Consider the following 144,179-nt stretch of genomic DNA (forward strand, 5'->3'; position numbering starts at 1 on the left):
TTTTGCTGTTGTCAGGGGCAGCGGATCGTGATTTTCTTCTGGTACAACAAAGAACAAAACACCAAGGCTGACTATGCGGGGAAGTCATCTCCTCTGTGCTATATGTTTAACCCACCTGCCCTCTCATCCTCTTTTACCCACCTCCCTGATCCATATAAACAAGCTGGTGGCATTTTACCACTGGTAATTTGTGGGGGAAGAGCTTTTCTCCTGCGATGCAGGAACGTTGAAGAGCGAGCCAACAGCCTGGCCTGATGCCTGTCCTCACCCACGCCCACCACCTACGGCTCGTCTTCCTCGTACAAAAGTCTGAACAAGGACATGCCTGAATGCAGTGTTTAATGACAGGGATACAAAATGAATCCCAGCTATCCTACCACAATTGCGAATGACTCATTAACTCCGTCGTCACCAAAGCCCGTTAATGCTAAGCTAAAATTAGGATATCTCACAGTATGGAGGTGCAGCAAGGGGACTATAAAACAGCTTTTTCTTCTCCTTCCTTAACCTGCAAGTGGTTCTGTCATAATTGTGAATGTGACATCAACACAGTGAGCCCCAAAACCAATTATACCAAGCTAGGAAAGCTAAATTCCCTTTCCAAACAGCTCTCCGTCACACTCAGGAGAACTTGCACAAGACCTGTTCTCTGCCTGGTGGGCTGTGCAAACCATACATGTTGCAGGCAAAATGGACTTTGGCAACTGCACTGCTGAAGGAGCCTCTGAGAACCATCAGAAGACAGAGGCTGGAGGGAACAGATGGATTTGTGTTCCAAGGGATGATCCATCCTCTCCACCCAGCCCCATGCCACCCACCACCCACGCAAATGTGACACCAGAGGTCTCCTTCCAGACAAAGCAGAACCACACTTGTCCTCCTGCCAGAAGCTACCGATAGCTGTGGGAGCAGTGGCCAGATAAGCCTTTTCAACAAAGAAATCGACAATATTGGCCAGTAATGCATGAACAAGAACATGCTTTGTCTTTTGACTTCAGATCCACGAGGAACAAACAAATGCAGTGTCTCACCCAGACCAAAAGCAGGTTTAAAGTGGAAATTTCCCATTTAGAAATGTGATGGAGTTTGCCTTCCAGTTCTAAACTCTCAGCTTTCCCCCTGCAGAAGTCAACAGCAAGCTTACCTAGCAATGACGTACAAGCTTTGCCTGCTCATAAGCCACCCGAACGCAGCCCTTCTGGAGCAAACAATTATAGCCTTTTGATTACTGCAATGTGTCACAATCGCTCAGCATTGAGTGCCCTACAGAGAAGAGCCTAAATACTTGCCCGCATCCGCCTGACTACACAAGGTGTGCACGCAGAATTTGCTCTTTCATTTCAGCTGGAAAGGTGGTTTCATAACGTTATTCATCAGCTCCTGAAGATTTCCAATTCCTTTGCTGTCAAGATTGAGCACATTGTTCCTCCATTTAAGAGGCATATGTTAGTATCACAACTGCGCCAGCATTGCAGTATTACCAGATCCTGTGAAATAAGCTTAAAAAAGAAAAAAAAAAAAATAAAGAAAACTGGAAAATGTAGGAAAAAAAATATATGTAAAGACACACAGTGCAGCTCTCCTGTGGTGAGTTTATTAAGTTTTTCAAAAGCAATAGAAGATACTGGATAATAGATGGCCCAACAGTCACTATAAAGCAATAATCTATGTGAGGGGCTCTGCTCATGTCATGAGCAGTGAAAGCACAGCTCTAAAGGTTTAAACTGAGAATGAATTCAGCCGCATGGGTCAAATTCAAGAATTACGTTCCCATTCGAATTATACCCAGTGATGTTTCCCCCCACCAATCCCACCTCAGGAAAAAATAAATGAGAAAAAATGAATATAACATCACAACATAAAAAAACCTCCACAAGTAGGAAAGAGGCTGTTCTGCCATCTTTCTAGTTTTATTATTTGCAAATCTTAGCTCTGGATCACTTCTCAGTTGCTGTAGGTAAAAGAAAACCTCTTCAGGACATGCTGGAGCAAGAGAGAAAGCCTGAGTCACTTGACTGACCTCATGGTGCTCCTCAGCTTCAGGGTTGGCTCTGTAGTAGGTATAGCACTTAGCATATAGTAACGGTAGTGGTCAGAGGGGCTCCAGATGGGCTGAAGAAAGGGGGAGAGCCACAGGATAGTTTTTGTAGAGAGGAAATATTGAAAATTCAGACCAGAAGGTAAAAAAGAAGTAGTCAGGAAAGAAGGAAGAATCTGGGGTGTTGAGACTAAGCAGTGGGGTCAAGGATGATGGAAACAAAACAAGGGAACCTGAACCAGAGAAGACTTCAGAAATCACAAAGTACAGCAGGAGCTGAAATCAGAAAGAGAAAGGGCAGCAAAATAAATAGAGGGAAATGAGGGGCAAGGGCTCCTTTCAGATGGTGCCAAGACTCTTTGCAGGGAGTCAATAAAACCCTAATCAAAATAAGAGAGACACGGGGGTAGAGAAGAAGGAAAAAGAGAGGAAAGATGCGATTTTAAGCAAAAAGTCAGGGGTGGCAAAGAGCTTTTCCAGATTAGAAATCTCTGAGCAGATAAGAGAGGAGAACTAGAGGGGCCTGGCCAGGGAGAAGACAGGGCTGGAGGGAGAAAAGGTCAGCTTCACTGCAGAGAGAGAGCCATGTCAGAAGGGAGGACATCTCCCTGACGTCCTTCACACAGGAAGAACAAGGGCCAGGAATACTCAAAGCTGAGAAAAAAAATCACAGTTGTTGACACTATAGTGGCACCGGTCCCTGCTCTTCTTCCCCACCACTTTGATATTCCGCAGGGCCTCATGAGGGCTCGTCTTAATCCATTTTTCTTTCCATCCATAATCCCTTCTCCTCTCAATCTGGCCGTGGCAGCAGTGACAAAGACATATTGAGTATTGTCCCCTGCCAGCTGTGCAGCGGGTGGCTGAGAAGGAGAAAGAGCTGATGGAGCTCACACAGGGAGGAGGGGGGCAAAAGATTTTTGTCTGTGGGGATATATCTCTCTGCCTCTTCCGAGCCACCTAGGGACAGAAAATATCACTGCCCACTAATCCAAAGCAACTGGAATCATCCCCACTGCAGGGGCATGGATCTTGGCAGCTTCCATCACGGGAGAGAGCACAGAAAGGAGAAGAAAGTGGAAAATAATGGGAGAATGGAGCCAGGGCTGCTGCGGGAGAGAGGGATTTTCAGAATGGCTCCTGTTGAGGCGAGGCATGAGGTTGTGCTTCTGAAGGTGGGAATGGGAAGCAAACCTCAGCCATTCCGTAGGCACTCACTTCAATCACAGCAGAATAAAGACAACTGCAGAAAGTAGCCACACACACGCAAAAAGTCCTCTGTGAATCTCACTGCTGTTTGTTCTGTAGCTGGAGAAATACTCGATTTTGTTATCAGAACCAGAAGATCCTGCAGAATAACAGAATATCACTTCCACATTTACCCTGCTGGGTCGGGGTGCAACAAAGAGGCTGCACATTTAGAAGACAACATAAAGTGACGTATTTTTAATAACTGCTGAAATTGTTTTAATGCTGGAAGGGTGAAACCGTAGGCATGGATATGCACATTTTTGGGTTGATATTAAACAGAGAAATTTCATTGTTTTCAAATGTTATTCACTTGGGATGCCTGTTCACATTTTACCAGACAAACCAGAGATGTGCTTAAACAGATGAGTAAAACATTAAAGTTAAAAAAAAAAAAAAAAAAAAAAAGGAGTACTTCTTCCACAACTACCTTTACAGATGGCACAGAGAGCTTTACATGAGCTAAAGGAGCCTCTACGCTTGTTTCCTGAAGGCAGTGATATTTCCTCAGCTCATCATCCAGCAGTCAGGTCAGGTACTGCTGAGTCAACCCAGCCCTGGGACTTTCCTTGCTTGTTAAGGCTGCGCACGGGCCTTGAGATGTCATTATTTCTCTGCAGTGGCTTTGCGAAAAAAATTGTCTTGCTGGTTTACTGCAGCTCAGAAGAAAAGGCTTAAAATCCCTTAGCATCGTGTTTACTGTCTTTAAATCCCAACCCGAAATGCCAATTCCCTTGCAGAAGTGGCTTCTCTTCCATGCTGTGATATTGTTTCTCTCTGGTTCAGGTACCCTTACAGTTGTCTGAGGACTCTAAGGCACCGGATTTCATAAAACGTTGAAGTCTAATTCTATTTTCTGCAGACCTATAGTGGAGTGTCAAGCCACCACAGAATTTAAAAACTGCCGCTTCCAGAAGATCTGCTGTGCATGTATTGCACAGAAATGCTTTCGGTGCTTTCACCGTTTATGCTGGTTCCTCTCCCATACCTCGCATTCTGCTTTCAGGCCAGATGAGTGTATTGAAGGCCCAAAAGGATGTCTCCAAAAGGGCATTTTGGCCAACTAAAACCGTAGGAGAATATGATTACCCTCTGTAAATATATTGGCAAGGTGCGGAAGAAAGAGTCAAGAAAGCCAGATGAGCAAAAGGAAATGTTTTGCCCAGAAGATAGTGGATACAAACCAACCATGGATAAACTTAGACCAGAAATGTGAAGATAATCACAGAAATCATCTTCTGGATGGGCTATCTTATAGGAGTTGTGGAGGAAACAACAAAAAAAAAAGCCCAATTCACCCGAGGCCTGATAGAGGTTTTCATCGTACTGCATCAACTTAAATGTGTTTCAGTATCAGGGCGATGGCCTTAATAATCCTCTTCTCATAAAAGGATCGCTCCCATTCTTTTATGTTTCCCTGAGGATAGCTGTGCACTGCTGAAAACATGAAAAAATAATGCCTACTGTCAAATATTGCCTAATACCTGTCAAAAGACTGCCCAAATCACTGGGATTATTGTGATGAACATATACCAAAAATATGTTCCCATCAACCCAAGGAAGCGTCTTCACTGATGCAATGACTTCCATGTGAGACAACAGCAGTGTATCATCCTGAACATCCTCCATGTCATAAAAATTACATTGGGAAGGGGTACTTTGAGACATCTAATCCACCTCAGTGCTTTCTTGTACAGCCAAGTCCTGATAGGTGTTGATCTCTTTTTGTTTTAAAAAAAAAGCCAATAACAGCAAGTCCACAACACACAGAATCACAGAATCTTCTTGGTTGGAAGGGACCTTTGAGATCATTGAGTCCAACCAACACACAAAAAAAAAACCAACCAAAAAAAACCAAAAACAAAACAAAAACCACACAAAACAAACACCCACAACCACACCCCACCCCACCCACAAACAGACACAAACCAACAATCTCGGGCACTAGAGCATGCCCTGAAGTGCCATGTCTACACGTTTCTTAAATACCTCCAGGGATGGAGACTCCACCACCTCCCTGGGCAGGCTGTTCCAGTGCCTGACCACTCTCTCAGTAAAGTAATTCTTCCTAATATCCAATCTAAACCTCCCCTGCCCCAACTTCAGGCCATTTCCTCTGGTCCTGTCCTTATTCCCTTGGGAGAAGAGGCCAACACCCACCTCTCTACACCCTCCTTTCAGGTAGTTGTAGAGGGCAATGAGGTCTCCCCTCAGCCTCCTCTTCTCCAAACTAAACATGCCCAGTTCCCTCAGCCTCTCCTCATATGACTTGTTCTCTAGACTCCTCACCAGCTTGGTGGCTCTCCTCTAGACACAGCTCCAACTCAAAGAGTAACTATGCATTATGTCAATACTATATTATAGTTCAAAAACCCTACTATCCCTCCTAACCCATAGCATGGCCACTAGTAATTCGTCATGGTGATGGAAGATAGTTTCTTTCCTCGTTCAGAATTTTTTTTCTCTTGATTTCTCCTAATTTTGCAACTGCCCTTGAGTAAAAGTTTATGGCTCTCTGAGGAACGTGCTGGAAAAGTCTCAGAATAAACATGCTCCTCAAAAGTACTAAAAGCTAGTGTAAACCTTACTTCCTCCTTCCAGGGGCTCAAGACAATTTTTCAAACAAAGGTCAGTAAAATTTCACTAAGATATGGGCATCTCTGTACACTCATGTGCACCCTGAAAATGGGTCCTAAGTCAAACAGGCGTTTTTAAACCATTTGCTTTACTGCTCTAAAGTTAGCTTAAGTTTCCTAACTTCTAAAATCATCTTCATAAAGACAAGCGACAGTGAAATTTGATGAAACCATGGCAGAGAAACCCTGTCATTGTTCTCTGCACACTTAGGAACAAAACTCACCAATTTAAGACAATCACACAAAGCAAATCCTTGTTCAACTCCAGTGAGAGAAAGCAGAAACAGATGTTGCAGGTGTAAGCCCCTACACCACTGAAAGTTGTGCTCATTTCTTCAAGCGTTTCAGGAGCCTGGGGTAAATTCTGGCGAAGAAAACCTTTCTGCTGTTCCCTTTTGATAGTAAGACCTGGGTCATGTACACTTTAGTGCATGAAACATACTGCTGATGGGGACATGCGGCTCCCACAGTGTGATCATACCTCACCAAACCTGACACTTCTTAGGTACGGACATAAATTCAGCCAGGCACCACCAGAGATGGGACACTTGGTCTGAAGGACCATCCACCTGATGCAGTGCAGCATCCCAACTCTGCTTCCCTCCCAGGAGGAGGGTTAAGCAGGAAGAACGGAGAACACACAAATCTGTGCATCTGTCTGTGGCCACCCGTTGAGGCTTTTTTTGCTAATACTGGGTAAGAAAAGGTTGGCTGTCCCCGGGAAGATTCACAAAGTGAGTGGGTGAATGGAAAGCCAGGAGGAGGGACACCAAACTGGAGGAGGAAAAGATGAAAATAGGAGAAGTTATCATCAGATGCATTTAGGAATTTAGTCCAAGTTCATCAACTGGTCCTGGAGCCCTCTACCCTGCACTGCAGCACTGGGGACCCCAGGGATCACCAACACAGCTGGTGGTGAGGACACGTGTGTGAGACCTTGTCTGGGCCATATTGCAAAAAAAGAGTAATTAAATGCACCACATTTTTATGGCCTTCCTGCATCTTTATCGTTCTGCTCGAATATTTGAACCTTGACATCACCAAACATATTTGAGGATGAAGGGATGGGGAGCAGAGCCTGAGGGTTTTGTGGAGCAGGTGGAGAGAAAGTTACCTGTTCTTTCTTCTCTTAAGAAAGATTTTGTTTCATTTGCCACAGTTAATGTAAAATATCATTAGTATTTATTATCGCTATGACTAGATCTCACAACCATATGGAGGAAAATCTTTTAAAGTCGGTTTTATACTTACCACTGAAAAAAAAAAAAATCCACCTCCCAGGAGACATCAAAATAATGAAATCTCCCTTCTCTCTTTTTTTTTTTTTTTTGAACACTCATTATTCACACTTTGTATTAAACTCATTTTCTTCCATTATTTCATCAGCTATGTCTGTAGATGAAATTTAGAGTAGTAGTAAAACATTAGTTGCACTTGCCATTAGAAGATGTTAATATAAGTATTATTTAATTACAAAAATAACCTAGCATAGAAATGAATACTTTTATTGAAGAGACCATTTTGAATAATTTTTATTCAAAAAAAGGCTGCACATTGTATTGCACGTGTGTTGGAGTGCAAAGTGCTTTTACAGCCCAACATAAAATGCATTTTATAGGAAAACATTTGTAATGTAGAAGAATTATTCTCAGGCTCTAGTCATTATTAGAAAAAAAACCAAGTAAGCAATTGTCAAGATGATGCGTGAAAAACCCAGGTGATGACAAACAACTTCGAAAGTAATTATTGCCAGATTGGTCCTTCCACACTGCCCAGGGGAAAAGTGCAAAATACACCCAACTTGTGCCACTCAAAGGGCAAAAAACAGGGGGTTTTGTTTAAACCCTTCCTTTGAGCTAATCCTGCGATCCCGTCCCTTGCTCCGCTCCCAAGAAGGATCCACACGCCCACCCAAAAAAAAAGAAAACTTCAGAGGCTGTTTACGTCCAGGACCTTCCTTGTCCTTCCTCCGCAGGACACCGGGAAATCTCCTTTCCTCTCCTCACCCCGGACCCTTTTGATGTGCGAGGGGGTCCCCGGGCGCCCACCACCCCCGCCCCACTTATTTCTCCCTCCGGGGAAAGGCAAAGGAGAGCATTTGCCAGCTCCTAGGATGGTCAGCCTAGAAACACCCTTCCTTCCCTTTTTTTCCCCGTTTCTTTTCCTTTTTTTTTTTTTTTTTTTTTTTTTTTTTTTAACGCTGCAAAGTGATGAGAACTACGCGTCCGCGCATTGAAGCCCCTGCGCGCAACTTGAGCGACGCGAGGGGTTGGAGGGAGAGAGCAGGCACAGCCTTTCCACACTACCACCACCCCCGAGCTCTCCGCTGGTCCCCAAAACTCAGGGAAGGGCCCAAAAATTCTGCAGACGGCGGGGGGAGACGTTTGGGATACCCTTGGGAGGGGAGCGTCTCCCCGCCGCGGCGGCAGATCGCGGGGCGCTCCGTCGGGGATCTGGCGCCGAGGGTTGGCTTTCAAAATAAAATAAAAATTAAAAAATATACTCCCCCCCCCAAAAAAAAAAAAAGAGAGAAAAAACCCAACCAAAACCTGAAAGAAACAAAAAAAAAAAGACGAAACAATCGAAATAAACAAACAAAAAACCCTAAACAAACAAACAAAAAAAGCCAAACAAATAAACAAAAAAAAAAAAAGAAAAAAAGGAAAAAATAACCAAAAACCGGAAGAAACGGCTATATATGTATATATGTATATATATATATAAACACCTTAAAAAAAAAAAAACGAGGGAAAAGAGGGAGGAGAGGAGGAGAGCGGAGGAGGGAAGATGCCGACTCCTTTTCCTACAGCATCCCGAAGGTCCAGAAGCACCTTTCCCCGCCGGGACGGACGGGGCGGGGGGAGGACCGGGAGGGCTGTGTCGGTATCGACCTGGCAGTGAACACACAGAAATCTTATTTTTATTTATTTTAAAGCCAATGCTGTCCTCACTTCGCTTCAATTCACTTCAAGTTAAAGGATATGCAAACGAAAGTTATTTTAATGTGAGCTATCATGTTAATGGTTGTAAATATGACAAGGATTGTTTCAGTTCTGCTCTACAGAAGGTTTTTTTACACAAGAGGATTAAAATAGTTTGGAGTACAAAAAGCCACACCATACTGCCTGAATAATTTAATAGTAATAGGTAAGATCCCCACCCAGCACAGAGTTCTGCCTTGTTGCATGTATTTGCATATCCACTAAATCACATTTGAGTTACTTTTTTCATAATTATTTCTGTTAAGTAGTCCAGGATGGATTATAAGTCACAATTATTCCAGTATTTGTTTTGTTGTTGTTAAAAAGGGGACTTGCTACTAAACGGATGCTTTATAAAAATGTTATTCAATGAGAAAAATCGTGACATAAACCTCTGGTTTTTTCTCCCACAACTGTGGATCCTGTATTAAATTCAATATGAAATACAGATGTAAAAGACACTTTACTTTTTTCTTTTATTTTTTTTTTTCCTAAAGAATAAGCTCTCACATAAACTGACTTGCTCCTTTCTTTCCATAACCCCTTCAGTTATGGGAGATGACTATAATTAAATCATAATTTTTACAGATTTTCCTAATTTGCTCTCACTGCAAATCAAATTACAACATCTTAGAGTATTTTGAAACTGAAGGCTCTAAAGCTCTTTTGCAAAGATGCCAAGAAGATGTTTAACTTTTTTAAACACAAAATAAACACTTTTTTTTTTCTTTTTTGGCACTATATATTGTGTTAGTATAAAAAAAATACAGTTACCTGTATGCTTAGATTCAAAGCAGAACTGCAGATTTTTTAAATCAATCTCATAATAAACGGCACAGACTGTAGGATTACAAAGGTATCTGCAAACACTAGAATGCTGCTTAAATAAATATCACCAGTGTTGTTGGTTTAGTCACAAAGCACAAACAACCTCACTACAGTTTTCAGAAAACTACCAGTATGAATACTGATAAAATTAATAAGAGGGGTGGGGTGTTCACAGCTTTTTCTTTTTGTTTTGGGGTTTTTTTTTTGTCCACAAGAGGTGTATTTGTAAAATAACCCAGAGTCATGGGTTAGTGGATTTTATGGAAGTTTTAATTGTTAATCCAAAATACACTGAATTTAAAATAATGTATTTATGTGGGGATTTTTCAACTTGTTGCTTTATTCCTGTGCATCAACCCAAATCAGCCCTCCTCTGCTGCTGTATCTGTCAAGACAGATACAGCAAACTTGCCTGGGAAAAAAACAAAACAAAACAAAACAAAAACCCAAACCCTGGGCTTTTTGCAGGTAGAGCATTTCCTTTCCAGAGAGAGGGGACAGTTTACAGAGCACCGAGCGCTGTGTGAACCGAAAGGAGCTGTGCTGGCATCTCCAGGCCATTGCAGACTTTATGTTTTTTGTTTGGGTAAAAGCGCAGCTTGGGGAAGTTCATGGGAAAGGTCTGTCGTGTCAGAGTCGCCCGCTCCTGGCAATGGCTTGAAAGTATTCAGCGGGGCGATAGGTGGCTGCTGGAGTCGAGTGCATTAACACATTTCATTATTTTGCAGTTCTCTCTTGAGAATGAAGGCTTCGTTTCATCAATTAGGCAATCAAGGGCTGTGTGAGATGTGTCCTTGTGGGTGTCAGCAACCTGCGCAACTGCTAGAAACTTTCCTTCCTTCAGTTGGAAAAATACTTTTAGGAAACAATTGTTTAAAAAAAAAAAAAAAAGTTTCACTCCAGCCTGATTGTGCTAAAATACACAATAATTTATGTTATTTGCCGTAACTGTAATCCTTTAAGGTTCGAGAGGAAAAGTTTGCCGCAAGAACACATTTCCCCCCCCCAACAAAAAAAAAAAAAAAAAAAAAACAAAACAAAAATTAAATAAAGCCAGACAAGATTTTAACCTTTCTTCAATTCTGAACAAATTCTTACAAAGTGTGGGTTCACAACATTTTAAATAAAAACAACAACAACAACAACAACAAAAACCCCACCAAACCCAAGAATACTAACACAAAGGAGGACTCCTTCAGCAATATTGTGAAAGTCTGTCATGGATCGGTAGGATAGTTTTTAACCTAAAATAGCATGGGCAGCCAGGGTAGCTGTCACACAGATGAAACAACAAAATGATTGCTGAGACTCCTACAGCAATTTTGTATGATTTCAGGAAAACTCTCCAGCAGGAGCAAGCTACTTCAACCTATGTCCTTCCTCTCACACCAGCCACTGCATCCTGGGGTACCACGGCCCTCATGATGTCCTTGGCAGCCCTTGGGGTGGATCCACTTCAGCAACAGAAGTGGAGATCCCTCTCTTCCTCTCACAAAATAATTTGCTAAGAAATTGATTCTTTTCAGACAAAAAGCTTCACAGAATTGTTGAAGATCAGACTCTCTTTATTTTCTTTTCAGATGCTTTGCCCTCCTTATAAATGACACAACAGCTGGAAAACTTACCTGCAGAATTTTTTCTAAGTTGGGAAAAATCTCTGGTGTGGTGAAAATCTCTGGTGTGGTGATGGTCCAGAAAGGCTGCTGTGGATGTTCCCTCTGCGTCCCCTTCCTCCAGCAATAAAACAGCTTCACATCCACCCCTGAGAAATAGGAACATGGTCTGAGAACCAATATGAGTAAAGCCTGGCAGGGTCTGGGTTGAGGGTCTTTGGCACAGAGCTGAGCACAAAAATCCTGCCTTCTCAGAACTCTTCTCACGTTTTCCTTACAATGTTATTCCCCGTGAAGGGCAGCAGCAGGCAGCACCCCACCATCCTGCATGGGCTGGAGAGGAGGTGGGGTGTCAGGGCAGGAGATCCCAATAGAGGTCACCCAGGCTTGCCCTGCAGCCCAGGGTTTCCCACACTCCTAAATCACCCCCACACCCTCTCCAGCAAGTGACAAAAGGACTCCAAAAGAGGTCTTTTACATCTGGGGTAATTGCTGACGCTTTACCTCCACCCCACTTGGACTGGAATACTTTGTAGGTGCACAGAAGGCTGTGGGAACATTTCTAGCAAGTGCATATGAGCTGCTGTTATTATTATCATCAACTATAACAACAAGGAAAACAAACCTTCATGTTTCTCAAATCCACACCTTCCTAAAAATCTAGTATATCTTGCCCTCTCACAGGCCAAATAGGACAAAAAAGGAAATTTTGTAGGAATCCCTTGTTAAAATACTGAGTCTTTGTTATTAACTTTTTTTTCCAAAGGCCCCTTATTATTATGCACGACCATTTATTAAAGGTAAGCGGTAAGCTGACAAATGAACAAAAAAATTATCTTTTTACTTTTTTTAAGTTAAAATCCATTCCCAGGAAAGGCACAGGACTGACAACGAGGACCACTGAAATCCTTTATACGCAGACCAGAGGCTCTGCAAGCTCCCGGCCACATCTGAGTGCCCACAGCATAAAAGCAGCATCCCCAAAAGATGGGAAGTAATCACAGTCCCTGCCAGTGAGTGCCAGCAGTCCCATCATCTGCAGCGGCTTCAAGTCCCACAAACACCCAGGTCCTCACCCCCAGTGCCTGGTTTATGTCTGCCCACCACCTCCATGCATGGTGCTTACTAAGCTGAAGGTACCTCTCTGGTAGAAAACAGACTGTGAGGATAAGGCCAACATATTTCACAGCAATGGCTGAATTTGCACCTTCAAGCCCAAGCTGGCATGAACGCTGTGCTTTAAACTGTTTTCTCTGCCTACTGTGTCCAGTTTTGGGCCCCTTGCTACGAGAAAGACGTTGAGGGGCTGGAGCGGGGCCAGAGAAGGGCAATGGAGCTGGTGAGGAGTCTGGAGAACAAGTCTTGTAAGGAGCGGCTGAGGGAGCTGAGGGTTGTTCAACCTGGAGAAAAGGAGGCTGAGAGGAGACCTTTGCGCTCTCTACAACTCCCTGAAAGGAGGGTGTAGCCAGGGGGGTCAGTTTCTTCACCAAGTCACAGGTGATGGGACAAGAGGAAATGGCCTCAAGTTGCGCCAGGGGAGGTTCAGATTGGATATTAGGAAAAATTTTTACACTGAAAGGGTTATTAAACATTAGAATGGGCTGCCCAGGGAAATGGTGGAATCATCAACTCTGGAGGTATTTAAAAGACAGGTAGACATGGTGCTGAGGGACGTGGTTTAGTGATGGTTTTTGTCAGTTAGGTTGATGGTTGGCTCGATGATCTGAAAGGTCCCTTCCAACCGAGGCAATTCTATTCTATGATTCTATTCTAAGCTTTTTAGAGACACTGATACAAGAGTGTCTCTACAAGAGTCCAAGCCAAAAAGAGGAAGGACTAGAGGAACCCTCCATGTCTCTGTGTCAATGGCTGCAGCTCCCTGGGATGTCCCATGATCATGACAGTCCAAAAAAAGAACCAAAGACACTTATTTACTGATAATGTCAAACACTCAAGTCACCTAAGAAATACTACAACCTGTTGCTCCGCTTAGCACTGCCATCAGCAGCAAAATACACCTACAGTCGCAGGAAAAAAAAAAAAGGGTCCTCCTCTTTTTTTTTTTTTTTTAATCTATTTTCTAACAGTTTTTAATTATTTCACTCCTTGCAGAGCTCAGAGTCTACAGGAATTGTTTCCTAAATAATAAATAAACCTATAAGTGCACAACATACTGAAATTATGCAATTCAAAATATCAAAAAAACCTCTTTGCTTTGATAAGTCAGACTTTGTTTGAAATTATTTGGTTAAATAGCTGATTAAAGGTGCAGAAATATAAGGTTCTTAATTATTTGGTTCTCCCAAAAAACCCTTTGATTAGTCTGATGCAAAGGCTTTTCAGTTTATTAATTAAACACACAATTTCAGTTTATTAAACATAATTAATTATGATTAATTAAATGTATGTCAATTAAGAATACTTAATTATGCTTGACATAAAACATATGACTAATCTTGTTGCCTTCGTCAGCGCAGATATTTAAGTCACTTGCAGAGAAGACTGGAGATGTTGCCATTGCGTTTCCCAGCCCATTCCAAGAGAAACTGGCAGCAAAATGAATGGCCTTCAGCTGTAGGACTCTCAGTAGGTGCTTACATCCCACCGCCAAAGTCCCTATTTACCTCAAAATAAAAACTTGTTGAACACGGAACAGTTGGTAGTGTAAAGCATACATAACGTAGTGGCTAAATAAGATCTCAGCAACTTTAACTAGCTGAGGTTTTGATTGCAGGCACTGGTTGCTTCTTGGGGTGACATAGCAATAATTAAAAAAATAAAAATAAAAATAAAAACAAAAAAACCACCCAAACACAAAATAAAACCCCCAAATCCCACCAAATTGTTCAGAGTCAGCCAACTGTTCCACATTTTGGTGTTCAGAAGCAGCCCCCTGCTTTGGACCACATAAGTTGGCCACGTAGGTCTGCTCTGTGACCCAGAGATCTCATGGTCAATTCACACATCATTGTGCAATAGTCTTTAAAATCAGAGGTTATTCCTGCTTACGCCTCTGAGACTTTGTCCTAAAGAAGATGTCGTTTACGTTTAAAGTGTGTTATCCAAGTCTTTCCCTGAGCAGTACATCCCCAAAGCCACCCACAAGAAGCTGGCTGTTAAAAATCGTTTCAATTTTTATGTTCTAGGTGTAGCACAAGGTTTCCAGAGGACTTTCCTGTTGGCGCTGATGCTTTGCAACAAATACCCCAAAGCCGCACTTCCCACCTTATTTCCCTCTTACCTGTACTTGTATTTTTTCATTCTTTGTCAGCAGAACAACTTAGAGCCCCGTGGCAGTGGAACCAAGCTGGACCTCAAGCTGCAAAGACTGGACCTAAAATAAGGAGCAAGGTAGTCATCTGCTACATCCACATCTCCAGCTGAGTGTTCGGGATCTCTTAAAACCAGGTGGAGGGAGTTAAATTGTCTCATCTCAGAAGCTGATGGCTTGATCCTCATGCAGGCAGACACATACACATCATCTGGGCACCACCACCAAGCACGTAGGCATGGCTGAATAACTCAGTGGGGGAAAAAAACACCCATCCATCAAACCCTGCTGCTGAGGCCACAGCTCAGCAACTTCCAGCAGAGATTTCTTTTGGGGAGAGGAATCTGGCAATGAATTCACTTGGGCAAAGTTGCAGGGAGATATATGATGTGGCAGCAGGTCCCTGCCTTCAGAAGGGAGGAGAAGGCTGGTGGTAGGATGGGAAGAGAGAGCACTACATCAGGAGGTGAGTCATCTTTCTGACTGTACTCTCCTCCCCTACAATTCTTTCTTATTTATATATACAACCCTACACATACATATATAGAGAGGAGTCCATATGATCCAGGAACAGCTGCAATAATAAGGGACAACCCATGGAGGGGTGACTTGCTGTAGCACCCGTAGATGCCAGTGACTGCAGCAACGGGCAGAAGGAGGTTTGATGGAAACATCACTGGAGCAGGCAGATGTTTCCCAAATGATAACGATGCTGCTGATTTGCTGAAAATAGAGCGTACGATGAAGAGTTACAGCTGTGAAAGGGTAAGGGACACCCCCTTGTGATGTGGAACGACCCAGACAACCTAGAGAAGACAAATGGTGGAAAACAATTTTGATGGAAAAGAAGTGATGGAAGAAGATTGTAATACGTACAACCTGTAAAACGGTGTTGTTGGAGGCTCCAAAGTGGCTCTAAAGAACAGGAATTGCTCTGACTTGTTGGATGAAGAACAAAGCTCTGAGGCAGAGCCTGACACAGCCAGAGCACGACTTCACAATACCTCTGCCCACCATTCTCTGCAGAGAGATGGCACAGATTTGGGGGGAAAGAATAACTGCAACACATCTGATACTGTAGTATTTCACTCTGCCACCATGTCAATGCAGCCCTATTTCTTTGTCCTTCTTGCCGCATCGCTTGAATTCTCACCCGGCCTCAAATCTCTTTCTTTTTTCACCAGGACTTGCACCCCCATTACGTTGTGTCCCACTTCATTGGTGGGAATGTAAATTCCCAGCTCTAAGGGTGCAGCCACAGTGCAGAGTGGACACCTGTCAACTGAACACCTGGGATACTTTGCAGACCAAAATAAAGGAACAGAAGTCCTTTGCTCCCTTCCAGCTGCCAAATCTCTCACCCCTTCACAGAGGGGTCTGAGTTTTGATTGGGGCTTTTAGCAGGTGCTCACCAGGGGCTCAGCTCCATTTCCACCAAGCTGCTCGTTAACCAGCTGCAATGTCTCAAACCTCTTGGGATTTGCAACTTCATGACTGAGGGTTTTTTTCTTTTTTTTCTTTTTTTTTTTTTTTGCATAAGACTGAGCATAACTGTGTTTGGTTTACTGCCACTGTTGACTTTGAGCACTGCTCTCCCAGTTACCCCTGAAAAAGGTCAGGTGTCTCAGAGGCTATGAATAAAAAACAGACTGTCGGTGCCTTACTCCCAGCATTTCATGTACAGAGCATGGCATACCTGTAATCATATGTTAATTCATGATAGTGTTCTTAATACAAGTGCTCCAAAGAGGAAAGTCTTTAGGCTCATTATTATGGGCAGAGCTGGGTGAGTACCCATACAAATTTTATAAAAATACTGGTGTTTTGGGTTTTGGTGGTTTGTTTTTTTCCGCTTTGGGTAAAAGTTCCCATCAACTTTGAGGGAAGCAAATTGCTGATGTTTGCTTCCAGCCAATCCCCAAGGAAACAAGTCCCCAACCAGACAAACATAAATGTTGTTCACCATGAGGATTCGGACCAGGAGGTTTATGATCTTGGGTTTATACCCGTTCAGAAGACAACATGCAATTTGTATCACAGCTAAGATGATGTTGGATTTCTTAAGTCAACCTGTGAAATGGAAGACACAGGTCTTTCCAAATGTGTAATACTGAAAATAAATCTGTTAGGAAATTTGTTAGGAAATTTTACTTTGTGTAACATTGGGTCAGAAATGGACTGTTGATAGGATATGTGAATGTTCCTGGTTATTTCAAAAGCAGAACATTTGTATTATAAATCCACAACTTTCAGGCATTCCTGCCTGAGTAGGATGGGCAATTGAGATCACTAAGCAAACTGAACTATTCTCATGCCGCTTTGCAAAGTGATGAGAAAAATCAAGGGAAAGCATGCACAAAAGCTGTGATTTACACCCAAAATAACCAAGTAATGTCACCACATACAGAGAGAGTTTCTCTACAATATCTAAGACCACTTTGAATAAGAAAGTAATTCCACGGCCATAAGAGTTAGTGAGAAAGTGACAGCTTAGTACTCTTTTTTTTTTTTTTTTCTCTGTGCTAGGACTATTTTTTTTAAAATAGCAATCCTTTTCTGATCTCAGTTTTGCAAACTGTTTAGTCTTCAAGCACATGAGAGTGAAATGCATCCTCTTTTTCCACAGCAAGAGGCCTATACCCCTGTAACGTGACTAATGTCCCCAACAGCACCAGGATATTTTTATTATGGTGGCATTGCAGTGATTTTCCCTGCTTTCCACCTGGGCCAGGCAGAAGCTGAGCACAGGATGCTGCTGCTGAACAGAAATTTTGATATTAGCAGAGGGAGCCTGAGAAGCAACAGCATCAACACATGGAGAGGGGGGAAAAAAAAGAAAAAAAGATAGGGAAGATTACAAGAGCATTTATAGATTGTGCATACAACCATACTAAAAAGCCCTTTTGTTTTGAGTCACTAACAAATTGAAGCACTTCACAGAATTTGTAGCTCTTCAATAATTTTGAATCACTCTAAAATGCTCGTGCTCCAAACCCTGAAGTCTCTCTTAACCACTGCAGGCATATAAAAGGCACATCACCAGAAATGACAGTAATCAACTCCTTCAATCTCAGGTGTGAAATTGTTCTGTATTTTTCCCTTGTCATTTTTGTTATTCACCAAGTGAAGAAAAAAAAAAAAAAAGTGGTCATAAGGACGCAAGAAAGAAAAAAAAAAAATCATTTTCCTGGATTCCTATGTAATCAAATTCAAAAAACTTTGTGGATAAAAAAAAAAATAAATCACAGTTATCTCATGCAACATTGGCTAAGCTATCATAAACTTTTTTTTTTTAATACCACCCCATGAACAAAAAGAAACCCAAATGTAGGGATTGAACAATCTCCAGAGATATTTCCTGCAGTAAAGAAAGTATTTTATGGTAGGGAGAAGATGTACACTTGAAGCACGTTGTGCTGGCTACTAAAAATATGTTAACAAATACGTTAAGCTTAGCATGTTTTTCCTATAACTCACACCACACAGCAGAGAGCAGTATTGAATTGTCCAGGTCAGACTTTCATAACTAGGAAGTTGTGTGAATAGTGGATGCCTCAGTTTAGCCACTAAACCAAAAGAATATCAGTGTGCGGGAGGAGAAATTTCAGAATAACTCAGAAGAACATGAAAAATATATTCAACTTCAATCAAAAAAAAAAATCAATTACAAAAATCAAAAACTCAAAGAAGGATGGGAACAGGATAGCTGAATTTCTGCTGTAAAAAATAATAAGAAAACATGAGTTTTGCTGCAGTTGTTCATTTAACTCAAGTATTTTAGTTGCTTGAACAGAATGGTCTTTTGGCTTTTGTTTTTTATTAAAATACTGCTTCCTCTCATGCTGCTCACTGCTGAAGTATAAACCTATGCAGAAATGCGTGAGCTTGGCAACATACGCTGTTGGTGCAAGAACCCTCCTGTCCCTAAGAACATCCTGTTGAAGCTGATTATAAGCAGCAACAGAGTGGTGTGTAAGCCATCTCATGCTAAAGAGATGTGAGACAACAGGGATGGCTGCATGGGGAAAAAAAAAAAAAAAAAAAAAAACCCAACAAAAAAAAAGAGCTTCACCAGAACTGGAAGCAGCAACTTTTTTTTTTTTTACCTTTTTTTTTTTTTTACTTTTTTTTTTTTTTTAATTCCTCTCTGCTATGGCCAATGAAAGTAATCAGATAAACTAAGTCAGCACAAACAAACAAGGTGAGCCAGCTGCAAACTAAATGGGCAACACAGCAGTGACTGAGGTAGCTGGGAGGGCACATGCACCAGAGTTCAAATCTCTGGAGAACAGCTAAAAATTCAAATGAATTTTTAAATGTTCTTACTCTCAGTTTTTACAAGTGATTTAAAAACCAGTATTTCACGCTAATTTTTTAAGTATATTTTGCATCAAACACCACAATAAACTAGTCACTAAGTTGCAAAAACTTCAGTTAAAGTCTCTTCCCTTTTTCAAAATAATCGAAATCTATCCCTTTTGATTCAGCAGAAACTAAGTAAGCATCAGATTCCCTTGCAAACCTTCCACATACCTAGTGTGTAAAACGTATATATACATTTATCAGTGAAATATTGGTTAAAAGGAAATTGCTGTCAGAACATGCTACCTCAAAGTACAAGAAAAAGCATGGGATGAAGCAGTACCAGAAAGGGAATCCTGCAGAAAATTGTGTAAAAAAAAAAAAAAATTCAGGCAAAACCAAGCAAACAACATTCCTCAGGTACCTCAAAAGTTTAAAACCAGCCCTGTGAAAGGGATCCACACGTGCTGCAGGAATGTGGAGAACTGAAATGACTCTCACATGAGTGTGGTGGGTCTCATCCTATGACCCCATCTCTGCCCAGGACTTCAGAGGGGAACCTGCTGCCTCCTGGATTGCTCCCCATCCTCTGGGCAACATCCAGCCCTCGATTAAGGGGTGACTTTTCATGGGCAAAAATAAAGGAGAACTCAATTATAAGTTACATTGGGTCCCAACACTGCTACATCTAAACCCGGTAGCAATTTGCTTCTGCTTAGCCGGTGAAATATACGCCCAAGTTTACCAGAGCCTCCGTACGGATTTAAGAGCTCACCTTGAGGCAGATGGGCTTCAACACTTTGTCCTGTAAAACTCCCCCCTCCACATTTCTAACCCCACAGTGGTCTAGTATTTACCCGCTAAACAACCTGTTTACATTGCTAATTCAGATTCATTGCAATTTTTTTTGTTCAGCAGCGGAAACTTAATTTTAAAACTCTTTTAATTGAATGACCTGCTAGGAGTATATTAAAGTGATTTCATTATTTTAAGATTTCCTAAAGGAAAGGTCATTTGCATAGTGATCATTTTTCACATGCTCCAGCAGTAGCTATTTTTCTGCATTCAGCTCCTGCCCCTCCCTTCCTCCCTTGCATTTAATTTTATGCTAGGTAGCAGACGGGCTAAAGAGGCACTGCAACCATGAAATCTAGTCAAGTAATTTTAAAACAGAGTTTAAAACAGTTTAAAAGTCAAGACTAGATAATTTCACAGTTTTGCCTCATTTTTTCTTGCTTTCACTACATGAAACCACACAAGGTCCCCAAGAGCAAGTATGCCACGGAAAGGCAGGGAGAACTTTTGGGGAGAAAGTCTATGAAAAGCCTCATGGAGGACAGGGACTCAAGTCCCACGTGGATGGGAAGTATATTGGGCCAAGTCAAGTGCCTGGGAAAGATTTGCCCATGTCCCAAGGACTTTTCTCGTGCCAAAGTCTTTGCAGAAAAACCAGGACACTAAGGTTATGGGTGAGTTTAAGCCTACCTTCCTCATCCTCTTCATTTCACCAGTAACTTACCTTCCATATGCTTGTACTTTGTAGTCCCTGATCTTCTTATAACAGAAGATGTCTGATTTCTTATAAAATCCACTATTTTCACACTGATGCTGCCACCTGGCATTTTCATTTGAGTATGGAACGATGAAACCATCAGTAAATAAATATGTTGAGTCTCTACCAGTTGCACTTTCATCTACAGCAGAACATGCTTTGAAACATGCAAGCACCGGCAGACAAAATTTCTTTCAATGTTTTGACAATTTCATTTTTTATTAAGTATATGAAACATTTGTATGTGAAAGGCTCAGCGAAGTCATTTTCTCAGATATAATTCCCCTTTCCCAGCAAAGAGCTTGTGAAAAATAAACCCTTTACACTTTTATGCAGTTGAATCAAAAGAAACAGAAGATGGAAGTAAAAACAGGATTGTAGAGACTAAACAAAATTTGAAGATAAATATTTTACATAAGCAGCACACGTCCTGACCACTTCAAAACTTTTTTTTCCTCAGTATTTCAGAGTGATGTTAAAATAACCTAATTTGTTTGTTAAGAAACAGAAATACTACTAAATCCACTTAAGCAAATAAGCCAACTTTCAGGGCACTTCTTCCTGCCCTGCTGAAGAGCTGCTCTGTTTAACATAGGTCTGCATCAGAGACATCAACAGTTGACTTTGGGCATATTTATCTCTATTTAAGGCCTTCCATAGAAGGCTACTTCCTTCTTTGCTACAGCTCTGCAATGCAGAGAAAATGCCTATGAGTTTTTTGTGTTGGCTGGGAAGTTATGAGAGCACAGATGGAAAGCACCATATTAACAAAAAGTCTGGTAAAAATAAAGATCATCCCACTGAAAGTAACTATTAATTCTGTAATAAGAATCCTTTTTCCTGCGAGTTTAGAATAACTTTGTTTTGTACAGATGCAAACACCAGGAACTTGTGGAGTCGACAGAAATTGGTGGTTTTTACAAAAGGCAACAAAGCTGGATTTTCATGCTTTCCCAAAAGGATAAACTTACACTGTGGGGTGACTTAAGTATGTTTCAACTCTTGCAACAGCTCCCCCTCTAAAATGTATAAGAAAAGTGACTTCTCTACTGGGAGTAAAGAGAGATGATGTGTCACAGTACATGGGAGGAGAAAAGGAACCAGAGCAAACAGAAAGCTGGATTTCTTCTGGACCAGACTCAGAACAAAAACAGCTGAACAACAGCACACAAATACAAGGAATCATAAAAAAACCCCAAACCTACAACAGACAAGGACAAAACTAAGAAAGCTAAGAATATATAAGGGATAATAGAAATAAGGAAAATTAATAGCTGCCTATTAGTTAATAGGGAAATTAAACAAATATGCTGCTGGAATGTTCCATAACTTTTTTGTTTGCTTTTCACAATGGCAGGCCAGGATACAGAAAGAAAAGGCTATCGAATATGCACAAAAGTTAGATTTAATCAGGAGTTTTTAAGGAAGGTCACTGGAGTAATTACCACAATGGCCAAAAGCATCACCACACAACTACTGACCATCTCCAAAAAGCTCATGGAGGACAAGAAGCTTCTTGGGGCTGAAGACAGGGAAATACAAGATCTACCTTTAGAAAGCGTGGGGTAACTGGGTTATTAAACCACCCAACCCAGCTTCAATACCCAGACAAACACTCCAAGCAGATTCCTAATCAATTTGTAAACTCTGGGAAGGTGAAGCGATAACAAAAGCCAACACAGACCTGCCAAGGACAGATCATGTCAAACCAACCTAACTTCCTTCTTTCACACAACTGGCCTGGTGGGAAAAGGGAAAGCGAGAGATGCTATCTGTCTGCCTTGCCCTTATTAAGGTCTTTGAGGCAATCCAGCAAGAAATTTTCAGAAGCAGGCGAGAATATATGGATTAAGAGTATGAAGCACGTACATGCCACTCAGGACCCGACACAGAAGAACTACTGTGACCATTCTGCTGTTAGACAGGAGTGTTATTTATATATAAAAACATACACATGTGAATATATACATAATGCATGCGTGTGCACACTCCTCTGAGGACAATACACTTCACTGTTTCCCATAGCGTCTTGGGGGTTGGACTAGATGACTGCTAAAGGTCCCTTCCAACTCAAACTATTCTATGACTGTATGATCTTAGTATGTTTGTGTAGAAAACACTTATTAAATCTAATGGACCCAAGTTACAATTACTTTGAGTTTAAAGTAACTTCTATACATTGGAGAAATGGCCTAAATTTAGCATTTTTTTTTTTTTTTAAAGGAAACACGACAAAGTGCCAAGTACTTAATAAAATAGAAAAAAAGCATACATACAAAAATAGGAAACAATTGTCTTGCAACAGTACTGCATAAAAGATGAAAAACAGTATTACAAAGTTGTTGCAAAACAAGAGGCAGAGTTATTTGTGAGATACATTAATAGGGCTGGCTTCTTAACTTTAGGGAGGTGATCGTCTGGGAGGGTTGAAGGAACTGGGCTTGCAGTCGAGGGCGGGAGGAAAAAAGACCAGGAACACATTAGCAGTCTGGACAAATACACAGAGGGTGCGTAATAATTGGCTGTATCTGTAACTACCGATGTGTGGGACACAGCCAGCACCCACAGAGGCTGCTCCGCTGAGAACAACATCCCTTGGCTAAAAACTGTGCTCTAGAGAGCAGACCCCACAGTGCAAAATAAAGAAAAAAAAGAAAACAATATAAAAGACTAAAAATAAAATTCAACAGACTATAGATGCTACTAAGTGAGAAAGTATCAAACCCAGCTTATGGAGACTTTGCTAACAGATGAGGAACCTCTGAATTCCTACTGAAACACCCCAAACCAACCACGACAGCTTGCTTGAGCTACCATCATCAGCCAACTGTTTCCCCAGGAAGGTTCTGATGAAAAAAAAAAAAAAAGATGGAGTTGCAGGGGCAGGGGGAAGGATACATCTCCAAAGTAGAGTTTCTTGACAGTAGGCATGAAACTCAACAATACAGCCACCCAAAGGTTAATCATAAGGATAACAGAGGGAAAGAACAAGATGGTTCTTACCTCCAGGCATTTAAGAGAAGTGGAACCTTAAATCACCAGCTCAGACTTGAAGCCAGTGAGTGCAACAGCAAGTCTCCTCCCGCGGACGACTTCTGCTGCTTGGAAAGCCAAAACTTGAACTAACATCAAAGTGCCAGATCTTGATCTCTCACCCAGCCGCTCACCTAAGGAACTCATCTGCTCTATTTTTAGCTGAGAAGCAAGAATCGCAAAATTGTAGCGTCAGAACAAACAGTTCCAGTGCTGAAGACTTACACTTCTAACTTTGCAAGGATAATGTTCTGACTCCGCTCTTGATGTGGAATTAGATTCAGCATCTTTTAGAAAAAGGATTCCCAGAAAAAAATTCTTTTCTAAGGTATCGTTATGCTTCTAGAAAGACAGAATGTAACATTTTTATTTCCTTACTTTATAGTTATGTTCAAATTTACATTACTTTTTTTTCTAGATATCAGCAAAACTGTATTTTAAATTATTTCATAACTTATCACATTTCAAAGGCATTAAAACCTATGCAATATAAAAAAATGGCTATGCATAGTCCAGGTTTCAAATGTGTTAAAGAAACGTTAAGCTTGTGTGTCTCCTGCTAGTCATGTGGCAATCCAGCCACAGCAGTGCCAACCAAAAGTTCCAAAACCCCAATTTTTAGAGCAAACTTAAATTAAACATCGGTCTAGTTGTTTATCCCCTGGTTCCTTTCCTTTTTGTTGATTATCCTTGTATTGAGAGCAGTAAAACCTGCTCACCCACAGCAGCTTACGGAGAGGATGTCTGAAGGCAACCCAGTGGAAAATTCAGCACTTCAGGTTGTAATGCAATTAGTGACTCTCGCTGTTAAAACCACATTTTCTACTATTGTAATTTATCTACTGTCAGGTTCCAGTCTCTGGTTCCTGTTCTGTCTTCCTCTAATGTTAGAGTCCTCCTCTAAGCAGTTTTTATTCCACATTAAGGTACTTTAACCTCTGAATCTTCCCTTGATACTCGGCAGAGTTCTTACGTTTCTCGCTAAAAGTCATTTTCCCAGTCCTTAAATTCTTCACAGCTTTCCTAGGTTTTCACACGAAAAAACAACAATGCACAACATCTCACCCTGCAGTTCCATGGCATTGGTCCCACTTATCCTGTGCTACGCGATCTCTAACTCACCCCTTTTGGTTTTTTAACCCGAGTCACGTTCACCCCCCCACGCCTCCCAGATGGTTTTTTAGCAGCGTATATTGAACGGCCACATTTACCATGCTGTACTTCCCTGTGGCCAGCAAATCCCTGTCCAGATCAAATGCTTTCCATGTCTTTCGTTCTGTAAGTCGCAGCCCAAATTCCTTGACTGTGCTGTCCCCTTCCCCACTTCTGTGAGCTGGTGCTGCCTGGGAGATGACAGCAACAGCCCAATCCCACCCCATGAGCAAGAGGACAGGGGAACTGGCCATGTGGATGAGATACAGATGTTTGGGCTAGAGATTTTATATTTTACTCTTCTATTCTGGGCTGATGCTAAAAACAGAATAGGAGTGGAACAGCATGCACTCACGCAAGGAAGAAAAGTGGATTTTTAGAACCCAAACTCACAGGTATGTCCTATTCCCAATGTAACCCAAATGAATGGGACACAGCTGGACATCCGCAATCCTAATACAGGTCAGATACATCTAACTCCAACTAGCAGCCTGTGTTCTTTTAGTTTCTGACATACACACAACTGCTTCACGCTATACCCCATGCACCTGTAAAAAATGAGTATTTCAGAAATCGGGCAAGTTCTACACTCCTTGAAAAACTGCTTTGACAGGTGGGAAGAACCTGGGCATGGGCTGGTTATCCAGAATCACTGAAAGTAGCTTGTGAATCTCGTAACCCAGGGAGAAGGATGTTTTATTTTCCTTTCAGCTCTCAAGAGAGACAGGATTACGAAGTGGCTCCAACACTTCACAAACTGAGAAGATGCTTTTCCTCCAGACCCCACACACCTGGGAAAGGAAAATGCCAACCCTCAACAAACAGTGTTTCGGAGAGGTCTTCAAACACTCAGATACTATGGGAAGCAGGAAATACTGCAGGATTGACTCCAGAACGAGTACAACAAGTTACTTTCTATTTTTTAATGTAGATTTCAAGGGGAAATGAACATTTCTTCAAAAGAGTGACCTCCCAGTCTCTGCTGCATCCCCTTTGCAGCCCACCAGCTAACAGCCTGCCTATTAAGCAGGTAAGCAACAATAGTTGTGTCACATCTTCTTTGAAAATTCTTCATAAAATCCGAATAAAACCAGCAACATCTCCATTGCTTTCTCAGCCCTGTCCAGACCAGCTCCCACAGGACAGGTATCTCATGCTTGACTTCTTGGCTGGAGCACTCTTCTGTGCCTTACCCTACCACAGAACATACTCTGCTAAAATCAGCGTTTTTAAAAGTTGGATAGTCCCTCGGCTGTTCTACTGAATGGTGCGTGCTTGCACTGGGCAGCAGAGGTCAGCTTTGCTAGTTTTCCTCACCAAAGACCTTTTAAGTCAGTGGGGGTTCAGAACATGAACCTGGTGGGCCCAAAAGCAAGACTTTATATAATCCTCCAGGAGAACGCTCACTGCCAAGGCTTTCACAGCAGCTTCTGGCTCCCAAGCAGAATGTGAAAAGCTGGAAGAGCAGAGCACACACCCTCAAAGCAACCAAGGCTGTGGCTAGCAGAAGGATGGATGCTTTTTCCAGGCAACTGCTTGGACACTTCACAGGTAGAAAAGATGCTGTAAGAGTCAACAGCTCAAGTAACCTGACCGTTGAGTATGACACCAAAGCCCTTTTGCAGGTTAACCACAATGAACTTTGTAGGGCACGGGAACCTAGCCTAGAATAAATCTTGAGAAGAACCTACACTGTGTTGGCACCCACTGATCAACTTGAAGTAGCAAAGTAGCATCAAGACATCTCCCAGAGTAGAACAGAAGACTATAAAAACTGCAGAGAAGTCCATTCTACCACAAAGTCTTGGGGACTGTAGAGTCTCAAGGCAGTCTCAAGCTCCAGGTTGCATTGAGAAAGCAGGTGGCCAAAGGTGGCCAAGATAACACAAACTAGCGTCCCACCATAGCTACTACCTTCCTCCTAACCATGGTTTTAAGCTCACCCCACTATCTGAGATAGGTTGGTCACTTTCAAGAGGGGGTCCCATAGCTCAAACATCTTGAAAACTTTCAAATCCCCACCCCAAAAATCAAGACTGGATCTTCCTATGGACTGCTGGGGCATTTTCCCTCTCTGCAACAGGACTGTCCTTTATAATTGAAGGGGTCTTTGGTACCAACTCAGCTTTAGGTTAAAGGAGGCTGCTTCTCAAGGTTTTTTTTACCTTCTGAGCGGTCCTGGCATCATTCATTGGTATGTGCTGCACACATGGAAAGAAAATCCATGCATAACCAAATCTGATATTAAAAAAATCAAATTAAAAAACCCCCAACAGTTACAAGACGTTATTACTTTAAGTACATTCCTTTCTTAGTGATGTTAAGATGAAATAAATAGAAGAGACCATGTAATATGTTTTTTTTTTTTTTAAAAAAATACATTCCTTTTTTTAAGACAGCAAATACAACCCATTTTTAAATGCTTTCCTATCATAGAATCATGGAATTGTCTAGGTTGGAAGGGACCTTTAAGATTATCTAGTCCAACCATCAACCTAACTGATAAAAACTATCACTAAACCATGTCACTAAGCACTATGTCAACCCATCTTTTAAATATCTCCAGGGATGGTGCCTCAACCACCTCCCCGGGCAGCCCGTTCCAATGTTCAGGAATAGTGACAGTCAAGAAGAGAGGTAACAAATCCCACGAGTGCACTGGGAAAACTCCAAATTTCCTCCACTCACCATGGTATACAGACAATCTTTTTCCCAGGCAGTTAAATGGTTCCCAAATTTTAATTCCGAAGCAGTCAGAAATGAAAGCACTTATGTAAAATCTGTAAGTTGTTCTTTGAGGGTAAAATACTATTCATGTGAATAAGGCATTATCTGCATTTATACTCAAAAATTGTTTATTCTGCTGCACTTCCAAACAAGGAGGGGATAAATGGTCTACTCTATTTCTGAAAAAAAGACACACCATTTAGGCCAGCACAGAAACTAAGAAAAAGTCTTGTTACCACACGTTCTTTGGCAAACCTGGAGATTTTGCACAAGGTGTTAACAAGCGGGACGTGTAATACAAAATAGGAAAAAAAAAAATAAAATCACACTGATAGACAATAAACATTTATTGATCTTTGGCTTTAGAAATTTTCCTATTTTGGATATGGGAAATACTATATAAAATAATGGAAGCTTGTATTTTTTTTTTTAAACCTACAGTAAGTTCTGCAAAACAGTCTATCCTTTCACAGTGCACAAACGCGAGGCATGCAGAGTACATGTAGGGACACTAAATTACCGTTAAGAGCATCGCTGCAGTAGACATTAAATGTCTAACACGGATCCAGGCTTTACAAAGGCAAGCGAGATGACGGGGCAGTTGATGTACACAGCAGATATCACAGTTTCTCTTAGATTTGCCGTGGTACTACCATTAGCAGCTAACAGATGCAAATTTAATTTTAATAATGGGTGCATTATAAAAACAAAGTTAAATTATAACATTTCAACAGAACAAATGGGGAGTAAGAAAGTATAATCTTGCTTCGCTTTACAAAATTTGCCGACGTTAAAGGAATTCAGGTGCTGAGATGACAAACCCATCCTTACTATTATCACATTAATAAAAAGCTGTCTGATACATGGTGACATTAAGCAAGAAAAAAACAGCTTCTTAAATGCTCTGCAATAACAAAAAAATCCCAATGAATTTCTTACACATAGCGTAAGGAAACGTTTAGTAAGCTTACTGGAGCAAGGTTTCCCAAACGGTGTACTACATACAGTACGGATTGCTACAGCCACTTTTTAAGAGCTAAAAAGCTCAAAATACTTTTTATAAGCCTTCCTTGGAGGAAGGCTTCCTTTGGTAGACTTGAATCAGCCACACCATCTCAACTTACAAGCACTTCACATTTAGAACATGTAATTAACTCCAGAGGAGGCACCTGCTGCCTCCTTATTTACTTTTTTTTTTTTAAATTCCCTGCTGAACCAGACCAGGAAGGTTTCACCTTCAGCTCCCACCATGCTTGGAGGCAGGGAAACAGTTTAAAGGTGAGGGTAATGAATGGTGAAACCACCCCTTAACAGCATCCTACAAAGCTGCTACAAGGTGTAACCTGCGCCTTTTCTTTTGGAGCCGCACTGCCGGATGCCAGCCAGCCACCTACCTTACAATCCAGCTCTTTTGTACTCTTTCTGCCCCCAAAAAAATCTACATGGATGTGGCGAACTTGAGAGCAGCCTTTTCTGAGCTCGCGCAGAAGGACTTACCTGGCTGGAGTCACCCGTTTCCCCGTGCAACTCAGGCATGAAGTGACACCCAGCGTGTCACTACAGAACTTTCTTAAAGTCAAGCCTTTAGGAATTGTTTAAGTCCTTTCCCTAAAAAAAGAAGACTGAATGCACAGCTGGCAGGGGGTGTTACATTACCAGTCTAGTGGGAAAAGCTCTCAGATTATCATTAAATTAACAGGGATGGAAAAGTTTTCTTCAAAATCTTACTTGCCTCCATTGTGTAATAACCCATAAACACACACGGACATTCTGTAGGACCAAAACTGTAAGGAAACACTGATTTTATAGCAAACCCCATTTTAAGGGTTTATTTCCAAAAGTCAACCTTCTATTACGCAGCAAAATAACTACAAAGGTACACACAATAAATTCAAAGCATGTCTTCTGGAGACCACCCACATTTAGGCACTTTAGTCTATGGGATACAAAAAGAATGCGACATTACTGTAGGTTGTTTATTATTTGTAGTAATTGTACCTAAGCATCATCCACACCAACTTTAAAAAAAAAAAAAAAAATAACAACAATAAAATCAACCACCAAATGGATGCCCACAAACCCCCAGCCCAAAACAGAGCAAATCCCCAGCTTTTTCTGACATGTGCTGTGCTCTCCTGTTCACAGACCCCGATGAACCTCTACAAGTACAAAGCGAAGGCGACAAATGTGTTTCGGAACAGCAGGTACCGCACCACCAGTCGGGACAGGTCAATACAACGCAACCACCACTTGACACCATCTCCACCGTGAAGCACAACAGTCTCAATACTTGTAAAGCTGTAGCTATAAAAATCGCGTTTTAACAGCAATTGAGCAGTAAGAGGAAGCTAGAATTTACATAAATTACATCAGAGTCTTTCCCATTTGGCAAATATTGAAATGAAGGGAGTTTTTTTGTTCTTAGGTTTGTTCTAGAGTAGGAAGCATTATGTGCTTTTCACTTAAAAAGAGGGAAAAAAAAAAAAGACTATTAACAGAAAACCAACACTGAATTTATGTGTGTTCCCAACAAAGAGACATATTTAAAGTAAAATATTTACAACTTGGAGCATGTTCCCTGTGCAATTTGTAACAAGTCTACCTTACGAGAAGTTTTAGGCTTAAATTATTTAATAGCATCTTTACATTAAGATTTGCTCACATAAACGGGAAGACTGAAACATTAGCCAAAGTTTCCTGTGATTGCTATTACAGAGTATTTCCCCATATGTATTCTTCCTAGAAAACCTCACATACCAAAAACGCGCAAGATTGTTTTAACAATGCGACAAAGGAAGGACCGAAGACAGGAAAAATAAAAGCTGTTCGTTGGCACGTCGTGACGTGGGTATGAACTGTACTTACGAGATAAAACTTTTTGGTGCATTTTTCTTTGCCCTAGTTTTTTTTATCAAAAATACTAGAAATGCGCATTCTTGAAGCTCAGAACGTAAATGAGAAGCAGAGTTACAGCGAACAGAGGAAAAGAGAGCAAGGTTGACTTTAAGCACAAGGTACCTTAAGCCATGTTTCAAAAAACACTTAGCAGCATCATAAAATAAATAGAAATGGCCTACTACTGAGGAGTTCCTAAAAAGTTACTCTTAACTCTACTGAGGTGTCCCATTTATAAATAGAAGAGTCATACAGATAGCATGCTGTTGAGAGAAATGCTGCAAATCCAAATAAGGATTCCTGACTGATGTGTGATCACTTTGGGAAAGAGTTTGGTATTTACAAATGGATTTCATGCTTTAATATAAAACTGCATACTTGTTAATACTTCAGTCTGGACATCAAGTTTTAAAAAAAAATTTAGTGCAGAAGTATTTGACTTCTAGTTGCAGGCACTGATATTAATTAAAAAAAAAAAAAAAGAAAATATGATCCATGGTATCAGGATTAAAAATAATTCCTGTTAAAAATGCTATTGAAATCAAAGTTATAAAAATACATATACACTGGCATGCAAAACAATGTCCAGTGCAGCATTACTCTCCTGGCAGTCCACAGTGAGAGACTTGAACGGGTTAAATGCAGCATATACAGATCACAGATGTGTCAGTAAAAGCAGCCTTGAAATAACACCTTGGCCTCTCTCTCCCACAGAGGAGGAAGACCTTCCAGCCCAGGAGCAGGAGCGGAGATTAGACGTGCCATCCCTTTCGGTGCATGCACTGCCACAGCCACAAAGCAGGGCAGACCTTCCTAAAGAACAAGTTGCACAAAAAAAAGTCACTCCGAAGCACAGACTGACTACTCTGCATCAGCTTGCTTAACTAGATCAGACATTCGACTTCAGCACTCGCTGCCTAGATGCTCTTTAGGGTAAATATCAGTGAGGTCAAAATATTGCTCTTAATTTACCTTTTGGGATTTAGGACTTAGGCTGCAGATGCTGAAAATAACAGTCTTATTTACTCGCAATGGTAAACATTCACATTTAATATTTGATTTAGGATACGAGTGACCTGCTGTTGCCTCCCTTTATTAAGATTTTGCTCAGACACAATAGAAAGATTTCTCCAAGAGAAGACACAATTTTGTTTTGCCTGATGTTCATTCAACATTTCCATTTTCACCATGCACTTAATCCTTTGGTCTTAACCAAAACACTGTAGTAACTTCATAGTGGCAAAATGAACTCCGGGGTTAAGTGGCTAACAAATGCACAAATCGTGTCATACAGCAAAGCATGAAGCTTTCAAAAACTGTTCAAAACCTTCTCTGGAGAAATAAGCTCTGTTCAAAAGGAAAACAGAGGTCTTTGAGAATAAAGAAGCACAAGGCCTTTTGCCTTGTAGAGCCTTCCAACAGCTTTAAGATTAGATACTTTAAATTTTCTGTGCAGTAAATCCAAGACCTCCACTACCATTTAGCTGTAGTTACTGTGAAAAGTTACTACAGAACTTTTAAGTGTTCCTTTGAGGCTAGCTGGAGTTTCCATACTCACCGTCTTATACACTGAGGTTATGCTACCTAATTGTTGTGTTATGTATCTTGGTGGCATTTTTGCCCGTAGGAGAGTTTGACTTTACAACCCAGGTAAGTGAGGCACGCATCTCCATTCACGAAACTTCTAGTACCTGTGACTCAAAGACAGTGAAGAACAACTGCCACAGAAGTTAATTTTCTAAAGCATGTCCTCTCAGTACAAGGATGTTCTCTTGTACTGATGCCACCTGGTTTTCCCCTGTTTCTTCACATGTTGATTCTTATGCAAGAGAAGGCTGGAAGAAGAAAAACTGTTCAGCTAAAAATACCTCAAAACCTGGCAAAGCCTACAGCTTGAGAAGAGGACAAGTGCTGCCTGAGAACATCGCCTGTAAAGTGGAAGAACAAGCTTGTTATAATCCATTCTCCTTTTCCTATTCAACTTCTCTAAGCTCAGAAATAACTCAAGTGTTATGTTTAGACTTCCCTGAAGTTGCTGGAAGACTTGGATTTATCACTATCTCAATATTCTGTTCTAAAGGGACTTCCACAATAAAAGTGCAGCGTTTAAAGAATCACTAAGAAGTTTGTTTATATTCCAGCTATAATTCAAAGTTATTTAAACTCTTTATAGGAAGTAATCCTTCAAAAATAGATTAATTTAAACCAAAACAACAAAAATCAAAATATAATCCTGAACTAATTTAGCCCAGTCAGTTCTGTGTAAGAATGTAGGGGGAAAAAAGCTATGGACAGGAAAAAAGTCAAGCTGACAAGTCACATTACTGGAGTGAGAGAGAGAGAGATGTGCATCGAGGAAGGAAGAAAGTAAGAAAAGCTGATTATTTTTTTTTTGTCAAAGGCACCTTTCCTTCTAAAGTCTCTCATAAATTAAGTAGGTAGTGGGCAAAAAGCAAGACAAAATGCTTAAGAATCCTGAATTAAAACTAATAATCTCTCAGTCAGTTGTACCTGCTTTTCCATTTCTGCAAGATGCTTCCCCCCGACCCCCAGGTGCTGAGAAAGGTCTCCATGAAAAAAAAGAAAAAAGCAAAAGCAGTTGCCAGCTGCTATTTTAAAGTAACTTATTAAAGAAGTGAGCAGGTACTCCTTTGAGGCTTATGTAACTTATATGGAAATCAAGACTATCAGAGTTGCTATTTTGCTTTGAAAGTCACTTTTGAGCAGTAGGAAGCACTACTCACAACCACAGCAACACACTCCCTCTAGTTTCACTGTCACCTCACATTTCAAAGGCATTTATTGCTATATTTTAGTTTTTAATAAGCCTCCTAGACTCACGTAAGGATTAAATGGCTCCAAAGAAAAACCATCTCCCACTCAGATCAGACCACTGACCAGAAGGTCAACCATTCAGTTCCGCCAAACAATGAAACAGCAATGGCCAGAAGCGTTGATCTTTACATTAGCAACATCCAGAGGTGCCTATTTTTCACTGTGACCAGTGTGACGTCTGAAGAATATGACAGCGTGAACTCTTACCAAAAGCGCTGCGAAGCTCAGCTACACACACAATTACCTCTGCTGAATGCAATATTGTATAACTGCAGTTCGCTTTTACTTACGAGCTTTCAAGAATAAATACCTATGGCAACAGAAACTGTTACTTAACATTACTTTGCAGTCTTCTCCAGTATCCAAAGTTCATTCCTTTTCTTCAGGTTGCAACAACAGGTTACATCTCCTCTACAGTCAGCTGCTTCAGCCAAGTCCACCCTCAGAATCAACCTGGACTACACTGTTTTATTTTCCTGAAGGAAATACATTGGATACATAACTATAACTTAAAAGCTGGCCCTATTAATTCTATTACTGATGATACATCTCGAACTAACAGAAAGTGGGTCCAGTACTGCTGGACCTGTCTCTATTAATCCAAAAGACATTTACTAGGAATGTGTCAAGATCTGAATCCATGAAGTCAAATATTTTTCTTTAGGCAAATTCACACAGTTAAGCCTTTGTCCCCGTTAGTTATGAAAAGGTGGCGTGAAAAAAAAAACAAACCACAAAGCTTGGAGCACCAGTAGCACTGAAATACTACACTGCAATGAAACCGGCAGAATCATGCAAGGAGTTCTCAGACATCCCAAATGCATGCAGTAGGTACTGGCTGGTGCGCACAAATATCTCCCTAGCATCAGTAAATGCAATTTAATAAACTAATAAATAACTTACAAGGCATTCAACACAGTAAGACAGTTTATCCCCAGCTTAAATTCTTGGTTTTCTGCATTCATTGATAGTTTGTTTTCCCATATGGTAGGTTTGCTACATATTAAATATTTAGTTAAGCTTTTCCATTTATAAATGCTTATTATACGCCAAAGCTGTACACAAATTCAAGAGAAAAAGAACATTAACATAAAATCAGCTAGTATTAGTTAAAAAACCCACTGACCTCTGCAAAGTGTAGTATTAACTTTTTTAAAAAAGCTACTGCATATAAATCCCCATTCCTGTTTTGCAATTACACAAAACATCTGAAAAATTGTCATTCTCTTTGTTTTGCAATGGTTTTCTATGTGGAATCTATCCCTCCAGTTAAGGAAAATTTGTAAAGTCCATGCTTTGCTCCTCCTTACTGTAGCTGTTTTATCATACAGAAAATCTGTTTCTGAAGCCAAGAGATATTAGTTGTTACTATATGGCCAAGTTAACACAGATTAGAGTGGCAAAGACCATCATCTGACAGAGCAGACATTTCAAGGTTACCAATTTAAGTAGATCTTTTCTTCCAAAAGAGCGTAAGCTCTTTAGTATAGCTAAGTACCTTTGGAGAGGCACCAGAAACAAATAGCCCTTTCAACTGAACTTTCAGAAAAGATTTAATTTTCATTTCAAATGGGATCTTGAAATTACTAGATACACATACATCCCTCTCCCACTGCCCTGTAAGATACATTCAGTAATTTAAAATAAAGATTCCATATTCTATAACTTCATATATATTATATATTTAATATATAATATATATTTATATGTACATTACACAGATACATACACTCTCAGTCAGCAGGATTAAACTGTTTTGTTTTGAAATGTTTGATTGGTGTCACTAATCATCTCCTATTGTTTTGTTAATTCAATGGAATTTATCTATTACCTGAAAAGAAGAAATTTAAAAGATCCAAATGGAACCTGTGGATCAGTATTAGCACCAATACAGATGGCCATTACTAATGACTGCAGGGACTGAAATAATATATTTTTTTATAACCCTCCTCTTACTGCACAAGCATTCCTGCAAAATATCTAGGCAGCAATACCTGTCAGGTCATACATCTATTCCTGTTAAATTTAAATTTTATACAACTTTCCTTACTGTAATATACAGTATCTCTTTTGTCCTGTTGGATTATTTCATTTTTCCTGCAGAAAAGTGATCGATAGCTATCCAACAGAATTATTTAATTTTTTTTTAAATCCCCTCTCTCCTTTCATTGTATGGCTCAGTTTCAAGATTTAATCGATAGGCAGCCACCATCACTATAACCAGTACCCTTCCAACACAGTTCAGTCACTGACTGTTGATTCTTAAAACACAAAGTTTTGAGGTTGGCTTGCTGTTTATGGAAACCAAGATACTCAGAGGCCGTATCTTTTCAGCATGCTCACTACCACCTGCCACACAATAACATCAGTCACGATACTATAATTCAATTAGTTACCTACCATTTGGGTAACAAAAATAACAAACCCAGTTGTGATTTTAAACATTGTAAGAATATTCACCCTGAGAACACAGAGGAAGTGTTTAAAAAAAATTCTGATATGTTTTCTCTTCATATATAGTTTTCTTCTTTTCTCTTCATCTCCTCCTGGGTACCTGGGTTTGTATCTAGTATTTGACCTCACACTCGCTTTGTCAGTTGACCTGTTCATGCCACAGTCAGGTACTGGTGATAGAAAAGCCCAAAAAGGCTTGTAGAAAAGAGGCAAGCAGCAATCCACCAGGTGAGGAAAGACAGGAGTCCCCGGAACAGGAGTGGAGTGAAAATATTCTTTAAGCTTCCCAAAGCCATTGTTATTTGTACCACAGTTACTTTCATCTTTCCATCAGCAGGTGGAGACTCAGAATAAACTGAACTGGGAAGCAGGCTGTTTTCTACTGGAGTGTCAGAATTCAGTTCCGGGTAGATGCCCCAAGAATAATTACCTGTTAAAAAGAAACGAGTAACAGATTTTTGTAAAATCAAGTTCAAGTTCTGTTTTTTCTATCAGTCTATAGATCATCTTGGATATATTTTTCACTCACACACAGGAAAACAATATTAAAGTTCTTCTAATTTAGTAAATACTAACTGTATTCATCTGCATGTCTTCCTGATCATATTAGTAAGCTATTATGGTAGGATTCATCTTACCTTTTGACATCCTACCATCTACATCTGATATAGTTGCCTTGGGACCCCTGACAGTGCTGGGTATGATTCACCTCACCAGTAATTGTCTACTCCAGAATAGGATAAATCACAGCCCAATAAAACCTATCTCCATTGACATTTTGCAAAAAGAATGCCACGACTGCACGGCAGGCTGCAAGACACATCCCTCACAATAAAAAAAAAAATAAATCCCAGAGTGACATCAGATCTGCCAATAATGAAATGAACTCTGTATCTCACAATTTCTGTTCAAAAAGCCCACTTAAGCTTGAAAAGCTAAAAAAAAAAATAAAATCATTTAACAGATACTCATAGGTTATGTATTAAGTACTTGTGCATTGAATCAATAATTCTTTATGCAACTCACTTTTAAAAAGACATATTTCAACAGAAGTAAACAGCTTAATTTTTCGTATTGCACAACTTCTCTGAAATAAACCAAACAAATTAGCATATAACTGAAAGATGTCAAAAGAAGCAACAGAAGAGCACAGCTTAAAAGCCACACATCACTACGTTTTAAATAGCAAGAAACTACAATGCATTTCTGTATTACAAGTACTTCCACACTCTAATTCTCTTTAGTAAGCTGAAAATATAAAAGCCCTGTGTAGAACAGGACACGTTTTTGTTGATCCAATTTTGCTTACCTAGTGTTTTCAAGAGCAGAGTTGTGTGAAGGAGCATTACCAATGGTGCAACATACTGCAGTGCAATTACACAAAGATAATAGAATACTCGAGCCACCTGGGAAAACAGAAGAGTAATTTGTAAGTTCTGGATTATCAAAGTAAACCTTTATGAACATATCTAGGAAAAACAATTTACTAAAAAAAAAAACAAAACAACCCAGTACTTATGCATTTAAGCTGTTTTAGAAGTTTTCTAGCACATCTTGGCATGTAACATTTTCTTCAAAAGACCTAATGAAGAAACCCTATAACAAACTCTAGTTGCAGGACATTTACAAATCTAAGAGGAAGTGCTGAAAGGAAATAATTAAAAGCATCAGTTCTGTTAAAACAAACAGAAACAATTTTGCTTCTGCAAACTGCATGTCATCATACAAAGATTCCTGTTTCAATACACCAGATTCAAAGCTAAGTGCATGTTTAATTTTTAAAGTCCCCAGTGATTCCAAACTAAATCCCGTTTAAAAAAATGAAGCAGTAGTCACAGTCCAAAGCCTCAAAAAAAGTAAATTAAAGTTTGGTTAATATTGCAGTCCCTTTTCCAAAGCGAGATATTTTTAAGACGCTCAACTGTGAAACACCAATATTTTAAAAACAATGACAAGATGACTTTTCATTAATTGTTGATCAGTAACAGCATTTAAATGGTTTTTATTTCACGGATACATTATGGTTCACTTAAATCCACTCAGATTTAACCCTCCCCCTGCTGCCAACCTGTTCCATCTTTCTCAAGATTGTTACATTACATATTAAATAAAATATAAAATATTATATAAAAGCTACTGACCTAAAAGACTGGACCAAATAAAGAAGGAAAAAAAAAGTCATTAAATCAATAGCAAGCAAGCAATGAAATAAAGCTAACTGGATTTTAGAAAAGAGCAGAATACAGGGTGACAAAAAAGACAAAGGCAGACACGACATTTTTGGAAATACCTCAGAGGGCTTCGTGATGAGCAAGCATCAAAAAACTAACGTGAGAAGAAAAATTAGTAAGACACTGCCAGAAGAAAATGCATGAGACAAAAAGTATTGTAAGATAATTGATGGAATATGATAAAAAATAAATAAAAAAGTAATGATCACTGTAGGATGACAGATAGGAAAGACTTTACTGGCAAAAGTTCCAGAAGAAGATTAAAGCAGACATGGCTAATAAAACAAGATGGGACTTCATTTAGGGGCAATGGCATTTTCAAAGAGAAGATACAGAGACATTGGATAAACAGATTAAGGAAACATCACATAGAGAAGACATTATTGTTTTACAGATAGGATGAAACCCCCCAGAACTAAAATTATGCAAGAACAGCAATTAGCACAGTTCTGTCCTAACCAATTGCTGCTACCTGCATTTCCTAACCTTTTTTTCTGAAGCAAAATGCTACCCCTTTGTTTGTAAATAACTACTGCGTGGTCCACTTACGACCATCAGGTAGTCAGTGAAGCCAAGGACAAGATTATCAGTAACAGTGGCAATCTTCAGAGAGGAATCTTTGTTTTATGACATGCTTCAATATCCCTCCTGCAACACACCCCAACTCAGGAGGATCACCAGACAGCATTACAACGCAACACTACAAATGTTAAGTTTATTTTGCAGGCAACGTGCAACACCATTCTACAACAATCTTATGAATTTCTACCTCCTCACTTGGTTGATGGTATGTTTGACTACTTTTCTTTAAAAAATAAAAAAAAAAAAAAAAAAAAATCAAGAAAGTTTTCCTTAGCCACAGTGGGCAGACGGTTTTGTAATTAGGCTAGTGAACTTGAGAGTGGTCTGAGAGAATTAAACATGTCTCAATTTATCCTAGAACAGAACCACCTCATCTTAAATTTTGCCTCAATTTAAAAATCAGAGTTGGGATTAGGTAACAATATTTTACCCTTCTATCTAAATTCAACTATTTTTTTTCCCCCCCATGGTGTAGCTACAGATCATCCTCAGCCCTGTGCACTCCCCCAGATCTATTCATGCTGAACAGAAACACATCATATTTGTACGGAACAATTAGGGATCTTTTACAACAATGTCCAATTAACTTAAGACAAGCCATCTGCACAATATGTATGATACACCTCTGCATGTTTTGGTTTGCAGAATTTCTCTGTAATGTTGCTATTTTTACAGGAGATTTAGTTCAGGAAGCTTCATTCAGATTTCAGCTCCAGTGCCAAAGACGACATAAGAAACTTGGAAAAAAAAAAAAAGCGTTTGTACAGATAGAACACTCCAAATATGTAACCTCAGCCACCACCATACTTACCATTTTCTGTAAATCAACCATACTTATTCTGCCAGCTTCCTTTTTCATCTGATCCACGCTTTTCTGGGCTAAATTCAGATAGGCCTGTAAATGATGACGCATCATAGCCAACCGTAAAGCACACAATAGGATTATAATCCACAACCTCACAGTGTCAAATGTATCTTCTGACATTCTGTGGATAAAAAGGAAAAAAACAAAGGTAATACTGTTTTCCAAAAGTCACCTACTGCTATGGAGTTATTTGCTTGTATCATATGTAAAGAAATCTTGAAGCATCTTGTCAAAAATGCTTAACACACCATCTACAGTTATGAAATTCACATGGAAGTAATATTCACTTTTGTTCTCCACTTCTGTCTCTACTGCTACTTCTCAGTAGCCTGGTTACAGCAACAGATCCAAATTAGTACCCATTTGTAAACAAGAACAGCTCTTAAATGCTTAAATTCTGAGTAATGACGACACGACACTAAAAAACAAGCTCGCTCAGATAATTACATGTTTTGAGACACACAGACTAGATAGCAAATGTGTGCTTCAGTGGCCTTAGATGCCTCGTTATAACACAGCCCTCGTTGTGAGATAAACTGAGGAACAAAATATGTGTATTTGCAATGTTTTATGTAATAGTTCAGTGGTCACAGAATCACCTTAAGAAGCCTATCTTAGACCTAGAAAGCAATAAAAGCATCAACCAATCATATCTGTCAAAAGCCTATTTGAAAACTACTGTTTTGAATTGTCCAGACTAATAGCGACAATGACAATCACCTATGCCACCTATACAATATTTATTTCAGCCATCACTCTTCCTGAAAATTCTTTCCATTTTTACTTTTTGAATATTTTAACTACCAATTCCATATGCTCTTCATCTACACATAGATCTTAAGACAAATCACATAGGTCAGTTCTCATGCCAATGTACCCCGACTGTCTTCAGTGAAACCACTCCTCTCCTACACCAATATTTAAGATATAAGGTTCTAGAATGTGGCAGTGAGGTGGTATTCCACCCCTAGGAAGACAAACCCATCACTGCCAAGGAGATGCCAGAAGATAGCGGCTTTTTGGAAACCACCACCTTAACATTCAACACTCTGTGACTCATTCTCATTTTTCCCAAGTAACAGAACCTCTTTAGAGCTCAGCTGCAACTTCTACAATACCTTTGAAATCAGATGTAATTAAATTTAAAGTCTTTCACATTTCTATGATTTTCACAGGGCACTAAGACTTATGGTTTTGTTCTCAATACCCCAGAAAGAATTTTTAAAGGGAATCTTACAAAGGGACACTCTCTTTGCCCAAAGGTGGGTTCATAATGTAGTCTTTAGCGATTGGTTTTACCCATAGCAGAACCATAAATAAAGGTGCCAAGAAGTTTATATGTAGCAATGTTCTGAAAGAAGAAAGAAAAAAAGGAGAAGTTATTAAATACAAACAATTACCATCCTGTTGAAACTGGGGATACAGATTCAAAAGGAGAAATTCAAATTTTAAAATAGTTGGGAGAAAGGTAAATATGAAAATTACTTCCCTAATTTATAGGTATGACTTATGTTTCAACAAAATAGTAATAATACATACTGTGAAATCACACTTTAGAATATCTGAAAACTTGATTTATTCCAAACAATCTAACCAAGGAGCTACCTGCGTTATTCTATGCTATACTAAAAGACAGTTGTTGAAAATCTCCTTATGGTGACATAACACCAAACTGGACTAGCTGTTACAGTTTTAATCTAGAGAGTCACTCTCAGATGGATAATTAATGTGAAATATGCTGCTATATTACTATTTTTTTTTTGCTTCAGTAAAAATGTACTCAGATTCATTTAGACTATCTATACAGACTAGAGGAAGAAGTTCTCAGAGGTCAGAGTTCCTAGTTTAATCTAGACTTTTGCTTAGGAACCTTAACTAAAGGAAACTTGGTACTTACATTCAATTAAAGATATACAGACAAACAAAAAAAAAAAGCCAGCACAGCTATTCCATTTTAAGAGCATCGTACGAAACTGCACGGTTAATGTAAAAGTAGTCTTCTTTTCTAATCTTTGAGTACAAAACAAACAGCAGAATTAAAGAGGAGGGGATAGTTTTCTCTGAAAAAATTCTAGTATTTCCTGAAATTAATATCCTTCTTCATTTCTGAACCCCACTATCCAAATCTTTTTTCATTACTAAAATGAAACAAAAACAGTTGAAGACTTCAGTGCTGTAGTTCTGGTGGTTTTGCTAGGGCAATGCTTCCTCACTACCAGAATCAATGTGTCTATACTTCCATCTGCCACCAGAGTGCTTCTACACCATAGAAAAACTGAGGTAATCAAAAGTTATTCTAAAGAACACAAGACCTTACTGATTTCAAACTATCAAGCTTTCCAAAACCATTAAAATATTGGCATGTTTCAGAAGATATCATCACACACATATTTAAATCATTGGTTTCAGACAAAGGAATAAGCACTGCTAGTTATTCAGTGTTGCTAAGGAACAAGAAGGCATCAAACAACAGTCCAAAGCATTTCACTAACTCATGAAAGCATTTTACCTGAGCTTCTAGTTAAATAAGTAACTCCTACTGAGTTAATGGACTGGAGTGTGCCAAAGGGTGGCAAGAATCCCTTTCTGTTTATTTGAGTACAGGGAGAAAGGCTGAAAGACTCTTGAAGCAGGCTCTGGAAAATGAGGGAATGTGTACAAAAATGGTACAAATTGATTAGAAAGACTCCAAAATATATGCAGAGAAGGATACTGCGGCTAAAGGAAAAAAATCAAGCCAGATGTCAAAACCAAAAGGGACACCAGATTACTTTTATTCTGTTTACCCAAAACTCTTACTCCCTATACACAGAAAAGAACCACATTAATAATTTTTAACATGTTAGTGAAGTAGCAGTTCATCATTACCCTTTACTTCCTCCCCCCTTGCTTTTTTGGTCAGTCTTCCCTGTAAATTAAGTCTCCCATTCCGTAATAGAATGGGAAAGGGAGCTTGTCCCCTCTGTTTTTCTTCTCTTTTTAACTTTTTTTTTTTTTTTTTTCTGTTGGTGCTTGGGGGCTATTGAGTTTTTTGGGCAGATCTGGGGGTTTAGGTTTTTTGTGGGGTTTTGGTTTTTAGGGGTTTTTTTTGTCTTATTTTTGGTTTGGTTGGTTTTTTTTTCAAAAGTAGACAACATATTTGACTGCAGAGAGAGGCACTGTTTTCCTGTATCCAAATTAGAGGGCTTTGTATCAGTGACACATCATCCTCAGTTACTACTCGCCTTCAGTCACTGTCAAACAACTCCAGAGTCAATAATGATCTACTCATTGATAAAAACACACTAAGGGCAAGATCTCTTCAGGCCAGTTAGAGCCAATCACTTGACAATGATTACTTGTTTATATTTGCATTACCCAATTACTTTGGTATCTGGCAAAGTTTTAATCAATTTAACATAATTTTTTTATTGTTGCAGTTGAACAGCCAAAGTATTGGTAGGCTGTTGAAAATAATTTGCTTAGTATTGCACAAAGTTACCTTCAACAACAGGTTCCAATATCATCTAAACATTAAGTTGGAGGGTATTTACTTTTCATAACCCCATTCTAGTAGATGTTAATTACCCCTTTGGTTCATGATTAATGAACTTGTGTTTCAGAGATTTTATATTTCTGCCTAGGATCTCATGTCCACAGATCAAGGAGGATGTTCGAAAATTAGCAGATACTTACAGAAAAGGCACATGAAATCTTAAAATATTGAGAGCCATAAAAACGAAAAACTAAGCAGCCTATTTAGCTGAAAAGAACAGATTATGAAGTGACTCAGTCAAAGTCTACACATAGACAGAAACTTAAGAGCAGATACAACAAGCCAACAGCTTGCAGCTATACCTGGATGCATTCAACTACAAGAAGTGCAAAAGTAACACAGAGTGCTTGGTTATAAATTTACCAAGAGTGAAGGACCCACTTTAAACACACATTAATTTTCAGGCTGGGAATTTTTTAGAGGAAAATGAAAAAAAAAATGCAGTCTGAACATCAATAATTTTCGTAGCAGAAAACATAACAGTTCTCTTAGGAAAGTGACCACACTAAATGATCACAATGGACTATGTTGCAGAATCTGTCATTAACATGTATTAAACATCAAAGGTCAAGATTTATGACAGACATTTGGAGTTTCTCCCTCAACCAGAGAATACTGAATAGAAACAGTTAAATTAGATAAAACGTTTTACCACCAAACTCAAAGACAGTTGAAAATTAAAATATTCCTTTAAACTGGTATTAACATCTGATCCATATTAAATATTCTGGGTCATCTTTTCTCTGCATCTTATCCTACATATATTAAAGGCATGATGCCAATCTGGAGGTGATAGTGGAAAAAAAGAGTCTGTTGTTGTACCTCTGCTTCCTGAGAGTTATCTTAACTTCCAAAAAGATATGATGGGGGAAAGGAAGCAGTAAGCAGAAACATTCATGGTGGAGGAGGAAAGGAAAGCTCCTTTAATTGGGACTCTAATTATTAAAGGCAAAGAAGGTAACACACTGGCAGAGTAGAAAAAGGCAGGTGGCAAGTCTGCTCAAGATATGAAAAGCAGGCAGCAACAGAACTCTTAGTCACTACCTTCTTCCTGGAATAGTTTGCTTTGTTTATTTTCAGACATTAAAGACTTAAGACTGGAGTATCATATACCTATGTGCACATATTTTCTCTTACTGTGTTATTTTTTCTGTTGCTAAATTCAGAGCATCCAGATGCATTTGAGCCAGTCGCAAGCCAGGGAATGTCAAAAAAGCACCAATAAGTGAACACAGAACAGCCAGGAACAATTTGAAGGTTAGTTTAGACACAGGACCCCTAAAAGAAAAGAAAGGAAATAAGCATTTTCTTGGGGAGGAAGTTGGGGGGTGGGGTATCAGAGACTACTTTCAACTAAACAGTATCTAACATTTAATAAAAAAAGCAAACAGTATTCTACAGTTTTACTCTGGAATACCAGCGTTATTACAAACCAATCAGGAGTTAAAATTAAAAAAAAAAAAGTCACCTATTCATTTCCTACGAAAACAGAAAACCTAAGCTACTGTTAAAATTGTTAGTAGAGAAGAAAAAAAAATTTTATATTGTAATTAACAACAAAATATATAACAGAAATCAGTAGTAGAATGACTTTAACGATTGTGTTTAAGAGAGGAACAGATGCATCATTAAGTTTAACTGGTCCACGACAAAATGGATATTTAAGTTATACTACTTACGTTCTAACTTTAACCATTAAAAATCTTTATGAAATTGTTATACTGCAGTTTTTCACAGATTTATCTAAAACATACATGTGGCCAATTAATGTGTCTCTTCCAAGTGACTTATATAGTTCGTTTTAATGAACTACGGAGTACATAAACTACAGAAAAAATATCAAGGATCAACTGAATTACAGAATAAACAAACATTGGATTACACAAAAAAAAAAAGTGACACATAACTAACACAGATTAAAAAGTAACAAAACCAAATCTAGTGATCCACAAGAGTTTCAGATTCTTTCTTAATCTATGTCGTACCAACTACCAAGAGACACCATCATCACCTCAATTGCTGCTGTAAACAGCCAAAGCACTGCAAAAGTTCAAAAATAAACACTTAATAGGAAAATTAGCACAGAAGTTAGTAAACTTGCAATAGCTTAGGAAAAGCATAGTGAAGAAAAGCCAAGAAACACATAGGATTCCGTTACGGGTCTCCCATGAGTTTATTCATAAATGACAAACTAATCTAGTTTGAGGAAACTTCTGTTCCTCAAAAACGAAGAGGCTCCATAGCTTCTGCACAATACTTGAGAATTCCCAAGCAAGAAATTCAAAGCTGCACTGCCACAGTGATTACATACCCCATAAATGCATTTTAGAGCACATGTATAAGGAAAGAATTATAACAGAAATACATCTTACAATATACAAAGGCTGTCTATGACAGCGATTGTGTATTTACGTAACATCACAAGCTATGGCATATTCCTTTGGTACTCCACACAAAACTTGGATGTCCTGTAGCAAGCAAATGTTTTTGCATAGTAGGAAAATACTAATACAACCTGAAAACAGGACTGAAGGCCAAAATTTGCTCCTAACACCAAATGTATCAAAAGCTTTAACTGTTTATTTTGTACCCTCATCTTCTTGCATAGCAAAATAATATTTATCACCGGTTTTAAGCAACCCTTGTAAAGCCGAAAGGAATTACCATGAAAAAACATTCACAGTTTTGAAATGTATTTTATAAACTATGACCAAAGTGTAAGGGTAGAAACTATCTCCAAACTAAAAAGAGAAAACACCAATGCGATTACTTGTGAGTGCTGATTAATTATTTTCACTAACTCAGCTCTTCACATTACTATGGAGATTATAAGCATGTATAAAAGAAAAACATGCAGGACAAATGCTTGCAAAGAAAATCCAAGTGGTTCAGTTATAAATGCTCGCGTAAAACAGACAAATATATTTCCAGGAACTTACTGGGATTCCAAACCCTGCTTTTCAAGAAACTGCATAGCACTTTCTGAGAAATTCGAGAATCCTGCAGAGACACACATATTATATGTATTTTATGACAGTACAAATGCGGGATCCCTTTTTTGAAATAAAATGCCAGGTAACAGGTCATATTTTAAACAACTTTTCCTATGTCTAGCATAGCTCTTTTATGTGATAATTAGTATGCCATTAATTCAACAAAATTTGATTATTAATATCTCTGATACTAGTACACTTCAGGAACATGAAGAAAATTAGGATGTTTTTTACATGCATAAGTATTTCTTTTTTTGTTTTTGGTAAAGGAGCTTCACTTTACTATGAAAAGCAAAATAGATTAAACATAAAACTGGAAAGCAAATATAATTAACAGTCTAGGCAAAGATCACACTATTTAAAAGAAAGCAGGGAAAACATACAGGAATCAGAATACTTCAGAATCTGCATTCCAAAGCAAAATTTGTTAGAAGTGCATGACACAAAGAGTTCATTTTAACACAGATATTCTCAAAAACAACTAAAAGACTGGAAATAAAATTTTTCAGGTCATGCAATCACTACAGCTGTTGCAAACACTAAAGAAAGCAGTTACCTGATTCCAGTCCAAACTCTAGATAGTTTTCTGTCACAATGAGAATTGCCATTGCTTTCACGAAGAAGAAAAAACCAAAGGTGACACAGACCGATCTTTCACCTCCATCCTCTACTTTGAAATAATGGGTAGTCAACAAAAACAGTACCTTACTACACAAGAAGGTGGTCAAGGAAAATTAAGCTTGTAAAATAACTATATTTAAGAATTATAAAGCTGTATGTTGATCGTCTACACTAGGGCTGTTCTATGATGCACCTTTTTTTTTAAAAAAAGTAATACGTGTTCAGCCAATGTCAGGTTAAAATTACAGAATACTGGTAAAGCATAATAATCACATAATGGGTAGCCAGGAACACACTACTCTGGAGTACGGTTTTGATTTAGGCTTATAGTTAATTGCAGCAATATTCACTATCAATCTAGGAGAATTAAACCACAGTTTAAGTGTAAATGATTACATAACCATGTTTCATCAAACAAAAAAAAAGACAATCGTATCTCCAACGCAAAATATTGAGCTACATGAAAGATATTCCATCAAACTACATAACTCAAGATTTAATTAATTTCAAAATCCAAAATACTACTTTTCAACGCAAAAACCGCAATGACAGGGAAGTGAATAAACACATTTTTAACCACAGGGGAGCTATAGGTATTCTTACTGGATGCACAACCCTAAGGTATACAAACATACAAACAGCAAGAACAGGATGCTCCAACAAGCACTTTATCAGGAATGGGATAAAATTTCTCAACTGTGAGAATTTTCTCTCACAGGAAGCGTAGACCTGCCTTACAAGAAACTGTGACAAAGGGCATGAGATTCATGCTTAGATTATTATGTGACTGTTTACAAAACAGAAAAACATATGGAAAGATGAAACTTGAATTTCTCTACTTTCACATGCACATTTTTGAGATTTCTCAGCCATCAAAGATAGTAACATAACAGCATGTTAAGTACTATCTAGGACATAAAAATCCATCCCATGTTCATTTTGGAAAGAAAAAGCCCTGACCTTAAAAAACCCCTATATAGTCTGGCAGGATATATCAAGTCCTTTTATATCTAAGACATCACCTGCTCTGTTATCAAGCTGTTTATAAAATTGAGTATTCTCCTTTTTAATACATTTCTAAACATAATTAGCTCCAAAGTTAAACAGTAGATTAGAATAAATTTTTCATGATATATTCTCAACTCTTATTACCATGAACTGCAGTCCATTATAATTGATTTTTTCTTTTTTAAATGGCAGGCAATATCTAGTCCATATTTAAACAAGGTATTTAGAGATCACTCCAGATATTACCTGCTTTGAAACACCAAAGAGAAAAACGGAAAAGGAGATTTTAAGTGTAAACTGTACCCTTTTTTTCCCCCACAATTCAATAACTTATTCATATTCGCGCTTTTTTAATACTGGAAGTATTTCAAGATGTAGATCACATGAAAAAATGTTTTAGAGTGTCTATACAGTAAAACATTTGAACAGTCATCAGTTTATCTCTTGAGAAACTATATGATTGTGCAATATAGCACTTCATTAGGCAGCACATATTTAACATACACATTGCTGTATTTCCTATATATGCGGAGGTATTCATGCACACAATTAAGTTGCCTAAGCACAGCATCTAATAACCCAAAATTCAGAGTAATCAACTTAAAACTCTCTTCATACTTCGCAGAAAGAACTGACATACCTAAAGGAAGACTTACCTTATCCTAAAAAGAGATAAGTGTTCTGCAAAGCTCTGCTTCTCTAATAATACATTCTGAAAACGAGTGTCTTTTTACAGCTAGGGACATCAATCACAAATTGAAAACACATTAATTTCAAGTCTTGAAGCTATACAAAGGTCTATGTAACAGTTTGTGATCAATAGTCCCAACCTATAAATAGATTTATAACCCCCCTAGCTACCTCATGTTTTCAACTATGGATTGTGCCTAAAGGAAGTAGAAAATGTAACCGAGAAGGCGGCAGCATGCTGACAGTAAATTCAAATTATAGTGCAGATTCAGATGATTACACAAACTATGTGTGACTGAAACCCTTTGTTACTTGAATAATCACCACTGCTACCTCTTTTAGGATTGAAAAAAACAAATCAAAGCATTATGGCTCGCTTCATCACTTCCTTTCACTGCCTGACCTACGTTTCAGGACCTACTAAAGAAATAATTCTGGAGTATACAGTGCTAAGTTAATAGATTCCCTACCCCACCTTTTGTTTGGTCACAAAATGTGATACACCTATAGATTTTGATGTATACACTTTTACAAAAATAATTTTATCTTTTGAACTGCTACGATTATGGAATTCAATGATACAGTCCACCAGTATTTATGCATGTTTAAAGAGAAAAAGACCCACCTTCTGTTTCTATTAAAATACATTAAACTTTCAGATACACAAGTGAAAACCAAATAAACTCGTCAATATTATTTCTAATTTTATGTATGTAGAAAAATCTACAGTTTAAGGCTTGGAAGGTTTTTTGAAGGCCTTTGGTGACCGACTTTCCTAGATCAACCTTCCGTCAAGTAAAGACTGTCCCCTTCCTTAGCTATGCCATTGAAATATCTTCCAAAAGTAGCCTGTGAAATTTACTCATCTACCATCTCCCTCTTTCCACTGGACCACAGTATGAACAGCACCAACCTCACAGTTGACAGTGTGGATAAATAGTTCCAGGATAGGGAACTCTCTAGCAGAAGAGAAGAATAAATCTTTTAAATATCCAGATAGTTTCAGGAAGACTCAAATACGTTTACTGAAGGAAGCATTTAGAAGACATGCTGTTCCTCCTGCTTAGTGTTTAATATTTTTAAAAGGCTGCGGGATACTGTGTTGGTTGATCACTTTTTTCCTGATAGCCTGCACTCACTGAACAGTTTCCAGGACCTGAAGAAGAATCAAAAAAGATCTTGCAAAACAGAGACGTTGAATTTTTTTTTAAGACAGATTATTGGTCATGACCTGCCGATTGTGGTGAATTTTGACTTAAAAATGAGTTTTGCAATGTTTCTTGCAAAAATAGTGTAATGTTTGTGAAAACTCATTGTGGCGCAAGCCCTAGACTTCCAGTGGGTATGTTAAGCATGAGCTGCCACTTGAGCTTCTGGCAGGGGAACCTGGCATCTTTCATAGAGGTACCTGCCAATGCAGCCATACAAACATTTTAGCACATGAAACGTGTTTAAAGCCAGCTTAGCTGTGCTCGGCGCAACTACCATCAATGTAATGCCAACAGTGGAACTCAAATTCTAAATTTACGTACTGCTTCTTTTAGACTAAATTTCTGTTAAAACACAGATGTATAGACTAGACTAATTTCTGGAATTTTTCTGAATATCTACACCACGAACATTAAAAAATGCTAGTTGTGGGTTACTGCACTGAATTAAAATCACAACATCCACTTCCGGAAGACAGAGCTGAAAAAAATTCCAATCATCACTTCCAGCTTCTCTAACCTTTTTTTGAGTCATTCTGTCAGCCAAATCCCTAGTGCAATCTATCACCTCTTAACACACAGCCATGAAGTAGAAGAAACACCTGCCACCAAAACACAAATTTGTTCTAGAATTAATTCTTGACCTGTCACATTGACTGCTTTCAGTTGAAAATACAGAGGCAACCAAATTTTTTCAGCACTTAAATTATTATGAATCACTTCTGGTGTCAACATACTGATTTAGTAAATAGTTGTGCAAGTCTTAAAGTATTCTCAGCATCCCAGAGGCCTGATGTGACAACACAGGAATGAAACAGTTTTCTTCTGAAATCTCTTTTCACCTGCCAAGGTCCCAGCAATCACAAGGATTGTTATCAATACCTCTGTACATCTCTCTTTGCACCATATTCCTTCACCCAGAAAGCTGTAATGCCCAGAATAAGTTATGTTAGCATGTTTATGGAGATGTTAACTCTAATATACAGTTTAGACCATGCTTCCAGCTTTCTGCTTTGCTATTAACCCTCAGACTGCACAGGATCACACTACTTCATTCCATCAGTCCAGAAACTGTATGGATAATTAAGCAAAGCCCTATTCAATATTAGGAACCAGTGACTTCTCATGGACTTCTACAAATGCCTATTCTGCAGACAAGACTCCAATAAATACAAGGTCAATTTCATGCCACAAGAAAAAAACTAAATAGAAGTTGTACATAGTGGCAGAAAACTAGTTCTGACCAGTTGTTTCCTTTCTACAATTAATAAATGACTACTCAAGTACCTGGTACTGGATAAGTAATTATACTTTCTATTATATTATCTCTTTCAAACTACCCAAAAATGATACAATTGTTTTTGAAATGATTCACTTAAAAGCCTAAAATTTAGGCTCTGCAGTCTGATAACACATTCCAAAAAAAAAGAAAAAAGAAAAAAGGTTACACTGTACAGAGCTTTCTTATTTCCAGAATTTATTTATTACTGAAGGCTTGGTCCTACATTTCAGCCCATTCTTCTCTGGGCTGCCTTTTTTCAGAAGTGCCACATGAATTTTAAACTTTAACTTCTCTAACCTTTCTCTCACCCCAACAAACTGACAGAAGTCCTCAAGGATTTCCTCTCTAAAGCATACTGCCTATTACCAAAAACTCAAAACAAATTTGGTTCCGTGGCCAACACTTGCCTAGGTACAAAAATGCTAAAGCATGCCATTAACCATTCACAGACGGTTAAATAAAACTCATCTTTTGGCACATAATCTTTTGCTTTTAATTCTATTCTACCTGATCTCACTTCCCTTTCAGTCATGTAGGAAGTCTGGTGAGAAAATATAGCTAATGTGCAGGGAATACTAGATTTGTTTCAACTCTTCCAGGTCCAATTGGGCAATTAGATCTCAAGTGCTTCAGATGGATTAGGATAAAACTGGAAATGCTGGGTTAGACTCAATTCATATAAAAATAGGAGGCGAGGAAAGAAACAAATCGAAGACCCCAGTAACTACTTGCATGTTCACACTACTGAGACAGAAAGCATGCACTGCTAGGCAACTTAATCTTTTTTCATTTCTGCACTTGGTTTTGCCTTGAATTGGTGACCAAATGAAAGCAGTGATTACGATTTTATTCAAATACCACTGTAAGAAAGAATTACTGTAGAGGATTTTCCTACAATATATAATTCACAAATCTGTTTCACCTGGAGTTGCAATCACTGCAGTATTATTTAAGTTGGCTACACCCAAGATTTAAAAGATGAAGCAAATGGAGTGTTACCACCAATAAATTTAAAAGTCTGTTGTGGTTTTAGCATTTCAAGCTTGTTTTTCCATTAGCTCTATTAACCTCCCCCTCATCCTCAAAACAGGAGTCAAAGGTGTTGGCTTTCATTTCTGATTTCTTAAGCAGCAGCTGCCTCTCTCCTTCCCTCTGCCAAGATTAAACTAGAATTCCTGACTTCACCCAAACAAAGAAAACAAAGGCTGTGCAATAACTGCTATACATTAGTTATAATATAGCTACAGTTATATGATTCATGATAATAATCATGATATGATTATAAGGTGCACAAGAGCCAGACACCGCCTTTCCTGTCATTACCCAGTAGACTAGAAAAACCACCTTTTGGACTGTGGATCTGTCCACTGACACATCAAAGAAGAAACACCTGCTCTGGAAAGCAAGTTCTTACTCATTACAAGGAGAATTCTCAATATCATTTATACTTCAGGCTACCTAGAAAAAGAATTCTTATCCTTATCATAAAGGCAGCACAGATTTTAATAATCATCATGTACAGACAAGCATTAAGCATATCCAGAACTGTTGGCCAAATATAATGAAACGTTACAGTTCAAGGGTTTTACATAACACCACCAGCTACTGCTAACACCAAATAAAAAAACCAAACCCACACCACAGCAAGAATCTCTAATGAAGAACAGGCATTTATAGAGAGGAATCACTTTTGAATATTCAAGTGCTATACGGACCCTAACTTAGCACTTCATCTGGCTGTCAGCTACTGAGGAAGCAGAAGGGTTGCAGAAATTTATTTTCTAACTCACCTTTCCATAACCTGCACTCTTGCAGGCCCTTATTCAATTCCACTGGTTTATCACTTATCATGTCTTTAAAAGGCAACTTTCCTCCCTAAACTGTATGTCTGGAGTGGTATCGGGAAAGCAGCTAATTACCGTGCAAGCATCCATGTCTGACACTGCTTTCTCTGGCAAAAACAAACATAACAGCTGCCTCTTTTTATAAATTGATATTGCATGTTTCCTAAATACTCCACTTTTGTTTCCCTCAGTATCGGAGGGGAGCTCATCTTTTCACAGTGCTTTGAAAATGTACCAACTTAGCTCCTACAACTATCTACACATTTTATTTTCTGTAAACTTCAGAAGAGTGTCTTGAATGTATTTTTAGAATTATAAATTTGTGCATGTATCTGCAATAAATTAGTTCACACATTAGTGTACTACTTCATTCTGGAATTATCAGATTAAATATACTGAAAACAAAAAGTGTGCAGTAAACTGCACACTCCTCCAAAAGTTGTAAGTACTTTCTGTACAGAAATCTGTTTCCAACTGCCAAACTAGGCAAAACCAAATTAGTTTAGAATCACTAGATAATACAGATAAGCACTAACTGTATGTTCACATACATGTATATTTTTTTCCATAAATGGTTTTGGTGTTAACGTTAGCAAGCTATTGGTATTGGCATGTACGAAGAGCACATACAGCATATACATTACCCAACTGTGGGACTATCTTACACGATCCTTGTTCCAAATGCTAAATATTTGTGTATCCTGCCAATTAACAGAGCTTTACATGAACTGCAGAATGATGGAAATTATTTGGAACAGAGTGATTTAAGGAAACAGAAAAGGATACACTGCGAAAGCCAAGACAAGCAGACACCACACTACGCTGATATTCATTTCTTGTGAGGGCTTCACAATACTGTAATAGGCTTCCGTCACCACATACACAACTGTAGCTGCAACAGTGAAATCCACCAACCACTGATATTCTGGAAAATAATGCAGTGCTGAAAAATACAAGTTTGCATATGTTAAAGGTTTAATATTTTAAGGCAGCTACTGACACACATAGAATGGAGTGACAATTAAAAAAGTTTTCAATTAACTGAGGTCTAGGTAGACCCAAATCACCCAAGTAAAGAGCAACAATAGCAAAAAAGCCACATTTTTTTTGACTCAACAACCTGAACTTCACTCTTCACTTCTGTTATTCAATACTTGATAACTACTCAAATGTATAAGGCTACAAAATTTTACAATTTTATCATCTCAGCTTTTATCCTAAATTCAAAAAGCAGACTTAATTTACATCTCAACATCACAACAGAAAATGGTTCTCCAGTTGAGTCTAGTGGCAATTCCAGGTAAGAAGTTTTTTGACTCTCTGTTAAAGATTTAAAGCTCATTGGCAACCATTTAAAACACTACATATAACCACTTCCTCTTTTTCTTTAAAAAATAACCCCAACATCTAAGATACTGATGGTTAGTTAAAAAGTCACAAAACATTAGTGAGCATTTCTCTGTTGACTACTACCTAACATCAAACACATGAAATTGGCCAAACTCAGGTATTACCAAGTCCTATACTTACTTTGAGATTCCACAACACTTTGTATACACAACTTTAAGACAGTTAAACCCTACGCTGTATCAGTTTACATTTGTTTATGTGCCAGCTTCAAAAAACGCTGCATTTCTGCTAAAGGTATTTTCTACATTGTCGCTGGTAATTTAAGCTGAAAAATCTCCTGCATAGGACTATGCTTCCTTTCCTTCTGCATTTATGCACAGAACACATGCATACAAAAGCATATAGATATGTAGAAAATAAGTATCACACATATATACATAGCCATATATGGGTTTTCTGTAACAGAATGACTGGTTATGATTAAGGAATCAAAGATTATCATTTAAAAAAACCAGCAACCTCCAAAACACTTAATGCTGCTTATTTCTGTACTGTCACTTTCAGTTTCTTAAGCATTTTACCTCAATGTGTGGTTGAAAGGTCTAGGTTTCAACGCTACAGCACATTTCCTATTTTAGATGAGCAGAAAGTATATGTTTCGACATCTGCCAATTGTAATTTTCTTGTACAAAGCTATGATCTCTGTTTCAAATAGACTATGATGTGATCCTTTGGGTGTTGTCTTATATTGCTACGGATGCCTGATACAATAATAGATGTGCTTTATGCTGGATTTCACCTACTCATCCTTTTCTGTAACAGTGCTATTAAGATGTCAACCATGGAACAACAAAGGAGACTTAGCCCCAATTCTTGCCTTCTCATTTAACTTTATTGTTGTACTTCATTCATTGTCTATAAAAAAATATATTCCAGCATTCACTGTAAATAAACACTTGATAGAAAGAAACAGGACATACTTGAAATAATATATTATGGTCTGCATCCACTTATTCTTACCGATAGTGTCCCTTTCAGTCACTGATTTGGTTTCCAGATGAAGATCAATGTCTTTTGGAATGGTTAGGGGTTTGTTTTCAATATGACCATTATATTTTCTGTAAAAAATAAATAAATAGATAGATAATACACATACAGTTATGACAAAAACTTTTTCAAGACAAAGTCTCTCAACTGAAAGCAAGTAAAAGAGACAGACTTGGCAGTGTTAATTTATTGAATGTTCACTGGAAATAACAAGCAGTAATCTACCTCTGAAGATAGCTGATAAGAAAAAAAAAAATACAAAAACAAGTTTCCCAAAAAATCATTAGGCCTTTTTGTCACAACAGTGTGCTTAGCAAGTATATCGCATGAGCTGGACTAGCCTAGATCCTTGAAAGATCATCCTACTAGCCATCAAGCAAAGACAATTTTAAAATAATTTTCTAATCTAAAAGCATATGTGTAGAAACAATATAGACTTGTTTAAATTCATATCCTGCTTATGCAAACAAACAAAAAATACTTATTGCAGTATAACTAGCAATCCTAGAGATCCAGAACATCCTGAAAAGAAAAAAATCCATTGTGCTCTCTTTGGGGAGACAGACAGGGCTAAGTACATCGCAACAGAGCGCCAGGATTCAGAGCTGTGCTCCAGGTTTTAGCCATTGCTGCAGAGCGTGACAGTGACACACACGGGCTTCATAAAGGCTGACACATAGATTCATTTGCTCCTATTACACAGGTGGCTGCTTGCTTATACAAACCAAAGGAATAAAGCAAGCAAAGGCTGATCCTCACACTGCTAAACCCTTCTTGGCTTCCAGCATTAAGCAACTTGGGGATAACCTGAGGCAGGGATTGCATCTTTTGAAACCGCCATTTTTCAAAACTTACATGAATTTGCCTAATGCCTTTCTAAACCAGTCTGAAATTTGTTGAGTTGCACAGTGTCTTGTGGCACCAACCTCCACAATGTGCGTCCTAAACTGAGAAGTCCTTAAATCCACTCTACTAATGTCATTCCGTGGTTCCTTGTGCAATGTAGCAGTAAGTTTACTACTCCCTATCCACCCCAGGCACACTGGATACCTGCCTGTTGCAAAACTTTCCCTCTGCCAGTTCCCACGCTAGTAAACCTTACACCATTTCTTGTGTGGAAGCCCTTCTTCTAGCCACCATCAGCTCCCCTTTTCCAGTCCTAATGAATCTTTTTTGAAATATGTATAAACAAAAGTACGTCTTATATGTATAATGCGAAGTTAGACCATGTTTTCCTAGTTGTTGTTAGAATTAACACATCTTTAAGGAATCATTTTTCACAGCAGAGATACATGTAAAGACCATAAAAGATGATATATTTAGAGTAAAAGGAGCATTTTCATCCAGAACTCTGAAACTATACCAACATCATGGTCTTCACCTCCCTGAAAATATTAAACTGAAGAAAACAGGTTGTTCTTAAAAGAACCTGAACAAAGTCAATTTACAAGAAATTGGGCTGAGAGATTACAATTACTAGAGTAAAATTTACCTCATCACCATTTTAAAGAAATCATTCAAGCAGATCAGAAAATGTTTTGTTAAGTTAAAAAAAAAAAAAAATCAAATCCAAAACCTATAAGCCCTAAATGGCTAGAAGGAAACAGAAAGATCTGCCAGATTTTAGAATAACACCTCTCAAATTAGAAAAGGAGATATGGATTTTCCAAAGGAAAACAAGTTATTGGGACATAAGAATTAAAAAGAAATTCAATCAATCGTGAATTTATTTTTAAGGAATTATATCCTGTCAGCTAATGTGTGTGATGAGAATACAAGCAGAAAGTATTAATAACTTTTTTCAGGTGATATTAATTACTAGTATCCAAAGGACAAGAATTTTAATGGGCAAACTGAAAACTGTGGATTGGAATATAAAGCATTACTCAAAAAATTCAGGTGCTCAAGTCTAAACAAGAAGTCTCAAACACTACCTGACATCCACTGACTACCTGCAAGCTTCTGTGTCCTCCTCTGGTCCCAAACTATACTCTTGATGTTCTCTTGCACCCAGGAGTACCATCATCTTGACCAAGATGAGCGTTTTGATAACTAAAGCCATTTCAACTCAACAAAATTTGGTGTTCCTGCACTTTAATTATCCCAGGGGACCCATAATCCAAGAGACACAGTCAGAACATACCCAGGATCACTAACAGCTTTAATTCAAAGTAATTCATAGTAGCCATGGACCTTTTCATTAGCCTAACAATTTAATATAAGACAAATGATTCCAAGATAGAAAATCTGCCTAAAATTCATGTGCCATTATAACCTATAGCATAATATGCCGAAGTGTAGTATGTGCTGAATACATACTCACACTACTGCTGTTTCTAAGGCTCATTTTGAAGCAAGTTCCTTGGATCTCCTTTCGCCGTTTCTCTTTTAATTAGTTCAAATTGGAAAAGTATTTAAGTAAGGAGCAGGTACTACATTTTGCAAGATTATGATCTTGACACAGAAAATTCTTTATCTTGAAAAGACATGGCGGGAGAGCGGAGGAATCAAGTAAACATACCTTATTTCTCCTACAGCATCTATTTCATTTCTCCTCGACTCAAAGGAGCACTGCATTCCATTTTGTGCAAACTAAAACAGTATATCCAAACCAACTCGATATGAACAATTCCTACTCTAAACCACGTTTTTCCTCCAACAACAGCCATTTTTTTAGTGGACACATAATATAATTATTGACTAAAAAGTAAGCGTATTATTCATACTGTTTTTACAACAGCAAAGCAAAGAAAGCACCATTTAAGTCTCCACATTACCTTCCTGGTTTCTTTGAAGTTTCCTGTTCCCCTGTGATTAACAGTTACTCTAGTACAAACAACTACCTACAGCTACTACAATTGCATTCTCTTGGTTACATGTTAATATAGTAAGATAATTCTATCGATCTTATAACTAAATCACACCAACAAAATTTGACTGTGCAGACAAGAAAACATAGCATCGCAACTGAAACACTAAATGTAGAAGTTTACTAACTGAAAAAGGACTTAATGCATATACAGATGACTTATGATACAGGTTCCTACCAAATTTCTCAGTAAATTTTCCAAATATTACAAAATCTAAGCTTATATGTCATCACACACTATAACATGCCGTGCTTCCACGCAGCTAAGAGCATGTAATTGCTCTGGTGAAAGTGAGAACACACACATTTTGGACAGCAAGAAATTGGTAAGACTGAGGAAAGGCACTAACAGCAATGTACAATTATTATTTGGCAACCCGACTGTGTTTTTCTGTTTAAGGCTCCTATGCGTGGACTTGAAGTTATAGTTTGCATTTAAAGTTAAATTTATATATGAATAAATATTACTGGTTAAATGGACAGCTACGAATTGTAATGCTATTCATAATTATTTTTCCTCAATTTCTTACAGAAAACTGTTAGATAAAATGAGTTTCTAAATTTGAAAGAACATTGCAATAGACATGTAAAGTTAAAGTTATTTAATACTAAAGAAATAACTTAATTCTTTACCCCAAAGTGTGTCAAATAAGGTTGCTAACCACGTAGTTTAAGAAATAAGAAACAGAAAAAAATACATCGCATTACAATAAGCAGACTATATTGTGCACTTTGTGGATTATACAAGAGTTCATACTGAAATAAAAAAAAAAAAAGGACTAAAGGAAAGCCCCTATGTCACCAAAAAGAAAGCCAGAGCGGTTGGTTTGTTTCAAAAACAGCCAATTCAGAAATGTTGCATCAACATAGCAGCTCCACCATCTCAAGATGTCTTGGTTCTTGGCACGGTTAGACTTCTGGAAAGCCGTTCCAGAACTTCATGGCTGAACGTCAGAATCTGTTTCCACCTTAAGCAGACAGACAGCTATCCCACTCCTCTCAGTCCTCTCTTTGCTAGGTTAAACAAGCCAAGCTCTTTCAGCCGCCTCTTGTAAGACGGACTTTCTGCTTCCTGCACGATCCCAGCAGCCCTCTGTTCATCTGTTCACGTACAAATTCATTTTTCTTGAACATGAGTGATCAGAATCGTACACAGTAATCCTGATAAAGTTCTACACCGGTGCCTTGTCCAAAAGGATTAATATTTCCCTATCTTTTCTACTAGAAATACCTCACCTAATACATCCTAGGAATGCATTTACCTTTCTCACAGCTGTATAAGAGTGGTGGCTCAAAGTAATCCTATGTTGAACTAATATATTCAAATCTTTCTTCTCTGGCTTCAAGATGAAGAGCTTCAATCCTATAGAAGATTTGCTTTCCTCAGTTTTTATCCAAACAAATGCATTCACTAAAAAAAAACCTCCTTATCACCAAATTAGCAATTTCACAGACCAATTTTGTGGACTGGGAATCACCCAGTCCTAAGAAATTTGGCCATATTCAACTCAAACTGGAAGAACACAGTTCAGTACAGAGTCATGAAAATTAATGCAAGCAGGCATTCATATGCAACTAGCAGTTTTTAACTCACTAAAAAAAAAAAAGTTTGCTGGCAGAGTTATTATATGTCTCATGCTAAAAAAAAAAAATAAAAAAAGAAAGTCTTAAAATAAGTATTTACCTATCTTTTTTGCTCTTCCCTCTTTGTTTCCCTGCAAGAATCCGTAGTTCTTCTTCAGTAGGATGCTGATACCACCGTAAACTAAAGAAAAAGAAAATCTCAATTAAAACAGTATCAGTACTAGCAATTCAGTGGTTTGTTTTTTTTAAAAAAACTAACTATATAACAACAGATATCTATACGCATATTAAAACGCTGGTCATTTGCAACATCTAAGTAAAATAATTGTTCACACTTGGGAAGGGAGAGCCACCCTGCAGGATGACCAGGAGAGGCTGCAACAGTGGGTTAACAAGAACCTTACAAAGTTCAACAAGGACAAGTATACGGTCTTATACTTGGAGAAACATAATCCAGGAGGGCAGCACAGGCTGGGATCTAGCCAGCTGGACAGTTGTTCTGTGGAAAGGAACCAGGGGGCCCTGGTGGACAACAAGCTCAAGATGAGTGAACAGTGTGCTGCTGTGGCAGAGAAAGCCAACAGGTTGCTGGGCTGCATCAACAATGGCATCACCAGCAGAGATAAAGAAGTCATCATCCCTCTCTACTCAAGCGCTTGTTGGGCCATACCTGGAATACTGTGTTTCAGTTTTGGTCCCCGCTATGCAAAAAGATGTGGACAGGTTGGAGAGCATCCAGAGGAAGACAACCACCACCATGATCAAAGGATTGGGAAGCCTGCCATATGAGGAAAGGCTGAGAGAATTGGGTTTGTTCAGCCTTGAGAAAAGAAGGCTTAGGGGAGACCTTATCACCACATTCCAGTATTTAAAGGGTGGCTACAAATAAGGTGGAGACTCCCTTTTTACAAGGAGTGACATGGAAAAGAGGAGGGGTAATGGGTACAAGTTACTCCTGGTAAGATTCCGACTGGACACAAGCAGAAAATTTTTCCTAATGAGAGCAATCAGCCACTGGAATAATCTCCCTAGGGAAATGGTGGATTCCCCAACATTGGGCACTTTTACGATTCAGCTGGACAGGGTGCTGGGCCACCTTCTCTAGCTCATGCCTTTGCCAAGAAAGGTTGGACCAGATGATCCTTGAGGTCTCTTCCAACCTGTTATTCGGTGATTCTATGAAAATACCTTTACGTGCAAGTACCAACACTGCCTGAACAACCAGAGCTAAATTTCATTTCTCTTCAGCGTGTGACATGCTTGTTCATAATTGGAAAGCTTTGCCACTTTGTCATTCAAGTGAAAGACCTTCACTTCTTAAAACATCAAATTTTCAAGTTATCATCAGATACAGCAAACAAGGTTGTACTGATATTGGAAGAAGTTCACTAGAATAATTATACCATTACAATTACCCATCAGACTCATATTCTAAACGATTTTATAAAGTATAATTTTGCTCTCAAAAAAAACAGTAATTTTCCAGGATCCAGAATAGCTATTACCAATCTTTTTTCTTAAGCAGAGGAGATCATAACATCAACATTTCTTTCCTAAACGCCTTCTCAGTGATATCTTCATCTCCTACTAGAAAAAGTGCTATAAAAAACCCAAAAATCACTAAATTACATGTAGCTGAGCTGCAAGTTTTTCCACTTTTACAGGCCAATGCACCATCCACTGCTCATTGATTTAAAAAGCATGTAGTGGCAGAGAAATTCTGAAGAGGAAAAACGGAGATGGCTAAGTTTCTAAGATGGTACATTCTACCTTAATCTCTAAGCATGTAAAGAACCTTAGTAGCTGAAACAAGGCCTGTTCCACGTTCAGCAAGGGAGGGTTGCTGCCCAGATGCAGGAAGGATGTCACTCTGATCTCCATTCCGAAATGCTGAGGCAAAGGAGCCCAAGTATTAACAGGAACAGACTTGGGAAACGTATCTGTATTCATGCGGAAGTACTTTCCTGGAGTAGGAGGCCACTAATTGGTGACACTGGTTAACACAGGGTAATAGTCAAAGATGATAATGGAATGCACACTGTCAGTACTTCTCACTTTAAGACAACTTCATTAAGCGGGACCATTCTACATTGGCAAATTAGAGATTAAGCTACATCCAATTTCAAAAAGATAGCAAAGGAAATTTGGAAAATAAGTATCAAACACAAATAATTTCAAGCCGCTTGATTACACTTGATTCCCAGCTCTGTTTCGGAAAGGCTTCCTGTCCCCAGTGGAAGTCCAGTTCACCCATCTTTATATTTGCAGAATGGCCTTTTGTGTAAATACAAAAAAATTTGTCATTCTGCATGGGACACTGTCTACACAACAAATACCAAGGAAGGTCCACTGCTCTGAGGCTTGTGCTAAAAGCAGAAACAGTCACAAATGCGAGCAGCCACAAGCAGCAATGTTTTACTTCTTCTACCGTCCTTACAATGGCATGGACGCTTGGTGTGTGCACACATGAGCTGCAAGGGACACTGGATAAAGACTACAAGGAAGTCTTTATGACCCCACCTGGAATACTGTGTCCAGCTTTGGAGTCCTCAACACAGGAAGGACACGGACCTGTTGGAATGGGTCCAGTGGAGGGCCACGAAGATGATCAGAGGGATGGAGCACCTCCCCTATGAAGACAGGCTGAGAGAGCTGGGGTTGTTCAGCCTGGAGAAGGCTCCAGGGAGACCTCATAGCAGCCTTCCAATATCTGAAAGGAGCCTACAGGAGAGGCAGAGAGGGACTCTTTGTCAGGAAGTGTAGTGACAGGAGAAGGGGAAATGGTTTTAAATTGGAAGAGGGGAGATTTAGATTAGATATTAGGAGGAAATTCTTTACTGTGAGGGTGGTGAGACAATGGAACAGGTTGCCCAGGGAAGTTGTGGCTGCCCCATCCCTGGAAGTGTTTAAGGCCAGGATGGATGGGGCTTTGAGCAACCTGGTCTGGTGGGAGGTGTCCCTGCCCATGGCAGGGGGGCTGGAACCAGATGATCTTTAAGGTCCCTTCCAACTCTAACCATTCTATGGTTCTAAGAAGGAAGAATATGTACAATTTTAATGAAATGTATGTGTCTATGAGGATATGCCTTTCTGGCAAACCTTAAGCAGGAGACACAGCCTCTCTGTCCTGACACTGTCCTTGATGCTACACTAAACGCAGCTGAAGACAGGGAAGTGGGAATAAAGAAACATGGTGCAACAAAAACGCAACACATTTCAGGAAGAGTTCCCAATTTCGGCAGTTTAATTGCTGGTACAATGAAGCATTGAACAGGCAATTGCACAGAGCTCATGGACATCATCTTAAAGTAACTTAAAAACTGGCGCAACAGGTAAGTAAAGAGTTCAAACCAGTGATAGTACAAAGAATACAATCTGGTTAATAGGGGCTTTCATGAGCCTGTGTCAGTAGCTACTGCTGTGCTAAAGAATCCCCTGATGCTGGGATTCCTTCAAGAGAAAAGAACTTCAGTACCAGGCAGTAATACAACACAGAGATCCAAACCATCGCATGCTGCAAACTCCCCTCACAGGAATTCACTGCCAGTTCAGAAACCGAAAATGGTAACTCCTACAGACTCTGCATGGACAAGGAGTTTTTTGGGGGAAGAAGAGGGGCTGAATTTTGTTTGTGTTTTTTTCTGAGGCATCAATAAGAGTCAAAAGTTATTTCATTAATTTATTTTTATCATGAGTGGTCTCAGCTGAAAAAAACCTGCTGTTAGCAAACTTTGTTACAAAAAAAGACCTTGTTAACACTGAGAATCACACAGAAACCAGAGTGACTACCTTTTTATCCAAGACAACAAACTACACTGGAGATACTACCTTCTTTCCGTCTTTCACACAACCTAGAGAAAGTGGGGGGAAGCAGAGAAATAGTCTTCTGCTTTGTCATTTACCATCTCCCAGATCAGAACTTTTCACGCTGGAAGTACCACAAGAGGTTCTGTAATGATGAAAATTACCTATGTTGGAAAGCTAATTTTTCAAAATCTTTCCTGCACAGATAAGAGAAATAGTACCTAATACAGCAGACAAAATTATTGTTCTGTTTAAAATACTAACACAAATCAAACACTTAAAGCACTATTTGCTCTTAATTGCAAGTGATTCCTACTTACAACTAATAGGATATAAGAGTTTGGGGATTTTTTTAGTTAATAAACCCTACCACCTTGCATTTACAGTCTCAAAACCAAGATATCTGAAAATTCTCATAGATGTAGAGCTAAAGAAAGTAGTTAGTATCTGCCTTGGCTTATATGCTTGAAACTGAGATCCCACAACTGACTACTCTGTAGCTTTGACACATCCAAGTTAGTCTAAAACAGCCCCAACAGTAGAGATATGCCCCAGTTAATTTGAATGAAGGTCATTAATGAATGCACTACAAAACATCCGTTTTCTCCTGTCTTCCTGAAGTGACCTGAAAATAGACTGTAGCTGAGCAACGTAACAGCAACGTTTTGGTAGAGAATGTTTTATTAGTTAAAAATGCAAAGGCCTATGCAGATATTTAGGCTGCCAACACATTGACTTCAATAAATATGAATACTCAAATTCTGTTCAAGCTCTGAAAATAGCATTGATTGAAAAAGTTTGTATTTCTTTAAAAAATTAGATAAATAGTTTTTCAACAGTCAATGATAGCTGCTAATTCTGTAAACAAATCATTATCTTATGTCTACTTATTCTAACCACTCTCTTAAATTTTGAAGTGCCCATGTTTCATTTTAATGGACTTTGAACGTACACATACAAGCATCTTGAAACCAACTGGTCACTTCAAGAGTTTCTAGCTTGTCTGGTAATGTGTTTATCCTCTCTCTTATTTGGCAAAGGGCTATCTGTACCTAGACATTTCAGACTATCTCGCTTAGAAAAGCCTCCCAATCCTTCACAAGAAAGACACTTAAGCCAAATAACTTAAAAACTAGTTTTGGGAACCAAAGACTAGTTGACGTATATTGACAAGAAAGCAGGAGCAGGTGGTAACTTTTCCTAGGAAAGCTGGACTAGTTAAGAGTGTGTCTGCACACTTACGTGTCTACAAAACCCTCCACCACCCCACCCACACAGGTCTGTCAAAGAAAACACTGTTGGCAAAAAGACACGAGTTAACATAAAAGACAGTTTGTCAGCTAAGCTAAGAAGAGAACTGTTTTTCTTATTGCCATTAAAATTCAGATTCTTGTTGCAGTGACGCTTCTGACTTGTTTTTATTTCTGGAACACAGCATTATTTCTGGCTCTTTACATAATTCTTGTATTCAGGAGGTTATTCACAATGACTGAAATTACAATGCGCTAAAATAGTTACCAGATAAATAGAAGAACAGTGAAAGGCAACAATGAGATTCTCAAGGCTACTAACATGAAAGGCAATAATAAGACTCCCATTGACTTCAGTGGGAGCAGAATTCCACAAGCACAAGTGCAGAAATCCTGCTTTATGTATTTATCAATCTGCAGGTGCACAAAGAAAACAGGAGAAAAGTATTATGAAAAATATTTGAACAGCAAACCTGTCCCTATCTTTGGCACAAGCCATGCCTTAGAACAAGGATACAGAAAGGCAAAACTTCACAAGAATTAAGAACATAGGCATAATATTGAGAAATTCTTTAAAAAGAGCTATTAAATATATACATTTTGAAATAAAAATTTAAATAAAAATTTTAAGTAGGACATAAAAAGTAGACAATGTCATTTGAATGCTAAAAAAAAACCACGATGGCAGTAACACACCTTAAAAATAAATGGTATGCAATTTCATATTCATTAATTTAATATTCTTTTTAGAGCACAAAAAACGTGATCAATATCCTGGAGATGTGGTCAACAACAAAACTTCATATAAAAATGAAGAGTATAATTCCTGTTCGTATTATTCACCTGACAATTACTGTTTTCCATTACACCTACCCAGTGATACCTAACATGCATCTAAACAACATTTAGAGCTATTTTTCATTAGCACCTCTTTGGGTGGTGAAATGGGGAAAATTAAAAAGAAGAGTTCGCAATTCTGAGGTGCAGAGAGAAAAAAAGGCCATGGAAAATTATATGAGACTGGTTAAGACTCCTACGGAGCACATTATTATTCAAGGAAACTTCTTCAGAAATCTTTGGTATTCTCAAAATTTTAACAATTGCAAAAGACAGCAAACTACCTTCTAGTCATACAAAGTGGTTTTCTTCCCAAAACGAAAAAACAGTGTCAATGATTCTTTTAATATTTAAGATACTGATTTATATTCAAAACAGCTGCTCATTTTCATTGTTATTATGGATACAGTCACACAGGGAATGCTCCCCTTGCAACTCATTATGTCTGTTTGATCTATTGTTATGAGGAAGTAGTGTATTGAAATTTATACTAATCCTGTCCTATGAAGTATTAAAAAACCAGAATTTTTAATAAATACCTAAGCACTTTTCAGATGCAAGGCTAATCAGCAGGTGGATTATCAAGAACACTGAGGCAGTGCAGAGAAAAAAAACCTTCCTTTTTTCAGTGTCCTGCATTCAGTTTAGCTTTTTAAGTATGTAGTTTTTGACTTTAATAATATAAGAGCTGGACAAAACTAAGTTTATGACTGATACACTTAATAGCAACAAATCTGTTCTTCTACAACAACACTGTCTTTACACCTTAAGCCTGTAAGTCAGGTGTTACAATGCTATGGTAATAAATTTAAGAACAGCAGATTAATTATTTTTCAAGAGAACAATCTAAATTAGTATGTTTTACTGTTACTACTCTAATGCATAATTGCATTACCATATTCACACACAGTATAACAACTGTTTCTTATCTTACCTGCCACTACAGAGAAGCCAACGAGCAAGAGAATAGTGAGGTATGATCTTCTGTATGACACTAGCCATTACCATGGTAACCACCAACTGCACACCTATCACACCCTGTAAAGGAATAAGTTAATAACAAGTCAATATACATTTTAGAAAAGTGCTGAAATACCTTAAAAAAAAAAAAAACTAAAAGTTAAAAACATCTTGTATGGAAGAGATAACATCTTTTGGTTCTTTTTAAACTAGAGGGGAAAAAAACCATACTATATCAGTTTTCAAGACATCCCCTGAAACTTGCTATTATCAGTTACATACTTTATTGAAGTAAAAAAGCATTGTCACATCAGAGGCCAGGAATGTACGTTCTTGTTTCACACCCTGTAAGGCCACAGGTGGACACATTATTCTTTAAAATTGCATCTCTGATTACCATCTTCAGGTTTGTGGTCTCTTCAATTCTTACATGATTCAACAGCTGACACCCCACAAACCCATTGGTATTAAAAACTGTTTACAACATGAGCATTATGAAGTTTCAGCCTTTGATCGCTGCAGGGCATTTGCTCCTCGCTGAACTCCAGGCACAGGTGGAGAAGGAAGAAGAACATCTCACTAGCAGCACAGCAGGCAGTACTGCCATCGTTCAAACACATCCTCTTCCACCAGGAATACCCGTTCTACTGGGGGAAATTTAACCACATGTTATTTCAACCAGAAGTTTCTCAATGTACAGATAATCCAGAAAAGGAAAGAGCAATTATCACAGAATGATGAAACGGCTGAGATTGGAAGGGACCTCTGGAGATCAGATAGTCCAACCTCCCCTATTAAGAACACAGTTAACTAGAGCATGTTGCTCAGAGCCATGTATTCAGTTGGGTTTGAATGTCTTCCAAGGACGGAGACTCCACAACCTCTCTGGGCAACCTGTGCCTGTGTTTGACCATCCTCACCTTAAATAGTTTTTTCTTCTTTATGTTTAAATGAAATATTCTGTATTGTGCCCACTGCCTCTTGTTCTTTCACCACGCACCACTGAGAAGAGTCTTGTTCCACTGTCTTTATGCCTCCCCACCTGGTATTTATACGCATGGATGTTTCCTGAACCTTTTCTAGGTTCGACAGTTCCAATTCTCTCAACTTTTCCTCATATGACAGATGGCCCAGTCTCTTCATCACCTTTGTGGCCCTGCACTGGACTCTCTCCAGTAACCCTATGTCTCAGATAGAACCCAAAACCAGATGCAGCCCTCCAGTGTCTCACCAATGCTGAGCAGAGGTGAGCACTTTTGACAACTTGTTGGTGATTCTCAGCCCCAGGTGCTGTTGGCTGCCTTTCCCATAAGGGCTCACTGCTGGCTTATGCTCGACTTAATGATCTCCAGGACCGCCAGGTCCTTTTCTGCCAAACTATCCAGGTGGACAGCCCCCAGCATATACTGGTGCCTAAGCTCAGTCCTCCTCAAGAATATCGGCATTTCCCTTTGCTGAGCTGCATGAGATTCTCGTTGACCCGTTTCTCTAGCCTGCAGAGTTCCTTCTGAACAGCAACACAACTACCTGACGTAGCAGTCACTCCAAGTTTTGTACCATCTGCAAACTTGCCAAGGGCACATTCTCTTCCATCTTCCAGGTCATAGAGGAAGATGCTAAATAACATTAGCACAGTATCAACTCCTGAGGCACATCACTAGTGACCAGCCTCCAGCTGGACTTTGTGCCATAAGCTCAGGACATCAGCCAGTTTTTAGTCCACCTCGCTGCTCATTTATCTAGTCGTACTTCATCAGTTCATCCCCTGTAACGCTGGACTCATTATCTGTGTGCAGGCTTCCTTGTTTTTGTTTATATACTCATGCGGGTCTCCTTCCACCCTGTTCAGTTGTTTTCAAGGACTCCTCTCCACATCACCATGCATTCTTTGCTTATCAACCCAGTCCACCATTTTTTCCTCTCGATTTGTGAGTCATCACCTCCTTCCTCTCTCAGTCCCAGTCTAGAGCTCTCCACACCAGTTTGGCCAGCCTGCTGGCAGAGATGCTTTTCCCCCTCCTCGGTCAGATGGATGCTGTCCCTTCCTAGCAGTCCTCGAACTTCAGGCAGGGTCCTGTGGTCATACAAGCCAAGCCCCTGCTGTCAACACCCTCTATGCAAACAGCTGTTAACCTACAGGACCCCACCACCCGTCATCAACCTTCCCCCTCTTCATCAGCAATATCTTCTTTGGTCTTAAGTACTGTACTAAGGAAAATTCTTCTCTCTTCTCCCTTCAGTGCCTTTTTTTTTTTTTTTAAATACATCAGAAATTGTGTTAATACTGTTCTTAGGAAAAATTACAGGCAGGTGAAATGTTATAGGTGATGGCCAGTATCAACATTAATAAAACGTGACTGAGGGAGATTAAGATAGCATAAATTACCTTTCAGCATTTGTAAACAATTTCAATATGTTACCACACATCTCATGAAGTGTCAAGTATGATTTAGAAGTACTTATTACTTTTTATAACTTGAAATTACACCTCTGGGGTTCCTTTTTCAGATATTATTAAGTTTCTTTAGTACTCACGCCTCTCTTTGCTAATCCCCCCCTCCTCTCCTTGAAATTTCTACTGCTCCTTTACATTGGTACCATCAATTTCTTGAGGTACATCGAAAAATAAGACCTCACATTTGCTTATGCTCCATGTCACCAAGACCAGATATCGAGATCAGGACTGAAAGCGGTATGTATTATTTTAAACACTCTACCTTTATTAGGAATTCTTCGCATCTTGGAGTTCCATGCCTAAGACCACTCAAACCAGTCCCCTAGCCAAGGGGAAGTGTACTTAAAACAAAATGAAGTGTTATTAAAACAAGCTGCTTGCATAATAGATTCGATATATTTAAATTACTAATCCTCCAGAGGTATATAATCTGTTTACAAAACAAACCACACATTTTAAAATCAAATGTTTATTCTGACCACTTCATGATAAGCCATTTCTACCCAACATGAGAGAGAAACCATCGTCCCTCCATCTATCCTGCCGAACAAGCCATGATCCTTAGAATTCAATGTCTCAGTGTAAAGTTTCATCGATATTTCTCTAGAATAATGTTTTTGTTAGAAGGACTGCCTAATCAGCTGCCAGTGCGTCTCTTCAATTACTCCTAAGGCTTTCAATTTGTAAGGGAAAAAAATGCCTTTTGAACTCAAGACAACATGACGGAAAATGATGCAATTCAAGGCAGTTGTTTTTTTATACAGGGTAGCAGGTCCACTAGCTGAGTTAGAATACTTACAATTCAACACACTATTTAAAAAGGCACCTACAGAAACCCATTTCCTTACTCACACGAAGGCAAGTTATAACTGAACCCATTAGGATCATTTCATCTTCAGCCACTGAACATCTCTCTGCATCGTACCCAGCCCCTTTCAGGAGAAATTCACTGTACTCACTCCCATAAAGGTTACTGCAATATTTCTTACGAAAACATTTCAGATTACAACTGAAAACAACCTTGCAAATTTTAAGCCTTTAAAAAAAAAAATTAAAAATCAACAATTATATCCCTGATCTTAATTTTAAATCTGACTTTGTGGTGGAAATGTCCTTCTGGTATTTTTCTACACTTCAAGCAATTAAAATAATTGATATACCCACTCACTTGATCAGGGCATTTTTCTCTCGATTCCTGAAGGTTAGTAATCAACCACGAACAATATGTTAACAGACTAAAGCTGTCACATGAAATTAAAAAATTCCACTGCATTAATCTTCTTGCAATCAGCCATGAACACATGGCACAGGAATACGGTAGGTGATATCCCCACTCAAAATAACATGCTATGTGCAAAACAACATTTTTCCAACTCTACTCTCTTGCCTGTAGATGGTTACACACTACTTATATGTTTATGAACACACTCTAGAAAAATCTACAGTATCCCCCAAACTGTCTCACAACACCAGAACACATCTTTTCCCCACCCCCTCCCCCACAAAACCACAAAATAGAGGGTTTATTCCAATTCAGGCTGTCTAGATCAAGTCTCCCACATACTTTTACGTGTTCCCATTACCACTAATATCAGTTTAAATTCAAAACCACTCATTTCACGGATATGAATGAAGATGAGGTGTTGGTTCCCACCAATATCTTATATCCTTCACTTGCCATACTCTAAATGAGAGGACATAGTTTAGAATTTAGGCAGAAATCCACAACTTAAAAAAAAAATTCTGCCCCTGTTTAACAGAGTACGATACATGTTTGAGGGAGAAAATGCTCAAGGGCAAAGTGCACAATCACAAGGGGGTTTTGAGGGTCTCTGGTGAACAAAATTTGGAACCCACCAACCCATGTGATCTGTGATAAAGTAATTGAGCATACGATCATTGACAGGCTTAACTCAAAAGTAATAGAAGCATTATTCACCTCAGAGATGAGGAACTGCTGCACAGATTTAATAAAGTGTCTGCAGTTACAGAACAGTTTGTGGAAAATGACATTATCTGAATCCATTTCATAAGACCTTCGTCACTCTCTGATTCCACATACATCCTTGTCCCTGTCATGCTTCAGGTTCACAGCTTGGAATTTGAAATCCAAATTCAAGACACTGGAGAGAGAAGTCAGTATCTCACTGGTCAGAGACATTTCTGTCAATCTGTGTAACACCAAGAAGCACTCAGCCAAAGAAAAGATGACTACATAAGACAATTAAGTCAGTTTATCTGCAAAACAGAGGCTGGCCAGCAACCTGGTGATCAAAGATGAGGCTGAAAGAGTACAAGCTCATCGGGACAACACTGTCTAATAAACTGCAGTCTGGCTGTCTTTGTGACAGAGCGGAAGGTCTTTGGTTAGAGGTGTCTTAAAAGTCTTGACCGCTGTGCTCAGTTCCAGGTCCTTCAGTAAGCATGGCGTTCCTACTTCTGCTTGTGCAACACAGCACATGTTTTACAAGAAAGCTTTTAATAAAACGTAGCAGAGAATGCATAAGTGGTCTACAAGAGAAGCGTTAGCAGCTACATTAAAGGGAAGATTGCCAGATTTCTTAAAATCCTGAAAAAAACATATGACAGGTCCAAAAGTAAACAGTGTAACATTGAACAAAGTATAACCTAGACTTTGCTTTTCACAGTCTACACCTTTTATACTACATACCTGGAGAGGCTGTTGCTGATAATTAGGAGAACAAAAAGTAAGGACAAGCAATTTAGATAAAGTTACAATACTCTTATCTACAAGTTAAGGGTACTTACAATACACCAACAGCTATCGCAAAACATTAACCAAAAAAACAAACAAAATTTTAAAAGTACTTCTGCCTAAAGGATATTTTTCTTTTCATCATGAATTGACTTACAGAACATACAGAACAAAGCTAATCAAGGTTAATAGTTTTATACCAAGACACCACTCCAGTCTCCTCATTTTGACCTTGCCCAAGGTTATTCTCCCACACCTGGAGTAACAGGTCAGCTTTTTCCCCTCTTTTTTTCTCTACCACATACCTAGATATTACAAATAATTCAAATGCCTAGCTTTACATGGGACTTTGAAACTACTTGTACTAACAATAACCATCTCCTCCATTGCAGGACGAGGGCCCTGAGCTGCAGCCAACCGCCATATGCACCAGGATTGCAGGAGCAATACAACTGCATGCCTGAAAAAACAGCTAGTAGAATCCAATTTACCACTTCAGCTTCAGAAATGCTATGCCAGCTACTTGCTTCTCTGAAGTGGCAAGTCTTGTAAAAACAAGATTTTTATACAAGGGCACTGGAGTATTCTGTAGATGTTAATTCAGGGCATATCAATCTCTTTCCATGGTAGCACACAAACATACTAAAAAGGCTGTGAATTTTCAAGTAAAAAAATAGAAGAGCTTTTATACTAGTAGCAACCAGGAAGATCTCTAGGAGAATATAACAAATACTCTTATCTTGTGCAATTCCAGAGTGCAATGGTATTTATGAAGCCTAGAAGGTAAATCGATACAACCCATTTGAAATGCTATTTGATGGATGACATGTTACTGCTCTTGTTATTAGATGAGACTATTCCATATGCAAAATTTTCTTCACATGTATACATCCATGCTCAAGCTGCAGCTTGCAAAAGCAAGACAGTGCTCTCCTGAAACATAAATGCAATTCAGAATTGTTTGCTAAGTAGTGGAAACCATTATATGGCATGATCAAAGAAAAGTGAGCTCACTGTGCCAAGTCTTTAAAATGAACGCTTTCTGTGAAAAAGACTACTTTCACAAAATACTTATAGTCAGAATGGTATCTTGTAGAGTCATCAATCTGTAAAAAATCAGACATTCATAAAGCTAATTTTGAGAAAGAAATCTATGCCAAAAAAGCTCTTCAAGAATCAGATTTATTTTTATTTTCTTTCTTCATGGCCAAGTTTTCCCTGAATTAGTATTGTCCTACACTTACCACTGTTTGCAACACAGCAGGGATGAAAAACAGATGCATAACGTGGCATGAAGAACATACAAATTTGGGACCTACCACCAAACTGCTCACCGTCACGGGTCTTTCCCACCCAAAGGTCACTTCATAGAATTACAGAATTGCCTCTGTTGGAAGGGACCTTTAAGATCATCTAGTCCAACCATCAACCTAACAGTGACAAAACCACCACTAACCCATGTCCCTCAGCACCACATCTGCCCATCTTTTAAATACCACCAGAGATGGTGACTCCAGCACTTCCCTGGGCAGCCCATTCCAATGCTTAATAACCCTTTCAGTGTAAAAATCTTTCCTAATATCCAATCTGAACCTCCCCTGATGCAGCTTGAGGCCATGTTCTGTTGTTCTATCGCCTGTGACTTGGGAGAAGAGACTGACCCCTGCCTCTCTACATCCTCCTTTCAGGGAGTTGTAGAGAGTGAGAAGGTCTCCCCTCAGCCTCCTTTTCTCCAGGCTGAACAACCCCAGCTCCCTCAGCCTCTCCTCATAAGACTTGTTCTCCAGACTCCTCATCAGCTCCATTGCCCTTCTCTGGACCCGCTCCAGCACCTCAATGTCTTGTAGTGAGGGCCTCCAAACTGGACACCATACCGAAGGTGGGGCCTCACCAGTGGCGAGTACAGGGGGACAATCACTTCCTTAGTCCTACTCACCACACTGTTCCAGTGACTTTCCACATATTCAAAGGAGAGCCACGAACTGCTAGATGGAAGTAGACAGCAGCAGCATGACTGCCCTTGAAACAAGGTGTTTTGTTTAAAACCAAAACTACATTTCAGGCAGCCAACAGCATTCTACCTGACAGTCTTGCTTCTTCTTCCACTGAGGATCTCCAAGCACCAAGATCACAGAACTAGTGATCATTGGGGAAATCAAGTTATTGCTGTATGTCTTATGACTGGAACAAGGGCATTATAAAAATCGCAGAATTATCATTGTTACTGAAGAAGCCAATACAGAATGTCTGTTGTGCAGAACAGTAACACATATCCAATGTAATATTAAACTACAAGTAAAACTAGTTCTGAGAACTGATCTACTGCAAAGGAAAAAACATGGTATATTCTGTTATCACTACTCATATATTTTAGCGAGCTAGTTTACCCATACTTCCCCAATTAACCCAACAAAGAACTGCGGAAGCTCTCGCTTTCCAGAACGTTTGCTTTTTAAATGGCAGGCTTTGCCATCACAGGAATCCTTGCAAGTATAAAAACTGAGAAGTCTTTAATGCCTCTGCTGAACAGCCTAAAACACCATGGCCTTACACAGTATTAGGATACTTGTGCAGAGTTTAAAGTTGTGAGCATAACTGGCATTGCAACTACACAGACGAGTCCTGGCAGCCCCAGCTTGGCAGAGTGCTGCCAGTAAATTGTTTTGGTGACTTGATTTATAAGCCTCTTGATGCAAAAGAAACTGATGAACATTTCATTCTCCTGTTGCTTTGGAACTGGAGAATACGGCTTCCAAAGTGGACTATCGTCTTTTCACTTTGCTTACGTCATGGAATCATGCACAAAGATTATTTGTCTGCACTGCCAGCAGCTAGCAAAGGAAATTGGACCTGATTTTTCAACCCCCACCAGGGAACAGAAGGAATCACTCAGTTTATTTAAATAAGGACCTACACTGAGAGGAAAAGCTTTATTTGCTTGCAACTCTTCAAAAGTAGCTCCAAATACAGAGCTAGAAGACAGCACCCATGCGCTCCTGCAAATGACAGAAGTCTCTCAAGACCTCTTGATTAAACAGTCTAACCTCTAAAGAAAAGAAAAAAAGAACGGAGGAAAAGACAGAATGAGAAAAATACCTACACAGTTCCTTTCAGAATTCAAAACATATGTAATTAAAAAATACCTTACTAGAATCAGATGACTAAATATTTCAGGAATAGAAAAGTTAAAAGTCTTCTTTTACTTAATGTATAACTCCAAAGTGTGTTTCCTAAACAAGGCTTCCATCATCTGAACACTATGTTGCCACAGTTAAAATGCCATATTGACATTTATTTCCATATGGAAGACAAATATATGTATTAATGAGACATACAAAATATAGTTTTATACCTGCACTCATATATCCCTACGATGTTCCTGTAAAATAAGTATTTTAAAAGCAGAACCAAATCAACTCAGGTGTTTTTAATAGTTACAATGACCTAAATACAAAATTCAGCATATCTTTATAGCAAAGGAGGTCCATTCATGAAACACTCAAGCTCCACTATTTAAGCTGCATATATCCAACACACTTATATTGTTAGCAGCAATTACACCAGTCAAATTTTGCTCTTCTGTTACTGTCCTATTTATTATGAGAAGCTCATTTACTGTGCATTGTGCCAAGTGCATTAAGTTGTATCTGTGCTAAAAGGAATCCAGCGTCAAGGAAAGTAATCTGAGGCAGGATTTTTCATAAACCAAACATACCTGTATATACTACAAGCTGCAATGTCACCCACAGTGCTGAAAACAAACTAGCAGCAATGAAAACCAAAGCGCTTGGCAAAGGCTTCTTAGATACATTCCAGATTACAGCTAAATAAATGATCAGCTTACAGGGGATGTGAGCAGGCAACTGTATATACTTACAAAAACACATCTTAAACCTGGTACAGACAGGGAAGCATTACGGCTCACTTCACTTCTCAGTGGAAAAGCAGCAAATGGGGAAATAACCACTGGGAAGTAAAAACGTGCCGGTATAAAGGTGCTATGAGGAAGTAAAAGGCACAGCGCTTTCCTAATGAGTAACTAATAAGGGAGATCAACAGAATCAAGGGAAAATCCCCCGTCCACCGTCCCAGCCGTCCCCGAACCTGTTCCTGCCGACAAGGCAGGCCGGGGACGGCAGGGCCTCACCCCGGGACACCGGCGCCCCCGCCCTCAGGCTCAGGAGGAGCGGCCTCACCACAAACCCATTCCTACGTACCCTCCCCGTGTCCCCCCCCCCGGCGCTGCCCCGCTCACCATGGTGCTCCAGCCGGCCCCCCCCGCCGCCCCTCCAGCCGCCCGGCCCGGCCCCGCTCCCAGCACATAAATCCGCCGCCGCCGCCGCTCCCGCCGGCTCCCGCCCGGCGCACGGAGGTCACGCCAGGACCCCTCCTCCTCTTCCCGTCAGCCCGAGGACCCTCATCTTTGAGCTGCCTAATCAAGTGCCTGCGCGGACGGGCTGGCAGCGTGCTCAGATCGCGCCTCGCCGCTCGCTTCCCCCGCGCCTACCGGAAGGATAGGGTGGAGGCGAGGGGGAGCTGCCCACCGGGGAAAACGGCTTGCCGGTTTCTTTCCGCCGTCTCTGTCAGGCGCTGCGCGGGCAGCCGGCGCAGGGCGGGCGAAGCGCATGCGCAGAAGAGGAGGATGAAGCCGGAAGTGCTGTTGGGGCGGCACACGGTCTCTGGGGTCTCTCTCTCCCATCCCCCGTAATGGCGGCGGTTACCGGCGATCCCTGAGGGGAATACGAGGCCCTAGCGAGGCATTCCGACAACCCCTGAGGAGAGTGTGGCTGGCTGTCGCCTGCCGGGCTCTCCGGTGTGGCGTCGAGGCGGGAGCCGGTTGGCCTGAGGGAAGTGTGGCTTGTGTCTGCCTTCCCGCCGCTCTCCCGAGGCAAAACGGTGTCGCCCTGTCACCTCTGGTGCGTTTGCCGCATAGTTCCCGTCATAAAAGGGGGTTGCCTTCACAGCCAGCCCCAAAAGAGCAGCGGCAAATTGTGGTAGCCCTCACTGAAATAACAAAACGGCTTTCCTGTAAATCCTGCTGCTTTGAACGTACCCTCATGCGTGAACTGGGAACTGAAGTGCCACCATTCTGCTTGAAGGGATAAGTAGTATTTTTACAGAAAATATTTGTCCACATCCCTTGGTGTTTTGACAAACTTTCCCTGCCTTTCAGCAAATCCCAAGGGTAGGATCCGCAGCGAGTCTAAATCTCCACACACAAATACTGAGGAAAAGATAATTTAGTAACGCCTTAACAACTGTCATGGAGACTTACCAGCTGTGACAATCTGATATTTTTAATTGTTCCTTTGAAATAGGTGGCAGCTAAAAGAAAAACCCAACAAAACCCACTCAACATCACAACAATAAAACAATAGAGCAAACAGACCTGGAAGGAAATCCTGTCGGATATGAGAGATTATAGTACCGGGGACAAAGACAAAACAGTTTTGACTTGTTCAAACCATTTCGTTTTAGTCGACAAGTCTGAGGCCTCCCAATTTATTAACGCTAATTTGTGGCAAATATAGCAGGGTAGAGAAGAGCACTGTTGGTTTAAGAAAACAATAAATTATGAAAGCAGTCCATGTATACCATTAATTGTGTTCCTGGCACACAGAGAATACTGAAGAAGATTAGTAAGTTCTTAATTTTTTTAAGTAAAGCGACAACTGAAAAGCATTCTTGTTACTGTAGGAATAATAAGATCAGATGCATTTGGAGAGCAACTGATGTGAGACACATTTAACACTTCTGAATGCAAAAGTCTCAAAATTGTGTGTCTTTCAAAGAAAATTAATAACTTGCCTGTGGATCTCTTTAGCATGAGATTTCATCGCTGATAAGAATTGGGAGGCATTTTATGAAAAATAAAGCATTGAAATTTATCAACAAGCCAAGCTGTTTGATTAACTGAAATAGGAATTATGTATTGGTTGGCTTGGACTCTAACAAGTGTGGGTTGAGAGCCCTAGTATTTTAATTCTAGTGTTGCTTAAAGGGTGTTCAACAAAAGCGATCAATATTCACACAAAAAAACAAGGCCAAAGTTGTTGTAATTACGGTGCAAAAATGCATTTTTTTCCAAAAGGATTTATATGGGCTGAGCAGGACCTTTGCAGCAAACAAGCTGAAGAAGATTGTGCCATGGATGATTAAGTGGCACCGGTACAAACACCATCTCACCTGCGCTGGTGCTGCCCTAGAGCCTCTCTTCTCGCACAGGGGGGGAATTTTAAGACGTCCTTGCTGCCCGTGCTGCCTGGATACAAGGCTGGGTTAAGCAGAACATAGATGCCTCATCCTTTGGGAAACAGCCATTTCTAGACTGTCAAATGTGGTCTTGGCATCTCCGTTTTCTTTATTCCACATTGCTAAACTCTCTTTTCCTCCAGGTTACCATTTCCTCTCCCACACTGAGTATTGTTCAACCTCTGCGGGAAAAAAATAAATTTTTTGCTTAACATGCGACATGTTATATGGCAACTAGCATGACAAACTCTACTTGAAGCAGACATAAGCATGCCAATTTTGCCAAATGTTTGCTGGCATCACATCATTAGGGGTTCAGAAGAATTTTCTGCGTGTGGGAAGGAGCAGGACTCACAATGCTGACAAGCTCTGAGAACGATTTCATTGTGGTCTCTACAGGCTTCTTCCTTGAGCTCGGTATTGGAGCTGATCACTGTTCCCACCTTCTCTACGAAGAGCATTTCCACTGCTGTGATTTGAGATGAGCTGTTTCATCAGCGGTTTAAGTGCATGTGACCATAGTGATGCTGTGCCATGGCTCTCATTCTGCTGCCGTGGCCACACAAGTAATGACTTCCAGCAAAGAGAGTGAGGGAGACATCATGGTCTTAATCAGATTTAGCGAGAAAATATCTAAATGGGGTCCTCGGCCTTCGAAGCTCCTCATGATGCAACAGTTAATGAGTTGTACCTTTTATATCCAGCAGAGCTTTACATCGTTGGGTCTTAGGGGGAGCTTAACAGGGTTGTGGTACAACTGTTCCTGCCACAACTGCGTTATGAAGTGACTTAGCACACTGTGACACAGCAGCAGTCTTGCTCCAGACAAAGGCAGAGTCTCAAGGAAATGGAGAGGAGGAAAGGTTCAATCGAGGAGATTCCCTTTCTTCAAGTCAAGAGCTAAGGAGATCTCATCTCATGGTTATCTGTGGGACAGCACTTTGCTGTCAGGAGTTGAGGGCTTTTGGTGACTTCCCTCTGATCCTCATCATTTGAAAGCGATAAAATGTTATAAATGTTTTTGAAGATACATTTTATCTCACAGCTTCGCACACACCAAGAAATCTTTCTCTGGAAAATGAGCCTGGGAGGAGAGGAGTAGAAATGCTTACAAACACAAGAAGTCTGCAATGTAATGTTAAAGCAAGGTGACCAAGCTGCTTAAATAAAATTTAAAAAGAAATTTTATTTTATATCTACAGTCCCTAGATGACAGATCAGTAAGCAGAATGTAAGCTTAGATCAACAAAGGCCAAGGCACCTAACAAAAAAAAAAAAAAAAACAACACCAGAATGCAGTTTACTTAACAATATTTTAGAGCAAGTTACAGGAAAATATACCAGAAAAAATAAGAGCCCCACTTCCTACCATATGCTGGGATTTGAGTTGTACAACATAAGCCAAAACACAAAACGTGTGTTTGGTGTTAGAGTTTACCCACCGGGCAAGGTATGTTACTATTATTTTGTGAACAGGAACCTGAGATAAAGCCTGGGCTCACCTAAAATCACTGGGTTTCTCTATAGGTGAATAGATCTCTGTAAATATGAGAAAAATTGCAATCCTATGTCAGTATGAAGTTTATTTTTTAAGGAAACAATGAGAACACGTCATTGCAATGTGTTCTATTTATTATGAACTTTCCATTTTGAGGGTTTCTTTCAATTTTTGTAAGGTGAAGACTATTAAGAGACTCAAAACTTAATTCGACACATGAGAGTATATTGAAGAAGAATGGTGGCAAAACCATCAAAATCTGCTCCAGAGAGGGCTCATTAGTTTCTTTTTTGAAAGACAACATGTTAGACTGGAGAGTTTCCACTTAGATGAATAATTCTGTATCTTCTGAGTAAAATAAAAATATTTCTCAGCATTTTAAAATAAAAACATAGGCATTTAGCATACAAAATGGGAGGGGGTTTAACTGGTGGTTCTCTTGACCTAGGTGGATGGCTGCTCAGCTTATTTAAACTTGTTCTGTGAATAGTGGGGCTAATGAAGCTTGGTTTCTTGTGGATTTCTATCTCATGATTGACAGATTAGAAATGCAAGTTTCTGTTTTAAGAGTGTGCCTGTTTGGGGCATTTATGATGTCTCTGGCCTACACACAGGCAGTGTAATTGTAATTGAGAATGTTACTTTACAAAGGCGTTTGATACAGTCCAGTGGGTTCCAAACTGAATGAAAAATCACTTACCAGCCTACAGGTTCACCTTATTCGTATATGTTTCACATACAGTCACACGGCAGGACTGTATATGCCTCATTTTCATAGGAAATCAGGTGGCAGAGAAAACACTTGCATTTGTGCTACCAAGTGTGTTCATTTCACCTCTTTTACCATGCTGTAAGACAGAAAGTTATGAGTACAAAGGCAGTGGTGTCATTTTTGTGTGGCTGCGTGTGTAGTAAGTCACCTCACAGGATCTTGGTCTGGCCTGAGTTTTTGAGATACTAATCCCCACCCCCAGCCTCAATCATATCTCAAAATTATGAGGAAATAATTTTAACTATGTATGAAACTGCATCTTTTTATATATTGGTTCCCAGGGCTATGCCACGCACTCACACATTCACACACACACATATATATATATTTATATGTACACAAAACTTGTATTATCTGAAATGTGTGCTCTTCCAAACGGGAACACAACAGACAACAGACAAACTATAGGCTTCAGATTGGCTGCTGCAAAGAAGGTTCTCCTCATTTTATCTACTGTGGATCGCTTCTGAAGTGGTTACTGTTCTCTTCAATTAAGCTAACTTGAAATGTACTTTCTGGTAGTGAGCACGGGTTTCCTTTTTTTCCTACAAAATTACTGATTTCCTGCAAAGTTACTGAGCAGCGACTGCCGCCTTGCTGAGCAGTGCAGTAGAGCTAGAAAGGCCTGTGGTGTGTTGTCACTTCACTTAACCACTCTCTCTGACAGTAGTATTTCCTTTTCAAAAGCACTGGGGGGTTTTTGATGTTTTCTTCTTTGTACTGTACCGTAAGGTTTCACCTGCCGTTGTTGTTGAGACGGACAAACGACATGGACAGCAATCTTCAGAAGTTCAAGCAGTAACAGTTCACCTTTATTAGCACACGTATATTCTTATATATTCTTTCTTAACACATGTGTTCTTTTACTATTGGTTACATATTGTTATAACAATATATCATTGGTTGTCTCTTGCAAAACATCAAAACTACTCCTTATCTTGTCAGTCCCCAGCTGGTACCTAAAAGTCGTTTTACTTCTCAGGATGTTCTCTACTCCCTTCTTTCTCAAGGATATACTTTAATCTCTGCAAGGTCAACTCCTGACTCCATTCCCACAATCAAGGGTTCCACGGACCCGCCGCAGTCCCCCACAATTCCCCCTTTTTGTATTTGTGCCAAAAATATCGCCCTCATCGTCCGCTGCAGGGCCCTTTGCAGCAAGGAGATGACACATGGCAACATTAGTAGCACAACTACAACAATCAGTAAAATAACTAATCCCGTTCTTACTACTGACAACAACCATCCCGACAGTCCCCATCCACTAAACAATCTGTTCAACCAATCCCATCCATTGTCAACTTGCAGCTTTTGTACTCCTTCCTTTAACAACTGTATGCTTTTATGAATTGATTCAGAGTGATCTGACAAGTTCATGCAACACATTCCATCAATATCCTCACATCCATGTCCTTGAGCTAATAACAAAAAATCTATCGCCGCTCTATTTTGTAACGTAGCATGCCTAACTGAGTCTACATCTAATAGTAAGTTGCTTAATGCTGCAGAGGTTGCATTTGTTTGCTTTGCTAGCCAGCATCCTAACTTATTCAAGGTACTTAACGCTTTGGCAGCAGCTGCTCCTGGTACAAACATGGAGGCTGCCCATATTTCACCCTTATTCCAAAAAGTGACTTGGTCATCACAGTCTTCATTGTAAGCATGAAGGCTCCTCTTAGCTTTTTTATAATAGCGATGTTGGTAAATCATGGACATATTAGGAGTTAACAATGTTAAGCATCCCAAACTGCATGGTCCTCCTTTTATGTGAGAAGGTATGGCTCCCCAGGCTCGATCTCCACTTATCAGGAATATCCCTGGGGGTAGAGCCAAAGGGACATTTGAGGATCGAGAAATATTTGGAGAGATAAAGTTACACCATACACTTGAATTTCTGTAAATTGTCATACTTGAATTTACCACCCATGCCAGGGATTGATTCTTTCCTGTATAATTGAAATACAGACAATAGTCCATTTTTATAGATCCCAAAAGTTTGAGCTCTTGAGGTTCCAAAGGCACTTTAGGCAAATAAGGCACCCATGCATCCCATGTATTAACCAACGACTCATTCTGAAACGTTGCCTGTGCTTCATGTGGTACCGGCCACTTGTCCACTGGAACACCAACGAGGCACGTAGTAAATGGATTTTCTGGTGATGCAGTGGCCAGACATATGGAATCTTGGCCAGTCATGTTGGCTAGAGTGATCCATACGTTGGTCCTTGTCTGCGTTGGCATCCAAAATGCGTTGGCTACGGCACACATCATGAGGAAGATAACACAGGCTTCACATTCCATGCAGGCATCCATTGCAGCCCGTGATCTGTGGAAACACAAGCATAACCTCTTCCCCAGGTTAATAGATCATACGGACCCATCCATTGACCCGTATGTAGATCCCGCACTAACACCTTTGCCCCTGGACCCACCCCCTCCTGAGTTACCAGGGAACTGAAATGGCGAAGGATGGGCGGTGTTGGGGTCAGAGAATCATCAGAAACCTGTAAAAAATTTAAAACATACGTAGCTTTAGCCAATTGTGCATCAGGTGGTTCACCCAGCATTCCCCCTTTTTGTTTTTGGAGGAAGCGCTTGAGTGTACCGTGGGCTCGTTCTACAATGCTTTGTCCTGTGGGAGAATGGGGAATTCCAGTAACATGGGATATCCCCCAAAGCTGCAAAAATAATGCGACTTTCTGAGACACGTAAGCCGGGCCATTGTCTGTCTTAACTTGTTGGGGAACACCTAAAATGGAAAATGCACGTTGCCAATGGCGGATGACATCACGTGCAGATTCCCCAGTATGAGCAGTGGCAACAAGAGCTGATGAAAAAGTATCTATAGAGACATGCACGTATTTCAAACGCCCAAATTCGGGTACGTGCGTAACATCGGTCTGCCAGATCTGCAAGGCACGGAGGCCACGAGGGTTGGTGCCATAGTAAATAGGGACATGATGGCCCTGACAATCAGGGCATGCAGCAACAATGGCACGCGCCTCAGAATTGGAAATATGAAATTGGCATTTCAGAGCCCGATAGCCCTGATGGTAAAAGCGATGTGAAGCTATTGCCTGCTGTTTAATATCGGGAACAGGTCCTAATGCCACTGCGGACACCAAAGCATCTGCTTTTGCATTTCCTTCCACTATAAAACCCGGTAACGTAGTGTGACTTTTAATATGCATGCCATAATATTCATAGTGACGTTTCTGAATTTCTAACCATAATAGCTTCAGAACCCCAAACAGCGTTTCATTAGACACATGCCCTAACACAGCTTTATCCAATCGTTGTACCAGTCCAGCCACATAAGCAGAATCTGTTATGATGTTTACTGGGCCAGGGAAGTTTTGAAACACCATGGCCATCGCCCTAAGTTCAACCACTTGTGGTGAGCCTTCTTCATGTTCGATTTTATGCTGCCATTGTGGTCCGTCTTTCCAAACGATGGCCGCTTTTCCGGTTTTCCCTGATCCATCCGTAAACACCGTGGGTCCCTCTACTGGATCCAATTGACTCAATTGTTTCTGACCAAATCTCACCTGACCTCCTAGTTTGATCAATGGATGTGAGGGCAAATGATAACTTATTTGCCCTGTATAGTTCATCATGGCTGCTTGTAAGGCAGAACTGTTGGCCATGCACCATTCAAAATAATCACTCTGCACTGGGAGTACAATTTTTTCCAGGTCTCTCGCCATTAATTCCATACAGCGTGTCCTGATTTTTATAATTACTTGAGCCACCAGCTCAAAAAGGTCAGGAGCTGTCTTTTTTGTTTTATTTGGCAAGAAAACCCATTCCAAAACATGTAGAGAATCATCCCACTTCTCATGCCATTGTGCAATCATGGCAAAGGCTACCAACTGATCAATCAAAATGATTGCCTGGACAGGCACTGTCAGTTCAATTCTCCATACATGTTTCCTACTAATTGCTCGCTCAATGTCTGCAATTGCTTTTTGTGCACCAACCGTCAAGGTGCGTGGGGCAGAAATATCTGTGTCTCCTTGCAGTAGTTCAAATAACGGTTGCAATTTAGAAGAAGGAATCCCCACGTAGGGTCGAATCCAATTAATCATCCCTGCTAATTTTTGCACGTCATTTAATGTTTTCGCTTCCACTTGCAATTGTATGGGTTGTGGCATCACCATTTGAGTTAAGACTTTCATACCTAAATAGAGCCATGGTTGCTGCCGTTGCACCTTTTCAGGCGCAACAATTAGTCCATATTGGCACAGAGATTCCCGTGTTTTGTTCTCCATCTCAATTAACTCCTGTGGAGTTGCTGCAGCTAACAGAATGTCATCCATATAATGATAGCAATAACCTGATGGGAACAAAGCACGTACTGGACTCAATGCCTTTGCCACGAACCACTGGCAAATTGTGGGTGAGTTTTTCATACCTTGCGGTAACACCTTCCAATGATATCTTTTTGCAGGTTCCATATTGTTTACGGATGGTACAGTAAAGGCAAATTTCTCCATATCTTGATCTGCTAAAGGAATCGTAAAGAAGCAATCTTTCAAGTCCATTACAACAATTTCCCATTGCATCGGAATCATGGTGGGAGAGGGTAATCCAGGTTGTAAAGCTCCCATGGTTGCTATAACCTCATTAATCTTCCTCAGATCATGTAACAATCTCCATTTTCCAGATTTTTTCTTTATAACAAACACAGGGGTATTCCAAGGGCTGTGTGAGACCTCTATGTGTCCTGCAGCTAGTTGTTCTGCTACAAGAGACTGCAGGGCAGTGAGTTTTTCTTGACTGAGGGGCCACTGATCGACCCACACCGGTCTTTCAGTTAACCATCTTAATGCCAGAGTGGGTCGAGAAATGCCCTGCAATACAGTGACCCCTACTGAAAATCCGTTGTTATCCGTACTCCCCATTGTCCTAAACAATCCCTTCCCCACAAATTTAATGGGGCCGAGGTCACATAAGGTCTCACCGTAGCCCTTTGACCTTCAGAATTAACAATCGTAATCGGTTTGGCTGATATTAAGCTATTTGCAACTCCTCCAAGTCCTGCCACCCCCAAGGTGTTTGAGGCCAAAGGCCAAGTATTCGGCCATTCGCGCAGTGAGATGATAGTCACATCCGCCCCTGTATCGAGTAACCCAGTCAGTTTCACCTGATCGGGGGTAACGCTGTTCATCATGAGTGTACAGATCATTTGCGGCCCTTTCTCCGACACTGTCTGAGTCCAGAAAACAAGTGGTTTTCCTCTTGATCCAAATCCGCCGTCACTGCGAACAGCCTGTTCAGTCCTGGGGACACAACTCATAAATGGCACCAGTTGAGCTAAGCGTGTTCCTTTTTCTATTGTTACCGGTGGGGTTGCTGTTGATACCATAGCACAAATTTGTCCTGTAAAATCGGCGTCAATAACTCCCACATGCACCATGAGTCCTTGTAGGGTGGTACTTGATCTTCCTATTAGTAAAGCACTCAGTCCCCTACCAATTGGTCCCCAGGCATCTAAGGGCACTTTGTGCACCCCTTGAGTCGTTATAGTCACTGTGTGGGCGGTGGATACATCCATCCCGGCTGATCCACTGGTTTTCCCTGATAGCTTGTCACAGAGGGTTGCGTCTGCACTGACCCTAGAAATGGGTTGCCAGGATTGTAGGGCATTTGCATACGGGGCATTTGTGTCTGCACGCGCCCCTTCGCGCTCTTCTTGCCATTTCCCGGTTGTAATGGTTGACCATTAAGGTGATATTTAGAGTGACATTGCTTAGCAACATGTCCAACCCTTCCACACCTATAGCAATTCATTTCTGCTGTGTCCCCCGCCGTATTGACTTTTCCCGAGCCAGTTCCTCCCGTTTTTTTCTTGGGGCATTCAGCTTTTACATGACCTGTTTGACCACAGCCATAGCATTTTTGGCCCTGTGCTCGCATGGCTGCCATTGCGGCAGCGAGTGCAGTCATTTTATGCTCCACAGATCCAACCTTGGCACAAGTAATCATTGCCTCTAAGGTTGGGTCTCCTGGTAATGCCTCAATTATTTTTTGACAGTCCACATTAGCATTGTCGCGAGCCAATTGTTTCACTAACATTTCACGGAGGCGCGCATCAAACACTTGACGTTCAACAGCAGCTTGTAACTTTTCAACAAAGGAGAGAAATGGTTCTCGAGTGCCTTGTTTAATGGTGGTATATTTTTGTTTTGGTTCTGCCAATTTTGCAGTGCGAATTGTTGCCTCGATGCCTATATTTTTCACTTGTTCAAGCACCAAGGGGGGCCACTGCGCTTGATGCTGTGGGTTATTGAATTGCCCAGCACCCATTAAAACATCAGCACCATTGCCATAGCGAGGATCACCCTGTGGAAACTGCAGATTCGCTACTGCCTGCGCCTCAGCCCTTTGCTGCCAAATATTTCGAAACACTGCAAGCTGCACAGGTTGAAAAATGATCTGAGCAATACGAGTAATATCATAAGGGGTCATAGCTTCCATTGACAATAATCGTATCAGTTGCATTACTGCAGGGGAGTTGGGGCCATACTGGGCGGTGGCCTTTTGTAAATCCTGAATCACCTTCCAGGAATAAGTAGCATGCTCATGAGGCTCCCCTGCAGCTGGGTCATGATACACCACGGGAAATGCTGCACGCCCAGCAGCCTCAACATTCGAAGGTTCATCAGTGGTGAGGGGAACGGATATATTCTCTGATAAATCCCAGTCGCCCAACTCCATAGCTTTAGCTTTGACCTTTTTCCAGAATCGCACAGGATTTCATGGTCTAACCGTAATCGAGGCTGGAGGTAAATCCCAAGTACGAGGGTATTTTGGTCTACACTCTGCCCCCCCTTGCTCAGAACGTTTTACTGGCGCAGGGGTGTGCAAAGGGGGACCCGGATTCTCAGGAACTACCTCCTCAAGCTCATTTTGCCCTGTCATAGGATCATCCTGATCAACATTAACGTCCGAATCCTCTGGCAGAGGTGGATACAAAAAGGGGTTAAGCGACGGCCGTGCCTTTTGCTCTTCCGCAATCGGCACTGATGGAGCAGAGGGCTGCACACACTCTCCTGACTTAGATACAGGGAGTCCCTCCTGCGGCCACACATATCCCCAATCTGCCGCTTGTTTATGCGAGTCTCTTGCCGCTTCTATCTGTTCTCGGGGCAGCACATACTTATACTTTTTTCCTTCGGAAAGCCGCAGCCCCCCCCCCCCTATCAGCACCCCCCCTCGTCTTCTTTCTTGGTAACAGGGGGTTTTAGGACTGGGGGTTTTGGGACCGCAGATGGCTCCGTCCCTCCGTTTAAGTCCGGCCCGAAAGGATCAGGCGACTCATTTTTTCCCGCCGTCTCCGCCTGCTCCCTCTGCTCTTTAAACCCTTTCAAAGTCTCTAGTAGCAAACGCCACGTTGTTAGTAGTTCGGTGGCTTCTTTGGAGCCTCTCGTAGCACCATCAAACAATTTATCACCCAAGTCTTTCCATTGTGATACACTAAACGCTGGGACAGTGGTAACTTCAATGCCTTGTCTTTTGCCCCAGAGCAACATTTTCCGTAAAGTCAACTCGGGGAGGTCCACGCCTCGCCGTTTCAAAAGCAACTGCCACACAGAGAGTATGATACCCTCTTCTTTGGACAAGTTCCCTCCCATGTTCCCAGTAGCTCACCTCTCCAGGTGTCTTATTCACGATCCGGATCAATCAGCAGCTCTCCCCGCCGCTCTCAGCTATACTGGGCTCCGTCTCCACAGCTATCTCCAGCCGTCTTTTTTCCTATGCAGAATCACGTCGGGGTCACCAGATGTCGTTGTTGTTGAGACGGACAAACGACACGGACAGCAATCTTCAGAAGTTCAAGCAGTAACAGTTCACCTTTATTAGCACATGTATATTCTTATATATTCTTTCTTAACACATGTGTTCTTTTACTATTGGTTACATATTGTTATAACAATATATCATTGGTTGTCTCTTGCAAAACATCAAAACTACTCCTTATCTTGTCAGTCCCCAGCTGGTACCTAAAAGTCGTTTTACTTCTCAGGATGTTTTCTACTCCCTTCTTTCTCAAGGATATACTTTAATCTCTGCAAGGTCAACTCCTGACTCCATTCCCACAATCAAGGGTTCCACGGACCCGCCGCAGTCCCCCACAACCTGCATTGTTTCAACCTGCGCTAAAGTGAAAAAATGAAGTCGTTAACAGCAGCAATCAGAATGTAATTATGTCAGCTATGGGCCAGTACATGTGACAGTTTCCCAGAGCAGCATTTGTGCATAAATAATCTTAACATGAGGGAGCGGACTACAAATTGGCGAAGTGTTCCAGATGTGTAATGCAAAAATGGTGAGGTTTTTTTGGTTTTTTGGTATCAGAGCTAGCAGCAGATGATGAACAGGGTGATCACATCTGCAGTGCAAGTGGGGAAAAGGGCTTGTGCCAGTTTGCAGGAGCTGGACCACTGAAGGTCTTGCAGGTCAGAAAGAGAATTTTAAAATCAATCCTCTGCTTCATGCGGAAGCAGAATGGTGTAATGAACAAAGTAACTCCGGTATGTTAGGAGGCTTGGGAGCAAATTAGCAACCTGACAGGAGCATTCTTTAAATGCTCGGCGAAGGTGCCATAGCCTCTACTCAGTTTCTTGGGCATCCAGAAATGTATTCCAAGCACTTACAAGTGTTATTATGAACATTCAGCTGATTCTGTTTGTAAAACAAAATGAAAAAGGAAACAAAAACTTGACCCTCCAAGAATATTCATCTCCTTTACTTCCATTAATCAGATTAAATAAGCAGTGTTTGTAAGGCTGGGGACTAGGAGTCCCCCACCCCCTGTTGGTGCTCGGAGCCCATGCCTCTGGATTCCTCACAAGAATGATGATTTGTAGAGATCTAAACCATGAAAGGGGCCCCAGGATGAATGACCATGGGTGGGTGGGGATCAGGCAGTGACTTTTTCTTGTTCTAGTCCCATGCTGTCAGAGGGGAGGTGAGGGTCAAGAGACAAGTTTTTCCCCGTCCCGGTCCCTCTGCTAGAAGAGAAGAGGTCAGCAGTGAATTTTGTGCTTCCCCATGCTGTCTGGGAAGGAGACAGGTCTGGCTCGGTCAGCTGCATGCAGAGGGCTGCATGCACGGAAAACCAAGCAGCCCCGTGTTTCTGTTTGCCAGCTCTGGCTACCTTTCCAACAACACTCGAGCAAATCACGTGTGCGATCCTCTCTTACAGAAAAATCCCCAAAAGGCTGGCAGCAGACCCTGAAGAAGTTAGCTGTCGTCGTAGCTGAGAGCACTGCCGCTGTCTAATGAGTGAGAGTTAATAAAGTGAAGTGGTAAACCAACGTGTGAGTTATGAAGGTCTTCCCTCAGTAATGGGAGTTACTCAGTGTCCCACAGATGCTCATTATGTGTTATTTATACCCGATAGTAAAGTCTTGCGTTGCTTCACCAGCATTAGCTGAAAACGATGCTCTGTGATCACAGAATAAAAGATATCGAGGAGTTTTGTTGCTTCTACTTATTTATCTCTGTATTTTTTTCTCTCCTCTCTCTCTTCCTACCAGAGTGTTATTTATAGGAGCAATTCTTCACTCAGTTTAAAATAAAGGAAACCTTGAAATGTCTCGATACAGGCTGATTATGAAGAAATAGGGATGTTAGCATAACAGGCCAAACTAATCCCCAATTAGATCAGGGATTTATTTCAGTAAATCCATTTATTTCAGCACAGCTACACTAAGGATGAATCTGGGCCAAAAATGTCTAAAATAAATGTAGTTGAGATGTACGGCTCAAAAAGTGGAACAGAACAACACATCTGTTGAGCACTTTCAGCTGTGCCCTCTTGTGCCTTGTTGTGATTCCAACGTACCCCTGAGGTAAAAATGTGAAGAGTTCTGCCATCCTGTAACATGAGGTGTCATGAGTTAGCGTTTATTCTCTGGTATGCAGAGGAGAGATCAATGAGTTTTATAAACTGGCTCCGGGTAAATGATGCTGGAACAGTCGGTGTTCTGAATGCCAGGACCCTCGAGTTTTGGGACATGTTTGTAAAAGCTGAATGTTTTCAATCATGCCCTTTTAATTCCGTGAGGTTAAAAGGGAATAATAAAACAAAAATTGAAAAAGATTTACAAAACAAATAAAAGTAGTTCTGCTGGAAAACTCTCTGAGTACCTCCTCTGAGATGATTCTCTGGCAGCCTGCAGTACAATGGGGCACAGGAAAACTCAAACATGCTGGAAGTAAGCACATTTTTTCATTCTCAAACATTTCAGCCTGTTTTCATAAGGAATCAAACTGTTCGTAATCTCTGTGTTTGTGTGCGAGTGAATAGATGGTAGTCTCATCATCATTTCACCTGGATACTTTAGAGCTTGTTGGCCAATTCCTACCGAACCCGCCTGAAAGATATCGAGTTCTTACAAGTCCAATGAAAACACGAAGCCGGTGTTGAGAGGGGACCCTCATTATTTCTACCAGCAAGGGTAGCACTCCAACGTGAACTCACCCCTTATTAAAATCTACATGGAAGACCACACTAAATGCAGGCAAAAGCATCAGCTGGCCCTCATGTCTTATTCAGACGTTAGCAAACCCAAGCAAATACAAAGGGGAGCAGGCTTCGTTAGTTCCACTGCTAATGTGATGTTTGTACTCTGGCAAATTTGAGTCCATCATTTAGATGCACCCCGGAAAAGAAATTAGCCTGTTTTTAAGTCTTTTTTAGAATTTATGCACTTTTATGCAATAAACTGTCAAGAGTTCTTCACAAGTCTTTAAGGCAGGCCTGCCTTGTGGATACTCAGCAGTACATATATAGAGAGAGATACAGAAGTACTATATTTTTGTGTGTGTGTATGAAAATTTCTGATACGTATATACATGTGTGTTTACATATATACACATATATGTCTGTCTATACACTATATATGTTTATAGTAACAGAAAACTAGGCAAAATGCTGTCGCCACCTTCTTAATTAAAATTTTGGGAATAGACGTCTCAATTTAGGATTTTGCACTTCGACTCCAGTGAATACTGCTGAGTTGAATCTTTGAAAAGGGAGCCACTTAGGCCACCAAAAAATGGATTGATCAAAATGAGTTCATGTACCTCTTGTGCAAATGTTTGTCCTTCAGGCGCAGGGACCGCATTGGGCAAGTGCTTCCCTTCACCCCCCTTTCCTTCCACCTCCTCTGTTCCAGGTAAGCAGAGGAGTGGACCTTCCCGTAGGTTGGGAGAGATGAGTCCATCAGGCCTGTGGTGTGAGGAGGAAACGAACATGAAGAGGAACTTCTTTACTTTGAGGGTGGCAGAGCCCTGGAAGAGGCTGCCTAGGGGGGTGGTGGAGTCTCCTTCTCTGGAGATATTCAAACCCCACCTGGACATGTTCCTTTGCAACCTGCTCTGGGTGGACCTGCTTTGGCAGGGGGGTTGGACTAGATCTCCAGACGTCCCTTCCAATCCCATGTGATTCTGTGAAAGCACCTGCAAAAGAAAGCGTGTTTTCTCAATTCCAGCCCAAAGACTGTGACCGTCTATGTCAAATGAGAAATAAGCTAAATCTGAGACTAGAAAGTCGTGCACCTACCGATGGCCAAAGCCTCCCAAGAAAAACAATTTTTGCTTGATGTGTCTTGATTTCCTGGCACTTGCATGCATCTACATCCTCTGTTGGTGTAAGACTGTTGGAAAACAATATGTTAATCGCAACTTTCTTACCAAAACTGCTCATGGCAGCTTAGCAGTAAAGGATTCTGATAGGACTTTTCTGCAGAAAGACTTCACTGACTATGAGGGTAAAAAGAAGAGCTAAGGCAATGCTTAAGCAGCCCCTTGGCTCTCAAAATGCACCTCTGTTCACTGCAACCATCTGAGGCTTTTTCCCCCTTTACGAGTGCTTTATAAATATTTCAAAGCATTTTGGTTTGCTTGTCTATGGAGGAAAAAAAAAAAGAAAAGAAAAGAAAAGAAACGCACAGAAACTAAGTTCTCTACAGAAATGTTTGAACTCAGCCTGGCTAGTGAACAAGGCAGCATTCGTAATGGTATATCAGTTCAGAATTGCTTTACGAATAGTAACATCAGTTATACACAAGTGCGAAAATGCCCAAAAGACAAACAAAAAGTGTTTCATTAATGAAAGTAAACAAGCATGATCGTGAATACATTTGCATTTCCACACGCTTAATTCAATCTACCCATATAAATTCAGAAGGACTGTAGAGGACACACGGAATGTGAACTCCGCCCCCAGTAGCCTACAAGTCGCAGGCAGAATTTTCTCGATATTAAATTAGGAGGAAATTAGATTGCACTCTCTCTTCCCTCTTCGAATCTCTGTTCCCATCACACATGCAGTATTTCGAGTCCAGTTGACCCACCTTCCGTTTCAGACTCCTGTATGTAGCATCTTTAGGACCATAACATTAAGGAGACATTTACGCTACGGTCATTTAGGCAAGGGAGACTTTTTTTTTTTAGCTTAAAAAGGGTGTGAACAGTATCAGCTCTCTCGGTAAGTAGTGCCATATGTAGAAACCATATTGTAGAAGACAGGAGGGAATCAGAGCATTCTGCCTTAAGACACGGTGGAGAACATGTAGCTGAGACATTCTCTCACACCACTTTTAGGCCTGTTTTCTTCTTTCTGTCCCTGTCTCAGGAGTGTTTTTGGTCTTTGCTGTGTCTGCGTGAATGCTTATGAAACACTTATTTGTCATGCAGCACTTCGGAAAAACTGATGGAAGGGTTTTTTTAATAACAGCACTGCCCTGAGGCTTCCCTTGTGCTGAAAAATTACAATAGACCTCACTCTTCCATGTGTCTTTAACTCTAGTGTCCTGAAAAAAAGACCTAATAACTATGTACTAATTATTGATACAAATCAAATGGTAGCCCTGGGAATTTGGTCATAATTTGGTCATAATCGCGATCTGTAAACTCCCTCCTTCTTTCTTCTTCTGTCATACTCAATCATCGTTTTGGTTCAATTTTTAAAAATTAATTTTCTGTAAGAAAAGGGATACAAACAAAGCAAACAGCTGCCTGAATGTTAGACTTCACATGGGAGGAGTGAAGATGACATGCTGCCCTTTTGATATGTCTGTTCAATATTTACTGTCAACTTCAACTAACATTTATATAATATGAATATTTTAAAACAAACTCATTACTACACCCAAGTACTTACTTGAGTAAATACGATACAACCAGCTCCACCCTCCCATGTTCCTTTAAGTACTAGCCAGTTGTGTGTGCCGTCAAACAGCAGAAAATCAGGAAATAATGGAAAATGAAATCCGTTTGATAGCTCCGATTTGGCACAGTACTCCTACATAGCAAGAATTATTCCTCTGGTTTTTTTGTGTATTGCCTTAATGGTCAGAGCTGTCATTTTAAAACCTATATGATCATTTTCCAGTTTTCATATGAACTTTGGCTAAGGCATTTTGGTGTACAAACAGGGTAAACTTAAGATATTAGAGAACCTATCCTGGAACAGTGGAATAGTTGTGTGAACTGCTGCGCCTGAATGTGTAAGGGTCATGGCTGTGCTTTCAAACGAAGGGCGATAACCACACTAAACATGGAATTGTAAATGCTGAAGATGACGGCATGTACCTAAAGTAGCCTAATGGTCTGGCATCTCTTTTTTCCCCCTCTTGTCTTATACATGGCTGAATTTTTTATGACCAGCTTTAAAACTCATGTTTAACTCCAGGCACTCTCAGTCCAATAGCCTGCGTTGACCAAATCTGTGACTCTTAACATGGAGTAAGCTGTTGTTACCCAGAAATGGTGTGTTTAGTGTGTACCACTGAGCCATTTCACCCTTAGATCATCTTCATGTATTCATTATTAGCTCTTTTTTGAGCTACGTTGCTTTTTTTTTTTTTTTTTTTTTTTTTAATTCCCCTGCCTGGTTTGTTTGTTCAGCATGTACGGAATGGATATCCTGACTCATAAAACATAATGGCTGTGATAACTCATGGAGTGTAAGAACACAGTAATACGTAGCGAGCGTTTGCCACAACATCACCTACACAGGGCGGCTCTAAGGAATATGAGCAAAGGCTGAGCTGTATTAAAATAGGTCAGTTAATAGCAGATACTTAAGTAATCTTGTCAAGGACCGTCACTGATCAGGAGCAGGCTCTTGAAGTATTTCTGTGTGTTTGTAATGGGCATGAACCTCTGTCACAATTTTTTCCCGCAGTGAAGAAGAAACATATGGCCCTCACGGTGGGACAAGCCAGAAATCCTTGGCTGATATTATAAAAAACAGCAGGGAGAATTTAGCGTCTGTATTTCTGCCCTGGTCAGGAAGAAGACGGGAGCCTATCTCAGGCTGCAACGAGCTTATCAAGCGCACCAAGGGGCTTGTAGAAATGAGTTTAAGGTAGCTTTTAGTTTTCCTAAGAGGGGAGGAATTTATCTAATTTGCAATCTTTTGACTACTCCTGGAGAGCTGTTAACCAAACGGCTCTCAGGTTATGTTGGGGAGAGTTGCCTGAGTGTCTGGTCAGATGGATTTATGAGGTTGGGGACTCCCTTGCTGTAAAGATTATTTGCATATACAGTGTTGTTTCCTCTGTTGGGACACAGCTGAAGCATTTGTGCCACGTTCCTCGTGACTGCTAGCTGGGGAGCTACCACTCCATCAGCTTACTCTGAATTACTCAGGATATGTGGCTCCCTCTATTTTTTTAAGTTTCACAAGTTAGCATATCATTTTAGTAATATGTACCCCCCCACACACCCCCCTTCAAAGATCATCAGTTTGCAAATAAAGGGAGTTATTTTAAAAGCAGGAGGGAGAATGACATTAGAATAGGATATGACTGGTGGAAAATTTAAAGTAATTACCTTTTAAAATCATTTTTACTGATATTTTCACCAGCTTCAAGTTAGTTTATAAGAAGGTTACTGAAAAGTCAAGTAACCTTTGATTCAAATCTGATGTCCTCACCTGTGAAGAACAGAGAAAACAACACAAAACTATAGAGATACAGATGTATAGTTACTGGAAGTGAAATAATCACAGGCTGCTCACTCTGCCCTCACAAGTTACAGCAAAATAAGAGCTCAGATCAAACTCAGAAGCTTTACCTGTAATGTTAACTGCAGTAAGGGACTTTGTATGGGCTTCTGTGTAAAAGAGAAGTCTTTGAAGGTTCTCTGCTGCCTAACTGCAGCTGTCTACGAAGAGAGAGAGAGAGATGGAAAAACTTCCTGCTCAGGGGAAAAAAAAAAAAAAAAAAAAAAAGAGAGAAGAAAAAGAAGAAAAATAAAACAAGAAACAAACCAGAAACTCCTAAAGTAAAGGGAATTGCAGGGTGGAACATGTTTTTTCTTTTTAAGACCCCTGCGAGAGAATGGAGGCGTAGCTGCAGCACCTGGAGGAAGCAGAGCATCTCCCCTGAGCCCGCCGGGGTCCAGCAGCGCCCGTGGCCAGCCGAGCAGCCCTGCCGCTAGCCCATCTGCCTCGTCCCGTTTTGAGGGGGCACGACCCGAAAGCATGACTCCAGGTGTACTAATTGGCAGGATTAATCCCTGTTCTGGGTGGGCAGAGCTTGCTTTTCCCTTGCAGCCTGTGCACGTCGCAACTCTGTCTGAAGACCAGTGCGACAGTGAAGGGTCGGAGGGTCTTGGGGAGGGGAGGGGACGGGCAGGGGGCTCCCTTCCCCGCTGGAGTGGCTCGGGGGAGGCCAAAAAGGATTATTGAACCTGGGACAGAGCAGAAAAGAAAGATTACAAAAAAAATAAAATTAAATTTGAAAAAAAAAAAAAAAATAAAAAAAATTAGGGTTCCTGTCACGGCAATAATGCCGCGGAGGGATTGCATCGTCAGGATGCCAAGGTCCCCGAGGATCCGGGACCCCCTGCTCGGGGGTGCCTGAAGGAGATGTGAAGGATTCGGGAGGGTGCAGGTGCTTTGCCAAGGCGAACGTTTGCCTGCAAGATGCCCTGTGTCAGACAGGATTAAACTGTCTGCGGACGGTGCTGGCTCCGCACCGGAAGAAAGTGGATATTGTGAGCAAATCGACTGTCACAGACGATTTGACAAATTCTGATTTGCTTTTGGGAAGATGTCTGTTAATCCTATTAGGGGAAGGGAGGGGAAGAGGCGCGAGTGGGCTGAGACCGGGTGGGCGGCTGCAGCCGCTGTGGAAATCCGGGATTTTGGGGTCGGGTTTACTCGTCGCACTTTTTAGCCTTCCCCCCCCCCGCCCCTCAAGCCCTGTGAAGGAGGGCGGCAGGAGGGGTAAAGCGCGGAGGGAAAGGGAAATTTGGTGTTTCCTTCCCCAAACTTTGCAGGGGACGTTTGTTTCCCCCCTCTGTTCCCCGGCCGGGGGTCGGCTCGGAGCCCTGTCTCATCCCTGCATCCCCCCATCCCTGCCTGATGCCATTCCGCAGGGCAGGAGGGAGGGATGCGGCGCGGCTCCCCCTGCCTGGCGTGGCTTTTCAGCACGAAATATCGCCTGCACCGGGTTTTCAGCCCCGTGGTCGCTACTGCTGGGGCTGCAGGTCGCCACCTGCCCCTCTCCGTGAGGGTTTGTAACCTCTTGCGGCAAAACCTGATTTTCCCCTGTTTTGTATTTATATCATTGTATGTATAATAAATATAGTGCATACAGGTATTATATACGTTGATTCGGATCCGCTGGCGTGGCCTTCGGGTTTTTACAGCCTCTCTCACGCCCTGAATCGTTTTCAAGCAACGTTTTGCCGAGGTTCGGAGGTTTTCTGGAAAAGGCAGCCAGCAAAACAGCCGAAGTTTGGGGGCAGGCAGAGGGGAAGTTTCAGCAGGGGGGTCTCCTTAGTGTTTTCCCGAGACCCGGGAGGAAGGAGTGGGAGGGGGACACCCCAAAACCCGTTTGCCCTTTGGGATGACGGCGGGGCAGGGGGACCACAGCCCCTGGAGATGGGCGCTTTGGAGGAGTCCTGAGGAAAAGTCCTTGATAAAAAAAGGCGGCCCGCGCTTTACATATAATCACTGGCTGCCCGTCTTCCTCATAAGCATTCGAATATTATGTTAATTATCGCCACTGCCAACTTTTATTCAAGTTCGGGGGTATACGTTTATATTTTATTTCACCCACCTACCACGGGAGACCTGGCCACATTTTGCACACCCCCAAACTGATGCATGTCGCTGGATTATTATATTTATTAATTTTTTTTTTTTTTTTTTTTTTTTTGCGGTTGGTTTGTTTTGTGTGGCAAAAGGCTGGTTTTGAACCGGAGGGACGTTACAGTTGTCTTGTCAGTCGGTGTGATTTGAAAGTGAACCGGTGCAGCGCTGGAGCCCGCCCTCAGCAATCAGGCTGCAGGCTCACGAGGCTTTGATTGTAGGAGTTGCCTTATTTGCATTGATGAGGATGAACCAGCTGCTGGAGCATACAGAGCTGCACCTGACACAATCACCCAGCTCGGGATTAGCACAGGGAATCAGGAATCCACTGCCCTATACGACAATCTCAGCCCCAGCCCCACATTAGAGTCACTCATGCAAAATGACCCAAATTTGCAATGAGCACAATTAGCAACCCAAAGATGCATGTTAATTTAGAGGCTGGCGTTTTCTTGCGGTTTTACTTATTAAACATAACCATTATGTGCAGCTTAGTCTGCAAGGCTGAGGAAGATGAGCTTTTTACTCCCCCTACAAGGCCCCCAAAGCATCCTAACTACTGATATTTAGAACAGGCAAGAAGTTTTGTACTCCGTAACCCAAAGGGTGGTTGGTTGATTTTGTTTTGTTTTGTTGTTGTTTTTTTTTTTTCTTTTGTTCATTGTTTACACGAATAAAATAAAAGGGGCTTGGTATTTTTTTTTTTTTACATTTATTTGTCTTCTTTCCTTTTTCGTTGAACGATCGCTTCCAACCTACAGGACAAAATGTCGCTGTGTTGTGTTCCCCCCGCCCTTGTTCAAAACATACCCACACCTACATCACCCATCGTTCCTCCCCGTGGAAAAAGGGTGTTTCACCGAAGTTAAACTGCTTAAGAATCCAGCAAAGTAGTTTCCACACACACCCCCACGCCCCGACACCCGAAGGTTTTGAATTTACAACAGAAATCAAAATCTGAGGTCTGTTTCCCACGACTTTCTTGTATTTGGGTATTGAAATTCTCATTTATGCTTTGGGAAAAAAAACGCCAAAAAAAAAAAAAAAAGAAAAGGAATAAGTGATAATTCGGAGCAAAAGGATGCAGTTCAAAAGCTAAAGCTCCCATTGGAGAACAGAAAATTTAATGAGCTTTTAATGGAATGCAATGCTCAGAGTAGTAAATTATTTGTTAGTTGACGATGCAATCAGCATGCTGATTAAGGTTGCTTGGTTTTTTACTAAACATTAACTGAATGAAAACGGTTAGTCCTTGTTCTGCTTGGGGGGCTTTCGTGAAGCAAATGGACTTTCAGAACACAGATTGTCAATAAAGGTGAGTGCACTCCAGGTGTCATTTGAATATGGTGATAAAATACTTCTGATAAATATTTAAAAGCGTTTTAAATCCACAATGTTCGCCTAGTGTATTGTGAACTCTGTTTAAAGAAACAGTGGGCCTAGAAAGGCCGCCTATCAGTCCCTGTTTCTCTCTTGGACAATGGATATTATATTTTATTGGGTAATTTTTTAGCATTGCCTTCAAAATGCATGTTTGGACATAAATGAAGGCAAGTTACAGAATTTGGAGACTCAATCTGCAAGGGGAAACAAAAACTACTTAAAGGAGAAATTGCTGTTCCCGGCTAGGTTAGAAGTGTAATTAAAGCTCTTCTAAATCCACCCGCAATACTTATGCACTTAAAAAATAGTAATTTTTAATTTCAGATGCTGCTTTTTAATGAAGGGAAATCCCTTCATTTTTACTGTGGAACGAGATTTCTTTTTACGTTGGGGGACTCGAAGGAAAAAGCAAGAAGACAAAACTCCAGTGGCATTAACACCACAATAGGGAGGGTGGTTATTGTTCTTTTATGTATGTTGACTGTAAATATTTAGCCTATTGAATCCTCAGACAAGCCTTGGATTGCACGGATCAATCCACGTATTGACTAAGTATGCGCCTGTTTTAAGACAAATGTTTATCGGTTTTGGTCGCCTGCCCGCTTTGGTCTTACAGATTTACGAGAGACAGAAAGGCGAATTAAAAAATAAAATAAAATGAAGAATTATAGGCTAGAAGCTTGGTATGTTATGTTAACGACGAGAAAGCCCCTCTTCTATAAATCCCAATTAGTTAAATCATCGCCTTATTCACTCACAATGGTCAGATACCCTTAAAATCCGATAAATAACTATCTATGTGTTTTAGCTATTCCTGTTTATGACCCAAGAGGTTAAAAGCCTTTGACTGGCATTTGACTTCTGACCTCATATAAATGTTATCTTATCAGTTCCTGCTTGTTAACTTGTATTGAGTGCTTGTCCCTGATGGCTTTTAGATAAAGGGGGTTTTATTATATTTCCTATTGAAACCGAACCGTTTGCTTTGTTCTTCGTCCGTAGGCTCAGCCCACATCGTAACCTTGTAACCTAACAATTTTTGCTGAATGGACCAAAATCCAAACTATTTACAGTTCATAGGAAGCCTTATTTTTGCCTAAACTCACTGGATTTTGTTTTGTAATACAGTTCGGTCTTTTTTTTATTAAGTTTCTGATCCAAGTTTGAACGTTGTCTTTATTATATTGCCATAATTTTTAATAAGTGTAGATTTCGACCAAAAGGAGAGGAACTAATACGATCATACAAAGATATATATTTTTTTAAACCGAATTTGAGAAGCGTCCCTAAAGAAAGCCTAAAGATTTAAATATTCAGACATATTATGGACATTTTTCCTCATCTGCTAAAACGACGTTGCAGGCGTCTACTCTTAATTCCGCCTTCCAAACGGAAGAGATCTCTTTTATCTTACGTATTCGCCTGTACCTTTCTGTACTTCTCACGCACCCAAACTTGTCGATATTACTGCGTTGACTAACGTGCGGTAGGCGTTGCTCCAGGAAAACATATATATGGTGCTCTGCTGCATTTATATGAGCTTAACGGCGTTTAATGCGTTTTATTACTGTTTGCGTGTGCGTTAGGAGAGCGCAACTGTAGTTCCTCTGGCTGATTTGCTAAAGAACATTTTTCCATTAATTTTCCGATGGAAATCGGATTATAATCGTAGAGAAAGAATGAAAAGGCAGCCATCTTGTGGGTGTCCTATTGCACTTTTTCTCCTTGGTTCTTTTCTGCCCTTTCTTTTTTTGCTGTTTTATTGCCTTTCACCCTAATCAGCCTCGAAGATATACTTGATATGCAAAAAAAGAGATATTTTCACCGTTCCATATAAATGGAAAAGTTCCATTCCCCTTTGGCACTTCAGGCAATCGCTGTCTGGTGGTTACAAGCAAACTACATCTGCCTTTATATTTACTCATGCATATGAATGGAACATAATTTTTGCATTCTGTGGCTCTTTGTGGAAATGTATTTACAAAAAGCAAATATGTAAGCAAAATATTATTCTTGCGAGAGAGATTAATTTGCCTGCAAACCAACGTGCAGGTATGCCATTCAGGAATGATAAAACAGGAAATCTCCCGGATGGTCCCCCTCCCAAATTAACTTCATTCTGGCTAATATTGCTGATATTTACTGAAAGACCTATTTACTGTTTTAATCGTTCACATTATCTCCGTGGAGAGGTTAAGAGCTTTGGTTCCTGTTAACGTCGGTTCTATTTCAATATGTCGACCATATTTCAACAAAAGACATATTTAATGCCATTCTTAACTTTGTATCGTATAGTTTAAAGGTAACGGCTCAAAAATACAATGTCCCTAAGAAAAACAAAAAATCTGCTTACTGTAAATTAATAATTGCACCAACGAGCATTATACAGTTCCTACCTTGGTATAGCCTTTTTAAAGAAGGAAATTCTGAACTCTACCACCAAAAACGTGAGAATAGGGGTGTGAAGCTATTTGTCCATGAAATAAATGCCGTAAGCAACACCATTATTAACATGCAGAGTGTTCGTTTCAGGATTAGCTGTTACAGACGTTATTGACTATGCCACTATTGGCAATTTACTAACAAAGTTTCAAGAGCCTAAGCGTAGCGGATCTTAATTTGTTTGCAAACTTGCTGTAAAAATTGAAAACTTTTTCCCCTTTATAAAGAAAAAAAAAAAGTCTCGAAATGCAAAATAAAACGGCAACACTAATTGGTGTGTGTTTCGTCAGCTCTTTGCAAATGCAAAGCGCGTTGGAAGTGTTAAGTGTTATTAATAACTCTGAGGACACGGATAATTCGTGACTCTGGTGTTTCCGAACAATAACCAGCATACATGCATCCGCTCGCACGCGCACATACACATATTAAAAAAACAAACAAACAAACAAAAAAAACCAAACCAAAAAGCCACCACAAACCAACCAACCAAAACAAAAAACGCTCTTCTTTTTTCTCTTCCAAAACAGCACAAACCAAACTTTTGTTTCTCCTCTTTTCGGAGCGTTTTTTTAAGACTTTATAGACAACAATTGGCGAGTCCCATTTCCAAAAGGCAAAATACATGATGATGAGGAGAAAAACAATTAATCACCTCTCTCTTCCCCCCGCGCCCCGCCTCGCCTCCCGCCCCTGAAATAAAGCACCCTCCGGTCTGCATCAGTGCAGGAATCGACAACAGGCATCATCTTCCCGCGCTGCGTTTATCCCAGAAGCCTGTGGCACACGCGACTCCTCCTTTAACCAAATTTAACCCCAAAAAACCCCGCGTGTGCCTCCCTCGGCTGTGGGAACGGGTGCCTGCGGGGGGCGGGCAACATTTTTATTACCAGTGTAATCAAACTAAATACTTGTCATTTTTATTATAATTATCATCACCATTATCCCGTCCCGGCAGCGCAGGGCTGCACTTCCCTCGGCCGCGGAACCTCCGCGCACCTTGCGCACCCGCCGCACTCTTTCCCCCCGCCCCCGGGGAGCTCACAGGGGCGGCTTTCTTCTCTCCCCGGGTAAGAGCAGATCACATCCTCTAATAGATTGATTTCCTTGTGTATAAAGATAATTAACTCATTCTTCTCCTCTTAATGGCATTAGCGCCGATGTCCTGCAGAAGGGTATGAATATTTCTCATTGTGCCCAGACCTCGGACCAAGGGGGGAGTCCGGGGGGAGTCCGGGGCGGGGGTGTGTGTGTGAGTTTTTGGCTCTGGGCAGCTCCCAGTCTATTGCCCACCCTCCACCCCCTTCCCCGGCTGCTGGCTTGGTGTATTTGGGAGCATCCCTCCCACCTACCCCAAACACCTCCGGAAGGAAGGAAGAAAGTCAAGTTCGGAGAAATGCCGATTTTCGTTTCGTAGCCATAAACCCAAGAGGCATTTGGTTTATTACGGCAGGGCTGCTTCCTTAAAAAGATTATTGGAGATACAAAGGCATTCATTTCAGGCTGGCGATGCCGCTAGAAAAGGGGCCTGCTCGAAATTAGCACCCTGTCCTGGTATTTGGAGAACAAGAGTGACAACTTATTGGAAGTTCTCAAGGAATCATTTATATTTCACACTCCAGCAGGCAGCTGATTTGAGATTGTCTGTTAGCATAACAAAGGCTCTGAGCCTGTGAACTTCAGAAACCTTTCGACCTCTTAGCTGCTGGCATGAATAGCCCCCAGTCCTGCCTATAGAGATCTCCCAAAGCTCCCCTGTTCGTGGCTAAATTGTTAATCAGGGTAATTTAATATAGTTTTCAATATGCCTCATCTCTTATTGGGTAAGGTATTCACGGATCTCACCCCCTCCCAAAAGAAAAGTTCTCCTTTATTTGAGTGCGAGAGGGGCAGCTGTGGAGTCCCAGCGACCCCCCTGCACCCCCAACCTCTGCATCCCCCAGCCCAGAGGCGATGCGGGGGGCTCACCCCCCCACCCCCCTCCTGCCCTTCCCCAGCATCCACGGCAGCCCCAAACCCCACAATCTCTCCCCATAGCACCTCGTTATTGCACTCTTCCCTCCAGCGGGACCAGTGACCCCAACAGTGCACCTACACTTGATTTATTTAATGTTTTTAGTAGTCGTATTTATATATTTTTTTCCTAGTCCTCATGTTTCTTGCTGGGCAGCACCTGGGTTTTTCTCCCCTTGGTGTGAGTTGCAGCTCAGCCAGCTCCTTCAAGTCATTTTTGGGCAGAGATGGGGGACTTGTTTCCCTTGCTGTTACTTTCTACACTTGATACTACACATGACTACTTTCCGCCAGAAAAAAATTGCTGGGACCAAACTTTCTGCAGAGAAATCTCAGGGAATGAGAGGCCACCAGTGTTTAGGGGAGGGGGAGAAGATTTTGCCTGTTTGTTTGCAGCGTGACCTGGTATTTGGGTTATGGGCATACTTCAGACTTCTGGGTAGGGTTTGTCAGAGTTGGTAAGCGAGGGGGAAATCATCCCTGTTATCTGTTTGCAGCGTGGTCATGGCAAGGATGCGGTCTAGATGCTGCCCAGCATGCGGGATGGTGGCTTTTTCCATGGGCTTGAGCTGCAGCCTGCATGGGCTCTCAATGTCGTGTCAATAACTATTGATGCACCTCGAGAACACCACTCTCTAAAAAAAAAAAATAAAAGTTAGTCTGGGTAAAATTCCTTTAAAAGGTCTAAAATCATGCCGGAGTCCTATTTAAATCTCAAGGTCTTGGAATAATTTTTCTTGCAACAAAAGGACAAACCAGCCTGAAAGATGACACGTAACTGTGAAGTCGGACAAATCAGAAACGTGTTTTCTGTATCTTACTTTCCTAAAGCAGGGATTTATGTCTTTGCATTTTATTTGCATGTTTTGACTGCAACCGTTGTGTCTGTGGACACCAGTAACACACTAACGTTCTTAATTCCCTTTTTTTTTTTTTCCCTTTTCGAAGGTCCATATCTGTGCTTGATTTTCTTGATAAAATTTCCATAGATTTCAGATTTTTCATTTTTTCCCAAAATATATGGAAAAAGTCTCAATCAAGATAAGTTTCTGCTTCTAATATTTGTCAAATGTCTTTTGAACAATCAAAAATTCCAAGTAAATAAGATAGTCCTTTGCAGAAATTCAAGAAGTAACCACTGGGTTCTTTTAATTGTGAGAAAGTAAAATGACAGCATTTTTTCCTTCCTTTTTGCTCATTGATGCTTTTTTTATGTTAGACTTTTCCTTCATTACAATCTATGACCCATAGCTATTATTTCACTGTCACATCTCTGAATTTCTGTTAAATTTCCTTTGAGAGAGTAATAAACCTACAGGAGAAGATGCCTTTGCTTTGTGCCCGTACAAAAGTGTGTTTTCACATTTCCCCGCCAAAAAAATATTTTTGGATTCTTAATTAAAATAATTATATTTTGACTGAAAGTCAAATTAATTCCATTCTGATTAAAACTGGTGTGGGTTTCTTTTTTTTTTTTTTTCCTTTTTTCCTTCCAGCAATTAATGAACAGGTTTTCTGCTTATTGGGAGATATTTGCTTAGGTTGCTGAATCAAAGCTGCTTCCATCTAATGGTACAGTTTGGGCCTATTGTATTGAAAAAAGGATGTATGTTTGGGATGGTGTTTGACAGGGGGAATGAACGCAGACACCAGAACAATTATATTACAATCCCACTGGGAATGCCAGCACCAAATTTAGCCAGACTGATGGGGCACTGTCTAGACGGTCCCTTTTGTGTATCAGCTGTTTTTTCCCTGCTTTATTGTCCGGCTTGAATATATGGCTGGAACCTGCATATGGAGCCCAAATATAACCATTCCTGCAGCCATACTTTGCTGTAAAAAAACAAAAAAAACCCCCGCAAACCCACTGCATCCTGCAACCACATCCCTGTCAGAACAGTTATAAAGCAGAAAAGCAAACAAACTCTGCTTTTTCAACAAATATGTAGCTGTGTGCCCGCCCATACAGGCACACATATGCTTGCCGATAACCATTCTGTAATTAAAAAGGCAATTCAGAGGAATTATCACTGGATATCACAGGTGGATGCATAGGGAATCCTGGCTGGGGCTCTGCAGCTTTTTGCGGGGAGGGAGCTGGGGGGTGCTTCTGGAGGGGGTGTTATTTTACAGGAGATGTGTAGATGAGGGTAGAAATGCGGTTTTCTTTACATGTGCTCCACCTCTTCCCAAAAGAAGGTAGAAAATAAATAAAACGAGCAGGTATTGTGCAGAGGCAATTAGGAGGCACTACACATGTAAATTACAACCTTTCATTTTTGAAAAGGGCAAAGGATAAAAAGAAGTAATATTTATTAAATGTTTGCACTGTAATTAGTAGTGCAGACTGCTCAGCTTTTCACTTACTGAAGCTGATACTAGAGCTGGAATTAGGCCTGTGCTAAAGGGCTCATAGGACCAATTCGTTTTTTTAAAGGAGGTGGCATCAGAAACCTATGAGAAATTGCTACAGAACTTAGCTTTATCAATTATTATGTATCTTGCCAGTATGTCACAAGGGGATTTTTTTTGACCAGTAATACCTTGAAGTTATCTGAGCCAGAAACAGCCACTGGTAATTAAAATTTAAAAAAAAAAGAAGAAGAAAAAAAAAAAGACAAGACCCTGTTAGGATACTATGCTGAAGAAGTTTTAGGAACTGCACCACATGCAGCCTGGGAGAAATACGTGGAAAGCAGCTCTGTGCGGTGAACTTCCTAAGCCTGCATCTTTATTAGCTGAAAATGGCACTCTATGGGCAGGTATTCCCTGAGACAATTTTGTTTGGCCTTGGCAAGATGCCTGCTACCTGTCAGGCTGAGCTCATTTTTCACTCATCTTGCCTGTCTGTACCTTCTTTTTTTTTCTAGTTGGAAGCTCATTGGGGAAATCTTTGGGCTATTCTTTAATATTTTTCGGTATTCTAATCAGGGTTAGACTGAGACATTGGACTTCTGGGTGACATGCTTAATTACAAACTTTGCTTGCTTCTTGCCAAGGACAGCTTTGCCGAGGTCCTTCTGCACCGTTTTAAACCACCTGCTTTGGGAGCGTACCCATCCCTTGCAGATTTGCTGTGTGGAAACGCCCCGTGCTTGAATTGATAGTGCTACTGATAAAGCATCCCGATAAGTTCAGGCGTGATGGTTTTACAGTCAGGAATCATAGAATCATGGAATCATAGAATGGTTTGGGTTGGAAGGGACCTTAAAGACCACCCAGTGCCACCCCCTGCCCTGGGCAGGGACACCTCCCACCACACCAGGTTGCTCAAAGCCCCATCCAGCCTGGCCTTGAATGCTTCCAGGGATGGGGCAGCCACAGCTTCTCTGGGCAACCTGGGCCAGGCTCTCACCACCCTCACAGGAAAGAATTTCTTCCTAATATCTAATATAAATCTCCCCTCTTTCAGTTTAAAACCATTCCCCCTCGTCCTATCGCTTCACTACCATCATCAAATGGCGTGCTCTTCTGATCTGCAGCGTGGGAATCCCGATCATCAGTCCTGCATGCAGACGGGTCACACCATGGCATCACTCTGTCCTTTCTTGGTCTGGCACGAGGAGGAGGAAAGGGGCAGAAATCCTCAAGACAGCATCTATCCACCCTGGAGCAAAGGGCATTCGCTGCTCCACCTTTCTCACTCCCCATATCTGCAGATGTTCCTTTGTTTTGACAAGGGCTCAGAGGGCTCAGGAGCTGTGTCAGATGGATGGGGAGTCAGCAGATAGTAAGGGTAGATTCTCAACAAAAACATGTCGGTGGAGGGAAGTGGAAAGCTGATCACAGAATCACAGAATGATAAGGGATGGAGATCATCTAGTCCAACCCCCCAAGATAAGATCCCACAGAAAAATACAGCAGTGAATTGACTTTTGCAAATAATCATATTAATTGAAATTAATCCATAAGACTTTTTTTAGAACCTAATAATCATCAGTCCCTGATCTCCTCTTACTGTTAGTGTGACTCCGAGAGCAGTTACACTGCTCCTATAAAGCAAATAAAACCATCTCCCTCCTTGATTTCCCTTTTTATTTCCTTCCTCTCTTTCTACTTCCTCCGCCTACTGTAAAGACAATGTCTCTGAGTTTGAAAATAAAAGTATAAGAAAGCACCTACATCTTAGCTGCGTGCACTGTTCTTGACCTGCAGATCAACATCTGCTTCTCTGGTTTTCCAAGCCACGATGCCCCAGCTCTCCCCACTCCCTCAGGGTCTATCACAAAGTCTCCCGCTGTGGGAAAATTAGGTTCTGATCTGTGGAAAAAAAAAATAAAAAAAAAAATAGCAGTTTGTTTCCAGGTTTTGGTGAACACAGAAGGTTGCACAGACCTGCAGAGTGATTTAGTGCTTATTCTTGGTGTGTCAGGCGAGTTAAACGGTTGTGGAGTTATGATTGCAATTACAGGGCTCGGTGGCTGGAAGAAAAAGAAAAACGCTGGTTCAGGGTGACCGATAACCATCACCGCAGGTGCCAAGATGGGTCTGCTCCACATTCTGCCAGGGCAGAGCCAGACCTGTCCTGCTGGAGGGTTCCTGAAGGAGCAGCCACTTTGGGGCAGAAAAAGGAGCTGCTGGTGGTGGGGAGGACGTTGGGAGCCTGGATGGTTGGCACGTGTGGTTAGTGATCAGATTTGTCCAGCGTGGGTTAATTCAGCTGACTCCCTGGCAAAAAGTATTTGTGTATTGATATCACTGCCCCGGTCACAGCCTGAGATGCAGTTTAGCTGTTTGGGGCTGTAATATGAGGAAAAGTGGGAAAAATCACTTGCGGAGTTGTCCTGTGAGTTGCACATCTTTGATATGTGAATGCCAAGAGAGAGTGTTACATGCACACGATTCCTGTTAAAATCCGTCCATGAATCAGACACTATTTTACACCAAGAGGCACCTCATCCTGGAGGGGTCTGGGTGGGTCAGGCTGTGCGGGGCCACCTCCAGCCGAGTTTGGAGTAGCTCCAAGGATGGAGAGGCTACAGCCTACCTGGGCAACCTGCTGCTTTCGTGGTAATAAATAAATCAACACATAAAATAAATGCCCCTTGCCCAACGTGGTGGCTGCTGCAGGCATCACAGCTGTTTGCAGATAAGGGTTCCCATCACCGTGCAATCAAGCGTCCAATGACACTGTAATTAAGAAACTGTAATACGGACTCCAAGTGCTCAGACACCATAGCAATGAACATAATATAAATGCCCGGATAGCCTACACTAGCAAGCATTGTTTTAATAAAAAATCTCAGAAACCTTCTCGAGCATTAATCCAGACTGAGGAGTGTGCGTATCTTGTGCCCCTTTCCATGTGGACATGCTTTAACGGGACAAGGCTGAAATTATGAGAGTGGGCACGAAGCCTTTTTGCTCCCCATCACCCTGCAGGAGTTCTCTCTCTTTTCCTTCTCTCTTCCTCCCCTCTTTCTCATTCCTAAAATAATTCTTTCGCATCAGCACGGCTAATAGAGTTTTTATCAAGCCAGACCCCCAGTCTGTCTGTAATTCCATTTTTCCAATCACCCTGTTTGTTTAAGTTAGAATAAAACTATTTAAATCAGTTCCTTGTAATCTTCAGTTATTTATAGATAAAATTATTTACATGTTTGTGAGCTACCTGCTGTGGGAACAGTATTACTTGAAGGTCTTTCTTTGGGGATTACAACACCATTTAAGTTTATTTTCTTGTTTTCCACATCATGTTTTGATCTCCTAAAGGAAATAACTTATTCTCTCTATCTCTTTCCTTCTGCTCAAGATAAAATGCCCAGTTTTGGCTACATTTATTTAAGAGAGTAATGTAGTTTATCAATTCACTTGTTTGGAACTAGGATTGAATTTCTGTTTGGAGACCGTATGGCAAAATCACTCCTTTTTTTCCCTCTGTGGTGAAAGAAATTCAGGACATTATCCCAAAATCCCGCACCTAGCCTGATTATTTGGGCCATAGTCTGATCCTAATCACGCTAACATCAAGGTGGCTTATTTTTTATTAAAGTTCATAGAGTTACGTAATGGTAAAGGTGTTGTTAGTAAATTGAAATTAGCTGTATGCATTTGCAGCAGACTGAAATGGTTTTAATTCGAAGTAACCAGGCTCGGTAAGTCAGACCTGAATTTGGCCCACCCTGTTTACTCCCTGTGCTGAGTTGAACTCAGTTGTTCCTTTTACACGAGCAGTTGGTCTATTTAATACAACAGAGGACTATGAATAGGTGTCATGTCATTTGACATGGGTTATGAATGAATCATTCCCCAATCACTACCAGCAATTACCAGCAATCTTCTATAACAAGGAAAATAAATGCCTTTTTTTGTTTGGTTGGTTTCGACTTTGCCTGAAGAATCTTTAATGTATGTATAATGGGAACTTCTCCAGCCTAGAAACTGAGGACCATTCTGCTTTAGGTGGCTGTTAAAGATTTCACTAGGCTTTTCTTCTTCAAAAAAACATTGGTCAATGCACTGTTTGTGGAGTGGGTCACCTGCTTGTAGACTTTCAGCTGTGCAAAGTGACATTTCCCCTCTGTATGTGTGACTGTGTTTAATTCTGCATAACTTTGGATAGAAAATTAATATATTATTATATTAATGTTAATTAATATTAATAACAGATATTTAAATATGCATACATCTAAAATAACAAAGAAAATTCACTGATAATGAATTTGTCACAAAGAATTTAAATTTTCAATTTCCTAGTTATGATGAAAACAAATGACAGTACCATTCTAACTTTACAGGAACCAAAGATGGGGTTGGATGGGGTTTTTTTTGGTGAATGTTTTTTTGCAGTTATCTTGGAAACCATTAAAAAAATATTCTCAGTTATGCATTCTGCACTATTGAATTTACTCCAATTTGAAAGAAGGGTACAAAAGCCCGATTTCTTACACTCTTTTAAAAAGCAACTACCCAGAAGGAGAGAAAAACAGGCCACCAGAAAGCAGCCAATAACCCTGAATTAGAAGAGAGATGAACATGTTATTTAAGTCCTTCCTACAGCTCACCGATTTTTCTGCTCATGACAGCAGCCGTGGGAGCCTATGTTGGACTCCAAAGGAGGGACGTGGGTGGAAGGGAGCTGAGACTGATTCAGTTCTTGTCCCTGCCTCGGTTGGTACCTCCAGACAAAACATCTTTGACTCCTTATGAGAAGAAGCTTTTACACTATTTTTTTTTTTTTTTTTTTTTTTTAAAGAAACTTTGCCTCCTCATTTTGTTTTGCCTTCCCTGCAGTACAAGGTATATAGAGATCTTCAGATCTGGATTTTTTTCGTTTGAGTAAGAAGTACTCAATCCATATTCAAACAATTGAGTTACTAACCCGTTAGACTGCATTTTGTTCTACCTTCTCCAGATAATCTGAGAAAAAGAAGTGGCCAATGAATATGTTAAGCCTGGGGGAGCAGAAGCTAATTAAAATATGTAATGCACAGCCTCCCATGAACATTTCTGCAAGAGTCTGCTTGAAATAAGTGAAGACTGCAACTCAGGAAAGCATCCCTGTCTTGGGAAGGGTCCTTGAGGACTTCTTAACTTTAAGGAAGTGTTCAAGCACCTGGAGAGTCAGTAGAGCTAAGATAAAGCCCGTGGGCACAACATTTATGTCATTTAATGCAAGATAAAGGAGTTAACAGATATACAGGTAAAATACATTAAAAAAACCTTTCAACAATAATTTAACATGTCCCTTTGATTGCCTAACCTTCCTGCTAACTGTAGATCCATCTTCTCCAGGACTGTCTCAAACACTCCTAAAATAGTTTTTCTATAAGCACATATTGCCTATCCAGGATGCAGGATTCAGAGGTGCCGCGTAAATACTTCACTGATGCTCATCTGCAGGCAACTGCCTTATCACAGTAGCGTCAGCCATGTGTAACGTGACCAGCCACTTTTACACAGATAAAATCTGTATTTGAAGCTGCATCGTATATCCTGTGTATTTCAGGAAACATCTAGGGTCCTTCTGTCACTTATTTTATCCGACATTTTCTGCTCGTAGATGTGAAAGAGGAGCTATTCCTCCCTGTCCTCTGGCTTTCTTCAGCCAGTTTTCACTCTGCCTCCTGCAAGATGCTCTCAGTTTCTCCTTTCAGATCTGTTTGCCTTTTTGCACCAAGTGCCTTATTTCTTTTTCCTTCCTCATCAGAGCAGAGCTGCTTGCAGGCTGAGATCACAGCCCTCAGCACGCGACAGCAGGTCCACCCTGAAGGGCAACAGGGCTCTGGCAGCTCACATCTCTGTATGGCTTTCAAAAGCCATCAGGTCACAGCTTAAAGAAAATTTCAGCTCAGAGCCTCTGGTACAGCGTAAATTAAAAAATTCAAGTATCTGCAAGAACTGGAAAATTATGTGAGCGCAAATGATTGTAAAAAAGACATTATACACATACTGCAAAAAAACCCATGCATGATGAGGGGAGACCTCATCACTCTCTACAACTACTTGAAAGGACATCGTAGAGAGGTTGGTGCTGGTCTCTTCGCACAGGTAATTAGTGATAGAACAAGAGGGACTGGCTTCAAGCTGCAACAGGGTAGGTTTAGACTGGACATTAGGAAACAATTCTTCACAAAAAGAGTGGTCAGACACTGGAACAGGCTGCCCAGGGAGGTGGTTGAGTCACCATCCCTGGATGTGTTTAAGAGCCGTTTAGATGTGGTGTTGGGGGATATGGTGTAGGGAAGAACTTTGTAGAGTGGGGTTGATGGTGGGACTTGATGATCCCAGGGGTCTTTTCCAACCTGAATGATTCTATGACTCTAAGTTTGATGCAAAAGCAGAACTGAGGTGAGAGTGAACTTTGTCTTCTTTTCTCTGTTGGAGGAATGTTTGTCTTTTGTGAGGAAATACAATTCTCTGTCTTTTCTTACATGTGCCTCAACAATTTGGTGTTCATACAGACTCTGAAATATTTTGTTTAGGAAATTATTCTTTGAGCTCAACAGATTCTGAGGCCACGAGAAACCACTGTGATTTTCCAGGCTTGCTAGGTTATATGGCATACGTTAAACCAGAGACGTTTTCACCCTGATTTGGGGAGTGGAAGGCATCCTTCCATTCAGAGAATGACTGCTTTGAAGTCCAATAATTTGCGCCCAACTGGAGTGTCTTTCCAGGGGGCTATATCACAGACAAACCTTTTTCATTATTTTCATTTTTAGGTTTATCTGTATACTTACACAAACTGTAATTTCAAGTGTGTGCCTATATGGATCTTGCACATTGTAATCCAACTTTTCCCAAAAAACATGATTTGCTTACCAACAAACAGTCCATTCCACCAGGGTCACAATTTAGCAACTATTCGAGTAGGTTTCTGGTTGAAGCTGGACTTGACTGTAACAGAGAGAAAATATACTGAAAAAATATGCTTACTGGCTGGCAGTGCAAGCTACTATTCTTTCTCTCTTCCTGCACCCATTTGATGGTCCGGGGGGAAAGTTAGTGTCTTCCTCCAGCATCATTTTCCCTCTGCTTGCTGTTTCATAGTCCTGGACATCAATTCATCCCTCCCTCCTGCTCCACCATCTCCTCTCTGACAGCCAAGCCAGCTTACAAAGTTTCATCTCGCAGCTCAGCATCCTCTTCCTTGCCCTGATACAGTTGTTCATAGGATTGCACTGGGCACCAGGTCAGTGAAATTACCCAAATAAACTGACAAATAAACAAATACAGCCCCTCCCACCTCAAAAAGCCGTGCCTGTGGGCTGATCTTCCTGATTGCTCAGTGTGGTGGTGCAATCTCTCCCACCTTTTGGCTACTTGGTGGGATTGCCCATCCCTGGGCTGCATACCAACCTCGAGCATGTCAGGCATGAATTGGGAGAGATAAAGGACCGTAGCGTTGAGGCAGTCCCTTGACACGCCTGGCTCCTGCTTCCCCCCATCACTTGGGATTGTCACTCCCAGAGAGCCTGGTGCATCTGTACCTGGATCATGGCCCAAAGGGAGGTGATACCTTGCTAGATCTGCAAGTTCGGGACTTGCTCAACTCATGGAAAGTGCCAGAACATTCCATCATCTGAATTGGGCCAGAGTGGAAAAATACCTGACGAAAGTCAAGTATCTCGGACCCTATAAGTAGTAATTCTAACGAGACCCTTTGAGGTCTCCTGGCTCTCAGGGGCTGTGGCCAGCATCTCCCCTGAGTTGGGACTCTGCTCTGGTGAACACCTCGAGGATTGGAAGACCAGAGTGAGTCAACTCCCCACCGAGTCCCAGTTATTGCCCACTGAGGAATGCCAACGCATTGTGAGTGTTTGCTCCGAACTCAAAGAGGGAAATTTTAACTGTAAGTCAAGCTCTCCTTCATCCACTTCTCTATACACACATTATCTCTCACAAGTGTGGGTGTTCTTGTATTTTACTGGATCCATAGGTTTGTCCGGCCACGTGTAAAAGGGGCACATGTCAACTTACTGGAGTCACCCATTGTGAAGGGATCTTTAGTCCTACTAATTAAATCTCAGGAATAGGTGTGTGTGTGACCCTGTAAGTGTTGTGTGCTCATATGTTCATGCTTACACATATATGTATTGATTTAGAATAACCTTATAGTGGGAACAACCTTATAGTGGCAGTCTTGCCATCTTCCAATCCGTAACTAAGTTGCTGTTCAATTATTTTATTCAATCACTTTGTAAATCCTTAAATCATTTAATGACTAAGTGCTGCTAAAACTTAACTCTTGATCTACCGCGAATCACTAATAAATTTTAAATTGCTAATAAATCATGACCCTGTCAAATATTTCCACCCGCGACCCCCAGCAATGTACTGTGGGAGGGGTGTGCACTGGAGGGAAAGGCGAGGATGACAGTCGCTGCCAGTGCTGCAGTCCCTGTAAATGAAAATTAGTATAATGTTTTGTGTGACGCTGTGGGTAGATGTGTGTTTCCCATTGTGTGTAAGTGTGTTTCGGTATAGATGTGTAATGGATGTCTAGCTGTCTATAACTCTGTCTCCGTCTCTCTCCACTTCCCTCTTTCTCTGCTGGAGTGTAATTTCATCTCTCCATTTATACTATTACAGTCTCAATTTTATGTCTGTTTTCTAAAAGTGCTTGAATTAGGCTATTTGACATTTCCCTGTGTTAACGTGTTTTCATCCAGAGAGGACCCTGTTTTGGAGGCGATATTAATATTCCTATGAAGTAGGAGAACAGAACAGGGGTGACAGGCAAATACAGTAAATAGCAAGCAGCTTTCTGCAGGGGAAGCTTTAATCTGGCAATGGCACTAGTCATCCATGATGTCTGTGTAAACAGGGTTATCATGATTAATGGTAATTAATTGTAGCGTTATTATTGCTTTATTTTCCATGTTGCTGCTGTAGGCTTTGTGGAAGATGCCACCTGAAGATGTTGCACCCACCCAAGGCACTTGCAGGCTACAGTAGGCTTATTTGGGATTTACAGCACTGGGCCTAATCCAGGGGACCCAGTTTCAGCCATGCCTCCCTAGAAATAAAATAAGACCTTTGAGAGATAACTCCAGAATTCTCCTGAAGGGAGATGCTCTGCAGTAGCCCTATATGCATGGCAGGAGAAAAAAGGATGGTATGAGATTGGGCAAATGATGCTGCAGGATTTTATGAGTGTTACCTGTGCTCATTCCAGCCCTTTTTCTGGGTGATATTGAGTCCTGTGGCACATACTGCCTTAAATTTGTCTGTGAAGCCAGCAGAGGCAGGGAACACCCCCCAGCTTTGTGCAAGTGCTACAGGTGCCACCCTCCTTCCAACAGCTTCCAGGCACAAAGCCTGGTAGAGCAAAACTTTCCTGCGTGTCCAGTTCTGCAGATTACTTTTTTTTTTTTTTAATTTGCAAATTTAAAATTCCCAGACATGGGGTTTTACTGATTTAAAAAGTTTAATTCTGAGGATGGATCACAATTAGGGGATGCGCAGTGCACGCAGAAGTCAGAGTTGCTGAAGGAAACACGGATGGTATGTTCTTACACAATTTTAATTGATGACAGAATTATTTATAAATCAATATTTATAAAAAAAAATATTTATAGCTGGGCTAATTTCTTTTGAGCTTGCTCTCATGTTCCTAGAGCACAATAGAAAGCTGACTAGATGAAACCTTTGAGCAGTGTTTTACCATGTGAGATCTAAGTTAAGTTAAAAAAAATGGAAACGAGTTGACTTATAGCAGTTTCGATTTATTTTACAGCAGGTCTGGAATTAGTTTGAGCTTGTCGTTGCTTTGGCAGGGAAAATAAACATTAAATAGAAGCAAAGTCAATCACATTTCAACATTTACATTTTTACCATTGAGTGTGTTTACCTGAATTATCATCTTGTAGCAGACATCCCTGCTTTGCTTTGATCTTGTGCTACCAAAGGTATTTTACAAGAAGCAGTCATTAAAAAACCCACACACAATTACGACAATTTCTGTAAAGCTCATCAAGTAATATAAGGTGCTGGGCTTTTCATTTTAATTTTAATGTGCTGTAGTGTAAAGTTAAAAAATAATAGTGTGTTTTAAAGATTCCTTAGATTTTACTCCTCCCCCAGTACAGCAGCGGGAGATATGTGCTTAGTGTGACAGATGGTGGCAAAGAGGACTAGATTTCCCATCTAGCAGGAGGATTTATAGGCTGGGTAAGATACCAAGTGACAAACCAATCGTGCAATTGAGCTAATAGGAATAAAAGGTTCCGTGAAGCTTGTGAGCTGCTATTACAAATGCTTGTGTAAATATGGTTTAGTTCATGGTTACTTACTTCAAATTATGTTTATGTACAGCTCCAAAGTACAGCCTCTGCTTCCTTGTTCAAAATGCCATTGACTGAACTAGCTTTCTTCATTTATATAAATATATTTCCAGTGTTGTCAGAGAACAAGGGAAAATAGGTCTTGCACATGAAACACAAATGGGCCAGAGAACAGAGTCCCACTAGCAAATTGAAAGTCCGAAAACATCAACAAAACAAAGTTTGCAGTTAATTAATTAATTGCCCAGTTTTGAATACTTAGCTACTTTTTAGGGGCATTGTAACACTGATGGGCAGTGGATGAGTACTTGAAAATTAACTGGTAATCCCCACGTTTTTTCCTCTCCCGTTATGAAATATTACAGTTTAGCATAAAAGCAAAATAGATACATGAAATTGTCCGTCATGTAGTCATAGTGACAAGCATATATATAAATTTTAATATGCATTAGTAACAAAGATAGTCCCATTCTCCATCATAGATGCAGGGTAAGCATTCAGCTGACACCATTGTGGAAGTTGCTACCTCTAGCCGGTTTAAAGGCATTCAAGCACTGAATTACTTTAGGGGAGGAAAGCTGGGGTTTTGGTGCAAGAGCTCTACTGGAATCTGCAGCTAAATGACCAAGACCAGAGCTTGAACCACAGCTGGTATGCAACACACAATCCTTAAAGTATGAAACATGTAATCGCACTGAAAAATGTGGGACTTTCTAGATGGCTTTTACATTTGCAAGCCGTCAGATGCCACCTTGGCCAGAGGGGAACCAGGGGTGGGGATCATTTGGCCAAACATGGGCATAATTCTTGGCAATAATTCTTCTCATTACAAAGGTAAGCATCTAAAATAGGCCATATGAATCATGGTCTGAAGGTGCCTGTTGATGGCGAGGGCAGCCCAGGGTGACCAGCTCCTCCCTCCCTGCAGATGTCTGGTGCTGCCCAGGAGCCTTGTCTTCGGTGGCCAGCTGTACCTGACTCTGGAGCATGGTTGCCAGTGGGTCCAAAGTAGGATTCATCTCCCTGCGCTCCAGCTTAAATCCAGAAGGGAGACCATCACAGTCGGCAGGAGAAAACAAGCATCTCCAGACTGCAATTTGCCATCTCCAAAACTAAATGTCTCTCCTACCACTGTACCTGGGCAATTCACCTTGGAAAGATATCCCTCCTCAAATGCTTCCTTAGATCCATGTAAAAACATTATCATTATGGAAGTGGATTTTGCTAGTCCATTCCAACTAAAAAGATGATATTTCTGTTGTTTTTTTTTTTTCTTTTCTTTTTTTTTTTTTTTTCTCTTGTTCTCCTGAATGGCTGCATTGTGTGTGATTACAATAACACATCTGCTCAAAAAATGGGCATGCAAGACTCTGCTGTGAAGAATCGAGGGTGTGGGTATTTTTTTCAAAGCGACTGGTAATATATTGCTCGCAACCATCTGACAGATTGCTAATAGGGCACAGCTGTTTTACGTGTTCGTGATTCCTTCGGCCGCTCTCCACAATGGAGTGGGAGATACAGCATGTACAGCTAAAATGTTTCCCATTTGTTTGTTTCCAGAAGGAAAAAAGAAATCATAAAAAAAGCCTCAAATAATGCTTTTCAAGATAAACCCTACAAATAACAATGAATATTCTCATAAAGATTGAAGATAGTTATATACACAGCTCCATGTGAAATGAGCATTTTTATTTCCTCCTGTCTTTTATGTTAGATTTTTTCAAAGGCCATGGAACATGCCTTCAGTTATATAGACGTGTGCAGCATCACCCAGGCAATAATTTCCAAGGATGAACAAAGCTGTAATTCTGCTGTTTTGCACAAATCAGGTTTGCACATTGTTTGGCTCCCTAACTTTCAGAAATGACTGTGAACAAACCAGACAAAACTCCGTTCTTCCCTCTTATTTGAGCTAACCCTCCTGAAGTCATTAAGGGTTATCCCACGCTGATGAGCACAGTTTAAACACCTAGATAAAGATGAAATCTTTTTTCAATTTCTATGTAGCAATATAAATGACTGTAAATACAGAATTCTCTTCCATGGGTGAGATACTTTAAATAATATGTCTCTTAAAAGACCATTGATGAATGAGGTAATGGCCTAGCTATTTTTGTTTTGTGTTGTATATGGAGTGTTTATAAAAAGAGCTGGATCAACAGCTTTGGAATTGAAGCTTTCTTGATGAATATAACAAAGGGTCATGTTGTTGATGTGCAGGACTAGTTTTTGTCACAGCAGGTTAGCATTTGCTTTCCCACCATTTGGAAAGGGAGACTGGGCATGTTCTCTTGATTCAATCATCTGAAAAATTGTCAAAGCATTAGATAAAAGATCATGTATTTTTGGACGTGATTAAAATTGAATTTACAGAGTGTTGAGAAGGGTGTTTGTTTCTTTGAGTTGCACATTTTAATTATTTCTCCATCTAATGTGTGTTTTTAATATATTGAGGACTGTTAGCAAGACTATTTATTTAAAATAAGAATACTCAAAAATTTTGTTAATGAAGTAGCTCTTGGTGAAGGAAAATATTCTTCAAGATTTCAAAAACTCCACACTCTTCCTAGTTCCTCCTTAAACACTGGCAATCTGAAGATGCCAAACAGCAATGGGGACATTTTAACAATTCCAGTCATTTGTGCGGGTTAGTGTTTTGATGTTTATGCCCATTAAAACGAACAGTGGCACTTTTATCTGCAAACCTCTTTGCTCTTGCCTGAATATGGGTGTGGCAATAAAAGCATCTAAAGGAAAGCTGGGATTGAATGCAGATTTTTCCAGTACCTAAAGGGGCTACAGGAGAGATGGGGAGGGATTCTTGATCAGCAAGTGTTAGGACAAAAAGTAATGATTTTAAACTGAAGGAGGGGAGATTTAGAATGGGTATAAGGAAGACACATTTTATGATGAGGGTGGTGAGACCCTGGCCCAGGTTGCCCAGAGAAGCTGTGGCTGCCCCATCCCTGTTGGTGTTCAAGGCCAGGCTGGATGGGGCTTTGAGCAACCTGGTCTGGTGGGAAGTGTCCCTGCCCATGGCAGGGGGGGTTGGAACTCGGTGATCTTTAAGGTCCCTTCCAATCCAAACCACTCTATGATTCCATGGTTTTGAAAACACATATTGTGTGCAACTTTGCAACACTTGCATGTTATAGTCGGCTGGAAATGCATCTCTGCCTGGATTCTTCACTTCTTCAATACGTTTTTGCCAGAGCACAAGTGATATTACCCTGCTTTCTCCTTTATTTTCTGTCCAGTTATTTGCATACTCAGATGGTCTTCCTGAGCTGTCTAACAGCAATCAAGTAGGTGGCAAAAAGATTTGTTTCCTCCAACTTTAACTATCTTGAAGTAAGACAACCAATTTAAGCAAGCTGTTAAGGTGCTTGTGTAGCATCCAGATGATAAATGATCCCACCTCTTTGAAGTCTGATTTCTGGAGGTGCCTCTCTCTAGCTGATAATGCCTTACTGTTAGGTAACCCAAATTAGTAGAGATTAATCTCAGTGTAAAAGTCTAAACTCCATCAACTATGTCTGCAAAACTGCACATGCAAATGAGGGGTCATTGCACTGGCCACAATTAAAAAGGATGCATAGCTTCTTTATTTCCAGTTCTGAAAAACTGAGCTTGTGTAACATAAGCACATATGTAAATGCGTGCTTATGTTATGTGTTCAATGCATACATGTTTTTCCTGGCATGTGTGCTCTTGTGTATAAACTTACCTTTTACTAATACCTACATGTGCATGCACACACACACACAGATGTCTGGGGATATAATGCAAAACCAAGCAGTAACTATCCTCCTTAAAATGATAACTGTAGAAGCACAACCTCTGCCTGTACAATATTCCTGGAATTTCCTTCATTTTCCCTCCCAAAGTATGTGATACGTAGCTAACTGGATTTTATCCACTTGAAGACATTTATGTGGCCACGTAGGCAGTCCATTCAGCTGGAATGAGTAATAAAAAGGAAACATTTACTTATGTGGAGAATACATGATTTGGATGAATGAAGAAGAGACGTGCTGTTTTGGGATTTGCTTGCTTATTTCTGGTGAGGATGTAGAATCAGTTATAGGACAACACCAACCTTTTTTTTTTTTTTTTTACCTTACTGGGTGTTTAAGGAAATCCTGGGACTTGCAACTGTCTGTGTCTACCTGTAAACACCCCTTATGAAAGCCCTCTGCTCAGGCTGATGGCTACATGTGGGTCCAATTCCCTAAACACACATTCCCTTCAGCCCCTGATCAGTGAGCTGGTGCTGCAGTGCTTGCTGCTCTTAGATCTCTTCCTGTGGCATCATGGCATCATGGAGCTAAGTATAGAACAATTTCTTTCTTTGATGGGTAAATTAATCTGTGTTGGGCTCAATGGTGTCAAACCCTGGGCTAGCATCTTTAAAGTTATTCAAGGTATTTCTCTTCTGAACTCACTGCCCTCGCTTGCATGATGTATTATTCTCTTGCCTTGTGGCTTCAGCAGTGATTTACAAAATGCAAGTTGACTGCCAAAACCTCTCATTCGGACTGCAAAACAGGTGGCATCTACTCTTCATGGAGATAACTGTCAAAGAGAAATTAAAGTTATTGTTTCAGTGCTGAATTACAGTTATAAATGCTGTTAATATCCCCAACTCCTCTCTTTCACTCAGGGTTTTGGGAGAAGAGGAAGGAGATTTGGAAAATGTTGCCTCATCAGATCCAAATCTTTTCACAAGAGAGCACATGACATCTAATGGTATCAATATCCCAAAGGGAGCTTCAGTTGGTTTAACTCTGCTACACAGAAGTGTAAAGAAAGCATAAGAGATGGCACATCCCGGAGAAGTGCAAATTGACAAAACACCAGAGAATCAAGAACCAGAGAGAGAAAACTGATAAAATAGTTAAAATACATTAGATAGGTTCATGGGTGGTAGGTTCAGCACAGACTGATGGAGGTTATTTCTGAAATTTTATGTTATTTCCTAAATACCTGCTATTGGCCTTGGTTGGAGATGATAAAAGGCCAGATGGACCTTGGATATGACTTGGTGGAAGGTGTTGTCATGTCCCTAAGGCACAAAGAGAGTTCAGGTGTCACCAGGGACATAAAAGGTGGCTGGAAACTGTTCTGTATGTACAGCAGTAGTGAGGCAAAAAACAAAGGGAAGGGTTGATTCACTGCTCAGGGGAAAGAAAGATATACTCGCCAGCAAAAGAGTTGCATTTGGGTTCAGTTTTCAGTCATTACTTGACTGAAAACAGTTTTCATGGCCAACAGTCGTGTTGAAAGGGTAAAATTACAGCTATTGTAGGAAAAGGGCAGGTTAGGGAGGATTTAGGTTCAGTTACTTGTTTGTGACATAAGTCACCAATGTTGATGGCACCAATATAGGTTAGGGGTGGATCTTCTGGAAAGCACTACTGAGGAGAAGGATCCGGGAGTCCTGGTGGATAGTAAACTTTCCATGAGCCAGCAATGTGCCCTTGTTGCCAAGAGGGCCAATGGGATCCTGGGCTGCATAGGGAAGAGTGTGGCCAGTAGGTCGAGGGAGGCCATTCTCCCCCTCTACTCTGCACTGGTGAGGCCACAACTGGAATACTGCGTCCAGTTCTGGGCTCCCCAGTTCAAGAGAGACAGGGAGACTGGAGAGAGTCCAACGTAGGGCAACTAAGATGATTAAGGGATTGGAGCAACTCCCTTATGAGGAAAGGCTCAAAGAGCTGGGGCTTTTTAGCCTGGAGAAGAGAAGGCTGAGGGGAGACCTTATCTATGTTTACAAGTACCTAAAGGGTGGGTTGAAGGATGATGGAGCCGGACTCTTTTCAGTGGTTTCCAGTGAGAGGACAAGGGGCAACAGGCACAAGCACAAGCTGGAACACAGGAAGTTCCATTCAAATATGAGGAAAAACTTCTTTCCTGTGAGGGTGCCAGAGCCCTGGAACAGGCTGCCCAGGGAGGTCATGGAGTCCCCTTCTCTGGAGGTTTTCAAGACTCGCCTGGATGCAGTCCTGAGTAATGTGCTCTGGGCAATCCTGCTTCAGCAGGGGAGTTGGACTAGATGATCTCTAAAGATCCCTTCCAACTCTGACAATTCCATGATTCCATGAACCATGATTCTGTAATTCATGTTGAGGTACCAGACAGCTGGCTGAACAAATTTATCTGTGATCTTGGGGGAGTGGAGGAGGACAGGGGTTGGTGACTCCTATGCAGTTCATATATCAGCATTCATCGTTTCTCTAGCAAAACCTTCAAAGTACCACAGATGCCGTGGTCTCACTGCAAGATCAAGCAGGAGACAAAACTGACTTGCACAGGGACCTCTTATGCTTTCAAAACCAAAACCTAACCAAGAGAAACACGGAGGAAAAAAATCACAACAGCTACCTTTTTTAATAGTCCTTTTTAAAGTTTGTTCATGTTTCTACTTTTTTCTTTCTAATGAATTTACCTCCCTCCATTACTCATTCTGCAGAATTTGTTTGTTGGGTTCAAGGTATAGCATCCATGCAGCACCATGAAGGGTGTAGGAAAAACAGAGCTTGTAATTTATTCATTTTATTAGTGCGGTGGGAAATGAAGAAGACTGCCAAGGAACAATTAAAGAATTTTATTAATTGGAGATATTAAATAAAAAAAGAAAAGAACTAGAATCTACTTTTTATTTTTTCTGCTGCTGTTTAGGGTATCTGATTTGATTGGTACCCACTGACGGCAACAAGACTGACACAAAACCACACTCCTTTCAGCAGCACAGTCAATTCCAGTGCAGTTAGAGATCTATGATTTCTTGCTCTTCCAAGAATAATTGGGCCAAATATTGAATTCTGTACATTGCATGCTGAGATTTAGAAGCTGAGGTGAACATTGTCCTTGAGTGGTGGGCACTGGAGCCCACACATTGACATGCAAAGACAGTTACACCAGCATGCTTTTTTTAAATAAAATCAATCCATGTAATAATGACGGTTTCTAGCTCTACTCTTCTATAGTTGCTGTCAGAAGACAAAAATGTAAAGATCTAGCTGGTGTGAGATATGGTTAAATTGCAGTTCTCTACTGTTTAAACACAAATCTTAAGACTGGTTAATCCTGCACTTGTTTTAATATGAATACACAGATTCAAGTCTTACCTTCTTCATATTTAGGCTGAAGGAGATGCCTTTTTTCTGGGCATTTTTCTATGCAAAACACACAGGAACATTTCCATGGTATTAGGTAATTCAGTATCAGGTGTATTTGTAATTCCAAGTGGAATGGTGACTTTTGAGCTGAATGCAGCCGTGAGTGCCAATGCTGTTTCTGTGCTGGGTTTATTGTTTCCTGCATGCTCTAAAGCAATCAAACATTTCTGCAAGTGTTCTTCAAGTAGTACATCTCTTCAAGGAGTACATCCAGAATGCCACCTCTTTAAACATGTCCTTGGTATTCGTTCCATTTCCCACTTTGAATTGCTACATTTAGTTGCAAAATGACCTCTTCTAGCAGTGAAATTTTATGAACTCTTCAATTCACTGGTACACAGATGAAAATATCAGTGGAAAGGGCAATACAAACATGGGTGGGTTTGGGCTGACTCATATGGTGGAGTGGCATGAAACAGAAGTGAGTTCTCCTACTAACTGATTGCACAATGCTTAATATTGGTGGTATTGCCTTCATCCTCCCAGTAGGCTGAAGATCAATGTTGTAGATCCGTACATGTTTGTCTTCTGGCTTTCTGTTAAATAAAGTGGGACTAATTTTGTTCTCAAATAGTCTCACTGTATGCATACACTTACGGTCCAAATTTTGTGCTCTTTGCCTTTTTGCTTTCTGTTGCACAATATCCACTACAAATCTGGAGCAAGGTTCACTTGTCCCATGAGTTATTCCTAAGCAAGCAGCGTTAAATGAGCTCCCATGGATGATGCTCTGAAGAGACATTATTAGAGTCATAGTTCGGTCCTTGCTTTTCTCTCTTCTAAAGTGGGAGCAAGACTCAGCAGCCCTTTAGGCAGCACGAGTTATTCCTTGCTCAGCACTATGTTGGCAATTAACTGGAGCATTTAGAGGTCAGGGGAAAGACTCAGAGTAAACAGGCAGCAGAATGGTTGTCCATGGGCAGATTTCCTTCTTCTCCTGGCTGGGACCTGCAGTTTGTCTGATACCCTCAACAGTTCCTTGCATGGAGATGTAGCTGGAAGTCCATGCTGCTTCACTTTTCTCTGAAATGAGCACCGGGAAGAGTTTAGCTCTGCCCTGGCTGTGAATATGCGGCGCCTTATCCCACCATTGCCACCACGAGTCTTTGAACACTTTTTCCAAAACAGTTGTGATATGCAGAAATAAATTCACAGTTCTCAAAGTTATTTATACTACAAATAGGGATGAACATGTTATGGTCATATATGGTGTGATCCCAAATGTTTAAAAAGAACTTTTTTTAAAATTAAGTACTGCTGTCCTATTTTTAGTTCTCCTATCACTACAAGATGGTGCTGAACAGAACTTTAGACTTTACCCATCGCTATAATACCCAGATTAAAATAGATCACGATCAAAAAGAGGAGCCTTTTCATCAGCTCAACTTCCTGAAAGGCCTAGAAATGGGAATTTAAAAGAATTTAAAGATTATAATTAGGAGTCCAACCAAAGAGTTAAGTTTAAGCAATATGAGCTGTTGATTTTATTACAAAACTCGGGAAAGACATATACATTAATTACATCAAAAGTTAAGTTGTATTGGTGAGAAAAGTGCTCTGAATAGCCAGCAGGACATGGCATGAAAAATGATTGGAGGCTGTGATACACACATGCACAGAGCTAATCTCACACCTCAGGTTTTTAATCTTTGTTTCATGCAATTTCAACAAAGATTTTGTCTGAAAAGGATCTACAGGATTTCTAAAAAGCTAAACTCTACACTTGAAAAATTAATGTAAGCTAGCAATAAAAATACAGGTGAGTTGAAACTGTCAAAGGGTTTTTCATTGAAAAATATATAAAGCTATAACATTATTGCTGAGCATAAGAAATGCAATGATAAAGCAAGAAGTTTTGAAAAAACAATAATTTCATAGAGAAGATGAACATAGTTCTCTAAGAAACCTTTAAAGAATGAAATATACATAACCACATTTCATAGAAACAAAGCTTTTTAATTCTAAGATATAATTTATAAAAGTTATAAAATAGGAAAATCAGGCTTTAGGTACTGGTCATGGCTTTTCCCTGTTGACTTCCACTTCAAAATTGTGACTGGCTGTAAATTAGACCGTTTCTGAAGTTTAGAATGAAACAATGTCATTAACTGATTTGTCCACTAGAGCCCATGGTGCTGAAAGCAACCAAGCAAGAAAGTAAGCAAATAGGAATTTGATAGAAAAGCTGTATTTTTGGTACACAGCGCAACAGGTAAATCATGAAAGGGCCCAAGTAAAAGTTACTGTTAAATCCCACCTAAAATAAATAAATGAGTAATTTGGTAAGTAAGCAAGCTATTTTGGTGCAGTGGTTGTATGTGCATCTCAAGGGTATTTGGAACCTTTTTAATCTTCCATTTGCTTTAACTCTGTATCAGCTCAGTCAGTAGACTTGCTCCGACTTGAAGAACCCAGTGAAGTACTTGTACCTGCAAGGGTTAATGAACAGGTCCCTGAAGATGGACTTAAATTAGCGGTCTCTGAGCACCCTCCAAGTTCTCCCTGCACAGCTCCAACTTCAGGACTCAAGAACTGTACTCCAGGATGAAAAACACCCACCTCGTAATTTTGCAAGCGCTAGAAACAGTGCATGTGCTAAAGGTGCCTCATTGGATTTGCTCAGAGGCTGGGGATGATTGATGAATCCTTGAAAAAAAAATTAGAACAATGATGGAAATAAACTGAGAGTTGGATTTTCACCTATTTTACATTCCAGTAGTGCCCCCTCTCAGGGACTTTTTTATGCCACGTGATGACCAAAAGCAGAACTGTCCCTGTCCCCAAAGCAGTGCAAACTACACATCTCACTATACAGTTTGTCAACAATTTCTGCCTTCAAAATATTCCTTGGTGCAGATAAAGATCAATTTTTCTTTTTTGTTGCTAAATATTTTGTTTCCAAAGCTCTCCAAACTGTAGATATATTTCCCAGTAATCCATCTTAAGTGCTTTTATAGAATGCAGCTAAGATACTTCACCTGCAAAACAAAACAAAACAAAAGAAAACGAAATAAATAAAGTTAGCATTCACTCTTTAATACAAGATAAATGCCATAAAGTAAACTGCTTTTCTCCACAGAGGTCAAACAAAACAATCCATGACTAAGGTGTTATCTTTCTGCACTCACATTCCACTTCAGATGTTAAGAGAAACAAACAAAAAAGAATTGGTTTTAAGATGTGGAAAACATTTTTTGATGGTGGTGATAATCACATTAACATTTTTGTGGGTAGAACAAGAGACATAAGAGAGGATGGAAGGAAAGTATGTTTTCATTCATGCTTTTATTAAAAAACAAAAAGAAGAGAATTCAGAATGCCAAACTTTCACCCTGGTGCCATCCATTAAATTCTCCAGACAATTTTTTATTCAGAAATTCATTTAATTCAAGTATATTTCAGCAATAGGAAATGTCTCCGTGAAGTGATGTCGTAGCTTTTGCAGAACGACTAGCCTCTTTCACAGAGATGGTGGAACATCATACAATTTTCAGCACAGCTCAAGTATACCGACTTGAGTTTTCTTAGCAGCTCTTTAGCAGGAGGTAGCCAGTGGCTGGGAGTGCAGGCAGCACACCTCGTAGCCCTGAGGGGAAGTTTTTCTCTGGAGGCTGCTCCACAGAGCAGGGATACCACAGTGTTAGTGGAACCTCCTTAACGACATACCTGGTACTGCCCACTGAATGTTCAAGGGGATAATTGCGGTTCCCTTAGAGTCTGGTTAAAATTGGGTTCTCCTGGGAACCGCACTGAGTTCCTAATGCAGGGCTGGTCTTTCACGGCTGTCCAACATTGTACATCACACCCATCAATCCCACAGGAAAAGGAGGCAAGAGGAACGTTCTTCTAATCCAGATAGTGAAAGTGAAATCAGGACCTCTTCTCTCTTGATCTTCCATCATTCCACACCACATTGGTAGCCCCATAATATACTTTTTCTAACTTCCCACTAAGATCTGGAAGAAAAGAGCTCCACTTCCCTACTAACAGGATTTTAACGGAAAATGTTTTTCCTTCCCTCCTTAGGTAGCTGCAATGCAGGTTTATCCCATCCTAAGCCTCTGGTGTTATTTTGCTTTAGCAAGGAAAGAAAATTAAATGCACAGCCCCAAAACTGGATGGCTTTTTCAGTAGCTTTCCACTGTTCCATTGAAAAGTAGACAACAGGTAGATGGTGTAGGATTTGTCTTGTTGTCAGCCAGTCAGTAGCAGTTAGATGGCAGTAGGTATTTCTTCCTTATAGACTGTCCCACTGCAGAACATGTTGTCCCTGGCTCCCTATAGCACAGGAGTATGGACAGGCTGCATTGCTACAAAGGGTGTGAGGTGCCTCCAATCTACAAGTGACAGCATCGTTTCACACATCGTGGTGCTTTTTTTGAAAAAGAAAGCTTCTGAATAGGGGGAAGTGATAGTTAAACAGAGGGCTGTCTTTCACTTTTCACGTTATAACTGGTGGGCTAAAAAGATGATTGGGGGTCTAGAACATCTCTCTTACGAGGAAAGGCCGAGGGACTCGGGTCTTTTCAGTCTGGAAAAGAGAAGACTGAGGGGGGATCTGGTCAACGCCTATAAATATTTAAAGGGTGGTTGTCAGGAAGAAGGGGCCAGTCTTTTTTCAGTGGTGCCCAGTGGCAGGACAAGAGGGAACGGGAACAAACTTGAACATAAGAAGTTCCATTTAAACACAAGGAGAAACTTCTTTCCTTTGAGGGTAGCAGAGCCCTGGAACAGGCTGCCCAGGGAGGTGGTGGAGTCTCCTTCTCTGGAGACATTCAAACCCCGCCTGGACATGTTCCTGTGCAGCCTGCTCTGGGTGGACCTGCTCTGGCAGAGGAGTTGAACTGGATGATTTCCAGAAGTCCCTTCCAACCCCATGTCATTCTGTGATTCTAGGATTCTGTGGTTAATTAGACTGTGATTACAAACATCTGCCTGTGGAAGCTCCAACTGAAATTCTCTTATTTCATATTCCATTGCTCCAGATACTCATCAGCCCCAGTTGCTGCAGACTTGATTTTTGAGAGGACTGGTCTGCATAACTGTTCTTGATTTATTCAGTTTTCTGACACACTGTCATCTTTACATTTTCACACTTTCACTGAAAAAGACTGAAAATGGAATTGAACCAAAACTTTTAAGTTTATCTTTGTGCCAGGAGTTACCAGCTTTGTGTGATTTTCATCTGAAACAAGAAATCAGGGGAGCTGGGTATCTGCAAATGTCAGTGGGTCCAGCCCGACCCCCTTGCTCATTACAGAACATAAAACCAGCTAAGGCCTGATTGGTTTTGAGTTTAGTTCTATGGCAAAGTGACAACAATTTTCTTTGGGTTTTCACTTTCTAATACGTGTCTTCTGTAAAATAACAGTTCCCATTCTTACACATACTTAACTGATGCTAACATTATTTAAACCAGGCTATGGAAAATAAGTATTTACTTCTCAGCAGTTGTTAAAATGCCATTAGAGATTATATTCAAATTTATACACTACATAAAAAGTAATTATGTTCATGTGAGACAATGATGATGATGGTGGTGGTGATAAGATCAAGCAGCAGATGTGTGAACACAAATGTCTGCCATCTTATTTTAAACATCAGATGAGCTAAATGGAAGCTTAAGTATCTTTTGGGGATCGTTTTGTTAACTCAATATAAATAATTCTTTAAATTTTATTCTCCATTTAAAGGTATGGCAAATTATAGTGGAATGGTGTTCACAGTGTTGATACTATAGCAGCACTGACATCATTACTTCAGAGGCAACTCATTGAGAAATGCATTAGGTAATATGTCTTTTTAAATGCATAAGCAGGAAAAGAGTTTAAAATTTGGTGCCTCTCATCAAACCCTATAGGTACTTACCATGCTTGTTCTCAACAGAGTCTATCGAGACACAGCCAAGGGTCTCCTTCACATCTTTTAACAATGAAAGGGGGCTTATAAGAAAGATGAGGACAGACTTTTTAGTACAGCCTGTTGTGATAGGACAAGGGATAATGGTTTTAAAATAAAAGAGGGAAGATTCAGACTAGATTTAAGGCAGACATTTTTTATGCTGAGGGTGGTGAAATCTGGGCCCAGGTTACCCAGGGAAGTTGTGGATGCCCCATCCCTGCAAACATTCAAGGTCAGGTTGGACAGAGCTCTGAGCAACCTCATCTAGTTGGAGATGTCCTTGTTAATTGCAGGGGGGTTGGACTAGATAGCTTTTAATTGTCCCTTCCAAACTATTCTATGATTCTGTGATCTCCAGCCTCTTGGGCTTTCTCACCTTTGAAATTCTCATGAGATCTTCAAGAAAACATCTGCTGGAATGGACATGACAATAAACAGTGGTGGAGTCAGAGGTACCTCCTACCTGTTCTTTGCTGTGTTTTCTCTGGTAACTCAAGCATAAGAAACACATGCTTACATTGCACCTTTGCCTCACTGAGCTTTAACCCTTCCTGCAGCCTCCGAGGACCTGGCTTAACCACCCAGTGCTCCAGGGCGGAGACTTCCTCAGTCCACAGCATCTGTATGCCACATAAAATAATTCAGATTTGCTGGGCCAGGAAGAGGGCGGCCGTGGGTCGGGCAGTGGATGAGGAAGGGGGAAGGTCTCAAGCAATGAAGTGAATGTCAGATGTGAGGTCAAACCTCAGCTCCTTACTATGAAACACCAAAATGTGATGAGAGGAGAGGATAGAAGAGGTGGGGAAACACCAGTTCTGCTAGGCAGGGCTGAAGGTCAAGCTTTGCATCCCGGGACCCAAAACCACTTTGGAGATGTGGATTGATAGGGTGGCTGTATCACTGTGCAGGTCAGAGCAAGAGCTGCTACCTGTTGCTTCAATAAAAGAACACAAAGGAAATGCAGAAAACTGCAGGAACAGGCTCTTGAACAGAGCATGTAGTTCTTCATTGCCCTCTGTCCTCTGCCACGAGCCTTCCTCAACAGTTTGACTGCCATGCTACAGAGAAAAAGCAGTGTTTCCATCCAGGCTGTGATGGATAGCCCTAGTTGGAAGGAGCTATATAAGCTATAATGTGTTATAAAATCGTTTTTAATTTATTAGAAGAAGAAAAGAGCAAGGATCGTTTCCACTAACCTTAACCACTTTATCGGTATTAAATCACATTAAGTTGCTGTTATTTTCTTGTATTTGGCATTTTCTTCTGGATGTTTATTCTGATCCGCCTTGGCCTCCAGCCAAATGTACATCAAGTGTTCAGAGTCAGTTCGAAAACTCCATTTCCCCTATAAAAAATGAAGAGAGATAATTATATTTAAGAGCACTGTATAGAAAAGAAAAGTGGTTGTAATTTACTTCTATGGGCAGGTGTAGAGCAAAACAATAGCTTTGAATAGACATATCGTGTGAGCTGTTTGAGTAGACCATGTATACCTACTGCTTTCATATGGCTTACAGTGAAGAGGTTTGAATCTGATGCTGCAAAAGAAAACATGCCCGATACGAGATGTGCAGACAAGCCCAAGGAGCTCAGTACTGTCAGTCTGAGAGGCAAAAATTTACACGTTTCCTTAGCCTAATATTTATTTTCAGGGTAATGCAAGTCACAGCTTCCCATCACGTAACTTATGAAGCCTTGGGTCAGGGGGAGGTAAACCAAGAAAAACTCCATTGAACTTAGACCAAGTCACAGCCGCAAGAGCAGGAGTGTGGATGCATGTTTATATATACCAATATCATTAATTACTTCACTCAGCTTCTTCTAGGGGCGATGTTGGGTATCGCCATCCCCAGGTGATATATTGACTCTTTAAAATTTAATCAGTGAGTTGAATATGTTCTGCAAGCTTTATAATTCACTGTACTTTAGACTTACTATTTCAAAGTGGTATAGCTTGGGCTAGCGTTCAGAATACATTCAGAAAACATGCAGATAAAGCAATTAGACACTTTACAGTTGGCTTATTGGTGACAGTGTCCATACTAATTAAACTGATTGAGAACACATGCAGTCTCATAAGAGGGACAGGTCAGGACTAAATTTTTCTTATGAGGATACCATAAATAGGTCACACAGTGAAACACCATCAATACTAATTGATTAATATGTTCTACAAACCCAATGGAAATTAGGGGAATTTGCTATTTTAAAATTAGGCCAGTTATAAATGATCTGAGATGGTTCTAGCTGCCTAATTTTAGGCAAGTAAATTCACTTTGTCCTATCACTTTTAAGTAACACAATTAATATATGCAAATTAACTAAATTTCCTATATCCTAATTGACTGAGTCACAAACTTATCCTTTTGCAATGAATTCTTTGAATACCATCAGTCAAATTAAAAATATAGCAAAGAACTTCAAAATTTTTCCTATAACTGTACTTACAAAACGTAATTTTAATAAAACTATCTATTGAAAAAAGAAAAAAAATTGCTTATGAATTTCAAAACTGCTTCTCTTACTGAAATTCTGTGTATTCCATGACCAAAAAGAGAACATGGACACAGCAGAAATTTTGGGGAAAAAATGTAAGAAAAAACTTTCAATGCAAACTAAAATTGCACGTAACTTACACTTAAACATTTGAAAAAGGAAAAATAGCATTTAACCAGCAGCAATCTGAATTTCAATACAGATATATTGAGTCCTTATGAAACCTCTTGAAAGACTGGAAACTGGTTTTTGGCATCTTTTTTTATGTGAAAGTTATTTGGATATACTGTACTATAAATTTGGTAGGGTATTATTTGCATCACCCAGTGAAAATGAGTTTGGCTGCACGTATTTTGGGCTTCCAAGATCATTACAAGTTATTTAAGGCACGTCTTCAGCAAGTATTGACATCTTCTAAACAAAAAACTTCAACTTTTACATAAATAGGAGAATTTGGCCAAATGTTACAGGTATACAGATTACAGTTATACAGTTATACAGATATACAGACATATAGGTACACAGGTATACAGTTACCAGATATAAGAGCATAAGATTTCACCTTATATGAGCTTCAGAGGTAATGAAGGATTTTCAGTGTCTTTCACAGTTGGAGAAGAAGAAAACTGGAGCAACATAACAAGTACATTTCTGAAGCAGATATCCTGCCCTGTTCTGTTTCCAGTAGCGCTGTTTACAGCTGCGATTAGCTCCTTCTTTTCCAAGACATGCTTAGTCAATCGGGACAACGCCAATTCATTGCTTTCCAGGTTTGTCTATGGTTGTCCTCTGCAATAGTCAACCACGTAGCTAACATTGACACGGTGCTAAATGCAAATAACGACACTGCATTTTCAGTACCCTTACGTCAAGGATATACTTTGGCCAAGCACAATGGAGCCTTTAATAGTGAAAACAACTGCTTCAATCAATCTTTAGTTGTTTTTAGATGCCCTGGAAATCTCTTTCAGCCCCTGCAAGTACATAGTCTGGACCCTGCACATCATCTGAAATACGCTGGCCTCTTCATGAGTCCATCCCAATATCCACCCTAAAAGTTTTTGGATGCTGATCTGAATCAAATAGAATCTATAAATCTTTTTACATTTTATCTATTTCTAGCAGTCTAGTTGGTGCCCAGAGCTAATAACGGCAACTCAATTTATAGTACCGTTTTGTGATTTATGTTTCTAGTCAACAGTATCAACAGCAGAGCCAAGTTCAACAAAACCCTCTTTTGACTTCCAGTTTTGAAAACGGATCACTAACTCTGTCTAGCAGACTAGTAACATCATCCCACAAACAAAATGTAAGCTGAAAATCACTGTTTTACATATTTCCATGTGAATATGAGATTTTGTACTCCTTCTAGATCTGCAACAGCATAATTGCAACTAATAAGCCGAGTTTTAAAATTCTTTGGTGTTTTCTTGCCATGTAAATGCTACACATGTGCATACGAACAACAGCTAAATTAACATCTGGACTCTGGTAAATAAATTTGTTTTGTTCTTTTGCCTTTTGAACACATAATATCAGCTGAGGTCTTTTAAAACAATTTATCTAATGGGATGTTATCAAACGAAATAATGCGTACCATTCACCACATTTTTTGTTCATTAAGTATATTTTGCATAAGCTCGCACTGAACGTTGGCAATAAGATATATTTGATGAAAGCTTTCATAAGTTGCTCTAACATAGTTGATAAGAGTGAGAAATTCCACTATTTACAAAGTATTATTGCTCAGCCACCCTGCTGGTGGGCATCCTGAGGAAGTAAGCAGTAAAAATATTTTTATGAGGGAAGAACTGAAGGCCATGCAAGTTCTTTTTATAATTATTATCGTCTGAACTTTGTTCACATCACTAATCAAAAATGAAGGTTTATCTCCCACTTCTTTATCTTTGTCACACTCACTGGCCTACGTCACTTTTAGACTGTACAAAGAAAAGCTGCACTTTTCCCCATTCCTGCATTTGGATTGTAATCCCTAAAACTGCTCCACACTTATGTGTGCCTATATGTGGAAGTATGTTGCAAATGAGGGTGTAACGTCACTTATTCTTTAGTGTATTTATTTGACTTTTTGATGTAATCTCGATATGTTATTTCAATAAAGTATTATTTCCTTTTTTTTTTTTTTTTAAATGGATAATGAATTGATTTGTAATAGAATGCCTGTTGGACATTCAATGCAGATCATGGAAACTGTTTTGAAGCCAATGGCTCGAAGCCAAGGTGCTGGAGTGAGTGCAGAGGAGGGCAACGAAGCTGGTGAAGGGCCTGGAAAACAAATCAGATGAAGAGCGGTTGAAGGAGCTGGGACTGTTTAGTATGAGGAAGAGGAGGCTGAGGGGAGACCTCATCACTCTCTACAACTACTTGAAAGGACACTGTAGAGAGGTTGGTGCTGGTCTCTTCGCACAGGTAATTAATGACAGAACGAGAGGGAATGGCTTCAAGCTCCAGCAGGGTAGGTTTAGACTGAACATCAGGAAAGAATTTTTCACAGAAAGAGTGGTCGGGCATTGGAACAGGCTGCCCAGGGAGGTGGTTGAGTCACCATCCCTGGATGTGTTTAAGAGCCGTTTAGATGTGGTGTTGGGGGATATGGTATAGGGGAGAACTTCGTAGAGTAGGGTAGATGGTTGGACTCGATGATCCCAAGGGTCTCTTCCAACCTGGATGATTCTATGATTCTATGATTCTAAGCATTGTAGCACCCTGAAAACCAAAGTCATCGAGCTCAGGCAGAGCGTTCCCAGGGGCCACCCTGAGCAAGTGCCTTCCCCGGGCACCGCACAAGGGCAGCGTGATGCTGCAGATCGAGGATGACTGCTGAAGCAAAGGCAGGTAAGGGGAGAGGTGGTCATGAGGGTTGAAGATAACACATCTCTCCCTGTGAGTTACTAGATGATGTGTACGGTTGTGATGCTCTGAAACTGGATTTTGCACTCCACAGGCCTTTCCTGCAGGTACTGGCTCACGTGCAGAGCAGATGCAAAGAGGAACTGTGAGACGATTGCTTTGTCGTGAACATCAACAAACCTGTTTTAAGCAATTTGGCCTCAAATTTCATATACATTCCATACTATGTTACCTTTTCTGAAAATATGTTTCATTTTCAAAACGTATTTTTGAGACGCCTATCGTAAATTTTAGTTTGTAACTTATTTCCCTCCTCCCTTAATTTGCTGCCTGCTTTTTGATGGGCTTCCTGCCTGCACTTCAACCTGCTGTTGCTTACAAGTGTTTACCAAATATCATTAAATATCATTGTGCAAAGACTCGCCATCCCTGGAGGTATTTAAAAGATGGGTAGACGTGGTGCTGAGGGACATGGTTTAGTGGTGGTTTTGGCAGTGTAAGGTTGATGGTTGGACTCGATGACATTAAAGGTCCGTTCCAACATAGAAGATTCTATGATTCTATGATATTGACTTCAGGATGCATAAATATAGCTGATAAAATCAACCCTTCTTCCAGCTGAACTTGCTAAACAATTAAGTATTTTTAGACAAACATTGCTGAAAATAAAACAACATATGTCTGCAGGGTGTGCAAAGCAACTCTGTGCAATTCATCTATGCCATAAAAGATTTTAAAATATCCCAGATCAGCCACAGCAAAGAAACAATTCTCCCAAAAGCTAATGCATCGGAACTGCACACTCTGTAGCAAATAACAAAAAACTACACATGCCTATTAAAGTGAAAGCAAAACTAGGAAAGCAGATATCATCATAGCCACCAGTTGGAAAGTTGCTGCCAGTTTAGTTAACAGCTTCTGCCTCCTTCAACCGCCTTCTCTCCAGCCTGACAGTAATCTTAAAAGCATGAGATCTGTACTCGTATTTAACCAGAATCCCAGATCCACAAAAGCCAAAAGACACAGATTAGATGGAAGAATACCTGGAAGCAAACCCTCCACGCGCCGATGCTCACCCTGGCCAACCCACTTCTGGCAATTTCTGAAGGTTTAAAATGATGTCTGCATGAAGAGCCAGGAAATCCAAAATTACACTTGGGCTCGGAGGATTAATCTGCATTTTCTGCATCTGAACAAACTCGTCAGGGACTTGACTGAAGTGGTGAGTGAGATAAACTATTATTGTCTCCGGCTAGATCACTCCCAGGTTGTAATATTCCTTACCTGCCTCTAAGTGGCAACAGGAATAGCTTTCTTCCCTGCAGTGCCCAAAAAAGACACACTCCTCTCTAACTGTAAAAATCAAATGAATCACTCATAGTCTCTTCCATCTGGTTAAATTCTGGTCAATCAGGAAGGAAATATCCCAACAGTATTACCAGGTTGCTCTTACAGCAAGTTCATTAGAGATGAATGATTAGAGAAACTACTTGTCTGTGAAACTTATGTTATTGTATGAAATATTTACATGCTAATACCAGAGTGACCAACACTGTCCAAAGGGGGTCAATCCCATCCCTATCTCCTCGTGTTATGGGGAAAACAGAGACATCTGCTTTGACCATGTCTTTTTTTTCTTGTTTTTTGAGAAGTTTTTCCTGTCATTTCCATACAACAGTATTGTAGAAGTATTTTGAAGAAGGTAGAATGGTGGTGGTCTACAAAGCCTGACCTAAGAAAGGAGAAAGATACTGCAAAGTGGAGTTTCTGCACCATTGTTTGGACGGAAATGTGGCACCAATATCAGAGCTGAAACGTTGAAAAATATTGGTTTTCTATCACTGAAGATGAAACACAGTTAAGTTAGCAGAATAGTGTTTATCCAGCCTGTGGGAGACCCATCTTCCTCCTTTCTTTGCTGAAAACACAAATTATTGTCACTTGGATGGGTGCCATTAGCACAAGGCTCCTCCTGACCTCACAGACTGAGTATATGCTAACCCAGACAGCGATAAGAACAATTACCAGCCAATTACCTGCCAAATTCACAGCTGCATTTATGTGTGTACATAGACACACACCTGAGCAACAGGTGTGTAAGAAGTCCCCTCTCCCCCTGAAGTACGATGATCAAAATCAGCCAACGGGAGACCAAAATCTGTGTGTTTCTTCTTGCTGAGGAGCAGGTACCTGCACAAGCAGCTGTTTAACGAGCAACCATTGTTTTGTTTGTGCAGAGATGACCAATTATAGCGTGTTGAGAATGGGATAGAAAGAGAATAAAAAACACACAGAAATAATCTATTTCTTCTTATTACCCTTTTAAAAAAAAAAAAAAAATTATTTTGCTGTGATTCTGAAAATGAGTAAGAAGTTACTCCCTGCCGTTCAAGGGGTGTTTTCTGTATAATTTCCAGAGCTGTCACACCCCGATCCTCATTTTTTAATGTACAGTGATGGGCTGGTCTCAGCTACAACTTAATGAGTTTTTCAGGACTTCATCTCTAATTTTAGTGAATCAACTGTCAGATTCAAGTAACATTTAATATTAAAACAGAAAACTTTCTTCATCCTGCAATCAGAATATAGGTGACATACTAGCCTTCTACTTTAGACGTGAGCTTAAATACTAGCATGTCTGGAAAACACAATATACTTGGAGGACATCTATGTATTAAATCAAAATCTTTTGTCATTTAAATCTATGAATGCTGAGAAACCCGTGGTAGAATTTGGCATACTGTGTTATTTATTAAGATGTTAGATGAAGATAAATATTGTTCTGGAGCCTACTGCTAGCTAAGAAACTCTTCCTTTATTGCATAGGATTTCTTGCACAGAATTAATTTAACTTTTCAAGGTGCTTTTTGAAATCTTTAAAGTGCACAACCCTTGTCAAAGCAATGGTAACATAATCAAAAGTAACAGTAAGAAAAACAATGGCTTATAAAGAATTGAATTTTCATTTTATGTTTAAATTCCACCACATACACATGATTTGCATCTCAATCATATTAGTCTAACATATCAACGGCACAGCAAACACAAATGCACTGAGAGAATGCATGGATTTATAAATATAAATAGGCAATTACATTACTAATCCACTGGATCATATAACATTCTCAATCAAAACATTTGGCATGAGAATGAAAAATAAGAACCTGTAACACCTTTCAAGAAAAGATAAAAATTACAGCATGATCCAATTTAATACCCTTTAAAGCGGATATTCTTACAATTCTGGCTTGACTCTGTTGAATCACTTTCCTGTATTACGAACTCCAGGAGGAACTGCAAAGTTCTATCTTTCCTGGTACATTCACCGTTCAGTACTATTTACAATCAATGGAGGAACCTAACGAAAGCATTGAAATAGCACAAATACATTACCATGAACAACTATCATGCGCTCCCATAAACTTTATGTTTTATCTTTTGAAAAGCTTCTGCTCTTTTATAAGATTTAGCCTCTCACTTTTAATCTCATATTGCAGGAGCAAGAAAAGACCTAGCCCTCCTCCGGCATGTTGCGGTGTTGTCATGGATACACAAGTATGGTCCATCACTTCCACCAGTAAATAAACAAGATTCTCAAAGAGTGCTCGGCAGGATTTACTAGCTCTGTAGTATTGTTAGCTGCACAGGGCTTTAAATAAGCAAATGGTTTGTCGTTTTAGAATAATATCCAGGGCTGTGCGGGGGCACGCATTCATGGTATATCTTCCTTTAGAAAAACCAAAGGGTAAATGTGATGCTGCATAAGTTTACTCTCCTCGCTTTTTAATTCATTTTATCTTTGCCTCTTGTTTCTCAGAAGGTGTTTGTAGATTACACGAGGGATTGTTCTCTAATGTGTCAGGCAACTTGGGGTAGTCACCTACTAACTGCTTAAACAAATGAGATGCATCTTTACCTATATGAGTAATAAAATGCAATTTGTCCATTTTTATGGGGAAAAGTCATTTTAATGTGGCAGCACAGTGTTCGGCAGTATTCTCATCATCTTTCCAAAGACAAAGTCTGCTCTCAACCTAGAGACTACAGTGATGAAATTCAGTTTTACCAGCACATCTGTCAACAGCTACAACAGGCTTGACTTCATTCAAACAAGTCAGTATCTTACGTTGATGAAAAGATGTAGATTAAATGCCCTAAGCTTGTGTTTCAAGAATTAAAAGCACAGATAGTTAAGAACATTTTATTTAGCACGATATATTAAGATTCATGATAGTCTTAGCTAGGGGCTCCAATTTATTAGAGAAATTAAAATAAAAACGTCAAATTAAATTGGGTAAAAAAATTAGGTCTAAAAGCTCTAAAGCCACAAACCTCTAATATTTTGAAATTTACTTAAAAATAACACCATTGCCTTCTATACAGAGTCTACAAAAGTAGGTACATTTTTGTTTTCTTGCTCAAAACAGCCACGGTGTTTGATGACATGTTCAGGCACACACACGCTACGTGTATGACTGGGATGTTCTGTTGGGTTTAATTGTTGGCATATCTTTGCTGATTAGCCTGAATAAACCTAATTTAAGGCTAGACAGAGCAAATAATTCATGATGAATAATTTATTTGATAAATTTAGCCGTTTTTTCCTCTCTTGTCATATCTGTGAACAGATTGCAAGGTAGGTTTGGGGCTGGTTTTTTTTCTTACTCTGTGACTTCATTACCAATATTCAAAACCTGCATTGAACTCATCAGTTGCCTTTGGCTGGAGAGGTTATAAACTCAGGAACTCGGGCTCGTATTTTTGGAGTTTTGAGCTTCTGGCCTCTGCCCAAAAAGCATCTGCCTTCAAAGGTGGTTGATTTCATCGAGGATTAGGTATTGACCCTCAAGGATCTGTACCAAACACCAAAGTCCCTTCAAGCACACATATGTTCCTGCTGAGCTCTGGAGTGTCCAACAGCTCCATCAAGAAAGGGCACAAAATGTTTCTAGCAAACAGATTTAATTTCCAGGATATGAAATTTGCTTTCCACAAATATTTTGCCATTGGCACTCAACTGCTGCGATATTTACCGAAAGAGAGCACAGGGAGGGCACGAGCCCAGCAAAATCAGATTAATGTGGTGAACGGGTGTTTGTGATTTCGGGTGTTTGCTTTTATCAGTTGTGCCCTTTGCTACTTAAGAGACAGTGTCATCACACCCTGTGTGTTGTTTGCTACAAAAGCGTGAGCTCTTTGGGGCAAGAACATCTCTCCTCTGCTTGGAAAGTACATGGCATATTGGGGCTGGGGTGCTCCAGGAAATAAATAATGAATTATAACAGTTAGTGGAACCTTTTCTCTGATTAGTAATTCCTGAACGTGGCAGAAGTCACACTGCAGTTACAGACTTAAGGATTGCTGGTGCAAGGAAAAGCTACGGGATCACACCTGGCTGTTGCAGCCCATGCTGGGCTGAAAAATACAAATATTTTGAGTTGCTAAACTGTGTGTTTAAACACTTGAAGCCCCATTTAAAATAAAATACTGATAATTTGGTGGAGGCAGCCACAGTGTGCTTGCAGAAAAGCAGCAGCAAATATTGATTTACTAATTTATTCCCAAATTAAAGCTGAAATCATTACTTTTTTCTTTTAAAGGGAAAGAAAAGAATGGGAGAAAAAGAGACCGCTGTGGCTTCTAGGAAAGAACAAAGTGTAAAGATACCCCTCAGAAACTAACCTTCCTTTTAGATTATGGCTTTGCAGGCCTAAGTAAGCGAAGATTTCCGTCCTTCACAGAATAGCACTGCTGTTGGTAAGAAGGCGCCGTTCCTCCTTCCTCAGAGAGCAAGGACGTTCTGCAAAGCTGCGCTTTAAACTATGCATCCAGTGCCGAGAGAGTTAATTTAAATTTGATAACAAATGGCCCTGCTTTTGAGACGAATGTAGCCTGGCAACTTCAACTGAGAACCCTTCATAGGGCCTCAATTATGTATGCAGCTTCTTTGAGAAATAGTTTCACACATCTGACCCGAAGCCCACGATGCTGTTGCTATGAAATAAAACTGTACGTAGGCAATGGTTCGTTTCTGTACAACCTCCACATTTCTGTACTGCCCCCCCAACCCCCCTCCCCATCCCCAGGTGCACATGTATAAAACCACGCAAAATCTCTGATTCCAGACTGTTTTCTTGCATTTCTTGCATCGTCTCATCCGCTGCCATCTAAACACAAATTTAACATGGATGATCTTTGTGCCAGCGTTTAACCTGCATGCTTATTTTGGTTTTTTTTTTCAGGAATTTCCAGCCACTCTGCTGGGCTGCCCTCATCAAAGTCGCTGTGTGAAACCAGCGAGACAGATAACGGGTTAAACACCCACATTTCATTTTTTTAATTTTTTTTTTCCCCCCACCCCCTCCAAAATGGCTGCTTTGTCTGTGTGCATACACCAATAGCAAATGTCCTTCTGTTATTGTACAGCCAATTTGATGTGTCAAGTATTCATATGCTAATGGCAGTACAGTTTCTCACTTTTCCATAGATAAATTGTAAGGATTGTTACAGACAGTGAAACACAAGAATAAACAGCTTTTATTTCAGAAGTGACAAATTACTTTCCATTCAAATAACGTCCACACATGCTACTGACCAGTATTGTTTCTATTCATTGTCAGGTTGCCTTTTTTTTTTAAACAGTTAAAAAATATTTAGCAGATATAACCAGAGTTGTTGCAAATGATTTAATTTCCTTAATGTGCTTTGCGCTTTCATGATGTGAAGTTTATTTTTGCCCAGTTTTTAGAGGCAATGAAAGTTTTGCAATGGGTACGGACATTATTCTCCTATACAGAGCATTCAAAAAATTTTAAAGATTACAATAGGTGGGATTTGAAGATCGGGATATTTCCTCTTATGTGTTAAAAAAATATGCCATGGTATGCATGCCCAGAGGCCATTACTTAGGAATGCTGCTGGCAAAGGATTTCCTAAATATAGCATAAAGAAGGAGCAGACGAAAATAATAGCCAACATCTTTTTGTTTTGTGGCAAGATCAACATTTATTCAAAACCTGAAAATACCAGGAGTTAAGAATGTTCATTTGTACTTTGTACCTGAAGTAAAATAAGACTGTTTTCAGAGTATGTATTCTACAAATATGGAATGAGTGTTTGGCATGGATAAAATAAACTTGCTTATTAAGCAAAGACTTTTATTAAAAAAAAAAACAAACATAAAAATAGGTTTGCATTTGTACTGATTGAAATTGTGTGGGTTTATGTAACATAGCCAAGGATTATATCTGTGCCCTCAATTCAGGCATGAAAATGCATTTATATAATTATGTTGTTGCATGGTCAGTTCATAAAAGTAAGGAAATTCAGAGTTAAACCCATGAGTCCAGATGAACACCGTTAATTTCATTAGCCACTGGCAGATATCTGTGCCACCACACTGAAGTCCACTGATCCTCTCATTTAAGTCACTGCACCCTGCCCCAGCCCGGGGAGGAGAGCAAGGTCAGTTATGAATAAATGCCATACCTGGGAGCTGGGTATGTGGGGGCTTTTCCTTGCCTTTGTAGAGGTGGGAGGTAAATGTTGATTTGCCAGCGAAATGCACATGGCATCAGGTCACTGCAGACATATGGTAACAAGGAGTTACCTTATGGCAGTGCAAAATGCAAGGCTCTAAAAGTAGCATCAACTCATCTATAACAGAATAACAGAATCACAGAACAATATGGGGTTGGAAGGGACCTCTGGAGATCATCCAGTCCAACTCCCCTGCCAAAGCAGGTCCACTTAGAGCAGGCTGCACAGGAACATGTCCAGCTGAGTTTTGAATGTTTCGAGAGAAGGAGACTCCATCACCTCTCTGGGCAGCCTCTTCCCAGGCTCTGCCACCTTCAAAGGAAAGAAGTTTCTCCTTGTGTTTAAATGGAACTTCTTATGTTCAAGTTTGTTCCCATTCCCTCTTGTCCTGTCACTGGGCACCACTGAAAAGACTGGCCCCATCCTCTTGACACTCTCCCTTTAAGTATTTGTAGGCACTGGTCAGATCCCCCCTCAGTCTTCTCTTCTCCAGACAGAAAAGACCTGAGTCCCTCAGCCTTTCCTCAGCAGAGAGGTGTTCTAGGCCCCTCATCATCTTTGTAGCCCTTTGCTGTACCCTCTCCAGGATATACTTATAACATATACTTATTGATATATATTTAACCGAAAGAATAACTCTACATTGAATGATTTCTTTGAACTGTGAAACTGTGAGGAATCTTACAAATACGTAACATGTACAAGCAACTGTTTGCTGGAGGTTGGGGCAGTAAAGCTTGATTTATAAAATACACTGTCTTTCTTATTTTGAGTGTACCTCATTAGGGTTGCATTGATCTTGGGGATCTATTACTTCCTGAGGGAAGTTAGAGGTTAGGGAAGGAGTTGGTTGGTGTGGGACTTGAAAAAGGATGTTGCATGTCACAATTTAAGCAAAATCATTAAATCCACAGTCATGAAAACTGCAAAAGTAACAAGAGAAATTGGGATGAAATCCTTTGCCGATGTACTGGCACGTGAGCTGCGGCTCTTCTACTTCATAACAAAGTGAGCATCACCCTTGCAAAACACCAGGGCCCAGTTAGCACCTTTGGCAAAAATGTGTGTTTCTGGAGAGATGCACCCATGTGCATGTTCTGCTCTCCAAAAGTACAAACTCTCAGAGTTAGCTTTCCTGCTGTATGTACCCACACCATGCATTTCCTAAATGATGACAATGGTGATGATGATGATGATGATGGTGATGTCCTCCAGGTCTTGCCTCGGAGAAGACTCCGTTTTTGCAACTTCCTTTTACAAAGCAATTGTGCTGATGTGCTGTTATGGTTTGAGAAAACCCATAGCAATTTATTGTTGTTTAGGCAATTATTCTATCACCCGGTGACCCCTTCCCACCCAGAAAGGGGGATCGGGGAACAGAAAGAAACATGAGGGTTGAAATATAAATAGATTTAATAGAATTCGACTAAATAATTAACAATAATACTAAAGAACCAGTATTAATCCCGATACTGATATACAAGAACTATACTCAGCCAATTATACCAGTAGGAAGCCGTGCACACTGAGAGCGCAACAGCTTCAGGAGGAAAGGAAGACCTCAGGGCTCCGGCACCAGGGCAAGGAATTCTCTGGACCACCACCATCAAGGGAGAGAGAGAAATATGCAGCAAACTTTTCTAATCTATATTGAATGTGATGTTCACGGTATGAAATAATCCTGCTGGCCAGCCTGGGTCAAATGCCCAGGCCTTGCTCCTCCTCGTTCCCACACCTGGCAAGGCTCAAAAATGCTAAGACCTTGAATCCCACAGAGCCTGGCTGGCTATAAAGTAAATATTTTCATGAATCCAGACACTAGAGTCTTCTAAAAGTGCAGTTTTCCCCAGCATTAGAAGAAAAGTTAGTCCTGTGTCACTCAACCCAGGATATGCACCAAGATGTCAAACTGGAAAACGAGTTAACCAGACTGCCCATAATCTCCTCTGAGCCTTCCTACAGGAGTATGAAACGATGGGTGGAGTGTGAGAGAAATGTCGCTATGTCAGGGCCCTACTTTTCCTGAGAAGAGGGGAAAAAACGAAGAGAAAAAGGCATTTGCAATTTTGGTGGCCAACCACATTCTTCAGTAACAGCCGCAGAGCTGACCTATGCTGCCCTCGGAGGGCTGATGGCTCATTATTCATCCCATGCGCTTTCAGGAAAGTGTACAGCTGCTTATTAAAGAGACGGGTTCTGCAAACACTTCTGCACTGGCTTGACTTTAAGTATGCAAGTAATCCTACTGGGGTGAACTGTCAACAACTAATTCTGGGAGCAACGACATTGCCAACATCTCAAGACTAATATGAGAACAAGAATCAAAATCCTAATGCCTTGAAGGCTGGTGAAAACCAGCTTTCACCACATTTTTATCTAATTTGCTCTCAGAAATTTTCTTTCACATTTTAATTTTTTTATGTGGCTGTTTTTGCAGTAACAGTGGGGAGAAAAAACACAAAAACATGTAAAAAGGGAGCAAAATGTGAGAATGTTCAACATGAATATTGATCCTTTAAAAGCAGAAAATACGGAGGGTACAGAACAGTCAAGGGCTTTTTGCTTGTGTGGCAAAGAAAAACTAAATTTAAACACCAAAATTTACACTAGCCATGACAATATTTGTCTAAACCATGAGAAAAAGTATATTTTCTTTTTAAGAAGCTGCCCTCTTCCAGACCTCAG

The 144,179-nt window shown here is 40.4% G+C and overlaps 1 protein-coding gene across 1 annotated transcript; it reads right to left on the bottom strand.

The window, feature by feature from the left end:
* Nucleotides 1-35,717: 35,717 nt before the first annotated feature.
* Nucleotides 35,718-75,620, bottom strand: TMEM161B (transmembrane protein 161B). The gene is made up of 12 exons (XM_074166180.1): nucleotides 75,552-75,620; nucleotides 66,100-66,203; nucleotides 59,375-59,455; nucleotides 54,795-54,892; nucleotides 53,211-53,367; nucleotides 46,328-46,479; nucleotides 45,718-45,778; nucleotides 43,916-44,056; nucleotides 40,481-40,594; nucleotides 39,190-39,364; nucleotides 36,875-36,971; nucleotides 35,718-35,995 (listed from the first exon to the last, which is right to left on the bottom strand). The coding sequence occupies exons 1-12, from the start codon at nucleotides 75,552-75,554 to the stop codon at nucleotides 35,718-35,720; spliced, it is 1,461 nt and encodes a 486-aa protein (XP_074022281.1). The 5' UTR covers nucleotides 75,555-75,620.
* Nucleotides 75,621-144,179: the final 68,559 nt, after the last annotated feature.

This window comes from Numenius arquata, chromosome Z (assembly GCF_964106895.1).
Source record: "Numenius arquata chromosome Z, bNumArq3.hap1.1, whole genome shotgun sequence".
Classification (NCBI taxonomy): domain Eukaryota; kingdom Metazoa; phylum Chordata; class Aves; order Charadriiformes; family Scolopacidae; genus Numenius; species Numenius arquata.

Bases quoted from the DNA above. Each gene is read 5' to 3' on its own strand.
- TMEM161B (XM_074166180.1), bottom strand. The intron at 53,368-54,794 runs GTAAGAATAAGT...TGTATTTTTCAG, and splicing joins GACTGAAAGGGACACTATCG to CACTGCATTATTTTCCAGAA. The intron at 45,779-46,327 runs GTAACTGCTTTC...GTGTCTCTGCAG, and splicing joins AGAGTTTGGACTGGAATCAG to GATTCTCGAATTTCTCAGAA.